Source organism: Leucopleurus acutus (genome assembly GCF_964270905.1).
Source record: "Leucopleurus acutus genome assembly, chromosome: 16".
NCBI lineage: Eukaryota > Metazoa > Chordata > Mammalia > Artiodactyla > Delphinidae > Leucopleurus > Leucopleurus acutus.
The window spans coordinates 16,180,780-16,318,988 of NC_139158.1; the positions used below are offsets into that span (position 1 = coordinate 16,180,780).

The 138,209-nt window shown below is 50.0% G+C and overlaps 10 protein-coding genes across 28 annotated transcripts; 5 read left to right on the forward strand and 5 right to left on the reverse strand.

Moving 5' to 3' along the window:
- Window positions 1–1,566: 1,566 nt before the first annotated feature.
- Window positions 1,567–19,190, reverse strand: SEZ6L2 (seizure related 6 homolog like 2; the record flags this gene model as incomplete). 10 transcript variants are annotated; one of them, XM_082857114.1, is made up of 18 exons in its annotated part: window positions 1,567–1,596; window positions 2,068–2,164; window positions 2,291–2,408; window positions 2,591–2,629; window positions 3,112–3,303; window positions 3,388–3,579; window positions 5,930–6,124; window positions 6,244–6,440; window positions 7,280–7,418; window positions 7,872–8,072; window positions 9,797–9,960; window positions 10,600–10,768; window positions 11,572–11,757; window positions 16,137–16,338; window positions 16,622–16,761; window positions 17,106–17,195; window positions 18,081–18,212; window positions 19,112–19,190. In XM_082857114.1, the coding sequence occupies 18 exons, from the start codon at window positions 19,188–19,190 to the stop codon at window positions 1,567–1,569; spliced, it is 2,562 nt and encodes an 853-aa protein (XP_082713240.1). The 10 variants fall into 10 exon arrangements, with proteins under 10 accessions (XP_082713240.1, XP_082713237.1, XP_082713233.1 ...); XM_082857111.1 differs by having other exon boundaries at window positions 17,106–17,234; XM_082857107.1 differs by having other exon boundaries at window positions 17,106–17,405.
- Window positions 19,191–21,197: 2,007 nt separating this feature from the next.
- On the forward strand, window positions 21,198–24,309 carry ASPHD1 (aspartate beta-hydroxylase domain containing 1; the record flags this gene model as incomplete). Its single annotated transcript, XM_082857599.1, is given in 4 exon segments — window positions 21,198–21,266; window positions 21,268–22,150; window positions 23,551–23,664; window positions 24,200–24,309. Coding segments are annotated over 4 exon segments (1,176 nt in total).
- Window positions 24,310–25,162: 853 nt separating this feature from the next.
- Window positions 25,163–37,524, reverse strand: KCTD13 (potassium channel tetramerization domain containing 13; the record flags this gene model as incomplete). The annotated part of the gene is made up of 6 exons (XM_082856461.1): window positions 37,213–37,524; window positions 35,617–35,786; window positions 28,249–28,338; window positions 28,107–28,159; window positions 27,236–27,431; window positions 25,163–25,399 (listed from the first exon to the last, which is right to left on the reverse strand). The coding sequence occupies exons 1-6, from the start codon at window positions 37,454–37,456 to the stop codon at window positions 25,163–25,165; spliced, it is 990 nt and encodes a 329-aa protein (XP_082712587.1). The 5' UTR covers window positions 37,457–37,524.
- Window positions 37,525–49,887: 12,363 nt separating this feature from the next.
- On the forward strand, window positions 49,888–75,486 carry TMEM219 (transmembrane protein 219). Of its 7 annotated transcripts, none has more exons than XM_082856934.1 (6): window positions 49,888–49,992; window positions 65,561–65,759; window positions 65,853–66,042; window positions 72,505–72,734; window positions 74,180–74,349; window positions 75,387–75,486. In XM_082856934.1, exons 2-5 carry the CDS (start codon window positions 65,595–65,597, stop codon window positions 74,315–74,317), a joined length of 723 nt encoding a protein of 240 aa, XP_082713060.1. In that variant the 5' UTR covers window positions 49,888–49,992; window positions 65,561–65,594; the 3' UTR covers window positions 74,318–74,349; window positions 75,387–75,486. The 7 variants fall into 7 exon arrangements, with proteins under 7 accessions (XP_082713060.1, XP_082713059.1, XP_082713057.1 ...); XM_082856933.1 differs by having other exon boundaries at window positions 49,899–49,992; window positions 65,558–65,759; XM_082856931.1 differs by lacking the exon at window positions 49,888–49,992 and adding an exon at window positions 55,380–55,533 and having other exon boundaries at window positions 65,558–65,759.
- Window positions 75,487–76,444: 958 nt separating this feature from the next.
- On the forward strand, window positions 76,445–94,526 carry TAOK2 (TAO kinase 2). 2 transcript variants are annotated; one of them, XM_082858162.1, is made up of 19 exons: window positions 76,445–76,975; window positions 80,042–80,208; window positions 80,387–80,458; window positions 80,549–80,650; window positions 81,149–81,194; window positions 81,327–81,423; window positions 81,575–81,688; window positions 81,795–81,886; window positions 83,964–84,057; window positions 84,152–84,233; window positions 85,036–85,203; window positions 85,378–85,638; window positions 85,838–85,999; window positions 87,460–87,825; window positions 87,911–88,114; window positions 88,426–88,665; window positions 91,773–91,985; window positions 92,943–93,125; window positions 93,208–94,526. In XM_082858162.1, the coding sequence occupies exons 2-19, from the start codon at window positions 80,077–80,079 to the stop codon at window positions 93,727–93,729; spliced, it is 3,150 nt and encodes a 1,049-aa protein (XP_082714288.1). In that variant the 5' UTR covers window positions 76,445–76,975; window positions 80,042–80,076; the 3' UTR covers window positions 93,730–94,526. The 2 variants fall into 2 exon arrangements, with proteins under 2 accessions (XP_082714288.1, XP_082714287.1); XM_082858161.1 differs by lacking the exons at window positions 91,773–91,985; window positions 92,943–93,125; window positions 93,208–94,526 and having other exon boundaries at window positions 88,426–90,215.
- Window positions 94,527–95,355: 829 nt separating this feature from the next.
- On the reverse strand, window positions 95,356–98,583 carry HIRIP3 (HIRA interacting protein 3). Its single transcript, XM_082856990.1, has 7 exons — window positions 97,969–98,583; window positions 97,771–97,891; window positions 97,538–97,652; window positions 96,271–97,298; window positions 96,001–96,169; window positions 95,819–95,917; window positions 95,356–95,732 (listed from the first exon to the last, which is right to left on the reverse strand). Exons 1-7 carry the CDS (start codon window positions 98,031–98,033, stop codon window positions 95,569–95,571), a joined length of 1,761 nt encoding a protein of 586 aa, XP_082713116.1. The 5' UTR covers window positions 98,034–98,583; the 3' UTR covers window positions 95,356–95,568.
- On the forward strand, window positions 98,533–107,510 carry INO80E (INO80 complex subunit E). Of its 2 annotated transcripts, none has more exons than XM_082856991.1 (7): window positions 98,533–98,833; window positions 98,991–99,061; window positions 99,275–99,327; window positions 102,377–102,455; window positions 102,560–102,671; window positions 103,050–103,166; window positions 106,952–107,510. In XM_082856991.1, the coding sequence occupies exons 1-7, from the start codon at window positions 98,753–98,755 to the stop codon at window positions 107,171–107,173; spliced, it is 735 nt and encodes a 244-aa protein (XP_082713117.1). In that variant the 5' UTR covers window positions 98,533–98,752; the 3' UTR covers window positions 107,174–107,510. The 2 variants fall into 2 exon arrangements, with proteins under 2 accessions (XP_082713117.1, XP_082713118.1); XM_082856992.1 differs by lacking the exon at window positions 106,952–107,510 and adding an exon at window positions 106,315–106,431 and having other exon boundaries at window positions 98,653–98,833.
- A 432-nt stretch (window positions 107,511–107,942) lies between these two features.
- Window positions 107,943–111,524, reverse strand: DOC2A (double C2 domain alpha; the record flags this gene model as incomplete). The annotated part of the gene is made up of 10 exons (XM_082856234.1): window positions 107,943–108,088; window positions 108,177–108,273; window positions 108,362–108,443; window positions 108,576–108,739; window positions 108,814–108,873; window positions 108,955–109,081; window positions 110,288–110,397; window positions 110,528–110,602; window positions 110,821–110,900; window positions 111,260–111,524. 10 exons carry the CDS (start codon window positions 111,522–111,524, stop codon window positions 107,943–107,945), a joined length of 1,206 nt encoding a protein of 401 aa, XP_082712360.1.
- Window positions 111,525–118,478: 6,954 nt separating this feature from the next.
- Window positions 118,479–120,680, forward strand: LOC309972962 (fertilization-influencing membrane protein; the record flags this gene model as incomplete). The annotated part of the gene is made up of 4 exons (XM_082856855.1): window positions 118,479–118,485; window positions 120,099–120,257; window positions 120,375–120,462; window positions 120,587–120,680. 4 exons carry the CDS (start codon window positions 118,479–118,481, stop codon window positions 120,678–120,680), a joined length of 348 nt encoding a protein of 115 aa, XP_082712981.1.
- Window positions 120,681–121,646: 966 nt separating this feature from the next.
- Window positions 121,647–130,065, reverse strand: TLCD3B (TLC domain containing 3B; the record flags this gene model as incomplete). 2 transcript variants are annotated; one of them, XM_082856559.1, is made up of 5 exons in its annotated part: window positions 121,647–121,934; window positions 122,248–122,343; window positions 122,772–123,006; window positions 125,625–125,708; window positions 129,941–130,065. In XM_082856559.1, 5 exons carry the CDS (start codon window positions 130,063–130,065, stop codon window positions 121,647–121,649), a joined length of 828 nt encoding a protein of 275 aa, XP_082712685.1. The 2 variants fall into 2 exon arrangements, with proteins under 2 accessions (XP_082712685.1, XP_082712684.1); XM_082856558.1 differs by lacking the exon at window positions 129,941–130,065 and adding an exon at window positions 126,561–126,685.
- Window positions 130,066–138,209: the final 8,144 nt, after the last annotated feature.

Sequence of the window (138,209 nt, forward strand, 5' to 3'; positions counted from 1 at the left end):
AGCCCATGCTCTGCAACAAGAGAAGCCACTGCAATGAGAGGCCCAAGCACCTCAACGAAGAGTAGCCCCCGCTCGCCACAACTAGAGAGAGCCTGCGCGCAGCAACGAGGACCCAATGCAGGAAAAAAAAAAAAAAAAAAAAAAGACAAACAGGCTGTAAATTCTCTATAACGTTCAAAAGTAAAGTAGAAAAGGACACCCATGGGAAACCAAACAAGCTCATTGTTTATGAAAAGCTGCAAATCTAATACTTGGTAGACACATAACAGCAGATATGCTTAAAATGCCAAAAAGGGGGCTTCCCTGGTGGCGCAGTGGTTGAGAGTCCGCCTGCTGATGCAGGGGGCATGGGTTCGTGCCCTGGTCCGGGAAGATCCCACATGCCGCGGAGCAGCTGGGCCCGTGAGCCATGGCCGCTGAGCCTGAGCTCTAGAGCCCGCAAGCCACAACTACGAAAGCCCGCGCGCCTAGAGCCCGTGCTCCACAACAAGAGAAGCCACCGCAATAAGCCTGCGCACCAAACAAAGAGCAGCCGCTGCTCGCCACAACTAGAGAAAAGCACACGCATAGCAACGAAGACCCAACGCAGCCAAAAATAAATAAATGCCAAAAAGATTGGGGGGAAAAATGGTACACTTGGATGGGTACAAGATTTCTCAAAAGGGGGTTGACTTTTAGGTCAACTGGTCATGAAACAAATTGAGCGCTGTTTGTCACCTGCCAAACAGTGAAGGAGGGGAGGCAGCTACTGTCATTTATCACCCAGCTAGAAGAGCCTGGAAACGCCAAGCCCTGTGGAGAGACTGCTGAGGGCAGGAGTGGGCCCAGCTGGTCCTCCAGAGGCTGAGCCCAAAGTCAGGCTTTTTGACCTCAGGCCAGCCCCTTCAACACTACCCTGTGTGCAATCTTAAATTTCCATCTTTTTCCCCCAGTGTTCCCCTATCCCCAGCCCTTTTTCCAGAGAGGCCACCATCACCATCTCCAGTGCTCTGTGGCCCACCTTCCCACACCCTACCAGCCCAGTTACAAATGGACATTTTCTGTTTATTGCTCAAAAACAAAAATCCAGAAGCAAAGGTGGGGAGACTGTGGGTAGGGGACATGGCAGGAAGGGGGTGGGGGCCTTGTCCCAGCTCTCCCCTTCATCCCTCTTCTTCTGACCCTCCAAGGGTCAGAGGTTAGGCCCGGGGACAGAGCATCTGGGAAGGACAGAGCCTCCATGACCAAGGGAACAGCAGAGCTCTTGGGTAGTCCTTGTGGGATGCCCTGGGCTGGAGGGGCCCCAGGAGTTGCATCAGGGGCTGAGTTCCCCTCCTAGGGTCCAAAAGGGGGTAGAGTGAGTGGGGGGCAGGCCCCTTGTTTGGCAACTGAGAAGAGGAGGCTTTGGGCACAGGATGCTGGTTTATTTACTGTAGGGTCCCCAGGGCCATCGAAGCCCCCTCGTGGGACCAGGAGATTATTTACACAGCAGGGAGGAAGGGAGCCAGAGGCCAGGTCCTGTACTCCTTCCTGCCCAGAATGAGGAGAGGAGGGGCGTCCTGGGTCCTGCAGCCTTAGTCTTGGTGTTCAGATAGAAACTTCATACTCTCGTGTATCCTGGAAACAGAGAGATGGCATCAGTCACTAGAATGGGATGGAGGTGGAGGAGGCATCCACAAGGAAGGGGAAAGACTCTGTGTTTTTAAAATAACAAAGATCACTGGGAGTTTGGGGACCATGGGGTGGGAATGGGGCTGAATCTGGCCAATGCGTGTATTTGGTTCATCCTACAGTATCTTAAAGTCACATAAAAATCTAAATTTCTGGATTGTCTTGAACAGTTGGAAGGTCTGACAGTTGGGCCTAGTTTTCCTCCATGGACTGGATGGGGTACAAGCTTTCCAGTTGGTCACAGTCCTTACCACTCCCGATTGGCCCACCTGACTTGGCTTTGTTCATTGACGTGGCCTTTGTAGGCAGCTGAGTTTGCAATTCCCAAGACAGATATTACAAAGACCTTGAGAGAAGGTTATGGAGTCCCAGGGGAGCTGAGGGATGTGGCACCCCAGGGGTAGGGGAAGGGCTCACCCCAGCTTCATACAGTGGATTGCTGAAGTCTGACTCCACCGTGATGGGGCTGTAGGAATGGGAGCCTGAGAAGCCGAAGAGGGATTTTCCCTGTAGCCTGGGAAAGGAAGGAGATAGAGGGGCTTATCGAGAAGTGAGCCCCCAACCCCCCCTCACCCGGGCTTCTGTGCCAGGCAGGCAGGACGTCTGCCCTGGCCAGCAGCTCCCTGAGCTATGTACTTACTTGGTGTAGTATATGTAAACGCCACTGCCGAGGACGATGACCAAGCCTAGGGGCAGCAGAATGGCCAAGGCGAGGTTCCCACCCTCTAGCTGCCGTGACGGGTCGGTGGTCTGGCTCACTGGAAGGAGGAGGAGAGGCCAGTGATCTGGGGCTGGGCCCAGCCCTGGGCTCTCCCAGCCTCCTGCCCTGGGCCCTGAACCCTGGGCTTCACCCCACCGGGGGCCTGGCCTCCTGCCCCCGGCCTCTGCCTTGCCCTCCCAACTTGGCCAGGCCTGGGTCTCCACCTGTGCCCTCACTGACCTTCCAGTTTTCGGTTGTCCAGGAGCTCCTCATAGGCCACTGCAGGGAGAGGAGGAGGAGGGGACGGGGTCTGAGCCAGGGAGGGAAGGAGGCTGGGTAGAGGGCCGGGAGCCCAGTGGGGCCGGGCTGGACAGCCTGGATTCTCTGCCCTCTGCTCAACCTAAACTCGATCCTTCCCTTGGGGACAGGGGAGGAACAGTCAGAGCAGGGCCTCGGTCCTCCTCCTCCAGACCCCTGGGCAGTCTAAACCAACCAGGTCTGTAGGATTTGTCAAAAATACGGAAACTGAGACCTATTCGGAGGGCAAGGGACTGCCAAACCAAAGCCCCCTCTACTACTTCCCTTAGGATAATTCCATGACGTTGAACTTCTCCAGGGCTTTTGGCTATACCTCTGATGATGAGAGCCCATAGAAAGTGGATGGGGAGCTCGGCAGGGTCTCGAATTTGCTACCTGACTTTCCCAGCCCTGTCACATCCTGGACACTGCTGTGCCCCCTCCTGCCCTGTCTGCCCAGGCACCTTTGCAGAGTGGGGGCTGGCTGGTCCACTGTGAGGGGTGGCCGGGCACACAGGTGATGGTGACCTCGCCAATGAGCTCAAAGCCCTCATAGCAGAAGAAGCGCAGAGACTCGCCCGCCTGGTAGTGATGCTTGTACAACGTCTGATAGCCGTTCTCTGGCACCCCGGGGTTCAGGCACGGCTCGTACTTCACTGCAGGGAAGAGGTCAGTCATGGGCCAGCGGCACCATTGAGCAGGCCACCCAGCCACCCATCCTAGGGTGTCCCCAGACTCACAGGCGCACTTGGGGACCCGGTCGCTCCACTTGGGCGTGCCCGTGTCCCGGCTGTAGCAGGTGAGCACGGCCGCCCCCTCCAGGCTGTACCCCGGCAGACAGCGGTACTGGACATGGGAGCCAACAGGAAAGCCAGCATCTGAGGTGGTGCGGTGCCCGTTGGTGATCTCACCAGGATCGGCACAAGTCATGACTGTTGGCAGGAGGGCAAAGTCAGGGGGAGCCAGGCCCTTAAAAGATCTGCCAGAAGCTTAGAGCTGGGAGACGCCTGAGTCGTGGGCCATCTCCTCTGGGCAACACTCCGCACACACCTCCCACTCCTTCCTCAGAATGAACAGAGCAGGAGTTGGAAAACTTAAAATTCAATGCATTTTACATAGCAGGTTTCTTCCAGAAAACAGAACGTTTGGGGCAACCTGGGCCCCCATCCTAGGGTGAAATTTGAAATATTGAACCACTCAACCAGAGCAAACCAGCTAAATCCCAACCGTGTCAGCCCTGCACGGCAAATCATCATCAGCAGAGCAGCTGCCCTCTTCAGAGGGGCCCAGACCTCCTGCTCCCCTCATTCCCGTCATCCCCAGCCCCTTCTGCTCACTTGTATTGCCTGCCTGGCCTCTGCGGGCATTTGTTCACAACCTTGCTGTGGAAGAATCCCAATCAAAGCCATTTCTTATATATAGACCTGAGCAAGGCACCTCGCTAAAATGTTTTACAAACATGATATCATATACCCTGATGATCTCAGAGAGGTCAGCGTCACTATCACCTCCCTTGGGGCTCAGGGCTCAGGGCAGTCAAATGACTGGTCTATGGTCACTCAGCCAGGGAGTGGCAAAGCTGGAACTGTTCAGGGTCACAGCCAGGGAGCACTGGGCTGAGATTCAGAGACTTAGGGCTCAGCTCAGCTGAAGGTTCCATGTGCTGCCTTGGGCAGGGTCCCTACTGAGTCTTGGGCAGCTGGGCCACGCCCTATCCCCTCTGGGCCCCACTTCCATCCCTTCTTGTCCCCGCCCCGTGCGGTCTGGGTTCCAGATTGGACATCCTGTGACTCCTTCCAGGGATGGGGAGCTGTGTCAACTAGAAAGTTTTCCTTGTGTCCAGTCCAAATCTGGCTTCCTGGAACTTATCCTCATTGGTCCCACCGTTGCTCCTAGGGGCCAGGTGAAAGACCTACAATCCTATGTCCTGATGACAGGCTTCCAGAAATTTGGAGGAAGTGACAAGATGCCACCCCTTTCTGCTCTTCTAAAAGATAAATTCTCCCAGCTCCTTTGAATGTCACCTCCTCTGTGAAATCTCCTGCCCTATCCCTGGGACAATTAACCCACCCCTCTTCCTACAGCCCTTCTTCATACTTATAGCAACTACTACTTACTCACTGTTTACCTGCACCAGGCACTAACGTGAAAAGCTTTTCATTTGCTTTTCACAATCCTCTATTCCTACTTCACTGAGGAAGAAGCCAAAGCCTCAGAGATGTTAAGTACCTTGCCTGAAGTCACCCAGCGGTTACCACTCTAATACCCTGAGTTAAGTATCTGTCCCTGTCCCAGACTGTGAGCTCTGTCAGGGTAGGGAGAGTCCCCAACACCTCCGCATAACTCCAGCCACAACACATCATGGGACTTCAATAACGGAATTAAAACAAACCGACAGGCTTCCCTGGTGGTGCAGTGGTTAAGAATCCGCCTGCCAATGCAGGGGACACGGGTTCGAGCCCTGGTCCGGGAAGATCCCACATGCCGCAGAACAACTAAGCCCGTGCGCCACAACTACTGAGCCTGTGCTCTAGAGCCCACGAGCCACAACTACAGAAGCCCACACGCCTAGAGCCCATGCTCCGCATCAAGAGAAGCCACCGCAATGAGAAGACTGCGCACCGCAGGATAACGAAGAGTATCCCTCGCTCGCCTCAACTAGAGAAAGCCCTCGTGCAGCAACAAAGACCCAACTCAGCAAAAAAATAAATAAATAAATGAATAAATAAATAAATTTATTAAAAAAATAAAAGTAAATAAAATAAAATAAACCGAGCTCTCTGACAAGCCTAGGCCCCTGCAAAGTGACTCCTCATAATGTCAAGGGTTGGGGACTGAGAGACTGCAGCAAGGCCTAGAACAAGAAAAGAGATGACGGGGCAGGCGGGGGGGGGGGGGGGGGGGGGCAGGGGGGCGGGACTCAGACTGGGCAGAGGCAGAGCCAGGAGACGATGGGGGAGGAACCCAGAAGAACCAGGTTCAGGACCCAGAACAGTGCAAGAGAGAGGGATGCAGCCCTGGGAAGATGAGAGTGGGGACCAGAGGGTACAGTTTCCGAACACCGAGGAACAGAGGAGTGGAACCCACTGGACATATGGTTGGGGCCTGAGGAAGATCTAGGCAGGACCTCGAGCGAAGGGATGGGTCCAGACAGAACAGGGGCGGGAACAAGAAGATACGGAGGCGGGGCGCATAGAGGGTGGGCGGAGCCCAAGCAGAGCCTTGAAACCCAGGTGGGCAGGGGCGGAGCCACGAGAGGATTAGGGCGGGGCCCGGGCTCACTCTTTCGGCAGGCGGGCGGCGCTGCGCTCCAGGACAGGTCCCACTGGCAGGTGAGAATGTCCGACCCAAGCAGCTCATAGCCAGGCTCGCACTGATAAGTAAGCACAGTGCCCCGGATCAGGTCCCCGTGGGAAGCCGTCCTCCAGCCCCATTCCGGGGGCGGCAGCTCGGGGCACGTGTCGTTCCTCGGGACCTCTGCAGGGGAGAGACGGCGAGTTTGGAGGCTGTCCTGCGACCCAGGGCGCCCTTCCAGCCTCGGGGGCCTCTCTGACCTGCGGGACCCCTTCCCATCTCGGGACCCTAGGCCTCGGTACCTTTGAAGTGCAACACGAAACCCTGGCCCAGGCCCGGGTTTGGAGGTCCGGGCGGTGCCTGGAACTGCAGCGTGAGGTCGGGCCCAGAGGAGAGGAGGCGGCGGCGCGGTTGAGGCCCTCGCAGCTGGGCCAGGACTCGGGCACTGGGACCGTCCCCATCGAACAGTGTCAGCATATCCCCTTCGCGCACATTCAAGCTGGAGGGAGTGGGACCAGACATGGGGGCTGGGTTACGATCGGCCCCTCCCATCTGGTTCTGCGCAATCACTAACTCAGCTCATTAGCAACCTTACCTACTCTCCAGTCCCGCCCTCCATTATCCTATCCCAGGCCTCAGTTTGGATCAGTCATGGGCTTCTCCTCCACGCTAGTCGCTCCAGGTTCCATTTGGTCTGTGGCTCCTCCCGGCTCCTGCTTCCCAATCCCCAGCCCTGATCATTGTTGACGCCTCCCACTTCCCGGTCCCTCCTCCATCACCAGGTGACGCACAGCCAGGCTCAACTCCAGCTCTGACCAATCACAGACCATGCTCATTACCACCCAGCCCAACTCTAGGCCCCAACCGAGTACATGCTTTTTGAGCCACGCCCACTTCTGGTTCTGTCCGGGCACATGACCACCTCACACCAAAGTAGCTCACTGGATCTCCCCCACAGCCACGCCCACCCTGTGTGCTGCTGCTGATGCAACAGCTCGGGCCTGGGTCCCTGGAAATCACTCCAGGGGGGCCTCAGAAACAGCCAAAGAGTGAGACTTCGGGCCAGAGCCCCTTTTGCACAATAGTCCCCGAGGAAGGCTGCATTACCCCATTTACTTGTCCAAGGTTGCCTGACCAATAAGTGATTTGTACCTGGGTCTACCTGATGTCCCACACCCCTATCCTGAATCCTTAGCCACTTCTTTCATCCGAATGTATATTCACTGAATCTCGTGCAGACACTCGAGCCAGCCAGGCTCATAATGCAGGCCAGTGCATTGTCATACCACACATGGCTGAGCCCACACCCATTGCACCCTCTGCAGTACCCAGACGTACATCTCAACTTGAAGCAAGATGCGCTTCTCTTCCTGGACATGCAGACCCCACACGCAATCTTGGCCGGGGCTATAGCTCTGGGGCCAATCCGGAGAGAGGACCACACCAGCTGGCTCTGACAGCTCCCCTCCACACATGGCTAGGATAGAAAGGGTGTCAGATTCAGGACCCAGGTGGGCATGCAGTCTCCGTTTCGCTACGATCCTCACCACTCCCAACTGTGTGCACCAGACTGCCTCCCCGGTTTCCTATTATCTATGACCCACCTGATTCTTGCCACGTCTAGTCCTGTTGGGTCCAATCCCCCGCCCCACTCTTAACTAACCCCGCCCAGTCTCCAGCCTATGCATTACCACCCAATCCATGATTTAGCCCAATCTAGCTCTTGAAGATATTTGGGTTATGACCCCTGAACTCTGTAACAAGCCCATCAACTACTCAGCTAAGAAAACTAAGCCTCTGAAAGGGACAGAGATTGATCCTGAGTTTACTAGGTTCTCCTTCCTGAACGGCCTTCCTAGGATCCCCAGCTCAGGGGGTAGTCTGTGAACTGAAGGATGTTCTGGGGAGGCGGGGAAGGCGGCTGGCTCACCCTTGCAGGCTGGCTCTGTGTCATTCCAGTGGGGTTCTGTGGGATCCACACATTCGATGGCATTGGGGGGGCCAGGGGGCTCCAGGGCATATCCTGGGAGGCACGAGAAGGTGGCCAGTGCCCCTGGGCGGTATTCAGGGTCCGTGGTGGTGACATTGCCGTGTGCCAGGAAGGGGGCAAAGCAGCGATCTTCCTCAAAGGCTAGAGAGGAGTCAGTCACAGGAATTAAGCATTAGGACAGGCCTCCAGGGATCTCAGACTGGGGAACCAGGCTGAATTCCAGTGTGGTTTGGCCCCCCAGTGGGCTATTTAAAATGGAAAGCCTTTGGGCTTAGCTTTCACTTTCCAGTTTCCCCCAAACCCTAACATTCCTCATTCACATATTTATGTTAGCTCCCCGGCCTCTGGACAGAAACCCCAAGGTCAGTCAAGTCCCAGCCACTATTCTACAGATGAGGACACTAGGTCCACAGACAAAAAGCCATGTGCTCCATGTCACACAGTAGGGCAGTGGCAGAACCAGACCTCAAGCCCAGATTCCTTGATTCCCAGCCAGAGGCACTTGGCTCTGGAAGCTGCAATGGAGTGGGGGAAAACGGTGCCTTTGGAGACCTGGCTCATGTAGGTGTGTTCGCTCCTCAAAAATAACCGTTGGTTTCTGATCAACCCTGATTATCCATACTGTGGCTAGAATCCAAAAGTGAGGCAAACGCAAAAGCTACTCAGTTTTAACTTTGGTCTAAGTCAGCAAAAAAATTAACATTTGTAGAGTGTTTTAGTTTTTGCCCATCTGATCATATCTTGGACTCAGGTAAGGCTCAGGTGCCTATGATACAGAAGGAGTCTGAAGCCCATGGAGCAGCAGTGGCCCACAACCATGGAGACAGGCCTCAAACCTAGAAATTCTCTTTGCACTCTCAGAATCTAAAATGCAATTTATTTTTCAGATCCACTGTTCTGTTTCACCATTACTTAACCTGATAAGGTGTCATGTCCAAATCCTATGCATCCATCAGGGCCAAGTGCCAATTCCCTTTCTCCCTTGATTCATACCAGAAACGAGCCCCTCCCATCTCTGAGCATTTTACTTTCTTTGTCTCTTTCCTGCTACTGTTTACACAAATCCTCTGCTCCAGCCACAGTGAAACTCTCTGTTTCCCAAACATACAGGCTTTTCTCTACCTCTTTACTGTTGCTCACACTGTTCCTTTCACCTGAGATGCTCATTCCCAATCTTCCTCTTTTAAAATTCCTCTATCCTGTAAGTCCCAGTTCAAATGCCTCCTCCCAATGATCACTGACTTCCTTCCTTCCTACCTATCCAGCATCCAGTCCCCTTTGTCTGTTAACGGCACTCCTATTTTCATTTTGGGTCACACGTCCTCCCCACTTCCAGTCCATGAGATTCAGTTGGAGCCAACCAGGGATGGCCATGTGATGTGGATCTGCCAATCATAACACCACCTGCCCCTAGCTACAGTGATTGGCTCAGGCATAGATAGATGACCTAAGCCAGGGCAATGAAAGCCTTTCCTGGCATTTTTGTTAAAGCTCTTAGGAAAGTGGTATGCTTTCTCTCTGATGGGGTTGCTAAAGTTGTTGGTATGTAAATCTGTAACTGCTAGGTACACAACAGACTGAGAGTCTGCCTGAGAATGAAGCCAACCGAGAGGAAAGAATGGAGAGATTTAAGTAACTGGTCTCTTGGCTGTGTACCTGGATCCAGCCACACTTGAAGCTTAAGTAGAAAAGACCACCTCAGGGAATTAGAATGTGTCCTTGTCGATTTGGGATGGGGAGACAAGTCAGTTTTCAGGAATCCAAACGTGGAGATAGGCAGAGATGGATTATGTGCTTGTGACCATGCCTGGGCGTAGGAAGAGGGGAAGGTGCGGCAGGTGGGGCCTCAGGGGAAGGGCAGTTACCTTCAAATCGGAGGCTTAGCAGCAGGGGATTGGCAGGTGTCTCTGAAAGCAGCTCCACATAGAGGGACTGGGCATCACTGATGAGACCCCGCTCTGGGACATCATCCATGTCCGAGTCATAGATCACCGGGGATAGGGGACTGCCCCCTGAGCGCACCATCAGCCTGGGATGGACAGAGGTGGCCAGGAGCTCAGCTTCCCCTCAGAAGCTGCCTCGCCTCTTGCCTGCTCTCCTAACTTAATTTCACAGCTATTGTTTTCAAACATTAACTATATGCCATGCACTCTTCTAAGCTTGTACACATTTCATCTCACTTAATTCTCACAAGAACCCTTGAGTTAGAGACTATTATTATCCCTCATTTTATAGATGAGAAAATTGAGGCACAGAAAGAGTAAGTAACCTGTCCAGCTACACATAGCGACTAACGTCAGAGCTGGGATACTAGTTTGCTAGATAAAGAGTGAGAATAATGAAGATGACGTTGGCAAACACATTTCTAGTGCTTACTGTGTGCTAGGCACCATTCCAAGCACTTTACATATCTTAATGCATTTGTCCTCACAGAAACCTTAAGAGGGAGGTACTATTATCTCCATTCTACAGATGAGAAAACTGAAGCACAGAGAGGTTAAGTGATTTGTCTCAGTTTGCACAGCTATACTGCCTAAGAAAGGGGAAGGACTAACCCGCATTTGACATAGATCCCAACTGGGATTCCCCCCGCGTCTGTCTGACTGTCTATTGCAGCCTCCCTCTTTCCTTGAAGTGAGGACCTCTGACGCAAGGCCCAGACCCTCACCGGTCGTTGTCCTCATCCAGGGAGACTCTCTCAAAGTGTAGGTGCAGCCGGCGTCCCTCAGCTGCTTCGATGACCCAACGGCACGTGAGGTTGGGCCCTGCAGCTCCCCCAGGCTCAGGGGACACGATGCGGCCAAGTGTAGCGTTGTGGATGGTGCCACCACAGGATGCTGTGGACGGTGCAGGGGGGCAGGTTAAGGTGACTTGTCCTTTTCCCATCTGCAGAGCTATTGCACCCACACCTTTGCCTGGGACCTGGCCTTGGGATGACCTCTGCCCTACAGGCTCACCCCAGGACTTTTTTCAGGCCACTACCAGGTGAGGAACCAGCCTTGGAATAGAAAAACCCTAGGATGGACACACACCCCCCCCAGGATGGAGATTCCATCAAAATGAAGACTCCCCAGATGTGGACACCCTGGGGTGGGGAGTTATGGGGAAGTCCCCCAAACTGAAGCTCTCAGATAGAAAATACTCAGGATAGGATCCCAGGATGAAGACTCTCCAGGATAGACACCCCCAGATATAGACCCCAAGAATGGTTTCCTCTAGGATGAGGAGTCTCCAAAAGCAGGGACCCCCAGAATGGTGACTCCCCAAATGGGAACCCTCCAGGAATTCCCTGTGGTCTATTGGTTAGAACTCTGCGCTTCCACTGCAGGGGGCACAGGTTTGATCCCTGGTCAGGGACCTAAATTCCCACAAGCCATGTGGCACGGCCAAAAAAAAGGAACCCCCACCCCCACCCCGAGGTGGTACTTCCCCAGATGGAGAGCCCCCCCCCCCAAGGATGGAGACTCCAAGGATTGAGACCCTCAGGGTGAAGAGCTCCAAATGGAGACCTCAGGATAGGGACTCTTCAGGGTAAAAACCCCTTCAAGATGGGTGTTCCCAAAGATAGAGACCCCCAAGGTAGGACACTCCAGTGGGGCTCCCAGGACAGAAAACCACACCTATTGTGGTAGAGACTCACCCATGCAGCTGGGGGGTTCACTGCTCCAGGCTGGCCGGGTACCATTGAGGCAGATGAGGGTCTCCTCACCCTGCAGCTGGTAGCCCGAATCACAGTGGAAGGTGGCAGTGCCTCCAGGGTGAAGGTCTGTCACACTCACATCCCCATGGGCTGGCCGGGGAGGGAAGCCGCAGCTCAAGAGGTAGGCTGGATCAGGCAGGGCAGGAGAAAGAGGATTCACTCTCCCAGGCCATCCTCTCTCACTGGTTCCCCAGCATTTCCTCCCCTCTTTCCAGGTCCCCCTCACTCTCCAGGGCACAAACTGGCTCCATACTGGAGTCCTTACGTGGACACACTGTCTCATGAAGAGGTAATGTCAACATCCTTTATCTCCCCTAATCTTTGTAATCTACCCACTTTGGCCCCCATTTTACAGATGAGAAACCTGAGCCTCAAAGAAGTTTTGGACCCTAGCACCCATTTACTGTGTGAACTCAGGCAAATCAATTGACCACTCTGAAGCCCATTCAGCTCTAATAATAGCAAATAGTATTTGCAGAGCTTGTTCAGCTTCCAAAATGAGTTCACGCAGTGCTTTTGAGGTAGTCAGAGAAAGGCTGTGACCCACTTTCCAGGGGTGGAAATTGAGGCTCCAAGTTATTAAGTGCCTCAGATCATTTTCTCCCCTCCACACACACAGACTTTCTTCCACTGAGGTGTCACTGTGGTATTATACCCTCAGCTTTCATCCAGAGGAGTTACAAGAAACTCCTTTAGAAACAGACTATTCTGTCATTAAAGACCTTAATACCCAGTGTCCCCTAAATGAATCCCCCAGTGAAAGTGAAGTGCTAGGGAAAGCTTTGCTTTCCTTAAGGAACTGGTTTGTCTTTTTTCCTGCAATGAGAACTGTGTAATCTCTCTTTTCATACTGGCTGCTAGGAAGCCCAGAACCAGGTTGAGGCTTGTCCCTAGTAACAATGGCTTGTCTATCCACATTCTGTGTTTTTCAAATTTAATAAGCATTATCTGGTGCCAATATTTCTCTTACTCTTTTTTTTTTTTTTTTTTTTTTTTTTTTGGCTGCGCCACACGGTTTGTGGGATTTTAATTCCCCAACCAGGGATTGAACCCCGGCCCTTGGCAGTGAGAGCGTGGAGTCCTAACCACTGGGCTGCCAGGGAACTCCCTCTTACTTATTCTATTTAATCTTATTGTTTGCATTCTTTTTTGAAAGCCTCCTGAAATTCTTGCGGAAACATATGAGATAAAACAAACAAATAGAAAGTGACTTGGTAATCAGTGATAGACTCTGAACTTGATCCTGACAGAGCTCTGTGTGTCTGTTTAAGACTAGGCAGAGTTCATTAAGAAGGGCTTCCTGGAGGAAGTACATCGAAGCTGGGTCTTGTACGAGGGGCAGGCTCTGGTTAGCAGAGGGTCCAGCTTGCCTGGGCCTTTGCTTTTTCTGACTCTCCAGTCCTGAGTGATTCTGTAAGAGACCTGGTCTCTCCCTGTTTCAAAATTCAACAAGCATTTCCTTGGCTGGGTCCTAGGGTCAGAGGTGAAAAAGACTGAGGCCTTGCCTTCAGGAGTTCATGGTCTACTAAGATAGACAAAAAAACAGCCTTTTAGAATACAGGGATTTAGGAATTCCCTGGCGGTCCAGTGGTTAGGACTTGGCGATTTCACTGCCGGGCAGGGGTTTAATCCTTGGTCAGGGAACTAAGATCCTGCAAGCCGAGCAGTGGACAAAACAAACAAATAAACAAAAAACAAACCAAAAAACTGCACAGTGATTTGAATAGACTTTAGCCTCTGTGATGGCTCTCCAAGACCAACAGAATCAAGTCTGAATGCGTTAGATTGACATTCAAGCCCCTTCCACAACCAGTTCCAGCCCAGCCCATCCAGCTTCAGTTCTCAGCACCCACGGCCCATATATCTCACACGATACAGTTCTGTGACTCCTTACAGTCCCACTTCCATATTTTTCCACACAATTTCCCCTACCTGAAAGGCTCTCTTCTCACTGTTTCTCATCTTTCAAGGAATAACTTAAGTACCACCTCCTCCAGGAAGCCTTCCTGACCCCTCCCCTTTCCCACAGAGTTAGTTTTTTTTTTCTTTTTGCCTAAACACAATCCACATGCATAATTTTATCATCACATTAACACCTGCCTATTGCCATTGTGAGACTGAATCAAATGTTTTTTATTTTGTCTCCTAAAAACCTAGCCTAGCTGATCAGTTGATGCCGCCAAGAGGCAACGTGGAACAGTGCAAAGAGCACTGGATTTGGAGATGGGCAGACCTAAGTTCCAGTTCTACTTTCACAACTTATTAGCTGTATGGCCTTGAGCAGGTGACTTCACCTTTCATCTGTAAATGGCAATAACAATTCCTGTCATTGAGGATTGGCCTTAAAGAAAAGAAACCTGGAATCAAGCCCCTGGAACATAGAAAGTACTCAGAAAATGTTAATCGCCCGCCCCTCAGCTTCAATTAATAAATGACCAGGGGTCAGGGACTTGGAGATCTGACTTCTGACTCTGCAACGAATTTGCTGGTGGCTGAGCAATCCATATAAGCTTTGAGGCTTTTTCTTCCTCTTAGAGATGGAGCTGACAATGGCCACCCCCAGGGCTGCTGTGAGAAGCAACCAAAACAAGAGTTGATGAAAGGGTTTTGTAAATGGGAAAGTTTGCTGGACTTGGGGTGAGGGGTGATGGAGCCTTTGACCTTCCAGAGAAGCTAATGAGGCCACTGTGGACTGGAGGGCCCAGCCAGTGCAAATTGGGAAGGGCTTAAACGGGGCCTCCGTCCCAAAGGTGCCTGCAGAAGCCGCAGAACAGGGAAGACCGAGGCAGGTAATGAAGGCCCATTTATGCAATAGCCCTGCTTCCTCAAATGTTCCAGTTCGTCTAAAAGTCCTATTTTCAATGCCCTAGGGAAGTGGCTGCTTAAAGGAGCCAGCAGGAAGCCATCCTATAATATCTGAAGCCCAGCCCTCAGCCCTGGGCCTTCAAGGCATGCTCTCGCTCCCCAACAACCGGGCCCTGACCACCAACTACATGTCCCCCGGCTCACTGGTCTCTCCAGGAGTAGGTCTGCTGCTGGGCATCACCACCGTGCATGCCTTACCTCGTGGGGCAAGTCTAGAGCAGAGGCCTCAGGAGAGGCTGGAGAGTGTGTGAGGAAGGGATACGGGTTGTCTGTGTCCTGGACAAAGTCACAAGGGATCTGGTGTCAGCAGAGCTCACAAGCGGGCAGCAAGGCCATGAGGTGAAGTGAAGGGGACACTGGCCCAACACACAGTTCCCTCTCTGTTTCTGAGCAAAGGAAGGGACTTTGGAGATGGCAGCAGTGTCTGGAATGGGACCTTGGGCTGGGCCCCTTGCCTCATGTACACGTGTATGCTAGAATGTACATTGCATCGTGGGAAGGTTTCCATACACACAGGCAAATATGGATGTACACGTGTGTGTAGGCTGTCTGTGGGTGGGTGCTTGCAAATGCAAGCATGCGCAGATACATCCCCTCCTTCCTACCCCCAGAAGTCAGCAGGATCTTTTTAGGTCACAAATCTGAGGCTGTCACTATCTTGCTTAAAACATTTCAAAGTGTCTCCTCCTCCCATGCAGGATAAAGTAGTCCAAGGACTCCTCACTGAAGCTGGTAAGGCCCTTTGTCATCCAAATACAACCTACCTCCCAGTCTAGCCTCTTGGCCTACTTCCCCAGCACTTTCTGTGCTTTACTGTAATAGCAGTGATTGACATTTTCGAGCCCTCACTGTGTACCAGACACTATTTTAAGCACTTGACGTGTATTGATTCATTTGATCTTCCTAATAATACCACAAAGTAAGTATTATGATCCCCATTTTTCAGATAAGACAATGCGGCACAGAAAGGTTAAGTAACTCACCCCAGGTCACACAGCTAAGACAATTCTATCTTCCATGCTGAATTACCTCAACTCCTCAAGGGGGTCACATTTTTTTCTCCTCTCTGGGTCTTGGAATATGTTTTTCCATCCATCTAGACATCTGCCTTCCTCTTTCTCTCCCTCCCACCCTTCCCCTAGCTAACTCATCTTAGGTGTCAGCTTAGTCATCACCTCCTCCAAGGAGGTGTCCCCATATTCCTTATAGGGGAAATTTAGGTCCCTTTGATCGTTGTTCTCTCTGACAGTGGTTCCTCCATCATAAGGATGGGGGTCCTTATCTCACTGAATTATAATTATCCTGATTATTGGTCCATCTCCCTACCTAGATTCTGAGTTCCCTTTACATCTGGCTTGTTTATTCTTCTCTCCAAGGATAACACAGGGCCTGTATGAAGTGGGCACTCAAACATTTGCTGAGTGAATGGATGAATTGTCACTTGGATGTGTGCACACCCAGGCACAGGTCTGTGAGTGTGTGAGATAAGTGTGTATAGGTCTCCTCCGAGGATTCTGCCCCCCATGGTCCTAGTCAGGAGGAAAAGGCCCCAACATTACCCTGTGCTTAGAAGGCTCCTGAAGATGTTCCCTGTGCCCAGTGTGGCCCCTGCCCTCCCACCAGCACTCCGAACTCCTCACCCTGATAGTGGATCCTGAAGCCACCACCCCTTGGGACCCGTGGGCTCTGGAAGTGCAGGAGCAGCCTGTTGGTTGGACTCCGAAGGACCTGTCCTTCTCCCAGCATGGAGGAATTAGCCAGGAGTCGGGGGGCCAGTCCTGGGGACCCCCCACCAGCCAGCACCAGGAGTTCCTCCTCCCGAGACAGGTTCAGCGTCTGCACCTAAAGAAGCCAGACCCAGACCCGCCAGGGAAGTCAGCCGGGGTGTGTGACCCCCTAAGCTCCCCCGCCCCTTGCCTTCCTTTTCCCTGTATGTAGCAGACCAAGAACCACGGTAACGTTAGCCAAGTTGTAGAACTTTAGGAGAGTCTGTGAGATCCTCAGGAAATAGGTCCATCTGAGTCAGAAAACAAGTTCTCTGGCTCCTAGGCCCAACCCGTGCACACCCCTGGGCCCAGAGGGAAGGGCTGGGAGGTTTCACAATCATATGCTTAAGTCCAGTTACCTGGATCTCAATGCCGTAGCCAGGGTAGACATGGATGCTGTACGTGCAGTCCAGGAGCCCCAAGGTTCGGCTGGCCGCGCTCCCTAAATCTGGAGACTCCACATGCCCTTCACCTTCGGAGATGTTGTTATTACACAGAACTAAAGAGATATAAGTGCTGGGGTTGAGAGAATCTCTGTGTTCTTGCCCTCCCAGCCAAGTAACCCTGGGGGTCCTCATCTGTCTTCTCCCCAGCACCCCTCACCATCTTTATCCAATGCTCACTCTCCCATCTGTGCCCAGAACTCCCTTCCTCAACTGTCATAAGACATAAAGCACATAGAACAGTGCTGGCACATAGTAAGGGTGTATCAACGCTAGCCTTTATTATAATTAAGCAGAAGGCCCTCTCCCATCTAGACCCCTTCTTCTTCCACACGTTCCCGGCAGCCTCTCCCCCATCCACACCTTCCTCTTCTCCCACATCCCCTTTCAATCGCCTCACCTGGGCTGGTCACCGTCGTGGTGACAGTTGTCGTGGTGATGATGGTGGTCGTGGTCTCCTCCTCTCCTCCCTCAGGCCCGAGGGGCGGGCCTGGGGAGGCGGGACCGGGAAGGGGCGGGGCCGTAGTTCCTGGGGGCGGGGTCAGCAGCTCCGGCGCGGTGGGGCCTGCCCCCCTGCCCTCCTTAGGGGTTACGGCTGTTGTCAGAGGCCCTGTGCCCGGCTCAGTGGCCCGTGGCAGGGAGGGTGCTGCAAGAGTCTGGCCGGCTGGAGGGGTGGCTAGTGTGGGGTCTGGATCAGATCCTGGGACAGTGCGAGGGAAGTCAGGAAACAGGAGGAGCACATTGATGGGCCTCGGTCGGGGATCAGGGCTAAGAGACACTGCGAGTTCCCCACTGAACCCAAAAGACCTCCCCCACGAGGCGCAGGACCCCCACCTCTCCCTTCCCCACCCAAACTTCCCCCCTCCTCCCAAGGCTTCCACAGCCTGCCCCCCAACCCCTTCTTTTCTTCTCTCTGTCCAGGCCCTTCCACTCTGACAGTCTCCTTGAGCTTCTCTCTCTGTCTCCCCATTCAGATCTGGCGCTCTCTCCCGGTTACCCCTTTCTCTTCCCTCTTTTTATTTTGCACTCTCTAGAACTCTTGGTCTATGTTTAGTATTCTTATCCCTCTCTGATTTTATGATTCTAGGTCTACTACTCTCTGCATTTCTCTCTCTTTCTGTGTTTCTTTTCCACTCTATCTCTGATTCTGGCTCTCTGAGTTTCCATCTGTCTTTCTCTCTGTCTGTTTTTCTGTGCTGTTTCTTGATCATTCTACCTCAATTTCTCTGGCTCTCTGACTGTCTATGTCCAGTTTTGACTCTCTCGAACCATCTCTCTCTGTCTCTCTGAATTTCACTGGCCTGGCTCCCCATCTCCCTGAATTAATGTCCCTCCCTCTGCCTCTATGTTGCTCCTGCCACTCTGGGGGCCTCACCCGGCAGGTAGCCCATTTCTGGGCCTCTCCTCAGCAGGGCTCCATGGAGCAGCTCTGCCAAGGCCTCAGAGGCTACGGTGGGGGTCTCATTTCCAGGCTCCGGCAGTGCCTCCTCCTCCTTCAGGGGCAGACCTGGGAGATGAAGTTGTGCGAGCTCTTCCACTGCCCCACACTCCTTCCTTCTCCAGAAAGATCTTTTCCAGAGCTCTTTTTCTCTCCTCAGTCAGCTGGGCCAGCAGGAGCTCAGAGGGTCCCAGACTGGGCTGAGAGCCAAGATTGGAGGAGGGGCTCCCAGATGCCCATCACACTCCTACCCCTTCCTCTCTCCCTTTTCCCCCAGGCTATGTGGGCCTTCGGTGAGCACCTCGGACAGAGCCAGCAAGGCAGAGAAGAGGCAGGGCGCTACCTTCATTTTCCCCTCAGTGATGCTCTCCCCCCAACCCCGGGCCTCTGCGGAGGGTCTGGCAGCACCTCCCAGCCCTTGCTTCTGCAGTGTCCAGCTTTTTCTCTGGGTTTCTGTCTCTGCAGTGTGGTCCTCCCTCTCTTTCTCTGCAGTCTCTGCCCCCTTCCCTGGAGTCTCGCTGGGGGGTCAGAGTTGGGGATTGAATATCTGGCCTCTGCGCACTGCCTCTGTTCATCTGTCTTTGTCCATACGTCCAAGAACATTTGTGTGTGCTGCGCCTGGCATCTCTGCCGGCACCTCCATCTCCCACCCTGGTACCCGGCCTGCTTCTGCCGCCTCCGCAGACATCCCCCCCACCCCGCCCCGCCACAACGTCCCCAGCCCTTCTTCCTGGATTTAACCCCTGAGACGCTGCTAAAAGCTCCCCTCATTAATTTCCCCAACTCAATAATATGGGGTTAGGGGCTCCAGGTGCAAGCTGGAAAGCCCTGGCTTGCCCCTTCTCCGTCAGCTGTGCCCCTCCCCTCCCCCAGGAGCTCAGAAGGCGCAGGATGTTCGGAGAAAGGAAGGTATAGGACCCAGCTGGGGGCCTTCCCGGAGGCCCACCCCCACGCACCCAAGTCCTTACCCTGAATCCAGGGACAGCTCAGCAGAATTAGGAACAGCAGCTGGGGAGGTGGCGGATGCTGGGCCCTGGGAGCCCCCATGGCGACTCACACCAATTTCTCTCCTCTGCGCCTCTCCTAAATAATCTAGCTGTCACCTTTCCTCCGTCTTCTTTTATCTTTCCTATTAATTTTTTTTTTTTTCCTACTGGCAGTTAGCAAGGGAGACAATGTCTCTGCCTTTGTGACGGAGGGGCAGAACTGGGCTGGGGGTCTCCTGAAGCCCACCCCTCTTTGGCCAGTCTCCTCTGTCCTCTGCTCTCCTGTCTGCGGGAGAGGGGGCGCGGCTCCGGCTGCAGCGGGTGGGGCCAAGAAGGGCGAAGGAGCTGGGTCGCCTGGGTTACCCTCTGGCTCAGGCACCTGGGTCCGCCAGGCTGGCTGGATTCTAAGCTGGGGAAGTGGGTCGAGGCAAAACAGCTTCCGGGGACCTAGGGTGGGGTCGAGGATAGGGAGGGTCCCTACTGTGCTCTAGTGGGGCTTGGCGGGGAGAGGAGGGGGTTGCAGAACCTGGAGAGCCGAGGCTCGGGCACTGGAGCTGCGGGAGGGAGAGCTGAGAAAGGTGTCGAGCCCACGTCAGATCCTGGGGACGGGCGAAGGGAGGGGCTTGGGATTTATTTGGGGGCTGTGGGGGGAGGGAGGAGGAGGAAGTGCAGATGGAAGAAGGAGGGACCACATGAGCCAGGGTCGTAATCCTCACTCCCACGGCCCCTAGGGGAAGCGAAGGCAACTCTGGTCCCAGCAGTAATTATGACCCCTCCCCCAACCATTCCAGCACATTTGGAAACGGAATGCTCTCTTCCCAGGGTGTTGAGGGGCAGCATAGCTGGGTTTGCGCTTGCTCAGCGCCCCCAATATGCCCCCGGCCCTCTTCCAGACCCTTTCAGAGAAGCTCATGTGGAATGCGCTACCTCCTCCTCCAGAAGAATGACAAGTTCCTACGTTTGTGAGAAGTCTAAGGGATGACAGGCCAGGATCTGGGGAGGGGAGATCCCTCCTCTTACGTACAACAAGACCCCAGCCAGCTGCCTGGCGGCTTCAACTTCAATTTTTTTCTCCTGGTCTCATCTCGCAAGACCGCTGGAGAGCCCTTTTCAGCACCACCAGAAAGGACAGCTCTTCTCGGCCCCGCCTGAGATGGCCCGGCCCGCGGCGCTGCAGGCGATTGGCTGAAGCCGCCTTCATTATCAATCGGGCTCCCGCCGGGGGCTGGCTCTTGTGAAGGCGATTGGGGGAGGTGGAGTCACAGGCCGACTGGTCGAAGGATCGGCTGACCCACGGACCGGCCGCAGCGTCCCTGTCCGCAGCCTGCGAGCGCCGGTCTTGTCCATCAGTTCGCGCGCTCGCCCCGCCCCTTACTTGCCACGCCCCTCTCAGGCCCCGCCCTTTCGTTTCGCATTGCGGGGCGCTGGAGGTTGGCGCTGTGCCCCCTGAGCCCCACGTGGCGCCCCGTCGGGGCCGGGGGAGGCAAATCCGGAGACGACACCCCCAACCCGGCTGAGTTGCGGTGGCCACTGGGCGAGGGCGGGGGTAGCTAAGCTGAGAGGACTGTGGGGAGGGTGACGTCAGGGTGAGTGGGGGACAAGGAAGGAGCGAGTGGGGGAGGGGGGAGAGAGAGCGAGAGAACCCGTGGGTCGGGTCGAGAGAGAAGCGAGGGCAGGAAGGAGAGAGGGGGAGGAAGGAGAGAGAAGTCGCTGCAGAGGACTGCTGGTTGCGGTTCCCAGGGCTGCGGGTCCAGGTGGGGTAGGAACTGCTGTCCGGGGAAGCTAGAAGGAAAGGCAGAGCGGGGAGGGAAAGAGAGAGCGAAAAGAGGGGCGGGGGGGGGGGAAGCGGTGGTGGAGGGAGGAGAGAAGAAAGGAGACGGGGAGACAGAGGGTGGGGAAAGGAGAGACTGACGGGAGAGGCAGGAAACTGGAGAGAGAGGAAACTGCCCTAAGGAGAAAGAAGAGGAGGAAAGAGGTGAAAGAGAAGGAGAGAGTTGGAAGGAGAAAGAAGTAGAGGAGAGAGGAGAGAGAGGCAGAAGGAGAGGAAGGAAAGGAGAGTTAGAGGTGCATGAAGGAAGCGAGAAAGCAGGAGGTACAAGGTGGAGAGAGGACCTCGGAAGGAGAGAGAACCAAGAGTAGGAATGTGGAAGGGAAACAGCCCAGGGTGTAACCAGGGAGCAGCCATGGAAGGAACCGGTGGAGAACTGGGGGGACAAGGGAACTGGGGTCTGGAAGATGCCCCAGGCCTCTTGGCCAGGGCCTCCCTGCCCATCATGCCTGCATGGCCATTGCCTCTGGCCTCATCTGCCCTTACCCTGCTCCTTGGAGCTCTCACTTCCCTCTTCCTCTGGTACTGCTACCGCCTGGGCTCCCAAGATATGCAGGCCCTAGGGGCTGGGAGTCGGGCTGGGGCTGTCAGTGGTAGGCCTGGAGGGTGCTCTGAGGCTGGCAGACCAAGCCCACGGAGCTCTGGGGAGTCTGTGGAAGGACCTAGGACAGAAGGCCTAGTGAGCCGTCGCCTTCGGGCCTACGCCAGGCGCTACTCTTGGGCAGGGATGGGTAGGGTGAGGCGGGCGGCTCAGGGTAGCCCAGGCCCTGGGGGAGGGCCAGGGGTCCTGGGCATTCAGCGCCCAGGCCTGCTTTTCCTGCCAGACCTGCCCTCAGCCCCCTTCGTGCCACGGGATGCCCAGCGGCATGATGTGGAGCTCCTGGAGAGCAGCTTCCCTGCCATTTTGAGGGACTTCGGGGCTGTGAGCTGGGACTTCTCAGGGACTACCCCTCTGCCTCGGGGCTGGTCCCCACCACTGGCCCCTGGGTGCTACCAGCTCCTGCTATACCAAGCAGGCCGGTGCCAACCCAGCAACTGCCGCCGGTGCCCGGGGGCCTATCGGGCCCTGAGGGGGCTGCGAAGCTTTATGAGTGCCAACACCTTCGGCAATGCTGGCTTTTCCGTCCTCCTGCCTGGGGCCCGGCTCGAGGGCCGCTGTGGGCCCACCAATGCCCGAGTCAGATGCCACCTGGGTAAGTGGATGCTACTTACAGACAGCCTCCTCGCCTCCACGATTCCCCCTCCAGACTCTCTTCTCTGCCATCATAGCTTTCTACACTGTGACTCTGATCATGCCTTTCTTCTCGGAAATCTTCCTTGACTCCCTGTCGCCCACAGCAGCATTTCCTGAGCTTCAATGATCTGCAAACCATCTTCATAAGCTTTTCCATAGTCATTTACCACCTGTACTGTTTCTTCATATTGACTCCCCACAATGTTTTGTTTTACTTATTTAAAAGGAATCTTTATAGAAAAATGATAATCAGTATTACTTGACCTAAATAGGAATTATTCATAAAAATAAGTTTAAACTTAAAAAAAGAAAGCTTTAAAAATTCTAGCGAAGTATCCTAGTCTGTGGCTGAAGCCTACACTCTCCTCCTTTAAAAAGGAGCAATGTTCGGAATTGCCTGGTGGTCCAGTGGTTAGGACTCTGTGCTTTCACTGCTGAGGGCCTGGGTTCGATCCCTGGTCCGGGAACTAAGATCCCACAAGACGCAGGACATGGCCCCAAAGGAAAAATAAACATAAAAAGGGCAATGTTAGGGGGGATGTTAAAGTTATGGTAGCACCAAACTGAGATTTTCTTTTCAATGTTTTAGAGAATGAAAGAAAATGGGGAGAAAAAAAGACTTGTCTTCTGATTGTTGTTTAATGCCATGACTTTGTTTTGCCTATAATCATCTCCTGTGCTACCAGTTGAATGTGTTCTACACTTCAGAGCACACTGGCTTTGAAGAGATCTGGAGCAAGGCCAGATCTTTTCTCCTTATCTCCTACCTGTTCCCTTCTTCCCCTTCTCTCCCACCATGCCCTAAATCATGAACGCCTTCTGGCTGATCCTGGCAGATGCCACACACATGCTCTTAGCCTAGAATGTCTTTCCCCCTTATCACCTCCTGGAAAACTCCTACGTAGCCTTCACGACTCACACTTTCAAATGCCCACCTCCCCTGGAATGTCTTCCTCTTCCCCATCGTTTAAGTTGGCTCCTCAGTTTTCTGCACCCCAGTGTGTGGTCCTTGGCAGGATGGAGCCATGTTTTATACCTTTGGGGGAGACCTGAGGGCCTAACACACAGTAGGTTCTTGAGTTAAACTGTCAGAAGCCCAAGAGGAGATGCTGCTTCTTTTAGGAAGCTTTCCCTCTTCTCTGAAACAGAATACATTGTGCTTTGCACTGCATTTTCTGTCTCCTAGCATTTCTTTCATCCAGTACTGTATTGTAATTTTACGTGGGTCACCTTCCAGAGAACGAGGAGGGACCACCATAGAACCTAGCATTTAAGACTCTCGGATCTGCTTTTTGACTGAATGGGGTGGGCCCCTTCGATGGAGGCAGGAATGTTGGAGGCCCGGCTCTCTTTCTACAGGCCTGAAGATCCCCCCTGGCTGTGAGCTGGTGGTCGGGGGTGAGCCCCAGTGCTGGGCTGAGGGACACTGTCTACTGGTGGACGACTCCTTCCTGCATACAGTGGCTCATAATGGTAATGGGGCTCCCATTCTGCTAGGAGGGATGAGTGACTAAAGAGTTAAGGGGAATAGACTAGAGGCTGCAGAATCGGGCCCAACTGGTTTCCTGTCCTACACCACCATTTTCTAATTGCATGCCCTTGAACAAGTCACATGATGTCTCCAATCACCCGTGAAATAGGGCAACCGCCTTCTTTTACCAAGTGACTGCAAGGATGAAATAAGTTAATGTAAGTGCACAGCAAAGTGGTTCATAGCACGAGACCCTGGGCCTGGACCCCCTGGGTTCCTGTCCTACCTCTGGCATTAGCAGTGTGACCTTGGGCAAGTTATTTAACCTCTTTGTGCCTCAGTTACTTTGCATAAAATGAGAACACTTATGGTACTACCTCACAGTTTGTTCTGATGATTAAGAGTTAATACACATAAAGGATTAGAACACTGGCACTTATTTACAAAGTGTTTGCGTTTATGAGTATTTGGTGAGTGCTCTGGCTTGTAAGAACTTAATGTCAGCTGCTCTGCTGTCTCCATCCCCACGTGCCCTAGGCTCTCCCGAAGATGGGCCTCGAGTGGTCTTCATCGTGGACCTTTGGCATCCCAATGTGGCTGGGGCCGAACGCCAGGCCCTCGACTTTGTCTTCGCACCAGACCCTTGAAGGAAGGTGCTCCCTTCAGACATCTGGGCTGGAGAGATGCTGCGCTCGGGGATGGCCTGAGTGGTAGCCAGGACCACCTCTCCATTGCAGGGGGTGGGGTGGGGCTGAGGGTGGGAACTGGCCAGTGAACACCGAAATATAGATTTTAAAATCCTCTCCTAACTCCTGACTACTTTCTTCCCAGCTACCAGCCCAGGGAAAGGCTCGGGGCAGGGGTCTGTGTCTTCTCCCATCCAACTAGCCAGGTACCTCCCTAACAAGCCATATACCTGGCCCTTTCTCTGGGAGCCAGCACCAGACCCTCAACTCAACTTTATTCCAATAATTTAATAGAAAATTATAATAATAAATAATATGAAAAAAATTGAGAAGATGCTGACCTGGTACAGGCCCAGGCCCACCTAGTACAAAGTTAAGGAGGTAGGGAGGATGTTGGGGAAGCAGGAGGGAGGCAAACTGCCCTGCACAATGGTGAGGAGGCGGCTCAGAATGTGGTGGGTGTTATTAAGGGCTGGCTTGACACTTTGGTGTGTACAATGTCCTAAAAAAAGACAAAGGGAATTCTAAATCCTTCTAAACCAGCTGGTGAGGGAAGAGGGCAGGACAAGGATGGGGAGGAGGCAACCAATGTAGGCCTTCTGAAGGCCTCTGAGGGGAGGGGCTGGAATGTACTCTGTGGTTAGCAATGAGGTGGGAATGGATGGAAAAGGGCCAAAGTGAACTGTACCATGCAATGAAGGGATGGAAGAAGGACCCACGACTTGGCCAGCAAAGCCGGGGCAAAGGTCTGGGAAGGGGAGGAAGAGAGAGACGGACTGGGTCCCAGCGGCCAGAGGAAGACTCGGGGCAAAGCTCAGTCCTTGAAGACAATCTGTTGGCCGTGAGGACGCTCGTCGTGGGTGATGTGGCGCCGGACGTGGATTCTGCGGACACGGTGCTCTCGGTTCTCCTCGTCCTCCCCTCGGCCTGCCCCGCCACCTCCAGCTGCACCTCCTGTGGCCTCCAAGAGGGCTGGGTCTGGGCCTCGAGGAGTCTCGTAGATCAGGATGTTCAGGGTCTCCTCAAAGATCCGGGCCTCTGGGAATTCCACCTGCAAAAGGCCAGCAACCCCCAGCTCCCTCCCTCTGGCTCCACTCTTACGCAGCCATCCCCTCCCCCAGCTCCCGCACTGTCTCGCCACTCCTATAGCCTCTGCAGTCACAGGTTCCTTTAGCCGGGACTGTCCTCTTTGCAACTTCTTTGCTCAGCTAAGTCACACTTATACTTCAAGGTCCAGCTCTGAAGTCAGGCAGAGAGTTATTTGTTTTCTGTCCTTTGTTGCCAAGTCTCTTGGTATATCTTTTTTTTTTTTTTCTTGGTATATCTTTTCATTTGACAAATATTTACTGAGTGACTGCACTGTACCAGGTGTTGTTCTGGGCATTGGGAATATAGCAGTGAACAAAACAGGCAAAGTTCCTGTCCGCAGGAAGTTTACATTCTAGGGCGAGGACCCAGACATATATGTAATAAGATATAAAGTGTCAGATGACGATAAATGTTACGGAAAAATTATAGCAGGAAAAGGGTGTGGAGATGGCCACCGCCAGGAATGTTACAACTTTAAAGAGGGAGCTCAGAGAAGACCTCACTGAGAAGGTGACATCTGACCAATAGCCAAAGGAAAGGAGGGAAGGAACCAGATGGAGAACTAGAGAAAGATCAGTCTGGGAAGGGAACAGCTCTGGGGTCAGGAACTCGCTTAGTGTATCTGAAGATCGGTGCAAGGCCAAAGCAACGAGGCAGAGTGAAGGAGAGTAGTACGGGATGAAGAGGTGGCTAGGGGTTCCCCTTGTGTGGCTTGGAGGGATAGAAACAAAAAAACTTTAACAAGCTGCATTCGCATTACTGGTTTATCTTCCTGTCTTCCCAATTACAGAGGAAGCTACTTGGAAACTGGATTATTCACTCATTCACGCATTCACTAAATGTTTCCTAGCTTCTGCGGCGTGATAAAGGCCTGGTTAGTGCTACAGAGATGGGGGGGAAAAAAAAAGATCCAGCTCTACTCTCAAGAAGCTAACTCCTTGCTGCTGAAGTAAACACTCCTACTCCCCCATCCCCAGCAGACTACAATCAACATTGTGTTTGGCTGACAGGGGGGTATGACCAACTTTGTCTGGGGTTGTTGGGCTGAAAGTTCATGAGTGGTGTCCCAGAGAAAGTGATGCTTGGCTTAGGTCTTAAAGATTAAGCACAAGTCCATTAGGCAGACAGGAATGAGGAAAAGTAATTCCAAGAAGAGGGAATAGTGTGTGCAAAGGTAGGGGTGTGTGAAATAGCACTGGGTGCTTAAGAGACTTTCAAGATCTCCAGTGTATCTGAGGCACATCCTTCATGTCAAGGTCAGAAGGGACCAGGCTGATAAGATCTTCAGGGGCCAGACGTCATGACAGAGGGCTTGTACTTTACTCAGCATCTTATTCGCCTTGATTTCAAGCCTCTTGCAGTGCTCAGGACGTATCTGCTGATGATTGCCATGTTAATGACTCAGGGCCTACAACCTCAGTGTTTTCTAAGCACCTGAAGTTTTAAGAACCTACTCTGGGTCATGGATCCTTCTGAAATTCTAATGACAACTATGGTCCTTCTATATAGAAAAATGCATACCCACTCCCAAAACTGCACACTCTTTCAAGATAGCCTTGAAACCCAACTGGCCTAGATTAAGAATCCCACCCTAATCCAACACCCTCCTTTCACAGGTAGAGAAGCAGAGACCCACAGAAGTCAGATGACTTGCCCAAGGTTACAGAACTAAGACCCCAGAACTTAGAACTCCGGTGATGGATTTCCCCTGCCTGATCTGCTGAGCTGCCTTTGTCCAGGGTGCTCGTCCTGCCCACCACCACAGCCCTCCCTGACCAGGCCCTGAACCCCTTCTGACCTTGGTCTGCTTCTTCTCTGTGGCATAGACAATGGAGGTGCAGCACACCTCGGCGATTTTGCGGCCCTGCCCGTAGAAAGACCAGCAGCAGATCTCATCCCCCAGAACATCCTTGAGGAAAAGCAGCCGCCCATGGAAGCGCAGGGCCAGTTTGTCAAACAGCTCGATGTTCTTAAGTAGGTTGTCATCTGAAGTGCTGAGGACCAGGGGGCCAAGAGGCTCAGCACAAATGGCTTCCTCCCTCTGTTCCCCCAAGCTTAGGGGCCCAGATATCTAGCACTCTAGTCCTACCTAGGAGTTTGGTGCCCAGAATGGAGCTTCCTCCACCCCTGGGGCCAGGCTAAGGAGGCCTCAGAATGGAAGCAGCATTTGCTCAGCAAATCCCAGCACAGCAGAGTGGCTACCCCATGCAGGTTCTGGAGCCAAGCGACCTCACCTGGCATCCTAGCTCTACCACTTTTTAACTGAGTGACACTCAGCAAGTTACTTCACCTCTCGGTGCCTCAGTTGCCTCATCTGTAAAATGGAGATCACAACAATACCTCCTTCAAACAATTGTGAGGATTATGTGAGGAAGTATATGCAAAGCACTCAGAGCCACGCCTCTTATAAGAAATGCTAGTAATTATCATCTGATCCTCACCTGGACCCCAGTTTACTGATGATAAAACTGAAGCTCAGAAGTGAAAATGACCTGTCCAAAGTACCCAGTGGGTAAGTGGCAGAGCTAGAATTTGCATCCAGGCAGGATTCTTTTCGCCCCCCACCCCCCGCCCCCATGCGGCCATAATCCTCCCCTTGGGCCAGGAGCAGAGCTGTGCTTGAGCCCAGGATTCCACCCAGTGCACCTCCCCGCCCCTGAGGGGGTCACCTGGTGTAGGAGTACTTGTTGTTACTGCGGTTGTGCAGGAGCTTCACCACGGGCTGTTGCGGGAGAAAGGATGGAGAAGGGTGGGGGTCAGGCTGCCGGGATAGGCCCCCAGCCTCCACCCTACAGGGCTCAGGGGCCTCACCTTGGAGGTGCTGGCCAGGAGCTGCTGCTCCTCCCGGGGAGATGTCACCGTGGGGATGAGGCACAGCGGGGACAGGTTCTCCCTTTTTTGCTGGAGAAGAAGCGGAAGGTGATTAACAGCACAACCAGAGGTCACTCACTCCCCAACCTAAAAGCCTTCAAAAACTGCTTGTTGCCTTTGGGAAAAAAATCCAGACTCCTTAGTAGTCCACACAAGACTCTGCAGGATGCGAACTCTGATCTCATCTCTACCACTCTCCCCTGCCTGCTGGACTTCAGCCCCACCTGTTCCTTCGCGCATCCAGCTTGTGCCCACCAGGCCCTTTGCAGCTGCCACTGCCGGCAACAGCCTGCACTCGGTTGCATGGCTGGCCCCTTCATGCCATTCAGATCTCAACTCAAACAGTACCCCTAGGAGGGTGCTGGTCCTCCACCCTAAGCTCCCTGGCTAAGCAGCCTCCTCTACTTCTTCTTTTTCACACTATCAGTTCACTTTCTTCATGGCACTCAGTTCCTCATATTTTCTCATTTTTTGGTATATTTGCTCATGGTCTCTTCCTAGACAATAAGTATCAATTTACAGTAGATGCTCAATAAATATCTGGTGAACGAATGAACTGGGCTAGGTGGAAGGCTGGAGGGAGAATCAGAACCGGACACATAGGTTTCTTTCCCCTTCTCTGCTTTCTAGAATCTTCATGCCAAAACCCCTCTCACCTCTCCCAACCTAAAAACTAGCTGTGCAATTCTAATACAAATTCCAGCAGATTTTTTTTTTGAGAAACTCCTAAGACTTTTTCTAAAATTAATTTGGAAGAATAAGTCTACTGTTACTTAGGTCAATTTTTAAAAAGAGTCAAGCAAGAGAAGAGATTGACCCTCCCAGATACTAAAATATCTTACAAAGCCATAATAATGAAAACAATGTAGTTCTGGTGCAGAAACAAACAAAAACAATGAAACACAATAGAGAACTTGGAAACAGACTGGTGTATATAGGAGAACTGATATTTATAGAGAACATCACAAATCAGTGGGGCAAGTGTGTATTAGTTATCGCTGTATAACAAACTGTCCCCAAACTGAACGGCTTAAACCAACAGCAAATAACTTATTACCCATTTCTGTGGGTCAGAATAGATATTCAGGAATTCAGGAGTGGCTTAGCTGAATGTTTTTGGCATGGGGTCTCTCACAAGGTTACAGTCAAGTCAGGTGGGGCTGCAATAATCTGAAGGCATGTCTGGGTTTGGAAGATTTGTTTCTGAGAAAGCTTATTCAAATGGCTGGCAAGTTCAGGCTGGCTATTGGCAGGAAATATCTGATCCCTGTCATTTAGACCTCTCCGTTGGGTTGCTTGAGTGTCCTCACAATATGGCAGCTGGCTTCTCCAGAGCAAATAATCCAAGAGAGAGCAAGGTGGAGGCCTCACTGTCTTTTATGACCTAGTTTTGTTAGCCCTATTCAGTGTGGGCGGGAACAACACAAGGCAATGAGTACTAGGGAACAAGAATCATTGGGGACTGCCTTGGAGGCTGGCTCCACAGTCCGCTTTCTGGCTCCCATTGATTCAAATCCCTCCCATACACAAAACACACTCACCCCCTCCCAAGATCCCCCAAAGTCCCATCCTATTACAGCACTGAAGTACAGAATCTGGTCATCTAAATCAGGTCCAGGTGGGGACGATGCTCCTTGGGAGGTGTTCCTTAACTATAGCTCCTTAGGTACATTTCCTCTGGATCTGATGACCTGTGAACTAAAGAGACTAGTTATCTCTTCCACACACTCCACATGCAACATGTGCAACAGGCATTAGGATAAACACTCTTGTTCAAAAGGTGAGGAGGGGTGCAGGAGGCACAGAGAAGTCACTGCTTCACAGAAATTCTGTAATCCAGTTGGACAAATATTGGGAGCTCTCTGATGTCTACTCCTGTCCAGGAATGATTCTCTATGGCTCTTGGCTCTGACCTGAGTCATCCTTCCATTTCCATGAAAGACAGTCCGTGTTTGCAGCTCCATAGTTTCCTTAGCCTGCTTTCTGCCTGTAGAACTTCGAGGGTCCAAAGGCTTCTTCTCCTCTTGTACTGTCTCTGTCCCTTCCAGTCTAAGCTGGCAGTGTTTCTGCCAATATAATTCTCTTAAAAACTTAATGGGTGTCTTGTGAGTCCTGGAGTTCAGTTCATTAGACAAAAGCCTCACCCACACATCTTTGTGAGATATGCTCTTCTCTACTTTGGGCTTATGCTGAGACTGCTGACTGACAATAGCCTTAAGCTTCTTAGAAGTGCTATTATTTGATTGAATGGTTCTCTGAGGCATCTTCTTGGATATTTCTGAGGTCTTAAGGGATTTTACAATCACATCCTCAGCTTCATCTTTAGACCATGTTTTACTGAGAATGCCCTGTGTTTGATCTTTGCCTGGAAGCTATTTGCTAATTTTAACATCAGTTGTTATCTGCAAGACTGGGAATTTTCAAGCCCCCAAAATTCCTGGCTCCTTTTTGTTCAATTCTTTTTCCTTTAGCTTACCCTCTCCTCTTCTGTTTCACTATAAGCAACAAGAAACCTGTGGCACTTCAACATTCTATCTGGAAATTTCTTTAGCTAGATCACCCAGATCATTAGTATGTTTTCTACTTTCTACATTACTGTAGGAGACAGTGTTGCTACTTCTGCCACTATATAACAAGGATCCCCTTTCTACCACTTTCCAGTAAACATGTTCCACAGTGCAGCCTCCCCAAAGGTCATCAGACTTCTACGAATACTCTTTAAAGCTCTTTAGGCTTTTATTAACACTGTTCTCAAGTCCTTCCAGCTTCTGCCCTCTTCCCAGTTCTAAAGCTGCTCCCACATTTTAGGTTTTTGTTATGGCAGAACCCCACTCCAGATACCAAAATCTGTTATCCGTTACTGGGTAACAAATTAGTACAAACTTAGCAGCTTAAAACAACAATAAACATTTATTATCTCACACAGTTTCTGTGGGTTGGGAGCTTGAGACTGGCTTAGTTAGGTGGTCCTGGCCGAGGGTCTCTCATGAAGTTGGAGTCCAAGTGTTGACCAGGGCTGTAGTTATCTGAAGACTTGATTGGGCCTAAAGGATCCAATTCTGGGATAGTTCACCAATTTGGCTGGAAGTCTGTGCTGGCTGTTGGCAGGAGGCTTCAGTTCCTCACCAAGTGGACCTTTCCCTTAGGGCTGCATGAATATGCTCACATGGCAGCTGGCTTCCCCAGAGTGAGTGATCCAAGAGAGGCAGAAACTGCTATGGGTCTTTTAAGACCTAGCTTTAGAAGTCACACACTATCATCTCTGCAATCTCCTACTGGTTACATAGGTCAGCCCTATTCAGTGTGGGAGGGGACTAAGCAAGAGCCTGAATAAGCAAGAGGCAAGAATTGCTGGTGGCCATCTTGGATGCTGGCTACTACAGACTGTGTAGTAGATGGCATTGAGAAAACTAGCTCAGTCCACAGAGGACAAAAAACAGTTGAATCCCTTCATAATTCGCATTTATGACAGTGAATTCCATATACAAAAGGTAAAACTATAAAGCTAATAAAAAATGTAGAATGAACTTCTTAAACAAGATCCTAAGAGGATACACCATTAGAAAAATAAAAAGAGGAATGTGACTATATCAAAATCAAGAATCTCTCCAGTTGACAATGAAAAGCATGACTTTATAAATAATTTCACGTAATAATGTTGAAGGAATTATAATTATTCTACAACCCTAATGAAATTATTGATTCAGGTGAGAATTATAAATGGATGTGTGGTTGATAGGTAACTGCCATTCATAAAATGCCTAAATTACTTTATAGTTAGCAACAAGGAAATGTAACTACGATGGAGGGATCAAACCATCATCATCTGAATCTAGGGGCCAATACTGAGCATCACTAATGATGGGTCATATTAACAATATTGTAGGTCTCGATATAACACAGTATGATATATGTAACATTACTTAACATGCTTTCCAACCAAAATGTTTAATATCAAGCTTTTAAATCTACCATCTAATTTAGAGAAAACTCAGGATAGGGTAGGGTAACAAACCACATCAGGCGAATTTGGAGAGCAGGTCACTGTGAAGGACAACTGATGGTCAGTATTATGAGAAAGTCAGTATTTTGAGAAAAAAGGGACTGCTTGGGTTGGAAAAAGAACATAATGACCAGATGTAATGCAAGGATCTAGATCGGGTCCTGGTTTAGATGAACCATCTATAAAAGACATTTCTGGAACAAACGGAGAAATGTGTATATGCCCCTCATGTTATATAAAATTTCACTGACATGGAAAGACGGCAATTATTAACAAACAAACAAAAAGCGTACTACAAAACAGCACATACAGCATAATCATATTTTGGCAAACACACACACAGGAAAAGACCTGGAAGGATATTTGGTGCTTTTATTATTTTGATGATTTGTGTTTTCTAAATTTCTACAATACTTATAGACTGCTTTAAAAATAATAAACATTTATTTATAATTAAAAAGAATAATTTCTATTCAACAACAGATGCCACAGACAGGTGACATTCTAAGAGAAATTATTGGTAACATCTAAAACTGACTAGAAATTATTATCTAAAACACACTTTCTCAACTGGGCTTCCTCACTGAATATCAAAACCCAGCAAATAATCTGAGTAACTATTTTCTCAACTCTTCTGAGAATGTCAGGTAAATAGTACCATTCTAGATGCACAGGAGAAGTTAATTTATTATGTAAAATACATGCCTTAGAGTAATAGGGCTTAATTCTCCCTAGGAACTAAGCTAAAATATGTAAGAATCTCCTGCAAAACAACAAGAAAAAGATAGGAAACTCAGAAGAAAATTTGGTAAAGAATATGAATTGGCAATTCACTGAAGGGGAAACCAAAAAAGCTAGTATGTGAAAAGATGCTCAATCTAATTAGTAATCAGAAGCATGCAAATTAAAATTAAATCACTCTATACCAATCAGATTAGCAAAATTAGAATGCTGGGTGATGCCATGAGTTGCTGAGGATATGCAGAAACAGGATTCCTTATGCACTGCTCATCAAGAGTACAAGGTGCTACAGCCATTTGGGAGAGTAATCTGATGATACTTGCTGAAATTTGTTTGCATGTGTCCTGCGGCCCAGCAATTCCATTCCCAGCTACAATCATGAGAAACACTGACCCAAGACCCACAAGGGCACACGTACAAAGATGCTCATGGTGGCATCGTTTGTGGGGGCAGGAAGCGGGAGGCAATCTAGGTTTCCAACCTCAGGGGAATGTATAAATAAAATATGGTTGAATGCACACCATAGATTCCTGTGCAGCGGTCAGAAGCAAAGAACTAAATGTACATACAGCAGCATGAATAGAACTTGGAAAAAGTGTTGAATTAAGAAACAGAACACACAATCCATAGCTCAATGACATTTATGGAAATTTAAAATACATATGTATACAAAACAATGTTTTAGTTTTTTAATGGTACAAACATAATCCAAGGAAATGTATTAAAACATTAGAACTGGAGGGGTACCTATGGGAAAAGGGAAGTGGGCAGGGGACTGGGAATGAAGGAAAAAATAAAAAGAGAAAAGATCTGCATAGACTAATGATGTTTAAGTGTCACACACTGAGAAGTATGCTGAACTCAATTCTCTGTACCAGAATCTTAAAAACAACGGGATTTCCCTGGTGGTCGACTGGTTAAGACTCCCAGCTTCCACTGCAGGGGGCACGGGTTCGATCCCTGGTCGGGGAACTAAGATCCCGCATGGTACACGGGGCGGCCAAAAAGGAAGAAAGAAACAAGCAAACAAAAAACTCCAAACCCCAAACCTCCAAACAAACAAGCATATTCTAGCTGAGTGGAGTGGGGAATGAGAATGGTCTTGGGGAAGCTTGCAAAGGAGGCAGCTGAGCACAGAAGAAAAAGCACTGCACTTGGGAGTCAGGCACCTGGGGTTGACTCTGAGCTTTGCTGCTTACCGGCTCTTTCACCTTGAATACATCCTCAGCTTCCCTCATGTTTCTTTTTATGTCAAACAGGGGTACAAGAAGGTAAGAGAACCAATCCTAACACACAGTGGATGTGAGATAACATTAGATAAATGTAAAGTTACAGAACAGGAATGCACTTCCAAAATCATCTAGTTTGATGTTTTTTAAACTGCAAGTGGTAACCCACTAATGGGTCATGAAATAAATTTAATGGGTTCCAAACGGCATCAGAAAGAAAGAAAACAGAATATGTCAGAGTGTATTTCACTAAAAGTATCATTTTATAGAACTTAATTCAGTCATATATATGCAACTATAAAATGCATTTTATGCATCTCTATGAGATGCAGTCAAAAAGCTTGAAAAACATAGATATTGCCCAAAGGAATTCTATACTTTTGGATTTCAAGGTCCAATAAGTATTCCCCAAGATAACAGAAAGTTGTTCATAGTTGCCACTTTTTAATATATTGAATATAAAGGGCATCAAAAAAAAATTCTTACAATCTCCTATTAATATTGTATCATAAAAGGACACTTTTCACATTGTAAAAATAGAACAGAATAAAAGGCTCTATGTGAAACTCACTACACTGCACATATTTTTCTCATTTCCCTATCTTTTGGAACATGAGAACAGAATGCCAGAGGTAGGAACTGACTCACTCAAGGTCACTCAGTCAGCTGTGGTGGAGTGACACTTAACCCATATCTCCTGGCTGTGCTTTCCAAACTCTTCTCAGAATCCTAAGAGATCCCCAGAAAAGAAGCCCAGCAGGTGGGGCCCTGGAACCCCCAACCCTGTTTTATTGGGTGTGACTGCTTCTATAGTATTTCACTGCTAGAAAAAAAAGAATTATTTAAAGCCCTGGGAGGGATGGAATGCTGCCTCCCAGGATAGGACCAGATCATGGAGGTCATTATATTCCAATTTAAATTCAGATTTTTTTTTTTTCCCTTAGTGGGACAAGGGCATTATTTGGGATTTCTGAGCAAGGGAGAGAATAAATTGGGATTGTGTTTAAGGATCATTATTCAGGTGCTAGTGTAACAGCTGGATTGGCTGGGTAGAAACAGCAAGAAACAGAGACAGTAGTCATTTAACCACTGCAGTAGTCTTGGCATGAGGTGGTGAGGGGGGCCCTGCCTGAGACAGCAGAAATGCAGAGGACAGTACCCCCAAATTCTCTGGTGTCATGGCCAGTCAGAGCCAGGCCAGAGGCAACTCCTCCAGGCAGTGCCCCATACTTCCTTTTGTTTTTCTTTAATATCTTAATAGCTAACTGCTTGGGCAGCTCTCCCAGGGACATGAGCATAGGGGTGGGACTCAGGAGGTGGGGAAGGGACCCTCACCTGCAGTGCCAGCTGGCAGTCCTCAATCAGTCCCTGTACCAGGTAGTAGCGTGCTTCGCCCAGAAGCTCCCCCAGTTCTCTGGTACTCTCAGGCAGTGGCACGGACCCGTCCCGCAGGTAGTTGAGGATTGTACCAAAGTGGCGGCCGCTCCGGTCAATCAGCACCCAACCTGGTGTGGTGGGGAGAGGCAGGAGGAAGGATGGCTTTGCTAAAGGCTGTGGAGCTACTAAATTTTTATGAAAGAAGGATTCGAAAGCCACAAGTCTTAATACTGATCTGTCTCAAGCCTGTGCCATAGCTAAGAAAATCCCTTTAAAACATCTCCAGTGAGTTCTCCCATAAGCCCCTTTTTAACACAGCCAGCCACAGAGAATTAATTCCCTCCCAAGTCTGTGCTACACTGAGAAGGTTCTCACCATCAGAGAGTTCGTACAGATTACCTTATCAATAAACCTCTAACCTCTTGTGCTAATTCTGACCATCCTATTTAATTAGAATGTCCACCCCACCGTCCAGTTTACTACCATTTTAACCTTTATATTCTTCATAGAATATAAAGATATATATTCTTCATTCTATTCTTCATAATATACTTATTGCTATCTGAAATTACATATTTCGCTTTTGTTTTAGTATGTTTACTTGCTTATTCTCCCCCTGCCCCCACAAAAAAAGAAAACTCCATAAGGCTTAGCTTATCAGATTTGTGTACCAAACTATCTCCTGCACTGGCATTTTACAAACACTTATTGAATAAATAAATTCTTCACCTTCAGGTATTTGAAGGCTGAGCTCTACCTCCCCAAATTTTACTTTCCTGCTCTCACAACCCTCGTTAACCCCTTCCGAATCCACTCCACCTCCACCACCCTCAACCCTGCCACCAAACTTTAAGGTTCCACTTGGGCATATGGGGCCCAGACCTGAATGCAACACTTCGGGAAGGTAAGGGGCTCGCCTGCCAAAGAGAACTGTCCACTCTCCGCTCTGGCGTCCCTGGCAAACCCAAAGCTGCCCTCTCCTTCTACAGTCTGTATTTACAGATGGAGTCCTAGAGTGTAGAGGAACCTCCGTTAGGGGAACGGAGACCGACAAGATCCTCCAACTCTCGGGGATGGCTGTTGGCAGCGCTGAGGTAGAGAGGGGAACAAAAGGCTGGGCAGGTGGAAGAAACTGATGAAGGGTGCCTGGAAGGATGCTGTTGGCAGCTGGGCTGGTTCCCAAGTCTTTTGAGCTGAGGCGTGAAGGGTGGGAGAGTCAGTGGGAAGCAGTCATGAAAATTGGGAGCTGACACGTTGAATCACTTACCACAGCGCCCGGCAGAGTAGCTGGAGGGGCGGAGTGGATGGTGCGGCGGGGCGGGGGATGTCCATGAATGTTGGTTACTACTGCTGGGGGTAAAGACCGGGGGAGGGAGGGCGCTCATGACCGCGCCAGGCGAGATGAGACGGGATGTGGGGGCTGGAGGGGGTGAGAATGAACTGACTGGACGGTGGCAGAGAACGGGCATGAGGAGACTGGGCCAGGAAAGACCACGGGAAAGGGAGACGTGGATCTGGAGGACGCAGGACAGTAAGCAAGGGCAGCTCGCGTACCTCCGGCGTCAGTGAGCACCTCCGCGCGGCCGCTGAACATGGCCTTCAGCATGGTGTCCTGTCCCGTGAGGGTGCGCAGCGTCGTGTAGTGCAGCGAGCCGCCCACGTTCAGCTTCACGTACTTGCTGTTCGTGGTCAGTGGCTTGAGACCGTAGGCAGCGGAGCCAGGTTCGAGACCTGAGGGCTTAGGGACTTCCAGGGACGGGGCCTCGGCCGCCTCCGGGCCCGAGGCCTCGGCCGACATGCCTGGTGGTGGCGGCGGGCAGCGATCCTAGGTTCTCTCTGCGCCCCCCGGCCGCTCCCAAAGACCCCGGTCCTGAGCCCTCGGGCCGGACCTCTGGGCCCGCACGCCTCTACACCGCCGCTACTCAAAGACACTGGCCCTCAGACCCATAGCGCCTGCACCGCCCGGAAGCCGGGCGAGCAGCTGCGCAGGCGCGTCAAGCTCCCGCCCCCGACCTCGCGGGGCCGGAAGTGCAGAGCATGCGTAGTGGCCTTGGGCCGTTGGAGGGGTTGAGCGCCGGCTGCCGCGGGGTAGGGCGCCGCGGGAAGTGCGGTCCAGTCGCCAGTGCTGGAGACCCGGTGTAGGAGGCGCTTGGCCACTAGCCTGTTGTGGAAACGGGTGTCCCTGCCGCGTGTCTCTGCTCTCAGAGCGCTTCGTGGGCGTAAAGGGAAAAGTGGCCCAGAGAAGCAGGGGATTGGGCACAGTTTCCCGCCTCCCATCCCCGCGCATTTGACAGACTGAGGGGAGCTGCGAACGAAGCACCAAGGGACGCTCTTAAAGGAGGCTAGAGGGATGTGGCCTCGCAGAGGAGATGGCGGTAGTGCTAGGGCATGCAGGGTGTGAGCAGGTAAGGTCGTCATGGAAGGCTTCCCTGAGGAGGTGATACTGAGCTGAAGCTCAGAAGAAGCGGCCCCGTGGAGGTGTGAGGGCGGAGAGTTACTGGCAGAGCCAAGGGCAAATACAAAGACCCTCAGGCCCAAACACACTTGGCATAAAGAAGCAGAAAGAAGGTCAGGAGTGGCTGGAGCAGCTGAGCAAAGGCCTTAGAATCCCAGCCGATGTCGTGAGACACCCAACCCCTAAAGAAAGGAGAAGTAAGCTGGAACACGTTGTTGATAAAGTGTGGTGAGAAGTGTTTTTATCCAGTCCCATCCACATTCAGTTGAGAGGCTGATACCTCAGAGATTTAACAATCGACCTGAATGTCTAGCAGACGGATCCTCTGGAGGGAAAACTAAACACAAAGTTGTAGTTTCCGCCTTGCCATCAGTTCACTGTGTGATCAGGCAAGTCACTTCTCTCTGGGCTTGCTTGTTTCCTTTTCTGCTAGTGAGGGGTGCAAATTTAAATGCCAGGAGACAAGGTAGGAGTGTAAATGAGTGGGGCAGACCAGTTACAAGGTACTGGGGAGTCATGAGTCCTGTGGTGATCTGAAGAGCCCATGTTTTACCAAAAGGATTGCCAATTCTGATTTTTCAAATGTAGCTGGTGAAAAAGAGAAAAGCAGCTCATGACAACTGGGAGCTAGTTTGCACTCTTCCTTCAGAAGCCTCAGTGTTGCTAGTAGGGGGCCTGGCACTATTAGCTAGGCTGTGGTGTTGCCTTGTTGAGCATAAGCAATTTTACAGAACACCAACATCAGACAAAAACCAGTCGCTGATGGATGGAGAGAAAGACCATTCCATAATCATGCCTGAACACGAAAACGAGAACATTGTCCAGACCACAAAAATGACCAAACACAACCCTCTCCACAGTTTGAGCGACTGCTGCTTCTTTACCAACTACAGCTTTAGCACTGATCCATTCCTCCTAACTTCTAGATAAGAATTATTAAGAAAACCAGAAAGGGGTTTCCCTGGTGGCGTCCCACGTGCCGTGGAGCGGCTGGGCCCCTGAGCCATGGCGGCTGAGCCTGCGCGTCTGGAGCCTGTGCTCCGCAACGGGAGAGGCCACAGCAGTGAGAGGCCCGCGTACCGCAAAAAAAAAAAAAAAAAGAAAGAAAGAAAGAAAGAAAGAAAGAAAACCAGAAAGAATTATCCCCACTTCCTGACAGCATCCAACCTAGAGCAAATCTCCCCTTTCTCTAACCCTCCCAGAAAATCATCTAACACAAGCCCCAATCCTGTAATAAGTCCTTTTTAATATGCACTTGCTGAGATGCCCAGAATGGGTTCCCCATGGTGTGCGGTCTCCCTCATTCTACTACAGGTGTGTTCCTAGTAGTCTTTGGCTGGAGGGCATTATCAGAAATGGAGGATCCACAGAGATTCAGCTGAAGCCCTCACTACCTTGGACTGGAACCCTTGACTCTAGTAACAATGTGCACATCTGAGACCCCTCGTGTCTCTAACTATTTGAGGTGCCATCCTGCCCATGGCTGGGAGGTAAGTTCTTGCTGAATTGAGCTCTGATGTTCTGTTGAGACCCTTGAGTGTTGGGATTATTTTGTTTATTTTCCTTGGAGTAAGGTCCTCTTCCATTTTTTTAGTTATCCAATTAGATTTTTATTTTTCCTTGGGGAATTTGTTTTCTGGCTTTCTACATCTATCTGCTCCCATGATTCCCCCCGTCTAGTGTTTTGAATGTTGTTTGTCTGTAGGAGGAAAAGTCTATAGGGAAAGGATGGGTATGTAGCCCTGGATGTCTGAGGGCAACATGAACCTGTTATTTATTGCTCAGTCTCTGGTGGCTGAACACCACTTATCCCTCTAAGAAGTTGGGGATGCCAGCCACTCAGGGGTCATGTAACTAGTTAGCATGCTGCAGTGTCATTTGTTATCAGAATTAACCAGACAAATAACTCCATCAACCAAGGCCCAATAAGTCTGTCCTACAGCCAGCCCTGGAGACTATGGAATTCAGAAGGTATCCTCAAACCAGTGTCCTTTGAATAAACTTTGCCTCAGGTTGCCATTCCAAACCTTTATAAGGACTTCTTCCTCAGTTTTGTCTGTGTCCCTGAGAACTCCTTTTTTTCATTTCTTCTGCCCAGAATCAGGTCATTTTCTCTGGCTTCTGATCAGTGATGACTGGTCTTTGGCCAAGTTCTAGAGATACAAGGTTGCACAGCACTGGCCTTATGAACTCTTATCTCAACTAAAACTGGGCCAAATACCTGATTCCTTCATGTTTTCTCACAATTACACTAGCTCGTACCCTTATCTTTCTAACTGACCCAATTTCACTAGGGACAATTTAGAATTGCAGTGGCCATTTTGAGGAACTTGGGACAAGAACAAGATTCTTTATTTGATAGTTACCTTAGAACAAAAAGATAAGAAACCCTCATGAGGAGATTGTCTTGGTTGTCAAAAAGAGAGATTATTTTGTTTAACATAGGTGATATTTCATTTCCGTACTTTGGAGGTTAATAAATACCGATTTTTAAATTATATAGCTCTTTGAAATTATCAAGTGCCTAAGATATTTTTAAAATTAGGTGGAATGTCACTCTTCGTGTGTGTGTATGTATATGTCAAAATCTGGAGGGTTTTTGCATTTAAACTGTTTTATCTTTACTTGCAGAGGGAACATGGATTAGCTTTTTAGAGTGATAGTTTCATATTTTTCTGAAGTAGCTCCCTCACACTTTTTTTGCTGTCCATTTTCCTCTCTTGGAAAAGTTTAAAGATTACTTATCAAAAAAATATTTCATTGAATGTGCGCAATCCAGTTAAATACAGTTGGCTCTCGAACAATATGGGTTTGAACTCCACAGTTCCACGTATACGTGAATTTTTTTCAGTAAATATATTGGAAAAAATTGTGGGGGGGGATTTGTAACAATTTGAGAAAACGTGTAGCCTAAAAATATCAAAAAAATTAAGAAAAAGGTATATCATGAATGCATAAATTATAAACAGATACTAGTGTATTTTATCATTTACTATCATAAAATATACCAAATCTATTATAAAAAGGGAAATTTTGGGACTTCCCTGGTGGCGCAGTGGTTAAGAATCCACCTGCCAATGCAGGGGACACGGGTTCGATCCTTGGTCTGGGAGGATCCCACATGCCGCAGGGCAACTAAGCACCTGTGCCACAACTACTGAGCCTGTGCTCTAGAGCCCGCGAGCCACGACTACTGAGCTCGTGAGCCACAACTACTGAATTCCACGTGCCCTAGAACCTGCACGCTGCAACTACTGAAGGCCGCGTGCCACAACTACTGAGCCTGCGTGCTGCAACTACTGAAGCCCACACACAACAAGAGAAGAGCCCGTGCTCCGCAACAAGAGAAGCCACTGCAATGAGAAGCCCGCACACCGCAACAAAGAGTAGCTCCCGCTGGCCACAACTAGAGAAAGCCTGTGCGCAGCAACAAAGACCCAACGTAGCCAAAAATATATATATATAAAGAAAAAGTAAAAATTTATCGAAACTCCCACACACAAACATTTACAGACTATACATGGCACTATCGATTACACTAGGTTACCAGAAGGCAGTCATATTGCTGCTTCATTATCAATGCATGAATCGTTTTATCTGTAAATAAATATAAATTTCTTTTTCACACTATCTTTTGTTTTGTTTTTTTTTTTGGCTGCGTCGTGCGGCATGCAGGACCTTAGTTTCCTGACCAGGGATCGAACCCATGCCCCTGGCGGTGGAAGCATGGAGCCCTAACCACTGGACCACCAGGGAATTCCCTGTCTTTTCATTTTTGATGTCTAGTGTTACTACATTTACTATCTACAATGTTTTGTGTAACATAAGACAGTATTGACGTAGGTACTGACAGATGATTCATCTTGTAAACAGACCATGTAAACATATGGTATCAGTATCGATAAATACAATCAGTACTTTAAGTTTATTTTCTCTTCCTTATGACTTTCTTAATAACATTTTCTCTAGCTTACTTTATTGTAAGAATACATTATATAATACATATAAAAAATGTGTTAAGTGTTTATATTATCAGTAAGGCTATTAGTAGCTAAGTTTGAGGAGGGGGTCAATTGTGCCTTGGGGGGTGGGGGACTGGGGGGTGTTGTTTCTTAAGTTCCTTAACCCCCACGTTGTTCAAGGGTCAACTGTAATCAAAAATGTCTGAAAGAATTGCTAAACTATATATGTTTCCTTTGTGGGCTCTGAAAAGTATATTTATGTAATAGGCTTTGTAATTATAGTTATAGATAAGATAAGGCCTTAGTTCCAAGATAAAAGAAGAGTTTTTGGCATGATCCAGTGTATTTGCATTTTAATTTGCCATGTAAAAATAATGCCAGCACAATATTTTGGTTTGTACAAGATCAGGGTTAGTTTTCTTATGATTTAAACCTTTTTACTTTTTATATTGATTTTATAAGTTAAGTAAATTATCTTAGTTTTCATATATGATTTACCGTTTGAAATTTTTAAAAATACTCACCATGCTTTACATTACATCCCCAGAACTTACTTATCTTTTTTTAAAATTTTATTTATTTTTTACTTTTTTATTTTTGGCTGCGTTGGGTCTTCGTTGTGGTGCACGGGCTTCTCATTGTAGTGGCTTCTCTTGTTGCAAAGCATGGGCTCTAGGCGTGTGGGCTTCAGTAGTTGTGGCACGCAGGCTCAGTAGTAGTGGCATGTGAGCTCTAGAGCACAGGTTCAGTAGTTGTGGTGCACGGGCTTAGTTGCTCTGCGGCATGTGGAATCTTCCTGGACCAGGACTTGAACCCATGTCCCGTGCATTGGCAGGCAGATTCTTAAGCACTGCGCCACCAGCGAAGTCCCTAATTATGTTTTAAGGCTTTCAATTTATTACCTATTTGTGTATTTATGTATCTGTGAATGCCTAAATACACATATATGTAAAGGTATATTAATAAATCATTTACTGAAAATTGTTACATGAATAATATATAAAAGGAGGAAAATGAGAATTGGGGCTTTTTTTTTTTAATGTCCAGACTAGTAGAAGTTCCTTCCTCCCTCCCTCCCTCCCTCCCTCCCTCCCTCCCTCCCTCCCTTCCTTCCTTCCTTCCTTCCTTCCTTCCTTCCTTTTCTTTCTTTCTTCTTTGGGTCTTCATTGCTGTGCACAGGCTTTCTCTAGTTGCGGAGAGCAGGGAAAGTCTACTCTTTCCTTTTTGTCACTAAAAATATCTTATTAACTCTTGGTGCTTTTTGATATACTCGTAAATCATTTTTTAAAAATTAATTTTGGCTGTGTTGGGTCTTCGTTGCTGTGCGCGGGCTTTCTCTAGTTGTGGCGAGTGGGGGCTACTCTTCATAGCGGTGTGCGGGCTTCTCATTGTGGTGGCTTCTCTTGTTGCGGAGCACGGGCTCTAGGCACATGGGCTTCAGTAGTTGTGGCACGTGGGCTCAGTAGTTGTGGCTCACGGGCTCTAGAGCGCAGGCTCAGTAGTTGTGGCTCATGGGCTTAGTTGCTCCGCAGCACGTGGGATCTTCCAGGACCAGGGCTTGAACCTGTATCCCCTGCATTAGTAGGCAGATTCTTAACCACTGCACCACCAGGGAAGACCTTAAATCATTTTTGAAAAGAGTTTTTTTTTTTTTTAAGTTAAGTTCCTAATAACCATTGTTGTTCATTGCTGTGTGTTTTTACAATATTGCCTATAAATATATCTTTTCTTTAGATATTTATTTATTACTTATATGTTGTTTCCTCTACAACTATTCTTGATTTTGCCTTTCCTAAATTCAGTCCCCAAATTTAGGCTAATAAAACTATTAGGATATTTTTTTTTGTGCCTAAACTATGTTTGGGTTTCCTAAAATAGCCATCGAATAGCACAAAGATCTGCTCCTTTTTTCTATAAAAAGAAAAATAGGAATCATTAGGTTTATCTGGAATTTACCAAATTTAATTAATTCAAAACTATTGTGAGAGCTCTTTTGTCTACTAAACTCACAATTAAAAAAAATAATAAATTGAAAAGAGAGGGTATCTTTCTAAGTTACTTACACATAAGTAAAGCATATTAATATGAATATATGTCAAGAATTGTATACTTTTCAAGTTAAAAAATAAAGCCTACATATTTAAGCACAGACTGGTATGATAACTGTCTACAAAAAGATCTGTTTCCAGAATTTTAGATTCACAAGCCCCTTCCCTTTTTGTTCATGAAAAGTGTGAACAAGCATTTGGGGTACTGGTCAATTACATGGGGATCATCGGAGGCCTACTGCTTATTTCAGTTTTTTATTAGACCCAGTAGCCAAGACATAGATGCCTCATCTAAGAACTACAGCAACAATAGCAGAGTATGGGAAATTTTCCCTTGATTTGGTTCTAAGGTCTCTACTAACTAAAATGGTTACCCATTCTAAAGACTCTTCTGTTGACAGATAATGTTCAGTACTTCTCAGCTGGTGGCCTATCTGCCTGTAAAATATTATTGTTTCCTTTTACATATCACTGTCCATCACTGCAACTCTGTAAACCCAGCCACCCTCCTAACGTGAAGAAGGAGAAGCCCATGGCTGTTTTTCTTTGTTAGGGAACTGTCAAAACCTGATGTGCTCAGTTTTGTGGCAAGGTGACCGCTGCAGGCTACCTATCTCAGGCAGCCGTGTCAGCTGGCTTCCAGTTGGTTCAGCAAATGCAAGTCCGTGGAAGGAGAATGAAAAGCAGGGGGAAGGGAGAAGCCAGGGCATTTCTCTACCAGCACCCTCCTCCACCCCAACTCCCATATCCACATTAAGTATCATCCCCCATGATGGCAATAGCTCTCACGTGGGTCCAGCTCCCACAAGAAAGGTTGGCCACAGTTCTGGCTTCTACAGGTGACCCTGGCTCTGGGATCTGGTAACACTGCCCTTTGTTCCTCTAGTTCCAGGAGTGGTAACAGCTTTCTTCTGTTGTTAATTTTGGGGTTGCTTCACAGTCTCCTGTTAGGCTTCTCAGCTTTTGGTTACTATACTACTCAGCAATAAAAAGGAACAAACTATCGATACATGCAACAAATTAATTGGACCTCAAGGGAGTTATACTGAGTGAAAAAAAGTCAATCTCAAAATGTTCCATACTGTGTGATTCTGTTTATACAACATTCTAGAAATTACACAGTTATTGACATGGAGAATGGATTGGTGGTTGCCAAAGGTTAAGACAAGGCTGGGGCGAGGTGGGGTGGGGAGACTATAAGGGGATAACACAAGGTATCTCTGTGGTGATGGAACAGTTCTGTATCTTGATTGTGGTAGTGGTTACACAAATCTACATGTGATAAAATTCCATGTGTGCATATAACTGTATATATACACACAAATGCAATGAATGTATATGAAACTGATGAAATCTGAATAAGGTCTGTGGATTGTACCAATGTCGATTTCCTGGTTTTGATACTGTACTACAGTTATGTAAGGTGTTACCACTGGGAGAAACTGGGTACATGGTACCCTTTTCATACTATTTTTGCAACTTCTTGTGAATCTAATATTATTTCAAAAAAAATTTTTTTAATCCAGAAAGAAAGAAAGAGAGATTCCCTGACATCTATAGTAGTCCATAGAAAATGGACAGCAAATTAAAAACTTGTAGATGTTTTTCTGTTATCTAAGGAAGTAGCCATAGTAAAAATGGAGCTTAGCAAGAATGCTTCTTGATATTGCCTGAATAGTAGAGATAAATTGACAACATTGAGCCAACATTGGTGGGGGGTAACTTTAAGGGTATTGCTGAGGATTTTCCAATGCACATCTTACCAGCCAGTGACATATTCCTGGTAAGACTGCAAAGGTAGGACATGGACAAGAACCAAAGCCTTGAGGCTCTGTGAACACCTCCAAATAAACTATAAGTATGTTCCAGTTATTGTTTATTCTCAGGGTGGATTGAGACTTTTTCTTGCTGGAGAGCTATGGACATATTAGCAGAGAAAAAATTGCTTGATTTTAAAATTCCCACCGTTGGGGAAAGGGGTCTCAATTTACCTCTCTAGTAACAAAGAGACATATTTCACTGGTACCATTATTTTTAAAAGATTCTTTATACCTTTTACTTGGAAAATACACTGTCCATATCATCCGCTATCTTCAGCAAATAGAAAGAGAACTAAAGGAATGAAAAAACTCATAATTATCAAAACTCTCAGAAACCCAAAGTTTTGCCATTGCCCTTGATAAAATAAGATCAATTGTGGGTCCCTCCAGGACCCACAGGTTATCTCCTTCTGAGTTAACTGCTCCATGCATTTGGGAATCACTTCCAATCCTAGACTGACCCCATTATACTTACATGACTAACTTCTTCAGGGATTCATATAATACCTCCAGATTTAGCACCAATAGATATAAGCTGCATTTCCAAAACACCCACCTAAGCAGCTCTGCATGATCTGAAACCTGGAGATTTGGTCTTCTGGAAAAAATCAGAGAAAAACTGCCCTTGAGCCTCTACAAAAAAGAACCTTTAACAGATAACTGACATACAACAAAACTCCAAGCTGTTGATCTTTCGGTTCATATTTCTGAAGTGAAAAGATGTACATCACTTACTCCAGAGTACTGGGCATCCAGTCCATTGGGGGACCTCAAACTGAGGATTGTTAGACATTTTCTGTAAGCTGCTGACTGTGGGCAGCTTCTGTCCAAGATGAAGGAAAAAGATGCTAACCGCCCATGTGAATAGCTTCTGCAGAACAAGATTTTTTGCTTCTTCAGTGCCCTCTTCCTTACCCTTTGTTCTCCTAGTAATATTGCCTATTATTGTCTTTAACATCCTCTTTAACTGATTAAAAGTTATCTTAATATGGTCTTCCCTATCTTCATCCTGTTACTTTTGAACCCCTGTGGTCTCCTTTCGCTGCTTAAGGAAAAAAAATACGTCAGTGTGTATTTCTCAGACCTTAGGTATTGCTCTGAATTTAACTCATTCCTGGAACCGTTGCCTCCCCATCTAATCCTGCTGACAAAAAAATGTAATAACTTCAAACACTTCAGAAGGTAGATGTCCTTCTACAAGTCCTTTCTTGTCTTAAGTTTTTCTCACATAATTAATTCCAAAGTTCAGTCTTACAAACTTGTTCTTGAATGAAATGCTTCTGCTGACGTCGTTATAACCCTACCCATAAAACCTAGGTCATTCAAGAATGGGATATAAGGTTGGGGCTATCTTTGCTCTAATAGTCAGTCTATTCTCTTCTGAGACACTCCAGCCTGTTTGCAAGCACTGTGTAACTCCACTCAAGGAATCTGTCCACCTCAAGAGTCCAAAAATTGGGTACTCCCAGTACAACCTGTGCCTCAGTAGGGTCCGACTTCCTATGCAGACATCAGGCTTTTACCTGTCTGCTGCACTCTAACTTATCCTGTGTATTCAGAGTAATTGTTAAGAGCCTTTCAGATATTTTAAATTACCACTTCTCCAGAAATCTCCAAAATGAGGCAGGCTGTTCAAGAACAGGCTATTCAGGAAAACTCCCAGGAGGGATAACCTACTTCATTATCATGTATGCTGTATGAGCTATACTTCCCAGAGAGGGGTAATAGTACTGGAAAAGGTGATCCAAATCTTGCCTCTAACCTCAGCAGACATCATAAATGCCAACTTCTACTCAGAAGCCCAACAACTAGTTTAAACTTAAATTCATTAACCGAGGGGAAATGTATGCTTTGGCAAACACTGCTTGCTGCACCTGTATAAATACAGGTCAAGTTGAGCAGCCTGTGACTATGCTAAAAAAAAAAAAAAAAAAAAAAAAAAAAAAAAAAAGTCACTTGAATCGCTAAAAAAGGCAAGCTGGACTTTGGGACATGTTTTCATTGCCTGGATTTGATACTCTAGGCCCCTGTCTTCAGGATCTGTTACAAGGATTAATAACTATTTAGTTTCTGGTAATTTCCTGTGGTGCAGTTGGCTGATGTATTCTGGTCAGAGTTTTAAATGCTACTGTGCAACCATCATCATGTCAGAGGATTTGAGAACTCATTCTGCAACAAAAGGAGAAGGAAAGACTAACCATAGGCTCACTATAGATGTTCTCTTGACAGTCTCCTGATGAACAAAATCTTGGCAATGGTGAAGAGCTGGCTAGTAGGCTAAAGTTCTGAGGCTTAACTCCATCTGCCTTTGGCTAAGAGGGAGACAGAGAAAGAGAAAGCATCCTCTGACAGCCTGGAGCTGGCCTGGCACTATCATCTAGGCCTTGGTGTTGATAGGAGCTAGTATGACATTCACAGCTAGACCATTGTTTTCTCTTGATAAACATAAACAATTTTACTGAACACCAATATCACAAAGACAAGGCCACTCTGTCACTGTGATGGATCAAGATAAAAACAAGACCACCCTGTCGTTATGTCTGAACACAGTCAAAAACAAGAACATTATCCAAACAACAGAAATGCCAAGTATCCCTATCCTGCCTAATATAAATTACTTCACTTTCTTTATCAGTGATAGCTTTAATCTTGCTCCTTTCTTCCCACCACTTAGATAAAAAGTTTTACGGTACCAGTCATAGAACTATTCCCCACTTCCTCACAGCATCCAAATCAGAACAAAGCCCCTTTCCTTGAATCCTTCCCAGAAACCTAACACAAGCTCAAATCCTGTAATAAGTCATTTACAACATTTCTTACTGAGATGCCTCCCAGTTTCTCGTATTGTGTGGTCTCCCTCATTGCAATGAGTCAGTACACCCAACTTTGTTCAATTATAGGTTTGTTCTTGATAGCCTTTGACAGGAGGGCATTGACACTGCAAATTGGACTTTTTTTTCACTGAAAAGATACTAATTTTTTAAAAATTTATTTATTTTCTTTCTTTCTTTCTTTTTTTTTTTTTGGCTGCATCCAGTCCTAGTTGCGGCACGCAGATCTTCGTTGAGGCATGTGATATATTTCTTTGTGGCACATGGGTTTCTCTCTAGTTGTAGCGCTGGGGCTTCTCTCTAGTTGTGGCATGTGGGTTTTCTCTCTCTAGTTGCACGTAGGCTCCAGAGCGTGTGGGTTCTGTAGTTTGCGGTACACAGGTTCTCTCATTGAGGCGCGAGCTCAGCAGTTGTGGCCCGCGGGCTTAGCTGCCCCGCGGCATGTGGGATCTTAGTTCCCTGACCAGGGGTCGAACCCCCATTCCCTGCATTGGAAGGAGGATTCTTTACCACTGGACCACCAGGGAAGTCCTGAAAAGATACTGAGTTTTTAAAAGTTGACTCAAAACAAGTTTTTTTCTTCTTTGAATTTTAATTTTTTTATACAGCAGGTTGTTATTAGTTATCTATTTTATACATATTAGTGTATATATGTCAATCCCAATCTCCCAAAACAAGTTTTAAGCACTAGGAAATCATACAAACTAGGTTTATGGTTTTATTTGGCCTGAGGGCTGCCAGTTTGTAACCTTTCAGTTGGATGATCTCGCCTCTGGATATGAAGGTTGATACTGCTGTGAATGGTTAACAGCTTCAGGATGTAAGCTGAACCAGGGATAGAACACATACTTTCACATGTACTATTTCATTTAATGTTCTTTTCTACTTAAATTATTCAGAACTCTCTTGATTCTATTCATGCTGTGCCGTTTGCAAGGTTGACTGCTGCCTGTTTGCCTATAAATGAGGTCAGATCCCTATTTTACAGGAAGATGCTGATGTATACCTGTTCCCTTCTCACTGTCAGCCGGTAGCCATAGGAACTGTGATCAAGCAAACAATAACACCTCCATGATCGAATCCTCAGGGAACAAAGTTCATTTTAATGAAGTTGGCCTGATCACAGAGAAATCTGGGGGACTTTCTGGGCTTCTCAGCGTTGTGCCGTCTCCTGACTTTAAGCTGGCTCTGGAGGAGAAGAAAGTGGAGCTGTCTCAGGTATGGGCTTCTTACTGGGAGCTGGGGCTTGAGCCTGGCAGAGAAAGGCTGTGGGGAAAATCCTTCCAGGCCTGCTTCTCCTGAGAAGAAAGCAGAAGAGCCTTGTATACCAGGTCCTGTGGTCTCTGAGGGCATTGCTAGTTCTGTGAGTGCATGAATTGAGCCTAGAAGGATTCTAGCATAACTCAGGGTGTTGGCTAAAATATCTTTAAGGACTCTGCCAGCCCTGGAATCATAGGAGCAAGGGACCCGATTCTATGATATCTGCTTTGGCCTGTGAAGATGGGAAGGAACAGAAAAGGCTTTAGGCTAAGTGATGGTTTATACCCCACTAACTCACTTCCCTTTCTGTATCCCTGCCATTCCACGCACCATACATCCTTCATTCACTCTGTTCTCCAAAAAGCCCAGGGACTTTAGCCTTCCTCTGACTACCTGAGGTGAGCCCTGGGAACCCTTAAGCCCACCAAACCCCTGCCTTTCCCTTTTCCTCTGCTTCATGGGCCAAGGTTTCTGCCTCAGTTTCCCTGCATGACAAAACAGTTTCCCTAGGACTGGAGCTAGCCCCAGCCCCTTTGCAGCCCAGAGCCCCCTGGCCAGTGCTGGCTCTTGGGCTCATTACAGCCTTCCTGTGCTCATAATGTCAGTCTGGGCCTTACTGTAGAAGAGACTGATTACTCAGAATATAGCCACTACAGGGAACCCCTGACTGCCTCTCACATAATATATGGATCTTAACACCTGAATCAAGATACTTGGGATACTGTCCAGTGAGCTATGGCCACCATCTTTCAAGGAGTGGCTCAGTGGCAAGGTCAAGTTCCCAGTCCAAGTCTCCAGTCCCATTCTTATCTCCTTTCTCACTGAGAGAGAGACAGAGAGACTGAAGACAGAAAGTCCTAAAAACGATGTGACATTTTTCTATCAGTCAATCACCTAAGGCAATGGAGGGTTGAATCCTTATCCGTCCTTGCCCAATATGCACCTTTGAGGCTTCTTTTATCATTAAAAAATTTTAAATTATTATTGGAAGGGTAATATACATGATAAAAAGTTCAAACAGTAACAGAGTATACAGTGTAAAATAAGTTTTCCCCTCACCTTGACCTCTAATACTCCAGTCCTCCTCTCTAGAGGCAGCCACTGTTCAGAGTTTGTTTATCTTTCCAAGATATTCTGTGTACATACAAGCACGTGTGTACCTAATGTCCCCCCTTTTGTGAAACACACATATTGGCATACTATACGTTTTCCTGCATTATACTCTTTCCACTTGATATATCTTGGAGCTTATTCCATGTTTGTACAAATAGATATGTCTCATCCCATATAGCAGCTTCAGAGTAGTATTCTATTATGGATATACTATAATTTGTATAAGGCCCTACTGGTGGGACAATTAAGTTTCTTTTTTAATATTTATAAACTATGCCTCAGTGAATATCTTTGTAATATTCAAGTATTCTTGGAATACTTGAATGAGTAAATGTGATAAATTCCTAAAAGTAGAATTTCTGGGTCAAAATTTATGTTCAGCTTGATAGATATTTTCACTTTGTCCTGCAGAGAGCGTAAGTCAGTCAGTTTACACTCCCATCAACATTATGGGCGGGCCTATTTTCCCACAACCTCACCAACAGAGTATTTCCAGACTTTTGATCTTGGTGTGGCTTTATTAGTTTATTCATCAAAATAATACACATATATTATTGCCAGGCCCTGAGATGGCAATAATAATAATTCTAGGGGCTTCCCTGGTGGCGCAGTGGTTGAGAGTCTGCCTGCCAATGCAGGGGACACGGGTTCGAGACCTGATCTGGGAGGATCCCACATGCCGCAGAGCAACTAGGCCCGTGAGCCACGACAACTGAGGCTGCGCGTCTGGAGCCTGTGCTCCACAACAAGAGAGGCCGTGACAGTGAGAGGCCCGTGCACCGCGATGAAGAGTGGCCCCCACTTGCCGCAACTAGAGAAAGCCCTCACACAGAAACGAAGACCCAACACAGTCAAAAATAAATTAATTAATTAATTAAAAAAAAAAAAGAAGAAGCAGGGCTGTCAGGTTAGCTGTCATCTCAGCTGCTTCTCCTAACCTTTAAAAAATAAAAAATAATAATTCTACAAGAATGTAGAAATAAATTAGATGGGTCCCGAACCTTGCACTGATATAGACATACTACAAACTATAATTTTTTTTTTCAAACTATAATATTATCTGGAAAATGCAACAGTGGTACAGGTACAAAGGTAGCCCAAAGAAGGGAGGAGTTAATTTCATGTTTGGGGAAAAGTGGGGATTGTTCACAGCCGGGGAAAACTTTGTGAAGAACCTGATATCTGAAATAAGCTTTGAAGAATTCATTTATTTAACAGATTTGTGTGTAGCGCCTTCTATGTGCCAAGCACTGTCTGAGTCCTTAGGATACATTAGTGGCCATAGATTCCTGCCCTCATGAAGTTAATGTTCTAGTGAGGGGGCAGCCAGTAAACAGTAGACTTAATGAATAAATAAATTATGTAGTATGTTACAAGGTGATGGGCACTATAGAAAAATAAAAAGCAAAGTAGGGTAAGGGGATCAGGAGTGTCTGTGATGGAGGGGGACGTGAATAGCAATTTTAAGTAAAGTAGTCGGGTAGCCCTTGTCGAGAAGGTGACCTTTGAGAAAAGGCTTGAAGAAAGTGAGCAAGTTAGCCAAGCAGATATCTAAGGAAAACTGCAGGCAGTGAGAACAGCCAGCAGCACAAAGGCTCTAGGATGAGAGTAGACCTGACATAATTGAAAAGCAGCAAGGAGGCCAGTGGACTGAGGGAGGGAGAGGACAGTAGGAAATGGGGTCAGAGAGATGATAGGGGGCTGGAGCTTGGAGGGCCTTATGGGCCATTGAGACAACCTTGGCTTGCTTTTTCTCTCTGGGTCCTCGCATTGCTGTTCCTTCTACCTGGAATCCTCATCCCCCAGACCTTCACACAGAGAACTCATTCACATCCTTCAGGCATCAGCTCAAATGTCAAGTCCACAAAAAAAAAAACTTTCTCTGATCTTATTTAAAGTGACCTGTCTCTTATTCCCTGTATCTTCATATTCATTTCCTTTATATCCATTTCAGATTTACTTGTCTATCTTTCTCACTACAGTAGAAGCTTTATGAGGTCTGGAGCATTATCTAACTCATTCGCCATTATAAGCCCAGTACCAGACACAAAGAGTTGCTCTGTAAATATTTGCTGAATGAATATGGGTGGAAAAGGAGAGAAGGATGATTTTTTCTTAATAGGAATGTAGTTTTTTTTTTTAACATTTAAAAATATTTATTTCTTTTATTTTTTTGGCTGTGTTGGGTCTTCGTTGCTGTGTGCAGGTTTTCTCTAGTTGCGGCGAGCAGGGGCTACTCTTCGTTGCAGTGCGCAGGCTTCTCATTGCGGTGGCTTCTCTTGTTGTGGAGCATGGGCTCTTCTCTTGTTGTGCATGGGCTTCAGTAGTTGCAGCATGCAGGCTCAGTAGTTGCGGCATGCGGGCTCTAGAGCGCAGACTCAGTAGTTGTGCACGGACTTAGTTGCTCCGCGACATGTGGGATCTCCCCAGACCAGGGCTCAAACCCGTGTCCCCTGCGTTGGCAGGCAGATTCTTGACCACCGCACCACCAGGAAAGCCCGAGAAGGATGACTGAGGAAGCAGTGAGAGATGAGAGGGGATCTGGAGCACAGTGGAGGGGTTGGCTTTGGGCTGGAGGAGGGACACATCTTCCTCTGTGAACAGAGACAAGGAGGAAAGTTTGGACAGGTATGCAGGGTATGTAGGGTGAGGGGGTGTGTGACAAGTGTAGATGATAAAGGATTTCATAAGTGATGGCCTCTTTCTGGTAAGATCATCTGCTGACAGTTCAGATGGACGTTTCAGAGGTTGGAAAAAGGATTTGAGGAGAGTGGGAGAGATTTAGAACAGTTGCTGGGGGGAATGGGAGAGAGAATTCACCAACATTTTTAGAATACCATGTGCCAGGTACTGTATTGAGTGTTGAGGTTATAGAGATGAGGAGGATGTGACACAGTCTTTGCCTTTCAGGAATTCACAACCCGAAGGAGATAGATTTTCTACAAGAAAGTTAAAATGCAAGGTGCCGTGTACTGTAATGAAAGGAGTGTTGTGGAAGCATGATGGGGGTGGAGGCTCAATTCTGAGGGTGGAGGAAAAACATCACAGTGGCTGTGACCTTTGAGGTTGGTTTGAAGAAAGAGAAACTGTGTACAAGGTAGAAGTAAGTGTGTTCCATGAAGAGTACAGTGCTAGCCTAAACTATGGCGGTGTGGAATAGCTAGAAGCGCAAGATGTTTATGTGGCTGGAGTGAAAATGGAAAGATGATGCTGGGTGGTTGAGGCTAGGTTGTGAAGGATGTCCCAGGAGGTGGAACTTTCTCCTGGAGTCAGCAGAGGTCTTTAGGAGGGCCGCGGAATCTTGAGATTGCTCTTTTAGAAAGCTAATTGAGTAGGCAATGAGCGTGATGTATTGAAGGGAGGAGAAACTGGAGGCAGTGAAAAGGGTTAGGAGATAGCTGCAGTAGTCCTGATGAGAGATGAGAGCCTGAAACAATCAAAGGCAGTAGGCATGGAGAGGAGGGGAAGGGTACCAGAGACAATTCTGATGGTGGATGGAATGGGTGGGGTAAAGGGAGAGGGTGGAGTCAAGGCTGACTCATAGGTTTCTTACCTGGGAGACTGGGTCGATGGTTCTCCTGTTACCTGAGATGAAGATGCAGTAAAAGGAGTATATACTAAGGAAAAGTAATAAGCTCACTTTTTTTAATAGTGGCAAAATACACATAATATCCAATTTACCATTTTAAAGAGTACAATTCAGTGGCATTAAGTACATTCACAGTGTTGTGCAATTATCACAGCCATCTAGTTCCAACGTATTTTCATCACCCCAAAGGAAACCCTGAACCCATTAAGCAGTTATTTCCTAGTCTCCTTTCTGCCCATCCCCTGGCAACTACCAATCTGCTTTCTGTCTCTATGGATTTGCCATTTCTGGATATTTCATATAAATGAAATAATACAATATGTGCACTTTTGTGTCTGGCCTCTTTCACTTAGCATAATGTTTTCAGGGTTCATCCATGTTGTAGCATGTGTCGGTGTTTCATTTTTTTCCTCCAGTTTTTTACTGTGGTAAAATACACAGAATATAAAATTTACCATTTTAACCATCTTTAAGTATACAGTTCAGTGGCATTACATACATTCACATTGTGCAGCTATCACCACAATCCATCTCTAGAACTTAATCAGGGACTTGAACAAGAAACAGACACAGAAGGACTTGGAGTGTACGTTGCTGCTATGGCGGGAGCTCCGGGCCATACAGCTGCCCTAATGTATTTTGTTTTTGTTTTTTTTGGCTGTGCTCTGTGGCATATGGGATCTTAATTCCCCGACCAGAGATCAAACCCGTGCCCCCTGCAGTGGAAGCATGAAGTCTTACCAGTGGACTGCCAGGGAAGTCCCATGCCCTCATATATTTTGGGGTTCTGTTGATAGGTGTGTATAAAGTTTATAATTGTTATATCTTCTTGATTAATTGACACTTTCATCAATATATAATGTTCTTCTTTGTGTCTTGAAACAATTTTTGACTTAAAGTTTATTTTGTCTGATGTTAGCATAGCCATCCCTGGCTCTCTTTTGGTTACTATTTGTATGGAATATCTTTTTCTATCCTTTTACTTTCAACTTGTTTGTGTCTTTGAATCTAAAATGAGTCTCCTTTAAATAGCATATAGATTTTTTCTTTTTTTAAATCCATTCTGCCAATCTCTGCCTTTTGACTGGAGAGTTTAATCCTTTTACATTTAAAGTAATTACTGATAAGGAAGAACTTACTTCTGCCATTTTGTTATTTGTTTTCTGTATATCTTTTTTGTTCTTCAGTTCCTCCATTACTACCTTCTTTTATGTTTATTTGATTTTTTTTAGTAATGTACCATTTTCATTCCCTTTTCTGTATATTTTATAATCATTTTCTTAGTGGTTACCCTCAGAATTACAATGAGCATCTTAGACTTATAACAACCTAGTTTGAATTAATACAGCTTAGCTTCATACCATACAAAAATTCTGCTCCTATACAGCTCTGACCCTCTCCCTTTATATTGTTATTTTCACAGATTATATCTTTATACATTGTGTGTCAGTTAACAGATTTATAATTATCATTTTATGCATTTGTCTTATAAGTCATATAGGAAAAAATGAGGAGTTACAAAGCCAATTATACTGACTTTTATATTTACCTGTGTAGTAGGTAAATATAAATATAAAGATCCTCATTTCCCCCTTTTTTTTTTTCCTCTCTGGAGTTTTGTATGTCTCTTATTTGTCTCACCTGTTCTCTTTTGTCTTGGATGGCATTGGCTTGTTCATTTGGCTTTTAATGTTTTCTAGGAATATTCTCCATGAAGGTATGTCTCTGCCCTGAGAGTGTTCTGAGTTAGGCAAAACAGGTGCATCAGTCCTTCAGGGAACCCATGGGTAGGTCAGAACAAACAAACATAATTCCTGGGAACAAGATTCACTCGGTTGTCTCTGGGGCCAGATATCCACACCAGGAACACAGGCTTCTGTCTTTAAGACTGCCACTGTGCCAGGAGGGAAGTGGAGCAAAGCTAACATTAAAACACCACAAAGCTATCCTACCCTGTTTCTGTGATCTTTCTCTTGATTAAGCATTCACTTAGTTGTTAAAAACCTTTTTTTTTTTTTTTTTGTGGTACATGGGCCTCTCACTGTTGTGGCCTCTCCCGTTGCAGAGCACAGGCTCCGGACGTGCAGGCTCAGTGGCCATGGCTCAGGGGCCTAGGCGCTCCACAGCATGTGGGAATCTTCCCAGACCAGGGCACGAATCCATATCCCCTGCATCGGCAGGCGGACTGTCAACCACTGCGCCACCAGGGAAGCCCTGTTATAAACCTTTGACTATCTCCCAGAGTTCTGATATGTTCATTCTGACAGTTTTTCCCAGGGTTTTTTGGTAATTCTGGGGAGGTATAGGCTACTAGAGGTACCTACTCTGTCCTTTTCACTGATGTCACTCCCTGAGTTCAGTTTTGAACATGCTAAGTGAGGTGCCTAGATGACACCAAGTGTAAACAAAGATATAAATTCCTCAGGCTAGAGATGTTTGTTACATTCACTACTGGATCCCCAGCACTTAGAACAGTCCATGGCACACAGTGGGTACCCAACAAACGTATGTTGAGTGAATGGAGCTTTATAGTAAAAATATGAAAATATGGACATTAAACTTCAATGTATGGCTTAGAGATAGGGATTTTTGAATCATTAGTGTATAGCATCATCATACACTAATCATACACTAACTGAAGCCATTGATGAAAAAGAAGTTTTTATTAAGTTCAAATTACATTAGTAACAAATAAATTCCTTTTTAGGACAAAGCAAAATTACTACTGCCACCTACCTCTCTAAAGTTAATGACTGGCCCTGTTTGTCCTTCTAGACAATTTAATATCTTTTTTTTTTTTTTACCAACTAAGATATACAAATGACAAATAAGCACGTGAAAAGTGTTCAATACCATTAGCCATTAGGGAAATGCAAATAAAAACCACAATGAGATACCACCTCCAAAGCGCTAGGGTGGCTATTATCAAAAAGATAATAACATGTTGGTAAGAATGTGGAGAAATTGGAACCCTTGTGTATTGCTGGCGGGAATGTAAAATGGTGCAGCTGCTGTGGGAAACAGTTTGGCAGTTCCTCAAAGAGTTAAACATAGGATTACCATATAACCAAGCAATTCCACTCCCAGTCATATAAAGATTTGAAAACAAGGGCTCAAACAGACGCCTGTACACCAGTGTTTGTAACAGAATTATTCACAATAGCCAAAATGTGGAAAAAATCTAAGTGTCCACCAACACATGAATGAATAAAGAAAATGTAGTGTGTATCTGCAATGAAATATTATTCAGCCTTAAAAAGGAAAGAAATTCTTACACATGCTATAAATGGATGAACCTTGAAGACATGATGCTAAGTGAAATAAGCCAGACACAAAAAGACAAATATTATGATTCCACTTATATGAAATATCTAGAATAGGCAATTCATAAAGATAGAAAGTAAATAAGAGGTTATTAGGGTCTGGGTCAGGGGGGATATTATTGCTTAATGGTTACCTAATTTCTGTTTGGGGTGATAAAAAAGTTTTGGAAATAAATTGTAGTGATGGTTTCACAACATTATGAATGTAACCGATTCCACTGAATTGTACACTTCAAAATGGTTAAAATGGCAAATTTTATGTTATATATATTTTAACACACACACACACAACCTAAAGGAGAAAAAGAAACAGGTCCTCCTTTAAGGAAACTTACAACCTAGTAAGAGAATTTGAAAATTTTAAGGAAAAAAATTAAAGATTTGGTGATAGAATCAGAATAGTGATGGCCTTTGGACAGAGAAGGTAAGGAGTGAAGGAGAATGAGGGAAGTTCTTGGAGTGATGCAAGTGTTTTATATATTGATTGAGGTGTTTTAATGGGCATTACATTTGTTAAAATTTATGAAATTTTACACTTAAGATCTGTGCATTTCATACTATATAAATTTTACCTCAGGGGGACAACATATCAGTTACTACTAATCTCTTGACTATTAATATATATTGCAGTTATTTTCTCCCACTTCTCAGTTACATGTTGTTGTTTTTTTTATCATATAGAAGTTTTAAATTTTAAACAGTTAAGTTTATCAATTTTTTCATGTATGGTTTCCGTATATATGTGTCCTGCTTGAGAAAGTATCTCTTATCCCAGGCTTATAGACATGTTTTCCTTTTTTCCCCAATATTTTTAGTGTGTGTGTGTGTGTGTGTGTGTGTGTGTGTGTGTGTGTGTGTGTGTGTATGTATTACATGTAGCTATTGACTAGCTGGAGACCATTGGCAAGTTTCCTAACATTGCTAAGCCTTGGTTTTTTCATCTGTAAAGTAGGGATAATATTTTGTTATTGGCATGGTTGAACGAGGTAACATTTAAAGGCCATTAAATGCTTGACCCCTTTAGAAGTTGTTCAGTAGTGGGTAGCTATTGTTATTATATGTTATGTGATTATATATCTATTACAATATTAGACATTTTATCATAATTTTTTTGTGTGTCTGCCTCTTTCACTAAGGCATTGGTAGGAAATATGGCTTCCCTTAGTACCTAACCAAGTGCCTGGCAGTTAGCAAGTGTTCAGATATTTATTGAATGAATGAACTGGTTGATTGAATGGATGAAACCAAGTCATAAACGGAGAAAGCAGTAATGTTATCAAGCAGTTCTGATATGAAACTAAACACAAAACTGAGGTTTAACTAGGGTAGAAGGAAAGTTATTAAGTATCTAGGGGCTCTTGTCCAAGGATGAGCTCCAAGAGGACTGAGGTTCCACTGATTTAAACTGCATGCAAATGTTTAGATGAAAGTGCATTTTTCCAGGGAGAGGGTCCAGAAGCAGATTATAGTTCCAGGAGGCCAGGGATCCTGAATATTTTGTTCACCATTGTATTCCTAGCTCACAGAATAGAGCCTGGCAGCTCACAGATGTTTATTGAATGAATATCTGGCTGACTAAATGAAAAGCTTTCATTGGAGTCTCAAAAGGGTCTTTAGTCCCCCCAAATTTTAAGACAATAATTTGGAAGGAAGAAAATCAAACAGATCCCTTAGAGAAGCTTTATCTGGGCCAGAGCTCTGAGAGGAATTTATCACTGTGGAGTGATTGAGGAATCCCTCCTGTGATTCCTTTCAAGGAACTGGTTGATTCCCTTATCCATCAGCTTTCTGATTCTCACATGATAGGCTGTAGTCAAGCTTGAATCATAAGCCAACTTCTGCCACCTACTATCTGTGTGACCTTGGTTATATTAAACATGTCTAGGACCAGGTTTCCACAATAACATCCTTTGAGGGCCTGCTGAGTGGATTAACTCAGAATGTTGGTGTAATGCTGGAGCATTATAGTGCACAACCAATTTTTGTGTCTTCACCTGCTCTCCTCCAACTTTCTTTTTTTTTTAAATACATAAGACATTTGTTCACATCCATTTACCCTGATTCTCAGACCTCGAGGCAGTTTCTTGCTCTAACCAGTCTGCCTCTACCAGTCCATAGGATTTGTTTGGTTTGGCAAGTAAATATCAATTACTGTCATTTATGGAAACTGCTGTCCAAATACGCCTAATTACTCTGTAGCACAAGGATAATGGGGGAAAATCATTTCTTGACTTCCTATTGTATACTAGCACTACTGGGCACTTTCATGTCTTATCTTACCCTACAAATTAGACTTGTCATTAAGTAGAAGCATTAACAAAATATTTGCTATATGGATAGTAATTTTGTACCTGGACCATAGAAGGCACTAAAAAAATAACTGTTGACCAAATAAACTTTCTTTTACATTTTAACCTAAACTTCACAAACATTTAAGCATGGGCAGACACGCTCCCAACCATAAAATGAGACTGCAGATGGGTGAGTTCTCAGGGAAACTGGCTTGTATGAAGCTGTTTTTAGTAGATTAATCAACAAATATTTACTGAGTGAATACTCTGTGCTCAAACTATGAAAAAACCTGGGGCTTGTGAGAACATAGCACTCCAGGAGCTGAGTTGCAGGTGGGAGACTAGATCAAGACTGGGGAAAGTTTACCTAGTTGGCCCAGACTGGGATGGACATGACTGAGAGTGAATGGGCAGAGACTTTTGTAGGTTTTCAGGAGAGATCTCTTGGCAGGGCTGACAAAGGAGGATTTAGTGGGAAAGGACTGGATTCAGTGTTGGGACACTTGGGCTCTAGTTCTGGATGAGGCTTAACTGGCTGGGAGACTTGGGGCAAGTCCCTTAACTTCTCCAGACATCAGTTTAGCATCTGGAAAATAAAGGAGGGTGGTTGGATTGTTGAACTTGTTCAGTTATTAAGTGCCTTCCAATTCCTAGATTCTAAAATTCTGAAAGCCACACTTATTTTTCCTTTGAGAAGAAAATACTTCCTACACTTGGAATTGCAACAATCAATGGCATTTATAAAACACCCACTATATCCTAGAAGACTGTGCCATAAATCCCGCCCAGGTTTTTTTTTTAACTAATTATTTTTGGCTGTGTTGGGTCTTTGTTGCTGCACACGGGCCCTCTCTGGTTGCAGCGAGCGAGGGCCACTCTTTGTTGCAGTGCGCGAGCTTCTCATTGCAGTGGCTTCTCTCATTGTGGAGCATGGGCTCTAGGCGTGTGGGCTTCAGTAGTTGCAGCACGTGGGCTCAGTAGTTGTGGCTCGCAGGCTTAGTTGCTCCACAGCATGTGGGATCTTCCCAGACCAGGGATCGAACCTGTGTCCCCTGCATTGGCAGGCGGATTCTTAACCAACTGCGCCACCAGGGAAGTCCCCCCCGCCCAAGGTTTTTTAATCATTATTTTTAATTGTGGCAAAATACACATAAAGTTTACCATCTTAATCATTTTTAAGTGTATAGTTCAGTAGTGTTAAGTACATTCACCTTGTTGTGCAGTGGTCCCCACCATCCATCTCCAGAATGCTTTTCATCTTGCAAAACTCAAACTCTGGACCCATCAAACAATAACTCCCTATTCCCCTTTCCCCCCACCACTCTATTTTCTGTCTCTATGAATCTGACTACTTTTTGTACCTCATATAAGTGGAATCATGCAATATTTGTCTTTTTGTGAGTGGCTTATTTCACTTAGCATAATGTCCTCAAGATTCATCCATGTTGTACCATGTGTCAGAATGCCCTTCCTTTTTTAAGGCTGAATAATATTCCATTTTATGTATATATTATATATTTTTATCTGTTCATCTGTCGATGGACACGTGGGTTGCTTCCACCTTTTATGTCTTTTGAATAATGCTGCTATGAACATGGTATACAAATATCTTTTGGAGACCTTACTTTCAATTTTGGGGGGTATATGCCCCAAAGTGGAATTGCTTGATAATATGGTAATTCTATTTAAAAATTTTCAAAGATACACTGGTCTGTTTTCCATAGTAGATGTACCATTTTGCGTTCCCACCCACAATGCACAAGGGTTCCACTTTCTCCACATCCTTGTCAACATTTGTTATTTTCCTTTTCTTTTCTTTTTTTTTTTTGATAGTAGCCATCCTAATAGCTATGAAGTGGTATCTAATTGTGGTTTTTGATTTGCATTTCCCTAATGATTAGTAACGTTGGGAATCTTCTTCTGTGTTGTCATTTGTATATCTTCTTTGGAGAGATGTCTGTTCAAGTCCTTTGCCGGTTTTTTTTTAATTAATTAATTTATTTATTTATTTATTTTGGCTGAGTTGAGTCTTTGTTGTTGTGCATGGGCTTTCTCTAGTTGCGGCGAGCAGGGGCTACTCTTTGTTGTGCTGTGCGGGCTTCTCATTGTGGTAGCTTCTCCTGTTGCAGAGCATGGGCTCTAGGCATGCGGGCTTCAGTAGTTGAGGCTCACGGGCTCTAGAGCGCAGGCTCAACTATTGTGGTGCACAGGCTTAGTTGCTCCGCGGCATGTGGGATCTTCCCCGACCAGGGCTCGAACCTGTGTCCCCTGCATTGGCAGGAGGATTCTTAACAGCTGCACCACCAAGAAGCCCCTTTGCCCGTTTTTTTTGTTTGTTTGTTTTATTTATTTATTTATTTTTTTGGTACACGGGCCTCCCACTGTCATGGCCTCTCCCGTTGCGGAGCACAGGCTCCGGATGCGCAGGCTCAGCGGCCATGGCTCACGGGCCCAGCTGCTCCGCGGCACGTGGGATCCTCCCGGACCGGGGCACGAACCCGTGTGCCCTGCATCGGCAGGCGGACTCTCAACCACTGCGCCACCAGGGAAGCCCCTGCCCGTTTTTTAATCAAGTTGGTTTTGCTGTTGTTGTTGAGTCGTAGGAGTTCTTTATATATTCTAGATATTAACTCCTTAGCAGATTCACAGTTTGCAAATAGTTCCTCCCATTCCATGGATAGCCTTTTCACTCTGTTGCGTCTTTTCATGCACAGAAGTTTTAAACTTTGATGTAGTCCAGTTTATCTATTTTTTTCTTTTGCTGTCTGTGCTTTTGGTGTCATATTCAAGAAATCATTGCCAAATCCAACATCATGAAGCTTTCCCATGTTTCTTTCTAACAGTTGTATAGTTTCAGCTCTTACATTTAGTTCTTCCATGAATTTGGGGTTTTTTTTTGTTTGGTTGTTTTTTTGGCCATGCGGCATTTAGGATCTTAGTTCCCTGACCAGGGATGGAACTGGTGCCCCCAGCAGTGGAAGCCAGGAATCTTACCCACTGGACCGCCAGGGAAGTCCCCTTCCGTGCATTTGGAATTAACTTTTGCATAGGGTGTAAAGTAAGAGTTTAATAACTTCATTCTTTTGCACGTGGATATCCAGTTTTCCTAACACCATTTGTTGCAAAGACAAGCTTTTCTCCACTGAATTGTCTTGGCACCCTTGTTGAGTATCATTTGACCATATACGAGAGGATTTTGGGTGGTTGTACAGAAGGATATGGTCTCTGCTTTAAGAAAGCCTCAGTAGAATTGAATACTCAGATTATGTTTCAAACAGCATTTTTCCAGTGCTGGTTGTGTGCTCACCGGGTTCATGTTTTCCCACACTTTACCTCTTAATCTTCCTATCCAACAAGTGAGATAGATAAGATGATCCCCTTTAACAAAGGAGTAAACTCAGTCCCCAGAAAAGCACGGTTATGTCTTATGTAGGGGCAGGGACAGAGTCAGGATTTGAACCCAAAGTTCTTGGCTCCACGTGTCCTGCTATTTCAGATTAAGATGGACCTCGTGTTCTCATCTCTAAAATGCGGGCAGAAGTGAAATGAGAGGTCTCTATTGAGCAGCCTTGCAGCTGTAGGATCTATGCAGATCTATGTAGGATCCTGGCAGCTATGCATTAAGGAGTCGCCAAAAGCCAGGGACCAAGCGTGAGGTGTACACGTTAAACACTATTAGACTGCAGAGAAGAACGGAACTCAAACCCCAAGGCCAGCCCGGAAGGCCAGAGTCCTAGGACCGGAGCCCCGCCCCCGGGCGGACCCCAAGTCCTTACCCGGAACCAGGGCGCGGCTGGGCTGTGCTACTGGTGCGGGTGAGAGACGAGCAAAAGAAAATTGCCTGCGACGAGAGTCTCGTTGAAATGCCCCAATGGTCTCTCCGGATGGAGAGTTAACAGTTTCACAACGTCTCTAGGGTTAGTTCCCTTGCCTCTCTCCCTTTTACTCACCTCCCGCGGTGTTGTTTTTCCCCTTCGGCCCTGCGTTGGATGTCCTCTTGGTACGCCCCCACCCTGACCAGGAGGGGCGAGGCGGCCGCTCGCGTGGGCACTGCGCATGCGAATCTCGCAGACTGAGGGTGGGGTGGGTGGAAGCACGGACCCCGCCCCTTCGCGACTCCTCGCGTGACGTCGCGGGGGGCGCCGGCCTCCGCCCGGCTGCGAGCGGTGAGAGCGAGCGGCGGGCTGACTCGACGCTGCTACAGCGGGAAGGGATATGGGTGTTGAGTTTCTGCTGGAGGGGCTTTGCGGGGGAGGGGAGGCCTAGGTGCACCAACAGCCGCCGACCTTCAGGCTCTACCCTCCTCCTTCCTACCTTTTACCCCTTTACAGATGTTGCGGGACGGGAGGCAGGGCCAGGGCTGTGCGTTTGTGACACCTGCATTTCCCTAGAGCCCTCCTTCTCTCCCATCCCATATGTTTATCTTGCCTTCCAGATGTTCCTTTTCATCAGGCTCTTGCTTCTCGCCAGGGAAAGCGCACTCCACTTGGAAGCTGGAGACGGGTTTCAGACTTTGGCCCTACCACTCCTTTGTTAAAGTGCCCGAGCCTCAGTTTTCCCCACAGTCTTTTTGCCTTGCTTCATCTGGTTTTGAAGATCAATATGACCCAGAGGAATAGAAAGGAAATGGACATTTGTTCAGTTCCTGCAAGGCCAAGTACTATGCAAACTGTTTTATCTGCTCCATTTAGTCCTCACTACTTGATGTTCTTAGAACTCCCATTTCACAGATTCTTAAGCTCACAGAGGTTCGCTGATTTTTCTCACATAGCCAGTGAGTGGCAGAGGAGGACTCAAATTGAGTTTAGCTCCAAAGTGGAGTTCTTTTTCATCAAACGCTTCCCTTGTCTGGGCTATCAGCTGGAACTGTTCTTCAGCCAAACCCTAGCCCCAGAACAGTTGCTTCCTGAATCTCTCCCGTTGAGAATTCTCCTTTTCGAGTTCCTTTTTCCAGTACAGCGTGCTCTGCTCTGCTTCCACCTTGATTACTTCAGAAATGAAATGCAGCAAACATTTATTGAGTGGTGCCTGGAGATGAACACTTGGAGTCAAGAGCCTTGGGTTCTTGTCCTGGCTCTGCCGCTAACTGGCTGTGTGGCCTTGGCCAAGTCCCTTGTCTTCTTGGTGCTTTCACTTCCTTTGAGTAAAATGGGTAAGTGCCTTCTTACTGGCAGGCTCTTGTCCAGGTCTCCCTTCCTGTCCTCCAGCAGGCTCTCCCTGGAGGCCCAGACCCCTCTGCTCCCCATGGGCAGCTGCCAGGCAGGGCACAACCTGCATCTCTGCCTGGCCCACCACCCGCCTCTGGTCTGTGCCACTTTGATCTTGCTGCTTCTTGGCCTTTCTGGCCTGGGCCTTGGTGGCTTCCTCCTCACCCACAAGACTGGCCTGCGCAGCCCTGACATCCCTCAGGTGAGTACTCACCCTCCCGCTCATCCTTCCCCTGCAGGCCAGCTCTTGCTGCTGATCTCCTCTCACCTCTCCCCACCTTCCTTTTGCACACAGGACTGGGTCTCCTTCTTGAGATCTTTTGGCCAGCTGACCCTGTGCCCCATGAATGGGACAGTCAAAGGGAAGTGGCGTGGGTCTCACGTCGTGGGCTTACTGACCACCTTGAACTTCGGAGATGATCGAGACAGGAACAAGACCCAGACATTCCAAGCCCAGGTCCAGGGTAGTCGTATGGGATTGAAAGGTGAGACCAAGGAGGACTGTGGGGTTGGATATCAGAACATTCAGAGGTGGGCCCTGCCCCTGACCTCACCATCCTGGTGACCTTGGGCACATCTCTGAGCGTTAGTCACTTCTGCTGTAATAGGACTAGATACTTTCAGTGAACACAGTGCCCACTGTGTAGGGTCTCTATAAATGTTTCCTCTCTCCCCTTCCAACTTTGAGGTTCTTTGATTCTATCCTTGGAGGTGTGATGAGATGGGCAAGATTTGACCTGAAGTTTTTTCTCAACCCTCTTCATCCCTTGGGGCTTCTGTTAGAGGCACCTTCTTTTTCCTCAGGGATATCAGAGAAACATGTTCTGCTTATTTAAACTAGTGTCTTTAGTGCCTGTTATGTGCTTAGCACAGCTCTGTGTGCTATGAAGGATACAGAAGAATCAGACATCCTCCATTCCCAAATTGCTTAGAGTCTTCTGGGAAGATGATGAGTGAGAGTGAGTCAGAGGGTGCCATTAATTCCTGTGTGAGATTTGGCCTCAAGTTCCTTATCTAAAAACTGTGGAGATGAAGAAGGAGGAGAGAAAGGTGGAATTCTTAGACTTCTGAGGTCCTTTCCAACACGATTGTTCTAAGATTCTCCTATGAGTCAATAGGTGTATGTGTGTGTAGGCACACATACGCATATTGCCAGGTGAGGGTAGGTCTCTGTATTGCCAAGTGTACGTGTGTGTGATCGGAGAGCAAGAGAAAAGGAATGTGTCTGATTATATAGACTCAGGACAATTTCTCCTGTTCTTTTTATGTAAAAAACGTAATAGCTTTATTGAGGTAAGACTCACATGCCATGAAGTACACCTGTTTAAAATGTACAAGTGAATGGCTTTTTTATATTCACAAAAGTGTGCAACCGGCACCACTGTCAATTCTAGACCATTTTCATTACCTGACAAAGAAATCCTGTTCCCATTAGCATGCACTTCCCTTTTTCTCCTAACCTTCCAGCCCTAGGCAATAAGTAACTACTTTCTGTCTCTGCAGATTTGCCTATTCCAGACATTTCATATAATATGTGGTCTTTTGTGACCGGCTTCTTTCACTTAGCATAATGTTTTCAAGGTTCATCCATGTTGTATAATATGTTAGTACTTCATTTATTTTTATTGCTGAAGAGCATTCACTATACACGTATTCCACATTTTATTTATCCGTTCATCAGTTGATTGACATTTGGATTGTTTCCACTTCTTGTCCATTATGAATGATGCTGCTCTGAACACTCATGTACAAGTTATTGCATTATCATATGTTTTCATTTCTTTTGGGTATGTACCTAGGAGTGGAATTTCTGGGTCATATGGTAACTCTGTGTTTAATCTTTTTTTTTTTAATTAATTTATTTATTTTTGGCTGCATTGGGTCTTCGTTGCTGCACGTGGGCTTTCTCTAGTTGCAGCGAGCAGGGACTACTCTTCATTGTGGTGCGCGGGCTTCTCATTGCGGTGGCTTCTCTTGTTGAGGAGCACGGGCTCTAGGCACGCAGGCTCAGTAGTTGTGGCGCATGGGCTTAGTTACTCTGAGGCATGGGGGATCTTCCCGGACCAGGGATCGAACCTGTGTTGCATTGGCAGGCAGATTCTTAACCACTGTGCCACCAGGGAAGTCCCTATGTTTAATCTTTTGAGGAACTGCCAGACTGTTTTCCAAAGTGGCTGTACCGTTTTATATTCCTACCAGCAGTGTATGAGAGTTCTAATTTCTTCACATCCTCACCAACACTGGTTATTTCCTGTTTTCTTGACTATAGCTGTCCTAGTCAGTGTGAAGTGATACCTAATTAAGGTTCTAATTTGCATTTTCTTTTTTTCTTTAATTTTATTGAAATATAGTTGATTTACAATGTTGCGTTAATTTCTGCTGTACAGCAAAGGGATTCAGTTATACATATATGTATTCTTTTTCATGTTCTTTTTCATTATGGTTTATCACAGAATATTGAATATAGTGCCCTGTGCTATACAGTAGGACCTTATTGTTTATCCATCCTATATATAATATTGTAGTTTGCATCTGCTAATCCCAAACTCCCAATCCTTCCCTCCCCAACACCCCCTTCCCCTTGGAAACCACAAGTCTGTGCTTTATATCTGTGAGTCTGTTTCTGTTTCGTAGATATGTTCATTTGTGTTGTATTTTAGATTCCACATATAAGTAATATCATATGGTGTTTGTCTTTCTCTTTCTGACTTACTTCACTTGGTGTGATAATCTCTAGGTCCATCCATGTCGCTGAAAAATGGCATTATTTCATTCTTTTTTATGGCTGAGTAGTACTTAGTTTGTTTCCATGTCTTGGCTATTGTGAATAGTGCTGCTATGAACATAGGGGTGCATGCATCTTTTTGAATTATGGTTTGGCTGGATATATGCTGCCCAGGAGTGGGATTGCTGGGTCATATGGCAACTCTATTTTTAGTTTTTTAAGGACCCTCCATACTGTTTTCCATAGTGGCTGCACCAATTTACATTCCCACCAACAGTGTAGGAGTGTTCCCTTTTCTCCACACCTCCTCCAGCATTTGTTATTTGTAGACTTTTTAATCATGGCTACTCTGAATGGTGTGAGGTGGTAACCACCTCATTGTAGTTTCGATTTACATTTCCCTAATAATTAGCAATGATAAGCATCTTTTGATGTGCATATTGGCCATCTTTATGTCTTCTTTGGAGAAATGTCTATTTAGATCTTCTGCCCATTTTTCGATTGTGTTGTTTGTTTTTTGGTTTGAGTTGTATGAGCTGTTTGTATATTTTGGAAAAAGCCCTTATCGGTTGCATCATTTGATTTGCATTTTCTTGATGACTAATGATATTGAACATTTTTTCATGTGCTTATTGGCCATTTGTATATCTTCTTCGGAGAAATGTATATTCAGAATCTTTGCCCATTTTAAACATCGAATAATTTTTCTTTTAATTATTGAGTTTTAGGAGTTTTTTTTAATGCTTTCTAGATCCAGGCCTCTTACCTGATGTATGATTTGCAGATTTTCTCTCCCATTCTCTGCGTTGTCTTTTCACTTTGTTGATGGTGTGCTTTGAAGCACAAACATTTTTGATTTAGATGAAGTCCAGTTTATCTATTTTTTTTTGTTGTCATTGCTTGTGATTTTAGTACTATATCTATGAAGACTTTGCCTAACCCAAAGTCACTAAATATAGGTTTTCCTGTATTTTCTTCTAAGAATTCTATAGTTTTAGCTCTTCCAGTTAGGTCTGTGATCCATTTTGAGTTAATTTTTTTGTGTATGGTATGAGGATGGAGTCCAGGTTTATTCATTTGCAGGTACTATACATTTGTCCCAGCACGTTTTGTTGAGAAGACTATTCTTTCCTCATTGAATAGCCTTTGCACTCTTACTGAAAAGCAATCGGCCATCGACATATGGGTTTATTTCTGGACTCTCAGTTCTATTCCACTGATCCATGTCTATGCTTATGCTAGTACAACACCGTTTTGATCACTGTAGCTTTGTAGTAAGTTTTGAAATTAGAAAATGTGAATTCTCCAGCTTTGTTCTTTTTTTTTTTTTTAAGATTGTTTTGGTTATTCCAGATTCCTTGAACTTATATATTAATTTTAGGATCAGCTTGTCAGTTTCTGCTTCTTCATGGTTAGAAACAAAGTAATAACATCAAAGGTTTTTGGACCAAGTAAAAAGTAATCATATATGATTGCATCATCTAATCAGTAATTGTTGAGCACCTACTATGTACCAAGCATGGGGAATACAGAGATCTGGTAAGATGTGGATCCTCACCACAAGTCACTCACAATCTAGCAAGGATACAGATGTGAACAGAAGTAAATACCTTTGAGTGTGTGCAGTAGAACACAAGGTACAGTGAGAGTACTCATAAGTCCATCAAGCAGGGATGGTGAAGACAGGCTTTTCCAAGGATATGGGGCTTGAGCTGAGGCTTGAGGGAGGCTTAGGAATGTACCCTTCCAGCCAGAGGGAAGAGCATATGCAAAGGCATGCAGATGGGATTATGATGGCACATTTAGGAACTTCCAGGGGTTCAGTTTGACTGGTGCAGGGGAAGGAGTGTAGAACGAGTGGCAGGAGATGGGTCTGAAGAAGCAGGCAGAATCCCATGGAGAGTCCCTTGTGCCAAGCCAAGGTAATTGGGCTTTATCCAGGACATTTGGCTAACTCAAAGAGTTTGATCAGGAAAATAGAATTTTGTTATTATTCTTTTTAAAAGATCATACTCTGTTGGCTGACTGCCGGGAAGGAATGTGTCCAGATGCACAAAGACCAGTTAGGAGGTGGTTGCGATAAAAAGGTGACTTATCTGAGCTAAGACAGTGGTGTGAAAGAAGGGGACTGATTTGAGAGAGTCGACAGAAGTGTGGGATGGACAGGATTTGGTGACAGATTCGATCAGGGGAACATAGAAGAAAGGGGAATTCTCTTACAGAATTTTACATGTATGTTTCTCAGTTGCAATTATAGTGTATATACTGGTTTGTATTTCTTTTTTCACTTTATGACATTGTGGTTTTTGTATTACTGAATGGCCAGAACATTATTATTTTAACGGATGTAAATTGATCTGTTAATTGGTTAGGCCATCATTTGTTAATGCTTTCTTTATTGATAAACATTTTTATTATTTTCTGGTATTTTTTATGAAAACACAATAAACAGTTGGTATACTTTGCACTTTTCTTTTGAATCTTTTTCTTAGGATTAGTTTCTGCAAGTGGTATTACTGAGTCAGAGAGTATGGACCTTTTTTTTTAAATACACAAATTCATTTTATTGTGGATTCAGACTACACAGAAGTGTACAAAGCAAATGTAAAAGTCCTCCTTACCTTCTCTGCAGAGTCCACAGTTTGGTGGGCATCCTCTTAGTCCTTCTCTGTCTTCATTTAAAATTGCAACAGGGGGCTTCCCTGGTGGCACAGGGTTTGAGAGTCCGCCTGCCGATGCAGGGGACACGGGTTCGTGCCCTGGTCCAGGAAGATCCCACATGCTGTGGAGCGGCTAGGCCCGTGAGCCATGGCCGCTGAGCCTGCACGTCCGGAGCCTGTGCTCCGCAATGGGAGAGGCCACAACAGTGAGAGGCCCGCATACCGCAAAAAAAAAAAAATTGCAACAGGGGGCTTCCCTGGTGGCGCAGTGGTTGAGAGTCTGCCTACCGATGCAGGGGACACAGGTTCGTGCCCCGGTCCGGGAGGATCCCACGTGCCGTGGAGCGGCTGGGCCCGTGAGCCATGGCCGCTGAGCCTGCGCGTCCAGAGCCTGTGCTCCGCAACAGGAGAGGCCACAACAGTGAGAGGCCCGCGTACCGCAAAAAAATAATAATAAAATAAATAAATAAATAGTAAAATTGCAACAGAAACAGCCAAATTGTCTTCTAAAAGTGTCACCAGTGGAGAGCGCCCATTTCTCCACGTTTCAACAACTCTTGTTATTGTCAGTCTTTTTAATTTTTACCAATTTAATGGTCTAAGGAATTACCTGATTGTTTTAAATTTACTTTCTCCTGATTGCTAGTGAGGTTGAGCTTCTTCTTATAGGTTTATTGGCCATTTTCATGTCTTCTCTGAATTTCCTATTCATATCCTTTACTTATTTTTCTTTTAAGTTATTTGTCTTTATCTTCTGAATTTTTTTAGAAGATCTTTATACATTCTGGATAGTAAACCCTTTTGCCAATTAAGTGTGTTATAGGTATTTTCAGCCATTCTGTGACTTTTTTTTTAACTTATCTTTCATTGTATAGTTTAAGATAAGATAGAACTTATCTTTCATTGCTCTTAGTTTTTAATGAAATTTATTGCTCTTGTCCTCTACTGGGTCTTTTAGGTTTTGTGTCTTTTTTTGGAAGGCCTTTCTTTCCCACTTTAAAGTTAGAAAATATTTGTATTTTGTTTTAATACTTGCTTAGGTTTTTGTTTTGTTTTGTTTTAGTTTATTTGCATAGGTCTTTAACACATCTGGACTTTATAGTGTGAGGCAAGAGTCTGACTTTTTTTTCCCAAATGGAAATTGTCCCAAGGCCATTGACTGAGTAGGCCATCCTTTTCCCACTAATTTGAAATGGTATGTGAACCTTTTAATGGATTTGGGTAGTAGTGGAAAACTGCTTTCTTAAAAAGAACAAACTAGTTTATACAAATTGACATCAGCAATGTGTATTTACCCCAGTTTTGTTGCAGCTTTCCAAGTATTGGTATGATTGTTTTATTGATTGTGAGCTAATTTAAATTAATTTTTATTTATATCGGTACACAGCTATTTTCATTTCTCAGTGATGCAAATGATGGTATTAGAGGACTTTACTGAATAGAATCAATGCCAAAATACCTGGTACAGTAGGAAGCCTACATAAGTGACTAGCTGTCTAAAGATTGATGACTCCCATCCCACCCTACATTTTCTTCCATCTCCTCCCCTGTGCCTCTCATAGGATCTTCTGCAGGAGAACTGGTCCTCATTACAGCCAGGGTGACCACAGAAAGGACCCCAGGAACCTGCCTGTATTTTAGTGCTGCTCCAGGAATCCTGCCCTCCAGCCAGCCACCCATGTCCTGCTCGGAAGAGGGAGCAGGAAATGCCACCCTGAGCCCTAGGATGGCTGAGGAGTGTGTCAGTGTCTGGAGCCACGAAGGTCTTGTGCTCACCAAGTTGCTCACCTCCGTAAGAGCCTCAGATTGTTGGGGTTTCATAAACTGCCATGCTGAATGCTGTGTCTTGATGGCTTCTGGATGCAATTTTACCTAGTAGAAAAGCACAGGCTTTATAATCCTGCCTCAGGTTCTGTGACCTTGAGCAAGCATGTGGGCCTCTCTGAAACTCAGCTTCCTCAGCTGTAAAATAAAACATGATGCTCTCTCCTAATACCAACAAATAAGGATAAATGAGAATGAATGTAAAGCGCCTGGTACATAATAGAGATTGGATAAATGACAGCTATTACTATTAACAATTGTCTATAGATACAATAAAACATGATCTTCACCTCAAAGGAATTCAGAAGCTGTAATAAGAGGCAGAATTGGGCTAATTGCTATCATTGGGATGTGAGCAAAGTGTTATTCAAACAGAGTAAGGACCAATTAACTCTGACTTGAACGTTTATGGAGAGTGCTTCACCAAGAAGGTGGCATTTAAGAAAGGGAATTGTTTACAATAGTTTATACCTTACTAAGTGCTTTCAGTTTCATTACCTCATTTGATCTTAAAATAGCCTTTTTAAGGCTGTTATGAGGTAGCTGTTATTATCTCATTTTACAGATGAGGAAACAGACTTAGAGGGAGTGAATTGCCCCAGGCCACACAACTGGTTAAGTGGCAGAGCCAGGATTGCAACTTACAGCCTTCTGACTTCCAAGTCCCAGGCTCAGTCTGCTGTGTCAGGATGATGATCCTTGAAGAATGAGGAAGACATGGGCAGGAATGCAGTAGAGGCGGTTCAGGAGAGTGGAGATACATTCCAGGCAAAGGGACCAGCATGAGCACAGGACTAGGGATTGAAAAGTGTTCAGGCTTCAGGAGCACTCCACGACGAGGGCCTAGGCATGACATAGAAGAAGAGACAAAAGAGATGCAGGGGCCAGGTCATGAGGCACCGTGAGGCCTGGCTAAGATGCTGTGACTTGATACTGCAGGCCATGGGAGTCACTGGTGCTGGGTGGACAAGACTGGCTAAGTGTAGGAGAGAGACCAGTTAGGAGGCTGCTTCATACTGTTCCCTCACATTTGCAAAGACCCTGGTGAGGAGCATGACCTGGGAGCTTGGAATCAGAGACCTTGGTTTCCAGACCTGGCCCTGCTTGCACATTTCAAAATGTAGACAATAGTGAACTTTCCTATCTCCTGGAGTCATTATAGGGGTTCAGTTCAAATGTTTGGGCAAGAAAGCGGTTTGTAGACCATTGAGACAAATGTTAGCTTGCATGAAAATAAGAATAGAATTTTCCCAATTTTAGTTGCTCCCTGGATGTGGAGAGCCCTCTCCCCCATGGAGGCTTCTCTCTATAGCCCTTGGGCTGGGGGTATCTAAGATATCTTCCCAAGGGAAGATTCTCCACAGTCCCTTCTCTCTCCATCATTCCTCCTCCCCTTCCTGTCCCCACCCCTAGGAGGAGCTGGCTCTGTGTGGCTCTAGGCTGCTGGTTTTGGGCTCCTTCCTGCTTCTCTTCTGTGGCCTTCTCTGCTGTCTCACTGCTGTGTGCTTCCACCCACGCCGGGAGTCCCACTGGTCTAGAACCCGGTTCTGAGGGCACTGGCCTAGTTCCCGTCTCGTTCTCAGGTAAGGTTCTCTGATTCAGTCCTGTGGGAATAGGGGATGGGGTGTGAGTGGCAGTTGTAACTGAGTCAGAGCTTTTCCTAAACAATATGATTTGGTTTTACTTATTTTTGTACTTTATATATGTGGAATCATACATATTCTTTTGCGGCTACTTCTTTCAGTTAACATTCTGATTTTAAGATTCATCCATAGCTGTAGTTCACATCCAAGCTTTTTGGCAACAGCAGTGAATTAAGGGGGTTCAAATTTGATGATGTGTCCTGGATATGAAGCATCTTCGTCTTGCTTTTGTCCTGAAATTCTGATACCCAGTTTTATGATGCAAATTTTGTAAAATTCATCTTGAACTGCTCAAAGGGATTGATGATGCCCTTTTACTGGACACACACTATGCACCCAAGCACTTCATATGCACCTGATCTTTTACATTAGCCATCATTGCATTAGAAAAAGTTGATTCTGCTAGCAGGATCTTTGCAGGGACACAGCCTCCAAAGTGGGGGTAGGACATATTGGCTAACTGGTTAGTCCATCAGCTCATTAAGGTTAAAAAAAAAAAAAGTTCTTTAAAAAATCTCACCCTTTCAGTTGAGTCTCATATAATTCGAGAGTCATATATTGTGCACCCAGCTCTTAAACTGTTCTCAGCTTCAGCTGGATGCTGTGCCCTAGGAAATAACTGTGGGAGAAGAGGAAACAGCTCAGACCCAGGGAAGGTGCTGACCAGAGGAGCTGGACCCTCAAGATCAACTTTGCTTATATTGCTTAGGGCTAGGCCTGACTGCTCCAACCACCTACTTGGGTTGGGAAAAAGTGGAACCCTCTTAGCCTTTCTTAGATCTGAGCAGACTGGGAAAGGAAGGCTTTCTGGCTCCTGGCAGATCCTGGGATCCTGAGGCCATCTCAGTTGGAATAAGTGCCTGTACCTATCTCTAGTTGTCACTTCCTCTGCTCCTTCCCCAATTTCTGCAGCCATACCAGAGCTTCCTCCAAAGGCCCTCTGACCTGCCCTGTTTTTTTACTTTGTTTCTCTCCAGGTGTGAATCAACTTCTTGGGCCTTGATTCTGAGTTGGAAGAGATATTACAAAAGTGGAGAGCTGGAATGTGGGGGAAATAAAAGGTTTTTTTGCCCAGTGTTTCCCAGGGTGTTTATTGGGGATTGGATTGAGGTGGGAATTTTAAGGTAGAGAGTCTCGGGAGGTTTAGGGGATTTTTCCTTGTTGACTCTTTAGTTTGGGTTGGTATAGGGCATAAGGTTACTGCAGCTCTTGGGTATGGTCATGGAAATGCTTTGACATAAATGCATTGTGACCTTGTGCAGGTCATGCTGCTGTGAAGGGCTTCAGTCTCCTGAAGGGATATGACAGATTGAGTTTTCTCAGCAAAGATTCCTCGAACTTGGGAGCCCACGACCAGGCTGGATAGTTACTAACCAGGACAGTCCGTTTTCCCGCCTTTTCCGCGCCCAGCAGCAGTCTTCCCTTACCCCTCCCAACCTCTACCCTGCACGCAGGCGCAGATCACGGCTTCTTATTTCCTTCCACCCGCGCCCCCTCAAAGCTTCCCCTAGCAACAAGCTCGGGCTCCGCGCTAAGGCGGGGCGAGCGCATGCGCTGCAGCCCTTTCCACCACCAGTTGTCGGACAGCGCGCTGGGCTCCTCCTTCTCCAAGACTAGCCCTGCTCCCCACCTCCTCCCACCCAGGGTCCGCGTGGCGGGGCGCGCGCGCACTCTGGCTGGGTTGCTGCCCAGCTCTCTGGCCGCATCCTTAAGGAGAGAGGGGCGGGGCTGTTTCCTTTAGGGCCCCGCCCCCTTGGCCCGGCGTCCATACCGCGCCTGCGCGCTCCCGCCCGGTCTCCATCTTGGAATTGGGAGGAAGAGGGAGAGGGAGACTGGGACGAGACCGGGGCTGTGGTGCGGAGAGGCTGAGACTGAGAAGAGGAGAGGGGGCGAGGGCACGGGGACCGCCCTTAGCTACAGTCTTTCAGCTGTCCTCGGGAAAGAGAAGGGGAAAGGGAGGGGGCCGGGGCGGGAGTGGGGGCTGTCACCCTCGGACCCCGGCGTGAGAGGGGCCGTGCGGTCGGACGTCCTCGGGGTAGGCCCCCTGTCGGTGGCCGAAGACCTGGGGCTCAGTCCCCTCGGTCCCGAATTTACGGGCCTGACCCCACGCTTCTCAAATATCCGGGTCTCAGCCCCTGAGATTCCAGATATCCGGGACTCGGGTCCCAACCTCTCTAAACCTGGGGCTCTGTTTCACAGGGTTTCAAATATCTGGGGTTCAGGACCCTGCGTGCACCAGTATCCGGGGTTCATTCCCCACGAGTTCAAATATCAGATTCGGCCTCCCCCTGTTCAAATATCTGGAGTTAAGACCCCACAATCAGAAATCCGGGACTCAGCAACTGTCGCCCTCGAGGAAAAGGAGGACTGGACCGCGAGGTCAGATCAGGTTGTCACCCCCTCCCCTCCAGGGGAGGCTTCCCGGGCCCGCCCCTTAGGAAGGGCGAAAGCCGAGGAAGAGGTGGCAAGGGGAAAGGTCTCCTTGCCCCTCTCCCTGCTTGGCAGAGCCGCTGGAGGACCCCAGGAGGAGGCGGAGGCGCTGGGGCACCATAGTGACCCCTACCAGGTGAGACACGGGCTGCAGGGGCGCGGGTCCCTGTGTCTAGCTTGAGAAGAGAGGGTGCTGCTTTCTGGGAAGCTGGGCCTGGGTAGGCTCTCTCCTCAGGATGGGGAAGCCTAGCTGGGCCAGTGGTCAGCCTCTGGCTAGCCTTGCCTTCTGCTGCCACCCTCTTCCCCTTCCTTTTCCCTTCATTATGTCTGGTTGATGAGGGACCTCAGGTGACAGGGTCTCTGATGTCACGGGGGTCACACCCTAAGGTGCTTGAGCTAATCAGATGGATTTGCACCCTTCTGGTTTTCTGCCTGTTCACTTTGCCCCTCACAGCTACCCCTTCATGATTGTAACTCTCTTTCCTCTGGGGTGTTAATTCCCATGCCTCTGGTCCCCATGGTGGGTCTGCTTATCTGTTTTTTAGGCATGGTCTGCTTGGGTTTCTTGTCCTTTCAAGGAAGTGTATATGTGCATTTGTGTTTAGGGGTGCTTGGCAGTATTTCCCCCAACTATTGTTACCTTCCAGCCTCTTGCTGTGATGGTATAAGTAATCTAATTTGTCAAGCGATTTATCATTTACAAAGTGCTCTACATCCATTCTCTCATTCATCTCCCCCCTCATTATCTGGTGAGGGGGCTCTTTTACTGCCTTCTTCCCATTTTACAGTTGAGGCTATTGAGGCCCAGAGAGGTTGCCCAAGGTCACACAGCAGCAGAATAGGATTGGAACCCAGGTCCTTGAACAAGTCTTACCTGTGTTCCATACCTGTCTCTTGTCATCTCTTTTCTTCTGTGCCTAGGTTTAGCCATGGGTCCAGAAGAGAATGGATTGGGGTGAGATTTAAGAATGGGAGAGAGAAGAGCTTCCTTTTTAGGAGGCCTATACTCAGAAGCTTTTCCTGATGGGAGGCTCTGGCCCCTGCCTTCTGCCTCATGGATTTTTCTCTCCACTGTGACCTTCATCTTTACCCTCATCCCAGTCTTTGGCCTGGGTTCCTGAGAGGGCCATCTCTTGTGACAAATGATAGTGGTGTCTCTTAACAGTTAAAGCCAAGCTGCCGGGGGGTAGGATGATCCCCAAAGTATTAAAACCTTGTCGTGGCGACTCTGGAGGCAGGGAAGGAAAAATCCATATGCTGAGTGTCTGCATAGTGTTCCTAAGTACGAGATCTCATTAAAAATTTCACAACAGCTCCACGCTGTAATCCGTTTTACTGAAGAGAAGACCAAGTGTAAGGAACTTACTCAAAGCCTTGTTGCTGTATATTGCAGATGAAATGCACTGGTAGTGAAGCTTAGGGCGGACAGGCTTGGGTTTCCTCGTCTGTAGAATGGAGGTATTGTCCATTTTAGAAGGTGGTTATGATTTAGCACAGACCTTGGTAATCACTCAGATGTTTGGTGTTTGAGGAAGAGGCCCCTTGTGATGTTTTGCTGGCATCTCTTATATGTGACCTGGGGTCCTCAGTTGGCATTCTTGGTTGGGTGCAGGTAAAGAGGTCAAGAAGATTCCTTTGGCAAGCTGTGAGCACCTGCCTTTGTGTGTGGGTGTGTGGTGGGGGTGAGGGGTGCTTGGCAGGGTTGCTGGCAGAAGAATGGAGAAAGGGGCCTGCTTTGAGCGGCCTGGGAGCTGCTTGGGCTGGGCTGAGGGCAATCAATCAATCTCCTAGGCTATTCTGAGCCCTCTGCACCCTGGGGGCCCACCAGAGAGTCAGGCTTACTCCTTGCCCTCCAGCTTCCAGTGGGGCTGAGGAGACAAAATCAACAACACAACAGGAAACAATGTGTGGCAGAATATAATTACATGCTAAATTGTTAGGTGCTTTTAAGGAGCTAGAACTCTGCCCTGGGAGTTTAGCTCTGCTGAAAAACTCCTTTGTGCCTAAATTCCAACAAGTGCTTATCCAGGAGTTTGGCCTGGAATCCCCTCAGGAGGTCTTGGCTCTGATGTACTGCTGGAGTTTTCAGTACATTTCTGGCAGGGTGTTCTAGGAGTTCTTCCCCCCAAGGGCTTGGGGTAGTCAGGGGAGGCTTCCTAGAGGAGGGGGCTGAGCTTGGGGTGAGTTGTTGAGAGAGTGATGAGTACACAGGCCTGACTGGAGAGGAGAAGATCCTGTTCTCTGACCTTGGAGAAGTCCTTCCTTTCTATGCCTCAGCGATCTCATCCATGAAATGGTGATCCTGATCCTGCCCTGCTTGTTTCATAGGGCTATTTTGAAAGCATAGTGGTAGAGGACCAGCTTTGGGCAAGTCACTTAACCCCTCTGAGTGCCTTTCCTCATCTGTAAAATAGGGGTAATAGTAACACCTCATAAGGTTGTGGTGAGGATTGAATGAGAGATAATGCATGTAAGGTGCTTACTGTATATGCTTAATAAATGTTCTTTGTACTGCAAATGTCCTGTACCTGTGTGTGTTGCGTGTGCCATTGGACTGGACAAGTAAGGCAGCCCAGATCGCAGGCCCCCAGAGCCAGACACCATTTCTATCCCTGTCCTTCCCATTCTCGATCTCCCGCTTGCCACAGTGTCCCTAGCCCTTTTTGAGAGCGAGTCTCCTGGCCCCTGTGGGCCAGTACCCACTTGTAACAATGGCCGGATTTCCACTGCCTCCGGCCTTGGCTGTTTCCTGCTCTCTTCCAGAGTGTGAGAGGTTGAGGGAGGAGGGGGCCTCAACGCCAAGGGGAACAGGAAGGTACCTGGAAATATTTGGGGCATGGGACTTGTGGGACAGGACGCTTGGGGATCTGGGGTTCTGGCTGGGAGGCAGAATCTTTTATTCTTGAGGTGAGATTTAGGGGCTGTAAGGAAGTGGAACTTGTTGAGGGCTGAGGGGTTGGTGAGGATGCTGAGCTCCCAGTCTTCCTTTAGTTTTAGGGACTCCAGGGACCCGGCCCTAGTGCAGTCGTTGCCAGGGCAACTTCATTTTTCTTTTTTCTTTTTTTTTGAGCTTTGATATTGTTCCTAATCTCCCCCTGCCCTTCCTTGGTAGTGCCTCCCCCTCATCGGAACTAGGGGAGGAGGGGCCCTTTCTCTCTCTGAGGGCCCCATCTTTGTTCTAAGAGTCCCATCTTTTCACCAGGTTAAGCCCCACTCTCAGGGCCCCCAGGGGCCACCATGCCAGCTGGGGGCCGGGCCGGGAGCCTGAAGGACCCTGATGTGGCTGAGCTCTTCTTCAAGGATGACCCGGAAAAGCTCTTCTCTGACCTCCGGGAAATTGGCCATGGCAGCTTTGGAGCTGTGTACTTTGTGAGTTGAGGCTTGGGAGGGTGGGGCAGGGACTGTCTTCCCACTGTGGACCTCCAAACAGCCCTGTACACTATTCCACCACACCAGGCTTTCCTGCCCTCTCCTGCTGGGCCAGCAAGTCTTCCTGCTACCCAGTGCTCACTGGGGGCCTTCACTACCTTCTGGTCTGGTCCTCTAGGCCCGGGATGTCCGGAATAGTGAGGTGGTGGCCATCAAGAAGATGTCCTACAGTGGGAAGCAGTCAAATGAGGTAGGTCAGGCTTGACAGACTGGTAGGAGGCAGGGGACCCCCGGCTCAAGATGCAGGCTAAGTAAGCCTCTCCTCCCCTGACCTTCTCAGAAATGGCAGGACATCATCAAGGAGGTGCGGTTCCTACAGAAGCTCCGGCATCCCAATACCATTCAGTACCGGGGCTGTTACCTGAGGGAGCACACGGCTTGGGTGAGCTGGCCCCCTGACTCTGCCCTGATCTTTGTACTCAGTACTCAGGCCCATCCTTATCCTGGTCTAGTCTCTTAGGTGGGCCCTGTTCAGGGTGTTGTTGGGCAGATCATGGGAAGGAGGAAATCTTTCCCAACCTCTGCAGTCCTCAGACAAACTCATAAGCAGCACTGTGTGTCCAGAGGGAGAGGCTGAAGAATGACATAGACTATTAGCAGTTGAAAGGGGGCACATGGGCTGGGAGAGCTGGAGATTGAACGATGGGATTCAGATGGAGATGGTAGTGATGTCTTGGGCTCTTTCTAAGGGAGGCCCTGACTCCAGGGACTTCCCCCCACCCTCTCGTTTCCCCAGTTGTCGTTTCTCCCTGTTATTACCTTGGGACCATTGCTTGAGTAGAGGTTAGGCAAGGAGGCCCTCTGTTTTGGATCTCTCTCCAAGGGAGATAGGCCAGGAGTGGCCAGATCTGCTGATCTCTGACCCTTGACCCTTCCATAGCTGGTGATGGAGTATTGCCTGGGCTCAGCTTCTGACCTTCTAGAAGGTAAGTGATTCTTTGGCCAACAAGTGGGAGAAGGGAGAAGAACAGAGAAGCCGTAGGGGAAGGGTTAAGGGAAGATAGTTCCAGTCCCACCCTTGGGCTCCCTCAGTTTGATGTTTTTCCCTTACTCCCCAGTGCACAAGAAGCCCCTTCAGGAGGTGGAGATTGCAGCTGTGACCCACGGGGCCCTTCAGGGCCTGGCTTATCTGCACTCCCACAACATGATCCATAGGTACAAGCAGTACTGACAGTGGCTGGGAGGGGGTGCTCTTTACACCACTCCTCATTCTGCTGGGCTCCAGTCTTCTTGGAAACTTGGTGCAAAAGCCCCTGCCCAGCCTTTCTGAGATGCATGTCTTATCCTTGTGCTTTGCCTTTGGCAGGGATGTGAAGGCTGGAAACATCCTGCTGTCAGAGCCAGGCTTGGTGAAACTGGGGGACTTCGGCTCCGCATCCATCATGGCACCTGCCAACTCCTTCGTGGGCACCCCATACTGGTGAGTGGGAGTGGTGGTGAATGGAGAGAGCTCCCGGGATGTTGGGAGCAGGAGTTGGCAGGGTCTGGGCGGGTGATTAGCCTCTCTCTCCTGACCATTCTCCCAGGATGGCTCCAGAAGTGATCCTGGCAATGGATGAGGGGCAGTATGATGGCAAGGTGGATGTCTGGTCCTTGGGCATAACCTGCATCGAGCTGGGTAAGGACATTCTCCTCTTGGCTCCTTATCCTCTTTTCTCTCCACTCTTTTCTCTTTTTCTTACTATCCCCACACCATCCCATCCTCTGAGGCCTCCAAGCATCTGTCCATTTTGAGTCTACCCTTGATCCCCAGTACAGGCAGCTGTCAAATCCTGCCATTTCTTAGACCTAAAGATTTCATAACATTCATCTTTTCTTGTCCACTACTCTAGTTCTAAATCTTTTTTGAGTGCCCACTGTGTGCCATGCACTGTGCTAGTAGGTTCTGGGGGTAGACCAGGGAATGAGGTTCTTGCCCTCTTGGAGCTTACATTCAAGTTGAGGAAATAGGCATGTTTTCTTTCAATGTAAGAAAAGCTGAATGGAGAAGATATGGGAGCAGTACAACCAAAAAACAAGGTATTTGACCTAGTTAGGGGCTGAGGAAGGTCTCCTTGTAGCAGAGATGTCTAAACAACCACAAGACAAATAAATAGGGAGCTTTGAAAGACTGTAGGGAAAAGTATTCCAGACAGAGGAGCATGCCTGGGGAGCTGAGACTAGCCTCAGTTGTTTGGAATATTGCGTGTGTTAACGAAGAACAGTGAGTGATAAGGCCAGAGAGTTAGGCTCAGTGAGTTCACGAGGTCTTGAAGCCATGTTGAGGTTCTCATCTCTGCCAGCCAATGCTATTGAAACAACTGTTTTAGTGAGATAATGTTTGTAAAGCCCCCAACATGGTGCCAGGCACAAAATAGTTGCCCAAGAAAGAGATGTTATCAGTTACTCTTACCAACAATTTCCTGCAGTGATCTCTCCCACTGCCAGTCTCTTCTTCCTTCCAGTCTCTTTTACATCAGAGAGATGTGCTGTTGTTTTCTCTTCTCCTCAGAGCCGTCAGTGGCTCCCCATTGCCTTCAAGACTGAAGCCATCCCCATCCTTGTTTCCACCAAGCTAAAGGCTCTGCTTCCTAAAGGCTGGCTTTCCTCTTAACAAGTTCTGAATTTTTCCTCTTAATTACCTTTGTTTGTATTGTTTCCTGTGCCCAAGGTTGGAGATTTGGACTTGCCTTTCCCTCCATCTACACATGTCTACATTTACCATTTAAGGCCATGACCAGATAGGCGATGGAAATATGTGAAGCAGGCCAGGTATAAGAAAAATCTAGAGCTGTCCATTTTATTCCTAGTTTTTGGTGGAGACATGGGTGCAGGGAACTATTTCTCTACTATTGAAAAAACCCATCAATCTCTATTATAAATGACAACGGATAGTATCAGGGAAGCAATATGGAGGAGACTACAGCAAACTGGAGGTTGCTGTTCCCACCTGAAGAGGGCAGCTGTTGCTTAGCTCCAGCCCATTGTTATGCAGGAATGTAGGCTCCATTTCACCAGATCTAAGTTTTTAAGAGAAACTGGAAATTTAGGTTATTATTTCACTATTATTATCAGAATTTAAAAATCACTGTTTAGGCGAAAACCAAAACCAACACAAAGCATTTGTCTGGGCCACAAGGGGCTTCTAGTTTGTGACTTCTGATCTGAGGCCTGCCTCCAATATCCCTTTTTCCAAAATAGCTTCCCTGAATCCCCTGCGAATGTACCAGTTTGAAGTCCCACCACACCCAGCTTCCCAGCCATTTACCTGTTTTCCTCTTGTGCCAATTAGCACTTTGAACTTGATGCTATTTGTTCAATCCTATTTAATCTTCCCTATTAGAGTGGAAGTTCCTTGAGGACAGGGCCTGTCTATTGTTTTTCATCTTTCCCGTAATACTTTAGCGAGTTTTTTGCTCTGATTTGGCACCTAATAAATACTAGTTGGGTCAGCAACTGAATGTGCTTTCTTCTGCCTTCATTCGTGCTTTTGCATGTGTTATTTTCTTTGATACCTATTCCACCCATGTGCAGTGGAGAGGATGCGTGCTGCGTCTTACAGAGGAAGGATTAATTGAGATTATGGGAATTGCTCAGGGTCATGGAGTGAGGAAGTCAGGGAGCTGGGGTGTGAGCCCAAGTCTTCTGATTTCCATTCCAGTCTCCTCTGCCCACCTGCCACCTCTCACCTTCTCCCCTTTGACCTTTCTCTGTAGCGGAACGGAAACCACCGCTGTTTAACATGAATGCGATGAGTGCCTTATACCACATTGCACAGAACGAGTCCCCCGTGCTCCAGTCAGGACACTGGTGAGGACTGGGATTCCTGGGCCCGGGGTTAGGCCATAGGGGTAAGGCTGCCTGGCTCACGCCCTCCCCACCCTTCCCCTGCTGTGACTTCTAGGTCTGAGTACTTCCGGAATTTTGTCGACTCCTGCCTTCAGAAAATCCCTCAAGACAGACCAACCTCAGAGGTTCTTCTGAAGGTGAGGGCTCACTGGCCTAGCATTCTCCTAGAACTGTAGCTTGTTGGAGCCACAGAAACCCCTCAGTGAAATTAGTGAGTCCTGATTCTTCCTCCACTGAGAACTTCATTTATGAATTCCCACCCCCATCCCCAGTGCCCAGTGGACTCTGTGTTTTGCAAGGTTTTGTCTACCAGATTGCCTTTATTTATTAAGTAATCATTTGTCTTCCCGTCTTTTATTAATCAAAGATATATATAATTGCCAGCCAGAATTTCTGGCCAGTGTGCAATAACCAGGGTTACCACACCAATCTGATGTAATTCAAGCCAAAAGCCTGTGTAGCCTTGTCGTGGGGAAATGTATGATTTCCCTTAGGGGTTTTTTGAGTTATCAAAAGTAGAGGGGCCCCCATTCCCTTCAGAGATCCATAGGGGCCTAAGGACCCCTAGTTGGGAACTGACTTAGATTGTCTACCCTGACCTACTTGTTTTATAATTGTGGGATGCTTTATGAGGCCCAGAGAGGCCTCATGACATGTCCAGGGGCACAGAGCACTTTGATAGAAGACCTGGACTAGAATCCAGATCTCCTGGCTGTTCTTGCCTGTCAGCCATGCCTGGAGGAACAAGAGACTGTGTGGGGAGTAGAGACGGGGTGGTAAAAATTAATGTGGGAGGAGGGGTTGGGACAAGGCCAGCATCAACCTGTGGTGGGCATGGGCCCCAGGGGAGTGCCTCAGGCCAGAGGGAATGCCAAGATTCACGGGATATTGGGATGCGGGAGATGCTTGGCGGCAGGCCTCAGTGCTCTCTTCCCCCAGCACCGCTTTGTGCTCCGGGAGCGGCCACCCACAGTCATCATGGACTTAATCCAGAGGACCAAGGATGCTGTTCGGGAGCTGGACAATCTGCAGTACCGCAAAATGAAGAAGATACTGTTCCAAGAGGCGCCCAATGGCCCTGGCGCTGAGGCCCCAGAGGAGGAGGAGGTGACCCGGCTTGCCCTGCCACCCTTCTTCACCACCATGTTGTGCTTGCCTCCTAGTGGTTGCTTGGCGCCCCTCCCCACCCTTCTCCATACCCCCTGTCTCTTTGTGCTACCTCCGTATGCACATCCCTTGTCCTTCCCCTTCCCTGCCCAACAGCCTGTGTCCTATCCACAGGAGGCAGAGCCCTACATGCACCGGGCCGGGACGCTGACCAGTCTAGAGAGTAGCCATTCAGTGCCCAGCATGTCCATCAGCGCCTCCAGCCAGAGCAGTTCAGTCAACAGCCTAGCAGATGCCTCTGACAATGAGGAGGAGGAAGAGGAGGAGGAGGAGGAGGAGGAGGAGGAAGAAGGCCCTGAAGCCCGGGAGATGGCCATGATGCAGGAGGGCGAGCACACAGTCACCTCCCACAGCTCCATCATCCACCGGCTGCCGGTATGCAGCTCACCCTGAGTAGGCCTGACAGCGGCAGGGCCGAGCCCCAGCTCCCCTTCTCAGGAATCACCTTGGTTCCCTGCTCTCCCTCCCATGTGTGACTGCTCCTTCTCTAAGTCTGCCTGGGTCTCCAGGGAACTCCCTGTGGGCCCATTGACCTGTGAGCCTTGGGCATTCCTTCCACCTTCCCTTCCTCTAGGGCTCTGACAACCTTTATGATGACCCCTACCAGCCAGAGATGACCCCAGGCCCTCTCCAGCCACCTGCAGCCCCGGCTCCCACATCCACCACCTCTTCTGCCCGCCGACGGGCCTACTGCCGCAACCGGGACCATTTTGCCACCATCCGTACTGCCTCCCTGGTAAGTGCAGCCATCCTGGATGCCCCAGACTATCTAAGTCCAGAAATGACTTTCTCCCTGTGGCATATGATTAAGTCCAGATTCCACCCTCACTTTGTGTTGCTGTCTCTTGCCTTCTCACCTCGACCATCTCACCTAAACCCTCCCCTCTCCCCTCCCTTCTCCCAATAGACTATTTTGGTCACATTGCCCAGCTCGTACTCCATTTTTGTGGCTGGACTTAAATAGCATCTCCTGGCATGCCTTCCCAGGCTCCTGGCCAGCCAGGTGCTTCATATCCTGTGCTGTGGTACTCCTGAACAGCATGATGACAGGTTTGCTGGATTCTGTGCCCCTGGAGGGCAGAGATGGTGTACAGGTACCTGCCTGTGCCAGTAATTGGCTTTCAGGCCCACACACATCCCTGTATTTAATCCTTCCAGCTCTTCTGGGAGGGTGAGGGTATGATCCCATTTGTGAGATGAAACAGCTGTGACTCAGGGGGGGCTACCTTTGGTGCTTCCCAAATTCTGTAACCAGGACCTTGGTCCTCTCTTAAAGTCACAGCGATGTTTTTCTCAGTTCATAGGAAAAGGGGTATACTTTTCCTAAAACATAGTTTTTCGTCCATACTTTTAATAAACTTTTAGATTACATTCCTGTTCAGTTGTAAGCTTCGATGGTCCCCTTGGAGGCCACTGGTTGGTCTAGTATGTTCTTGTAGCCTCTGCTTATGGCTGGTGGTTCTTTTAGGACAACTCTTCAGACCCTGTGATGCTTGGTGCTTTGTGGTACTGTGTAGAGAGGTCTGTGATCACCAGGGGTTTGGCCACCTGGACTAGTTTGGGGTACATTGACATAGCCCCTTGACAGTGGGATCTGAGCTCAAACTTCAGATGAGGACATCCAGGCCCAGTGTTCTTGTTATTCCAGTGTCCCATGGTCCATATTCTGGCTCCGTATCTGAGCTGTAAAGGGTCTTCAGTGTTTGCTGAAGGGGAAGGAACCATCACTTACTGGTTCAGAGTGTTCTAGACACTATTACATAGGTATCAAAGTTAATCTCCCCAGCCCCCTGTGAGGAGGTGTTATTGTCCCATTTAATAGAGCTAAGGCTTAGCAGCAGTAACTTGCTTGAGGTCACATGGTTAGTAAGTGGCAGAGCTGGGATCTGGTCCCAGGTCTGTCTGATTCTTTCATTCTTTTGAATTAATCTGAATTGTTCCTACTTTTATGCAAAACCCTGTGCTCAGCACCTTTTCTTGTTTCATTCAGTCTCACCAACCTCTGAAGGAGATATGTCCATGATCCAGTTGAGGTGGCAGGCTCAGAGAGGTTAAGCATGAGGAAGATATCAAATGAGAATTAAACCCATAAGGCTAACACTCACGTTCTTCCCCCATAGAGCACGAAGACTGTGTGTGTTAATAAAATGGGGGCCAGGGCTGCGCCCCACTTCTCATCCTTTCTCCCGCCCCCAGGTCAGCCGTCAGATCCAGGAGCATGAGCAGGACTCAGCCCTGCGGGAGCAGCTGAGTGGCTATAAGCGGATGCGACGACAGCACCAGAAACAGCTGCTGGCGTTGGAGTCGAGGTTGAGGGGCGAGCGCGAGGAGCACAGTGCACGGCTGCAGCGGGAGCTCGAGGCGCAGCGGGCTGGCTTTGGGGCTGAGGCCGAAAAGCTGTCAAGGCGGCACCAGGCTATCGGTGAGAAGGAGGCGCGAGCTGCCCAGGCTGAGGAGCGTAAGTTCCAGCAGCACATCCTCGGGCAGCAGAAGAAGGAGCTGGCTGCCCTGCTGGAGGCGCAGAAGCGAACCTACAAACTTCGGAAGGAGCAGCTGAAGGAGGTGGGATAGGGCTGCAGCAGTGGGTGGGGTTGATGGAGGGTGAGGCGGGCCCTGACCTCCTTGCTCTCCTGCTGCCCTTTCCTAGGAGCTCCAGGAGAACCCCAGCACACCCAAGCGGGAGAAGGCTGAGTGGCTTTTGCGGCAGAAGGAGCAGCTACAGCAGTGCCAGGCGGAGGAGGAGGCTGGACTGCTGCGGCGGCAGCGCCAGTACTTTGAGCTGCAGTGTCGCCAGTACAAGCGCAAGATGCTGCTGGCTCGTCACAGCCTGGACCAGGACCTGCTTCGAGAGGTAGGCCACCCCCTCCCTGTTCCCCTCCCAGATCCCAGGCACCTACCCTTTTCCATTTGCCTCACTTGTGGTTGTCTTTCCCATCTGCCCTCATTCGTGTCACAGCTCGGCTTCTCTTCGCTTCTCGTGCCCACTAGACCCTGCTAGAGTTCCCAGGCCAGCTAGGAGCTTGGCTCCCTTACACCTCTCATCTACACCCCTCATCTCCCCACCCTCGGCTCCCTCTGCCAAGGAGTCCTGGGCCTCTCACTTCCTTGACACCAACAAGGCTTTCTGACCAGTTTCTGGGCCCTGCCTCCCTTTTGCCTCAGGACTTGAACAAGAAACAGACACAGAAGGACTTGGAGTGTGCATTGCTGCTACGGCAGCATGAGGCCACACGGGAGCTGGAGCTACGGCAGCTCCAGGCCGTACAGCGCACGCGGGCTGAGCTCACCCGCCTGCAGCACCAGACGGAGCTGGGCAACCAGCTGGAGTACAATAAGCGGCGTGAGCAAGAGTTGCGGCAGAAGCATGCGGCCCAGGTTCGCCAGCAGCCCAAGAGCCTCAAAGTACGTGCCGGCCGGCGCCCCCTGGGCCTCCCGCTCCCCATTCCTGGGGCTCTGGGGCCACCTACCTCAGGCACCCCTAGAGAAGAGCAGTCCTGCTCATCTGGCCAGGAGGCAGACCAAAGAATTCTGGGAGAGGAGGAGGAAGCAGTTCCAGAGAGAAGGATTCTGGGGAAGGAAGGGGCTGCCTTGGAGCCAGAGGAGCAGAGGATATTGGGGGAAGAGCCAGGAACCCCTAGTCCCAGTCCACAGAAACATAGGAGTTTGGTTGATGAGGAGGTTTGGGGGCTACCTGAGCAGGAGATAGAGGAGCTTAGAGTTCCATCCCCGGCACCCCAGGAGAGGAGCATTGTGGGCCAGGAGGCATCCGGGGAATGGAGGTTGTGGGGGAAGGAGGATGGTAGCCTCTTGGATGAGGAGTTTGAGCTTGGCTGGGTCCAGGGTCCAACATTGACCCCAGTCCCTGAGGAGGAGGAGGAAGAGGAGGAGGGTGCTCCATTTAGGACCCCGAGGGATTCTGGAGATGGCTGTCCCTCACCAGACATCCCCCCTGAACCCCCTCCAACACATCTGAGGCCCAGCCCTACTAGCCAGCTCCCTGGACTCCTGTCCCATGGCCTCTTGGCTGGACTCTCCTTTGCAGTGGGGTCCTCCTCTGGCCTCTTGCCCCTACTACTTCTGCTGCTGCTCCCACTGCTGGCGGCCCAGGGTGGGGGTGGCCTGCAGGCAGCCCTGCTGGCCCTTGAGGTGGGGCTGGTGGGCCTGGGGGCCTCCTACCTACTGCTTTGTACAGCTCTGCACCTGCCCCCCAGTCTATTCCTACTCCTGGCTCAGGGCACCGCACTGGGGGCCGTCCTCAGTCTGAGCTGGCGCCGAGGTCTTATGGGTGTCCCTCTGGGCCTTGGGGCTGCCTGGCTCCTAGCCTGGCCAGGCTTGGCTCTACCTCTGGCAGCTATGGCAGCTGGGGGCAAATGGGTGCGGCAGCAGGGCCCTTGGATGCGCCGGGGCATCTCTCGACTCTGGTTGCGCGCTCTGCTGCGTCTGTCGCCCATGGCCTTCAGGGCCCTACAGGGCTGTGGGGCTGTGGGGGATCGGGGCCTATTTGCACTCTACCCCAAGACCAACAAGGATGGCTTCCGCAGCCGTCTGCCTGTCCCTGGGCCCCGCCGGGGTAATCCTCGCACTGCCCGACACCCACTAGCCCTGTTGGCAAGGTTTTGGGCCCTGTGCAAGGGCTGGAACTGGCGCCTGGCACGGGCCAGCCAAGGTTTAGCCACCCGCTTGCCCCCCTGGGCCATCCACACACTGGCCAGTTGGGGCCTGCTTCGGGGTGAGCGGCCCAGCCGTATCCCCCGGCTGCTACCACGCAGCCAGCGCCGGCTAGGCCCCCCTGCCTCCCACCAACCACCACCAGAGACTCTAGCTGGGCGGAGATCCCGAACCCGCCAGTCCCGGGCCCTGCCTCCCTGGAGGTAACCAACTCTAGCTTCTCCCCAGCCCAAATCTAGAGCATTGAGCACTTTATCTCCCACTACTCAGTGAAGTTTCTCCAGTCCCAGTCCTCTCCTCCCTTTCACCACTCCTTCCTCGGTATGCTTCCCCACCTCACCCCTAGCCCTTTGGGCCTCTAGACAGGCAGCCTCCTCCACCGTGGAGTCCGGAGATTATATTTTGTGTTCTCCTGATGCTCCCCCCCACACCCTAAGTTATTGCTGTTCTCCCACTGTGTGTGCTCATCCTCACCCTCATCGACTCAGGCCTGGGGCCAGGGGTGGCAGTGGGTGGGAAGAGTCATGTTTTTTTTTTCTCTCTTTGATTTTGTTTTTCTGTCTCCCTTCCAACCTGTCCCCTTTCCCCCACCAAAAAAAGAAAAAGACAAACACAAATAAAATATCTGAGCGGAACTGTACCTTTGGCCCAGGCTGCCTCTGTCTGCTTTGTCCTGCCGCCTAGCCTCCCCGGTATGCCCCCAATCTGGACCCTTGGCCCCCAGTTCCATGACCTCTTCACCCCATCTACGTTATCTCAACCCCTTTCACTCCTCAGCCTCATCCTCTCTACCTTCATAGCTTCGTTGCACCATGACCACCACCAGTTCAGGGGTCTGGGCCCCTGTTGAGCTTCTCCAGAACTTCTTGGTCCCACAGTTCCCCTGTTTGTGGATTCCTCCCCGAGAGTCCTCAGGTTCTGGGTCCTTTTGTCCTCATTCACTGCCTTTCCTCCCAACCCACTCCCTACGTGGTTGCCTTCTGTCTGGGAGCTGAGTTTCTCTCCTGGCATCAGGCATTACCCTAGAGGGCTGGGGGGATGGCACTGCAAACCGTCCACAGTAGGGGGTGGTGAGTTTGGGGGCCCAGACAGTGTGGGGGCTGCGGAAATGGGGTTGGTTGTGGGCTTGGAGTGGGAGCTGAGTATACAAGGGGCCGGGCTGGAATGTGGATATCTGGTCAGGGTGGCAGCTGCTGGCCTGTTGAACTTGTCGGGCCCTTTCTGGCCACCTCCTTTGCCCCTTTCCCTTATGTGACCCGAGATGGGGCCACCCATCTTATCCATTTCTTAGCTTGGTGCTTATCCTTCCCTCCCTCCCACCCTGAGGTGATGAACCTGGGACTTCCTCTGTCTTTCCTCAGCTGTGTTGCTGTCTTCCATGTGTGTGTTGAGTGACTTGGTTTTCTCACTTGTTCATATTCTGTATCTGCTCACAGGCGTCTATCTCTAGGTTGTATTTTCTCCCTCTTTGCATGGTCAAAGCTTCTTGTGTGCACTCAATACTCTCAAGATTCTCAGTTCCCTGTCCATGAACTCTCCTGCTGTTTCTTGTGAGTTTTCCACCCAACTCTATGAACGTGCTCTTGGAAGATGTCTTGTTTTCTTTGCATCTCTTGCCCATTGAGAATCTTCCTGATCTCTCTCAACACAATCCCATCTCTCCATGTCTGTCTGTATACAGCTCCCCCCGCCCCCTCTGTCTAACATGTTTTCTGTTTCTCTCCCTCTTCTCGTCTCTGCTTCTGTCTCCTCTCCTCCTCTCTTTCTTCTCCCTTTCCCCTGGTTGTTCCTCCTCCTCCTCCCCCCTGCCCCCATCTCCCCTTGGTCCGTCCACTGCATAGTCTAAGGAGCTGCAGATCAAGAAGCAGTTCCAGGAGACGTGTAAGATCCAGACTCGGCAGTACAAGGCTCTGCGGGCACACTTGCTGGAGACCACGCCCAAAGCTCAGCACAAGAGCCTCCTTAAGCGGCTCAAGGAAGAACAGACCCGCAAGCTGGCAATCCTAGCTGAGCAGTACGACCAGTCCATCTCAGAGATGCTCAGCTCACAGGCGGTGAGGCCTGGGGTCCAGGGAGGGAGCGTGGTGGAGGTTGGCCTTTGTATTTCCAGCTTAGCTGTGGGCACTGCAGGTGGGGGGTGTAGACAGAGATAGGGCTTTTTGCTCTTGGGAAACTCAGATATTCTTCCACTGTTGGTATTCTCTGCAATGGTTTTACTATTTCTCTTTAAGTATTTTCTTAAGGTCTTGACAAAGCCAGCCTGCCTACTCCACCCAAGAACCACCAAGGAAAGAGTGGCTGTAATTTTTTCCTGGGCCTGAGTTAGTTTAATCTGTGAACAGGGAACAAATAAAAATGATTGTGGCCCTCAGGCCAATTTGCTCAGACTTCTGGAGGATTTTGAAGTTTGCTGTTCTAAAAGTGATCACACATCACACTGGAATAGGCCACTTAAAATAACACTGTAAAAAGTAGAAGTGTTCTTATTCATTGCCGTTCCCTCACCTAACCCACCTCTCAGAGGTAACTGTTGTTAACAATTAATTGTATTTTAGATTTTTTCCTATGCATATTTAGAAAATTATATAATAATTTTAAACAAAAGTGGCATCATTATATACTGGTCTCTAACTTCTTTTTCCACCTTGTATTTCTTGGACATCTTTCCATGTCAGTACACATATCTCATTTTTTAAGAGCATAGAGTTTTCCATGGTATGGATGTATCATAATTTATTTAACCCATCCCTTATCGGTGGACATTTAGGTTGTTTCCAGTATTTTGCTATTACAACGCTTCAGTGAACACCTTCGAGCACATGTGCAAGTATACCTGGGGGATAAATTCCTGGAAGTGTAATTGCTGTGTCACAGGGTATGACGACCTTTCATTTTGATAGATGTTGAGACTGGCTGCTTCTTGAAACCTGAGGGCCCAGGCCTGCTGGGGCAGGGGAGGATTGTGGGGGTAGGGGAGGAGGCCCCAAAAACTTGCTCTACCTAATCTCTAGCTGCGGCTTGATGAGACCCAGGAGGCAGAGTTCCAGGCCCTTCGGCAGCAGCTTCAACAGGAGCTGGAGCTGCTCAATGCTTACCAGAGCAAGATCAAGATCCGCACGGAGAGTCAACACGAGAGGGAGCTGCGGGAGCTGGAGCAGAGAGTAGCTCTGAGGCGGGCACTGCTGGAGCAGCGGGTAAGAGGGCTGGGCTTCCAGGATGGGGTGGGGAGGGCAGCCCCCACCCCGGACCCTCTGACCTCTATTCTGGGTGCCTCAGGTGGAAGAGGAGCTGCTGGCCCTGCAGACGGGGCGCTCTGAGCGAATCCGGAGTTTGCTCGAGCGGCAGGCCCGTGAGATCGAGGCTTTCGATGCTGAGAGCATGAGGCTGGGCTTCTCCAGTATGGCTCTGGGGGGCATCCCAGCTGAGGCTGCTGCCCAGGGCTATCCTGCTCCACCCCCTGCCCCCGCCTGGCCCTCTCGTCCTGTTCCCCGTTCAGGGGCGCACTGGAGCCATGGCCCTCCTCCACCAGGCATGCCCCCCCCAGCCTGGCGTCAGCCCTCTCTCCTGGCTCCCCCGGGTCCCCCAAGCTGGCTGGGGCCCCCAGCACAGAGTGGGACACCCCGTGGTGGAGCCCTGCTGCTGCTAAGAAACAGCCCCCAGCCCCTGCGACGAGCAGCCTCTGGGGGCAGTGGCAGTGACAATGTGGGCCCACCTGCTGCTGCAGTGCCTGGGCCTCTGAGCCGCAGCACCAGTGTCGCTTCCCACATCCTCAATGGTTCCTCCCACTTCTATTCCTGAAGTACAAGGTGGATAAGCCGATGAATGAGGCAGGGGTGGGTGGAGCCTGATCCTGGAGGCTGTAAGCCTGAGGTCCATCCAAGGGTGGGGGACAGGAAGTTGGCTCCAGCTCCCCTCAGACCTTATCTCATGAGCTTCTTGGGCTGGCCAGTGGCCCAAGGCCAGCTTGGGCATAGGTGCCTCAAGGCTGACCAGGAGCTTCTGCCTCCCCACCATGGTGCCAGGGTTTCTCTCCATCACAGCCTCGGGAAAGGAGGGAGATATGCGTGTCAAATATTCATCTAGTCCCCTGGGGGAGGGGAAGGGTGGGTCTAGATATATTATATAAAACGAACTATACTACCCCCTGGAATGGGGCCATGGACTTGGGGACGCCAGGCCCCCCAGACCTGGGATGTGACAGAGCAGGTCTGGGGCCTGGGGTGGGGAGAACGGGAGGAAAAGGTCTTCCTGAAAGAAAGATCAGGATGGGGTCTTGGGGTCAGGATGCCTGGGTCTCTCCATTCCCCTGTTGCTGTCTGACGTCCTGTGCCGTCTTGTCCTTTATCCTTTTTTTTTTTTTTTTTTAAATGAGATTTGAGCTGGGGCAGGGGAACAAAAATTAGAAGGGGCTGCGCCCAGGCCTGGGGGCAGTCATGAGAGCCCCTCCCAGCTACGGGGCTGGCACAGAGCCCCATGGCAAGCTTTTAATAAACTGTTGGTTATTCTAACAGATCCCAGGACTCACCTTTTCTGTCTAAGGTGTATGTTAAGGAATGTTCAGTGGCAGGTGATAGTGTTACTTGTATTTAAAGAGAACTCACTGGGCTGTGTAACTAAAAATTTCAGTGACTTTACTGACTTTGGACATGACTGAATCCAGAGCTTCAAAGGAAGTCATCAGTCGCTGGACCTCTGCTTCCCTTTGCTTTGGCTTCAGATTTTCAGGAAGGTTCACCTTACCCACAGGCCCCTGGCAGCTCCAACCTTACAACCTGCCAACAACCTCAACAGCAAGAATTCCAGCAGTCCTGAAGTGACTTCATTGGTTTGATCTGTAGCCAGAGGCCTGGGGTGCTCTGATTGGTCAGGTATAGACCCTGTACCCACCGCTTTAAGGCTGAAAGAGTCGGCCCGTGGACTAAGTGGCTGTTTCCAGAAAGGGGAAGAAAGACATAAACAATAGCTGTTCCCAAGACCTTTCATTTTGTGCTTCACATTCTTCTTAAGGCCAGTTATTCAGATCTTCCTCCCAACTAAGCTTTAGGTTATCAGACAACTAAAAGCAGGGTGGTCAGGGACTTCCCTGGCGGTCCTGTGATCAAGACTCCCTGCTTCCACTGCAGGGGGCATGGGTTTGATCCCTGTTTGGGGAACTAAGATCCCACATGCCACATAGCGTGGCCTAAGTAAATAAATAAAAGCAGGGTGGTCAGAGGGGCCCACTGGTCAGGCTGGAGAAAGCAGCCACACTCTTTGAATCAAGCCTGGTGGCAGACTGGATGGCAGGGTCAGGAGGCTGGGACTTTCTTTGGAGAATCTGGGGGAAATTAAAGGGAACCAGATCAGGGGGACAGTGGCTACTCCTCAGCTTCCTGGACCAAAGTACAGGGGGTGAGAGTGGGGGACCAGTTTTGATGAGGTGATTCAAACACTCCTTTATTGAGTCTTCAAAAATAAATCCCTGTAAACACTTTAAACTGGGAATGTGAAGCTGAGAAGTAGAATCCCAATAACGTGTCCCTGGGAGCTGCGAGTCTTCTCCGAAGAAAGCTGCTTCTGCTCTGCAGGCAGAGTTGGGGTGGGTATGCTGTATATGCTTTCTACAAGTGCAAAGTCCCTCCTGGGGACAGGGGGAGCTCAGTTGCTCTCGCCATCACTGCTGATGATGCCACGCATATGTGACCAGTCTGGGGGTGGGGGGCGGGGCCGCTCTTCCTCTGAGTCCAGGGTCCTGCAGTATAGCTCCCCTGGTGGGGCTGCTGCTCCTGCAGGGTTCCAGGCTGTGCGTCTGCGTGGCCGGCCTAGAGGGGATGAGAAAGCAGGAGATGAGTTGCCTGAGAAAGTCCATGCCCCATCTGCTCCTGGACAGTGGAAGGAAGCCCCTCACCTGAACCACTGATGATGTTGGTAATGTCCAAGGAGGCTACCTCAGCTGCCTCTTCCCGCTGCTCCTTCAGGGCCCGACACTTCTCTAAGGAAGGGTTACCTGGGGCAGAAGAAGCTCGTGATCCTCTCCTCCCCAGCAGCCAAGGCCTTCTCCTGCAGCTCCCAGGGCACGCCCAGCCTCACCCTTCATGCCCAGGGCTTCCAGTTCTGCCCGGAGAACACTCAGGCGTTCCTTGTGTGAACGGCAGGAGCCCAGCAGCTTCTTGTAGTTTCGATGAGCCCCACAGGCCCGAATGTAGCGCTTTAGCCTCATCACAGATGGGTGGTCCTCACCAGGGCGACCAGAGCCAGCCTGGCAAGGGAAGATAGCAGCTGAAGGCCAAGGCTCTTGGGCTTGAGTCAGGGTCTCCCTCTTCCTGAATGGTAGCCTCCCACCCCATCTTCAGCCCTCACCTTCCTGCCTTTATGTTCTGGACTGCCATCTGTGGAAGAGGAGGAGGAGCTTCGTGTCCTGCCTTTCTTGGAGCTCTTCTTGGAAGAGCGGTTCTTCCTCTCCTTCTTGGGGGTCCCCTCTGCCTCGCTGTCACTCACCTCCTTCTCCGAGTCACTTGCCTCACCATTGATACTGCCCACGTTGGCTGTCTTTCCAGTAGTTGGCGTCATCTTCCTCCAGCTGTCTTCCCCATCCTCCTCACTGCTCCCACTCTGCCTTTTCCCACCCTTCCACTGGGTCTTGTCTTTGCTCTTCCTCTGCACTAGGGGCTCTTCATCTTCCCCACTACTATTCCCACTGCCTGCTGCTGATCTTTCCTTCTGTTCCTCTCTGTCCCCCGGGGATCCCAGCAGTCTTGCTGCCTTGCTTTTCTGCTTACAGCTCCTCTCCTCCAAAGAGGAGGACCTTTGACCTCCACTGCTCTGGGCTGTGAGTTTCCAATCCTCTTCTTCCTCTCTGTTCTCTTTCTTCTTGGCTAGGGTCTCCTCCTCCTCACTCTCCTTTTCACTCTCCTGGTGGCTTTTAGCTCCTTTCTTTCCCTTTGCCTTCTTTCCTGGCCCCTGGGCACATTCCTCACTGTCTTCACTCTCCTCCCTGGCCTGTTTCCTACTGGCTGAGGCCTTGCCTGGTGCCTGCTTGTTCTTTGTCCCAGGCTTCTTCCTAGTCCTGCCCTTGGACTCCTTTTCCTCCGCCTCCTTCTCTTCCTTTTTCTCATTTTCCTCTTCCTCACTGCTTTCTTCTTTCCAGACCTTACTCTTTCTGGCAGAGCCCTCTTCCTCCTTCTCACTGCTCCCCTTCACCTCCTCCTTCTCTAATCCCATCTTTGCAGTCAGGTCCCTCTGCTGTTCTTCCTCGTCACTGCTCTCCTCAATTGCTTTCTTTGAGGCTCGCTTTGGATTCTCATCCTCGGCTGGACTGACTTCTGCTGCCATCCCATTCTTTGCTGGGAGGCCGAAGCAGTCTGGACTGGAGGCTGCAGAGCTGGGCTCTGGAATGTGGAGAGAAGAGGAGGTTGGGATAGGTTCCTCCTGTCCCTTCTCCCTCCACTTGGGATTGGTTGCCTTGAATCCTGCTCTGATGGAGGGAAGGGCAGTAGGAAACAGCTCTCAGTCCACCCTGTTCCTGGCTCCTGACTCACGGGCCACGCCCCCTTACCTAAGGCCTTGGAACATAACACACGCACAATAAATACCTTTAACATGAACCAACTATGCACAAGGCACTAACCTGACTCCGAATTGAAACGGAACCTTTTTCTCGCTGGGTCACGGCAGGGGATGGGAGACCTCTTGGCCTTCTTGGGAACGTCGAGCCTCTTTTCCCTGCCACCCGCTTCATCCACCTGTGTGTGCATCAAGAGAGCATCACGTGTATCAAGGTTGTGTTCTGCCCCACCGCTCTCAGGCCCCTCCTCCACGGCCACAACCCCCGCCTGCGGTGGCCCAGGCTCGGGCCCACACCTGCATCTTCAGCAGCTCCTCCTCCACTAGCCGCTTCAGCGTCTGCTTCTCTTCGGGCTCCAGGTGGTCGCGGCCCGCGTGAGCCAAAAACCTCCGCCGCACGATGGAGTGCGTAAGCGTGCTGCGGAAACACGTGTCACGACGGAGTCCCTGTCCCGCCCCTACCCTTTACAACCCCGCCTCCAACCTCCGGTGCACCTGAGGTCCGGGCGGCCTTGGAAGAACCTACGGGTGAACTCCTGCATTTCATTCTCCCGAGCCATTTTGCTCCACCTGATATCGGCGGCTCCCGCCGTTTTTCTTCTCGGAAGAAAAACGTTTGACAGGAGCTTGCGCACGCGCAGTATCGTGGCGCCGTGAGGTGGAGGACCGTTGAGTATCCGTCACGGGCCGCTTGGACCCAGAACTTTGCGAGACAAAACTTGCCTTCCGCGGGCAGTTGGAGAGTCTCGCGGTTCCTTCCTTTTCTTAGAACGAATCTCTTCTGAAGGAGAATTCTCGTTAGAAACCGATTGGGAGCCGGCTACACTTTTGGATGTAACAATCAACCCGCGACGCTGCCTCTGTTCGTGGTCACGGGCAGCAACTAGGCATCTGTGATTTTGCAAGACAGAAGGAAAAGGGCGTCCTCGCCAGGAGACTAGGAATCCGAGGAGGAATGCGTTCTCGTGGCTTCAAATCGCTAAGCACATTTCGAATCAGTAAGGGTGCCCTCCAGTGTCCGCCATCTTTGTGACATCATCGCGTCAACGCGGCGCCATTTTTAGCGTATCCCCTGGAAGCAACGTTCCTTTCCCGGTATTCCCCGGGAGGGCAGCCGGTGTGGTTACGATTCCTGGGCGCGGGGCACGGCGGGAGTTGTAGTCCCAGCGGATACAGCCCAGCCGACTCTCCGGAAGTGGAGGTGGGAGAGGCCGGGCAGAGCCGGCTCGGGGTAGCCCGGCTCCCGGCCAGTGCTGGGGCGCTTCTCCCGGGGCGGGTCATGAACGGGCCGGCGGACGGCGAAGTGGACTACAAGAAGAAATACCGGAACCTGAAGCGGAAGCTCAAATTCCTCATCTACGTGAGTGCTGGGGTGGTGAGGCGGTGGGGGGTGAGGGCTGGTGCTCGTAAGACTTCAGTTTACCTGTGTGTGAAGAGAGTAGGGTGAGCTGTGGCCGGCGTCCGGGCTCCGTTTACGGACGGCCGTTGGCTCAGCTCCCACCTTGCCGGTAATACAGGAACACGAGTGCTTCCAGGAGGAGCTGAGGAAGGCGCAGAGGAAATTGCTGAAGGTGTCCCGGGACAAGAGGTGAGACACGTTGAGGGGAGGAGGGAGGCCAGCGGGTGATGTGGCTCCTGTGGATCTGCATTCGGACCCCATCCTGGAATGGGCCACAAATGCATGATAACTGCCTCAGGGCTGTTGTGAGGCTCCAACAGGCCAGCTGGAAGGGACGAGGGCCCAGGAGAACATTGCAGAGATGGGAGTAAACACTCTTGTTCTCTCCGCCCCTTCCCTCAGTTTCCTCCTAGACCGACTTTTGCAGTACGAGAACGTGGATGAAGACTCCTCTGGTGAGCAAGGTCATGAAAAATTGGTGGAGGACATGCTCCTGGCACTCCAGCAAGCTTCCTGGGCCCTCCCTTTAGGCCGCGGAGGCCAATACAGCCTCCAATGGTTCTTAAGCCTAGTCGCTTGTCGTCCTCCTCACTATTCTTTCACTCAAGTATGACTGAGTAGCTGCTGTATTTCAGGCAGTGGGCTTTGCACAGAGGATACAGTGGTAACCAAGATGGATAAAGCCTCTTGGAATTTGTATTCTCGTTGGGGGTAGTAAGTAAGCAAAGAAATAAACTAGAATTTTAGATTTGAAGAAGAAAATCAGGGTTACGTGGTAGGGATTGGAGTAGAATGGGGGTTGATAAACTTTCTCTGTAAAGGGCCAAGTAATAAGTATTTTAGGCTTTGCAGAACGTACAATTTCTGTTGCGCCTATACAGCTCTGCCTTTGTAGTGCAGAAACAGCAGTAGGTGAGTTGTAAATAAGTGAGTATGGCTGTGTTTCAATAAAACTTTATTTATGAATACTGAAATTTGAATATCATAAAACTTTCACGTCATGAAATATTTTTCTTTGGAGTTTCTTTTCCCCCAACGATTTAAAAATGTAAAAGCCGTTCTTAGTTACAGACCATACAAAACTAGATGGCAGGCAACATCTTAATAAAGAATTCAAGAAAGGCTTTTTTCAGGAAGTAATGTTGGAGCTGGGACCTAGATAAGAAGAAGATGTGAAGATGAGTGAGAGATTTCCCACAGAGGGAGTCACAGATGCAGATTCCCTGAGGTAAAAACGTACCAGGTTTTTTGAGGAGAAGGAATGAAGCACATAAAGCACTGTTCTCAAACTTTTTTTGAGCACCGTTTACAACCAATAATAGATTTTACATCGTGACCAACCCCCACGTACTTACTTGCTTATAAAACAAAATTTAGTGAAATAATGTTAAGAGCCCTATATGCAGTTTGTTCTGATACATTTTAGACTGCTTTTTTTTTTTTCCATTTAGTGCTCGTTGTAAATCAATAAGTTGAATTTGTGACCCACTATTGGGTTGATACCCACAATTTGAAAAAGTCCTAAGGTGGGCCTTTGTGGCCCAGTTTTTCTCATAAGCCATGTCACATGCAATCACCTCTCTCCATGGTGTCTAGAGCAAGGGTCAGCAAACAGCTAGCCAGATTGCTTGTTTTTGTTTTATTTACTTATTTATTTTTGGCTGCGTTGGGTGTTCGTTGCTGCGTGCGGGTTTTCTCTAGTTGCGGCGAGTGGGGGCTACTCTTCGTTGCGGTGCGTGGGCTTATTGCGGTGGCTTCTCTTGTTGCGGAGCACGGGCTCTAGGCGCGCGGGCTTCAGTAGTTGCGGCTCACGGGCTCTAGAGCGCGGGCTCAGTAGTTGTGGCACACGGGCTTAAATGCTCCACGGCATGTGGGTTCTTCCTGGACCTGGGATCGAACCCATGCCCGCTGCATTGGCCAGCGGATTCTTAACCACTGCCCCACCAGAAAAGTCCCCAGATTGCTTGTTTTTGTAAATAATGTTTTATTAGAACATTGAACACCTATTCATTTACATATTATAGGAAGACAGTGGATGAGGTCAAAGAAGTAGGTAGGAGCCAACTCATGTAGATCATGGCAAAATATTTGGCTTTCATTCTAGCTTCTCATTGCCTTCCTGTTCCTTCCTGGAGGTCTTTCAGTTAACTTGCTTTTGGAGGGGGACTTCAGGATAGGAGGCGTGAGGGAACCCAGCCTGTTTATGATCAGAGTGGGATATAGCTGAGAAACAAGAGCCAGAGATGTAAGCCACCACTTATCTCCTGGAGAAGCCCACAGTGTGGTCAGGGAGACACCCATATATGACAATGTCCTAGCAGAGTGAGGAGAGCCGTGACCAGTGAGAGTAAAGGGTTCTGGAAGAGTCAGCCATCAACTGGGCCTGAGGGATTCTGGGAGACTTTTCAGAGAGGTGGCATTTAATCTACTTTTCTTTTTTTTTTTTTTTTTCGGTACGCGGGCCTCTCACCGCTGTGGCCTCTCCTGTTGCAGAGCAGAGGCTCTGGACGCGCGGGCTCAGCGTCCCTGGTTCACGGGCCCAGCCGCTCCGCGGCATGTGGGATCTTCCCGGACCGGGGCACGAACCCGCATCCCCTGCAGCGGCAGGCGGACTCCCAACCACTGTGCCACCAGGGAAGCCCTAATCTGCTTCTTAAAGGATCTATCTGAGCAGAGAAATCGGGAATAACGTATTTTACGTGTAAATGGTTATCTGTTAAGTGAATGATGGGCCTTCTAGGTAGAGGCACAAATCTGGGAAATGAATTTTGGTTTTGAGAAAATAGGTTGGTGTGATGTGAAGAATACAGTTTGGTTGGGAGACCAGAAGGGTGGGTTGGGGCTATATTAAGAAGCACTTCAAATGCTTCCAGGCATTGGGAAGGATGTGATCAGTTTTGCGTTTTATGTTGTTCTGTCCTTGGGGAGGACAGTGGGTGGCAGGAGAGGTGAGATTGCTTAGCAGGTGATTTTGACATGGTGCTGACCTGACCTCGTGACAGTTGGAATGGGGAGCAGTGAGTGAAGGTAGGAGAGATTTGAGGGGCAAATTACCAGGACCCTGCATATGTGGAGTGGGGCAGAGGTAAGCTCTGGACAGCTTAGGCAGATAAGGAGAGAATAGCATAAAATGGTCAGGAGTCAGAGGCCTGGGCTCAAGTCCCAGTCCAACACCTTCCTTTCTGAGCCTCCGTGACTGCATCTGAAAAGCGGAGGTGACGTCTTCCCTTTCCTCCTTGGATAGTTCTGAAGACAAGGAGAGGCAGTGAATGTCAAGCTCCTGTTCAGAGTCTGGCACGTAGAAAATGCTTGACAGTATGTTACCAGGGAGGAGTCCAGGCAGGAATTAGGTCGTAAAGGACATTTTAAGGAAGCTGTGGGCCTCCCCAGAATACACCTGTGTGCCCTTCAGATTCCCCAGAACCCTTCCGTAGAGTTGAGATTACGCCCCTCTGGGGTAGACAGGGACTCCCACCCACTACTTACCAGCCCTCCCCCTCACAGACTCAGATGCCACTGCATCTTCAGATAACAGCGAGACAGAGGGGACATCCAAGTTGTCGGACACGCCAGCCCCTAAGAGGTGAGAAGAAGCCATCATTCTTCCCTGGAGGGTGGGGGGTGGGGGTTGGAGAGGGTACCTGGGCTGCCTCTTGCCTCTGACCCCCTCCCCTGTCCTTTCTCCAGGAAGAGAAGCCCTCCGCTGGGGGGTGCCCCCTCCCCCACCAGCCTCTCCCTGCCTCCTTCAACAGGGTTTCCCCTTCAGGCCTCTGGGGCCCCCTCCCCATACCTGAGCTCGGTGAGTTGGGGTCAAGGGTGGGAAATGGTCAGATGCCTGGGAATAAGGTGGGCATCATTTGGGCAGAGGGTCCAGGCCTCAGGGTGAAGCCAGCCCAGCACCAAGAACATCTGTCTGGGTGTGGCCAGCAAGCGTGCCTCGGAGGGGTGTGAGTTGGGGCTGCCTGCTTCTCTCTGGTGTAGGAATGGGGGACAGACGTGACTGAGGAGAGGAGACCCCAGGACACAGTCCTGCTGCTGTCCCCTCCCGTCTGTTCTCAGGAGCCACACTCATCACCATCTCTTGTTTTTCCATTCTTCCTCCTGTTTGCATTTCTTCCTTCTACCCCCACCCCATCCACTCCATTTCCCATCTCCATCCCCTCACTCCCGCCTGCAGCTGGCTTCCCCCACCTACCCCCCATTCCCTTCTGACTACCTGGCCCTGCAGCTGCCCGAGCCCAGCCCCCTGAGGCCCAAGCGGGAGAAACGGCCCCGCCTGCCCCGGAAACTCAAGGTACCCTGTTTGGGGGACGTTAGGGAGGGGCCAGAACGGCAGGACAGCCACCTGAGGGAGGCTCAGGACGGCTGGGGGCCTGTCCGAGAACATTGAAGGGCTGATTTGGGGCTGCTGCTGGGGACCCAGCCCAGGGTTAGGCGTTGAGGGGCGGGTCCCAGAAGTCCTGGCTCCCAGGCTCCCTGTGAGACCAGTCAGGGCAAGCCCAGACTCGGGGAGCTCAGAGTGAAGGTGGCTGGGGGCCAGGCTCATTTTCACAAGTGTTCTGTATTGCCAGGCAGCCCCCAAGGAGGGGCAGAGTTGTGGGATCTAGAATCAAGTCAAGGTTGCACCACTTAGAAACCATGTGACCGTGACCCTCTAGGTCTCAGATTGTGTGTCTGTAAAGTGAGTGATCAAACCACGTGTAATCAGCAAGTGTTGCGGAGCGTCTACTGTGTACCAGGCACTGTGCTAGGTGCTGCAGATACAATAGCGAACAAAGCAGAAATCCCTGCTTTCATGGAGCCCATGTTCTCGAAGGGTAGGCAGGAAACAAGCAAGATAAATAGGTAACAATGTAGAAAGATAGATTCAGGTAAAGAGCGTGGGAAACACCAGAGTACATGGGGCTGCTGTTTACAGTGGGGTGGTCAGAGACTTAAATGAGCAAAGCCCTCTGGCTCTCTGCAAAGTGTTTCATTCAGGAAGAACCAGCACAGGGGCCCTGGGGGTGGGTACGTGTTCGGCTTCTTCAAGGACTAGGAAGGAGGCCAGTGTGGTCGGAGGAGAGTGAGAGGGAGAGTGACCAGAGAGCAGGTCAGAACAGCACCTGAGGGGCAAGGCTGTGGAGGGTCTCGGAGGTGTTGGGAAGTTTTTGGCTGGTACTGTGAGTGAAACGGGAGCCACTGGAGAAGGTGGGGCAGAGGGGCGTCTGATCTGATTGACGTGTTAAGAAAATTGCTTGACACTGCAGTGAATAGGCTGGTGGGTGGGGGGTCAGGATGGAAGTGGGGATACCAGTGAAGAGGCTCCTGCGGTCAACCAGGCAGCAGGGGAAGGGTGAAAAGTGGGTGATGGGTCTCTTTCAAAGAAGGAGCCCCAGGAAGAGCCGTGTGGGCTGTGAGAGAGAGGGGCGTTGAGGGTGACTCCAGGGGTTTTGGCCTGAGCAGCCCAAAGAAGTGGCCCTTTTCTGAGTCGGGGAGGACTGTGGGAGGAGCAGGTTTGGGAAGGAAGGTGAGTTTGGCTTTGGATGTCTTGAGATGCTGTCTGGAAATGTCAACGAGACAACTGGGTGACGTGAGCCTGGGCCGCACGGGGGCCGTATTTGGAAGTCACGGGCAGGGAGGTGGATGGTGAGGAGAAGAGGTCTCTGCACCCTGAGCCCTGGGAGAGATGAGGACACGGAAGGCACAGTGCCCTTCCAGCTCTGAGTCAAAGTGAAATAAGGACCGGGCTGGCAGCTCTCAAGTTGGGTGGACTGTAGACTCGAGACTCTGGAGCCAGAGGTGGAACGGGAGCCCTGCTTGTGGTGGTTAGGAGTGTGGGTTCTGGAGTTCTAACCCCAGCTCTGCCACTTCCTCCCGCGTGACCTTGGCCCTTGAGCCTGGAAGATGAGTAGCTAATGGGTGACGATACTGCTCAGCTCCTGCTTCACGCTACTTGGCAGGGGTTCTGCTTCCTGGGCTGGGCGGACTGGTGGAGAAGGCACGGGCCAGAGAAACCCGGAGCAGAGCGTGGAGGCGTGGCGTGGGGTGCGCTTGGGCAGTTAAGGGCTCTGAAGTGCTGGCTCCTGACCCAGAGGCGTGTCAGTGAGCTATGTTCGGGGCAGGCAGGGGAAAAGGGCCCAAACCAATGGCGGTGCACGGGGGAGGGGATAAATCAGGGACGGCCTCAAAGAATAGGTGACACTTCAGCCCAGGGTGAGATTTGGATATTCAGGCTGAGGCGGTTGTGGAAGGAAGGGGTGGACGCGGCAAAAGTGGTGTTTGGGCTGGAGCCGGAGGGGTGAGAGCGAACAGCGTAGGAAGGATAGGGTGGGTCAGGTCATAGAAGGCTGGGTGTCCTATGAGGAGAGTGGGGGTCCCTGAAGTTTCTGGGTGTGGTGGTGTGAGGAGAGGGGAGGGGACGCTGTGAAGACTGAAGCAGGTCAGTCAGGAGCCTGGGCCTCACCCGTTTTAGCTGGGTTTCCTCCACGCACTCGCCGTGCGACTTGGGCGCGTCATTTAACTCTCAGAGCCTCCGCTTGCTCCTCTGTTCGGTGGCGTCGTTGTGAGGATAAAATGAGTTAAGAGAGAGAAAACACTTAGCCCGGTGCCTTGTCCCTAGTATGCCACAGATAAGCATTCACTACCGTGGGTCACGCTGAGGAGGCCATGAAGTCAGTCCAAGCAGGGGTAGTACATGGGGCCTCGGGTAGGTAATCAAGAGGTGGTGGCCAGAGGAGGGGGACAGTCATGCCACCGGCCTTTTCAGTCGTGCGTGTGCATCTGCTCCCGTGTGTGCACATGAGTGCCTGGTACTGGCTGCAAGGGTGCTGTTCAGAGCTGGGCTTCCTGTCTGTCATCCATCCTGGCAGACCCCAGTCGCCCAAGGTACAAACCCACTCTGGCCCTCCATGCCACCCTAGGAACAGCGGCGGTGAGGGGGCCGCCTTGAGAAGCAGAGAGTAGGCCACAGGGGCCCGAATGTGTTAAGGCAATCAGAAGGGCCACTGTGAAGACTACTGCCATCCCCACACCCCGGCTAGACTGGACACTGCCTGGTGGGGACCTGGCAGGCCTGTGCCTTCAAACCTCCATTTCCAAGCCTCCGTTTCCTCCTCTGGCTGATGACCTCTCCTCCCTTCCAGGGTGGTCGGAATGGTGAGAGGTCATTAATGGAAGTCACCTGGCACATAGTAGGTGCTCAGTTTGTGCCTACAGGCAAAGCAGGAGGCCCACAGATCTCTGGGAAGGATTCAGAAGGACCTGGCAGGGGTGGGACTGGAGGGTTGGGCAGGACAGAGGCCACTTCCCAGCCTCGGAGCACAAAGCAGGACCTTTGACAAATAGAAAAGGACAGTCCAGGTGGAAGGACTGGCCTGTTCTCAGGCACTGCCTGTCCTGAGGGCAGCGAGGAGCCGGAGGCCCCCGAGTACAGGAGTGACGCGCTCAGGTCTGTGTTCTAGAGAGCTTACTCTGGCTGCAGTGCGGAGGAGGAGCTGGATCTGGGAGAGGCTGAAGGCAGGGAGTCCAGGTGAGCTGAGAGGAGGGCCTGGCCTAGGCCGGTGGCTCTGGGGATCCCAAAGAGGGGCCCCTCCCAGACACAAGAGGTAGAAGCCTCACACGGCCGGGGGTGAAGACCTTTGACACCCTCCACCAAACCAGTGAGCCCCTCAGGAGGAGGAGGGAGAGGAGGCCAGCGTGGCAGGTGGTACTGGAGGTGCCCAGAGGCGGGCAGGCAGGCACTCCAGGCTGGCTCTGGCTCTGGCTGCTATCCCAGGGGCAGCCACAGTGCCTGACTGGCAAGGGCAGGGCCCGGCCTTTCCCTCCTGGTTTCCCATGAGACTCTCTCCACCGCCACCCTCATCAGCACTTCCATCACCAACCCTCACCCCCACGCACTTGCTGGTGTGAGACTCTGCAGGGCTGAGGTGGGCAGGCTCCCTGATTCCAGCCTGGCTGGCCTGGCTGTGTCCACCACCCCTTGAATGAGCCTTTGCCCTTCCCCATCCCCTGGAACTGTCTTAAGGGGCAGTGCCAGCCTCCTGGAGGTCCCAGTGCCTCCCTGATAGGCCCTCCCTGTGTTTCTCCCCGCTGCTGCAGATGGCGGTAGGACCCCCCGACTGCCCCGTGGGAGGGCCGCTGACCTTCCCAGGCCGGGGTTCTGGGGCCGGCGTGGGGGCAGCCCTGGCCCCACTGCCCCCACCCAAGATGCCTCCCCCTACGATCCTGAGCGCCGTCCCTCGGCAGATGTTCAGCGATGCAGGCAGCGGGGACGACGCCCTGGACGGGGATGATGACCTGGTGATCGACATCCCAGAGTGAGCCCCTCTGCCTGACCCCCTGCCCAGCGCCCTCTGTGTCAGCACACATGAGCCCCCAGCTTCCGCAGAGACGTTTATTGACGCCCGGTTGCCATGCTGTGGCCACTGACACAATCAGAAAAGGCGTAAACATGCATGAATGTCCCCCAGAAGGTGGGCCCTCTCCAGGGAGGGCAGGGGCCCTGCCTTCACATCCCAGCCCAATCCAGGGGACAGTTATTTAAATGAGTGGGCCAGGAGCATCTGCCACCTCTCAGAGAGGCAGAGACCCTGCGGTGGCCCCCCACTTAAAAGGGCAGCTGTACAGGGCTCGGTGGTGGTGGTTTTTTTAATGAAGATTCTGCATTAAAGGAGTGCCTCTTTTTGTGTGTGTCATTTTCATTTTTGGAAACCTCCTCCTCCAAACCCCCCCTAATCCGACCTCCTCCCTGGAGGGGAGGGGGCCGGGCAGCCTGGAGAGGCAGGAGAGAGGAGCAGCAGCCGGGTCCTTGGGGCAGGGGCACTGTGGGATCCCCCCTGCAGGTGTGCTCTGGATGGGTGGTTTGCATATTTGTCTGTTGTAGCGAGTCAGGCAGGAGGAAGTTTGCATATGTGAATATAGATCTCCACAGTCCCTCACAAGAAGACAGACCCACGGTCACGGAGACACGAAACAAGACAAGTAGTGCGGGGTGGGGCCTCCACCCCGTGTAAACGTGCAACACACTCGTGCGAAGGCTGCCTACTGGGCCCAGCCCTGAGGGCCCTGTGCTGGGCGGCCGCTGTCCTGCTCAGGCTGAGGGCAGGGCTCCGGCTGCCGGGGGCAACTGGCTGGTCAAGGTGTGCCAGCGCTCCAGAGCTGCGTCCGGCTGCTGCAGACAGTCGCTCCAGTGCTTCCGGGCCTCTCTCCGGGCGCCTGGCCCCAGGGCCACGCCACCTGGGAGCAGTAGAGGCAGGCAAGATCAGGGCCGGGCTCACTGCCGGGCTGCCCTCCATCAGCACCACCCAGCAGGCTCCTCCCTCACCGATGAAGTCGTTGGATTTGCCAATGTCATAGTCCCAGACTGTGACTTCCAGAGTCTTGCTGGCCAGAGTGGAGAGCTCCATCTCGTAGAAGAACTCCTGGGACAGGGCAAGCGACACCTTCCATGAGGCGCTGCCTCACTCCCGGCCCCAGCCCCGCTCGATTTCTGGCCTCTGCCCCGTTTACCTCATTAAATTCCGGGTTTAGAGTCTTCTTCTTCACACGTGTTTTGTGCTTGGATTTCTTATCCACGTCTGGCCTCAGGTACCTGCCGAGGGGGAGGAGGGACAGGGGTGGGGCAGCAGGTCAGTCAGGGACAGGCCAGGCCCAGAAGAGGACGGGGCTGGTGGCAAGTCCCTGGGGAGGGGAGGGTGGGCCTCGGGGCAGGGCGAGGGCTCACGTCTTGACGTAGGGGTCAGAGTAGCCGTTGACGTCCATGGCAGCCAGGTGGGCGCAGCGCACGATGCCCACCAGCAGCCCGCGGCGCCGAGAACTATAGCTGAGGCTCAGCAGGATGCGCCCGCGCTCTTCCAGCAGCCCAGGCCCCTGCTCCACCTGCTCCAGCTGCCAGCAGACGCGGGCGTCAGCCGGCACCCTCACCACCTCCCGCCCAGATGCGGTCCCTGTGGGTGGCTCACCTCCTTCAGGTAACAGGAGATGCCCCTCAGCGCCACAGACATGGAAGAGGGTGAAGCCAGCTGAGGGGGCAAAGAGAAAGTTCTGGAAACCTGATCTCCCCAGGGCCCCCTTCCCGTGGTACCCCGCAGCCTGGCACAGACCGGGACCTGGCGCTCAAGGCAGATGTTAAAATGCTTCTTCTGTGAAGGCTTGAGGCGTCGGAGGGGTACACGGATCTCCCCGATGAACTCGTTGTGGCTCAGCTTGTCTTCATCACAGACGGAGATCCTGGTAGGGAACTGCAGGGTCAAGGCCCCCTGGGGTACTTGAGCCCCACTCCAGTTTGGGAGAAAGGTCCTCCGACTGAACTCTGAACACTCGAGGCTGGTCCCAGCTCTGCCCTAAATACTCTACACCTCACTTGTAAAATGGGCTGTCTCAGGGCTCTGTGGGGAGCACCAGGCCTGGAGCTGGGGGAGGATGTTTTGATTTGCCCTGTTCCTCTGCGCCTCCCTTTCCAGCTGCCCAGGCTGTCCCCGGCCCATCAGGACCTGCTCGGCTCCTTGAGGAAGCCCTCACAAATCTTGGGAACACGACCACACACACACACACACACACACACACACACACACACACAGCCTCCATTCAGGGCCTGGGGACAGGATCCAACTGAACATGCACAGGGTGTGCACTGGTGAATGTGGGTCACGGGTCCAGGATGTAAGAGCTAGAAGGGCCTGAAGGAGCCTTGAGCAGTTGGACCAGGAGCGCATACCTCCCCCTAGAGCCCCTGTCCTTTCCTGTGTGGAGCAGGGAGCCAGCCTGGGAGAGACTCATGAACCCAGCAAGTAAGAGATTATTGCTTTTACTTCCATCCGTCTCGGTCTGCAGCCCCTTTCCCTGCCTTCTGCTGTGACACTCTCGAGCAGCTGTGTCATGCAGAGGTGTTCAATTCCCAGCTCCGCCACCTAGCAACCACATGACCTTGAGCAAGTCACTTAACCTCCCTAAGCCTCATTCCCATTTCTGTCGCTTGAGACTTCACTCCTTAGAGATGTTAGGGAGACAAGGGCAGCAGAATGGGCAGACCTCTGCTGCATAGGTCTGACTTAAGTCAGGGGCTCTGAGAAGAGGTCTCAGTGAGCAGGGAAAGATTGCAGGAGGAAGCAGAGCCTCAAATGATCAGTGGGATTTAGGCCGGCAGAGAGAGGAAGCAGGAAGAGACACGACAGGCAAAGGTCAGGAGATAGGAACCCGACCAGTCGCAAGAGGGCGGTCCTCTGTTGGAGGAGCAGTAGGAGCTATTTGGAGGGCAGGAACCCAGGGGAACATTCTGGCCTGCTCCCGAAGGGGACAGGGAGCCACTGATGGTTCTAGAGCATCTGAGGGCTTAATGGGAGGTGGGTCGACCAACCAAAGAAGGTTCCAATGACAGTTGTCCCCAAGGAGGTGCTGAGCTGGACTCGTTGGTAACCGGGAGGACAGACCCCTCACCTGAGCACCTTGTGGGTGATGTCATCATCTGTGATTCCGCTGTACGTCAGGTCCTCATTCCACACGGGATTCAGCGTGTTCCTCTGAGTCTTAGTTTTTAGCTTATTGGCCTTAGGTATGGGGACGAAGCGTTCACAGTACATGTCCCCCAGACCCACAGAGGCTGGAGGCAGACGAAGGTTGGGGGCACACCCACAAGCTGGGTCAGGCTGGGGGGCGAGGGTAGGGGGAGGCCGTTACCTTGCAGGCTCCAGGCAGCAGGTGCAGCTTGACGTAGGGGTCGGCCAGGCCATTGAAATCCATGGGCTTGAGGCCCTGGGGAGGAGGGGAGGGAAGAGGGCTGTGAGCTCCCAGCCTGCCCACCCTCCCTCCCTCTCTCTGTAGTGTGGACCCTTGGGGGCGGGAGAGCCAAGATGGGTGCTGGGAGAGGAGCAGGAGTCAGGCCTGGGGAAGGGAAAGGAGGATGGAAACGCACCCCTCTCAGGGTAGGAGGCAAACAGGGCCAGGGCTCTCGGGGGGCAGGGAGTACCCACCTTGGCCCTGAGGATACTACAGTGCAGAGTGCAGGAAGCCTGGTCGTAGAGAAGGTCAAACTCCAGCGTGCCCAGGGCGGCTGGAGAAGAGGGAAGAGGTAACCTGAGTCCGTGCGTAAAGACAGGTGTGTGTGAGAGACAGGTGGGCAGGCCTGCTACGTGTGCCAGCTGTGAAGGTTTGTGCGTGTCTGTGCCTGTCAGCCTGCTTGTGTGTGCACGTCTGGGTCCCTGGCTGGGCTGCAACTGGTGCTCTGTGGGTGGTTGAGTGTCTCAGCAGAAATATTGAATATTGAGCCTAGCTGAACCTGTAATCTCCACTCTGACTGCAGCTGTGGTGGCGGTGCCCGCCGCCTCCCCACCCCCAGCAGGGCCCCATCCCCTTCCCACAAGCCTGGAGGCCCCCATTAGCACCCTGGGCCCTTCAAGCCCGCAGACTCACTGGTATCATCCGAGTCATAGCTGTCCACCTCAGCTCCATCCTCGGGCGTGGTGGCCCCAAGGAGGGCTGCAGGGGGTGCCAGGGCCAGGGGGCCCAGATGAGCAGGGGCCTCTCTGAAGCCCCCGCCACCCCCTTCAGGTCCTGGTCCCCGGCGGGGGAAGTAGTCAGAGATCTGGCGGATGGGCCGGATGGGCCCCGGGCACACGTTGATGGCCATGTGCTCCTGGATGTTGATGGTCATGCGGTCGCCTCTGCGGCCCCTCATGCAGCACCCCTGGCTGGGGGAGGGAGGTTCGAGAGAGCTTGAGCCCGGGGCTGACTTCTCAAACCTACCCGTCTGCTGGCTGAGGGCCAGGCGGCACCCGCCAGGGTCTGTGGGCCCTCACTGGCCTCCCTTCCTAGGTGCTGAGGGAGAGGGCAGCCTGTGCCCGCTGACGGGCAGGCAGAAGGCCTGGGCCCTCCAGACCCCAAGCTGTGCTCCATGGGGCTGGGCTGCCAGCCCACTCCCCCCAGATAGGTCCTGGCTCCACCTCAGCCTTGCCCACTTTCCTCTAGATTGTCCCTCTGTCCTCTTCCCAGCGCCAGCCCCTCATTCTGGGCTTCTGTCTGCCCTGGGCCCTCTACCCCTGAAGCTGCCCCCTAGGCCCCCTCCTCTGTCTTTCTGAGGCTCTGACTATCCTTCTGCACCAGGCGCCTGTCTGGTCTGGGGGTCACCCACCTCTTAGGTTTTCACTTCCCACTGTCCCTTCGTTCAGCCCCAGGATCTGCCCGCCTGCCTGGGCCCCCATCCGCTGCCATCCAAGGTGAGGACCCCTGCCTCAGATGCCTCCTCCTGAAACTGGCTCTCCAGAGGAGCCAGAAATTACAGCCTCCGGAGAGCTAAACACCCCCAGGGGCACACACAGGCTAACACACACTCACCCTCACCCTCTCGCCCCCGGCAGCCCAGCCCCCTGCACCTGTCTCTGCGCCTCCAACAGGTGCCCAAGCACTGGGGGGCCAGCGGGTGCGAGCTGGGCGGTGGCAGCCGGCGATTCCCAAGGCGGCCGGCGAGAAGAGCGCCGAGTCCGGCAGTCTGAGCCGAGAGGGAGGGAGAGCAGGAGAAAGTGCGGGGAGGAGGGGGTGAGCGAGGTGGAGGCGAGGATGCAGCCGGCGCAGGCGGCGCGGGGCGGGGAGGGGCGGACAGAGGCTGGGGAGGGGGCGGGACTCTCCCGCCGGCGCCCGCCCGGGCACACTTAGGAGCGCACACGGGTGCACACACATTCACGGGCAGGCTGACACACGCATCTTGCACGGACACTCCCGCGCACACGCCTGTGCCCACGTGCGCACACCACAGTCATGCACAAACCCAGACACGCGCTGGCACACTCACCCAGGAGAACTTCGCACACACACGCTCGCAGACACACGGGCTCCCTGCGCCGCCAGGAACCCACAGTGAGAACTGCCCGGTGTTCCCCAACTCCTCCCCGCGCCGCCCCCGCGCCGAGCCGGCGGAGCCTCCCTCCGCCCCTCTCTCCTAGCTTCCCTCCCGGGTCTCCAGGGCAGACCACCGGCCTAGTTGCCATGGCGACGCCGGCTCCTCCTCCCTCCCCGCCCCCTACCTCGCGCGTCCTTATGCCCCTCCTCCGCAGAGAGCGTTTGGAGGAGGGGGGGAGGGTGTTTGGCCCTCCCCTACCAAATATCCGTAGGGGCGGGGCCTGTGGGGGCGGGGCTTAGAGATCCGCAGTGACCCAGGAACGGGCTGGGGAAGGGGATCTGATTCGCCTACGGTCCCAGGTTTGAAATCTCGGGGTCTCGGACCCTGGCTGGGAAACCTGAGAGTCTGAGGCCTGAGGCTGTGGCTTCCCCCCACGCCTCCTTCCGTTAGTTGTTCAGGATTCTCTCCTGGGACCCAACCCAGCCCCCGAGGGTCCAAGTCCCCTTCTCAGGGATGGCATCTCCTTTGGGAATCCGCCTTCCCTCACCCTCCCATCTCCAGTTGTCCCTCAGGTGGAGCGGAGCGTGGGGTTTCGCTCTGAATGCCTCAGAGCCCTGCAGGCCTTCCTCCGCTCTCTGCTGTCTCTCACCTGAGCCCTGCCATCTGCCTGTCAGTCTAACTCCAGCCTTTGATCTTGACTCTCCTTTGTCCAAAACTTGCCAGCCCCCAATGACAAAGTCCTCACAGTGACCTGATTCAAGGCCCTTCAGCCCAAGACCCTGACTTCTCTAATCTCATCCCCCGTGCTCATCTTGCTGGCTCTCAGGACCATTACTTGCGGTTCCCAGAACACACCTGGATCTCTCAGACCTGTGGACCTTTGCTCATACAAGTTCCTCAGCCTGGAAGATCTTTCCTTTCTTCAGGGGTCATCCTGGACCCCCTCTTCCTAAGAGACTTACTGGAACATCTCCCCACCCCCAGCCCAGCCCCCAGCTTCCAGTGCTGTCTCTGGTTTGTCATGTCTGTTTCCATTTCTGTCTCCCCCACTACTGGGGAGCAGAGGCTGCCGCATGCTAGGCCTGGCAGTAGTTTGGCATCACTAAATATTGTGATTTTAGGTTGCATAGCAATGTGAATATACTTAACATTGCTGAACTTTGTGCCTGAAAACAGCTAAGATACAACTATTCATTCATATGTGTATTTTTGCCCCAATTATTTTAAAGTAATAGAAATGTAAAACCAAACTATGCTGAGATACCACTTGTCACCCATCAAATGGTGAAATTCAAAGCAAATGTTAACACACAGTGTTGGTGAGGCTGTGAGTAAATGGGCACCACCTCTGTAGCTGAAACGGAGCAGGACCCTAGGTCTTTGCCCCTCCGTGTCCTCAGCCTGTCTTTTGTCTGTGGGAAAACTTTAGCCAAACAATAAGTTTAGGGCTTCCCTGGTGGCGCAGTGGTTAAGAATCCACCTGCCAATGCAGGGGACACGGGTTCGAGCCCTGGTCCGGGAAGGTCCCACATGCCGTGGAGCAATTAAGCCCGTGTGCCACAACTACTGAGCCTGCGCTCTAGAGCCCGCGAGCCACAATTACTGAGCCCGCGTGCCGCAACTACTAAAGCCCTCGTGCCTAGAGCCCGTGCTCCTCAATGAGAAGCCCGTGCTCCGCAACGAAGAGTAGCCCCCACTAGCCACAACTAGAGAAAAGCCCGCGGTGCAGCAACAAAGACCCAATACAGCCAAAAATACATTAAAAATTAAATAAATAAATAATTTTTTAAAAAAGAATACGTTTGATCAGAGAAGTGAGAAAATGCAGAAACAAAGGAAAACAGTCCAGCAAGACTAAATAATAATAGTTTAGTCATTAAGCATAGTTAAGGACCCTTAGTTCCTTCTCAAGGGCTATAGATAATATTCTGAGCCATCTCCCGTGAGCTGTCTTGTAGATACTGAAACCCGCACCAGGTGGAAGAAGTTAACTACATGATGACCGGACTGTAGCCATGACATAAGCTCCCACAATTCCAAGAACTGGCCTCCAAGAAATGGGAACAAATCAACCCTGGAACTAAAGACTAAATGTACTTAAAACACTCAAGATGACACTGATCAGACCACCGCAGGACCAATTTCAACATGACTGTCAGAGCTGACTGTGCTGTTCCTGCATGTAGCCCCCTCCCTCCATCTATAAAAGCTCTTGCCCACTGATTGTCAGTGGGGGGGAGTTGCCCTTTGGACAGGAGTCCACCCTCCCCACTGGTTGCCAGCACCCAAAATAAAGCAAACGTTCCTCTGCACCAACCTTGCTCCTTTATTGGCTTTTGCGCAGCAAGCAGCCGGACCCCACTTTCAGTTACATAGCCACTGTCAGACTCTTTGATCCAAAAAATCCACTTCTAGGATTTGGCCCATGAGCAAAATAATAGAAGTTCAAGGCTATTAACGGCAGCATATCTTCAATGGCAAAAGACTGGAAACAACCTAAATGTCCACGACTGGTTCAATCAGTTATGAGAATTTCACACAGTGAAATAACATGCAGCCATGACAAGAAAGAGGCCCTTTATGTGCTTGTACAGAATCATCTTCACAATCTCATGGTAACTGAAAAAGCTAAGGTAAGGAGGCGCATGAATGGAATGCTGCCATTTGAGGAAAAAAAAAAAAGCTTTTATATATGTTTGTTTATTTGCGCATAAATTATTCCTGGAAGGCTGCACAAGAAAGTGGTAACTATGGTGACCTCTGAGGAGGCTGCTGTGAGGCAGGGGAGGGCAGGAAGAGGATTTATTTTGTACCATGTGCATATGTTACCTACTCAAAAGAATACACTAAAATAATATCTTTTTTTAGATAAAGGCAACCATTAGGTTTCCTCTGAGGTTCTCCAGGATAAGAAAGGAGGAGGCAGGACTAAGGGAGACACCGTCCAGGAGCGGGTGGGTTTGGGGAGAGGCAGACCTGGGCCTGCAGTAAAAGGAGGGGTGAGCTGGGCAAGAAGCCCAGCCCTGCTTCCTGCACTGCTTTCTTCTCCTGGGGTTTAGCTCAGGCCCAGCAGCTCACCTCTAGAAAGCCTTGTTGCACGAAGGCAAGGATGAGGCTGGAGTTCCAGCCAGTCGCAGGGGAAAATAGAGACAGTTCTGAGCCCTGGTTTGTCCAGAGGTGGAAAGGCTTTTCATCCATCCATTAAGCCAATAAGTATTTATTGAATACTTATTCTATACTGTGGTGCTAGGGCTATGACCAAGGTCAATGATCTCTGGCTTCACAGGCTTGTAGGGGAGACAGACAAATACACAGACAACTCCAGGGCAGTCAGACTGATGTGGTGACAGGGGATGGTCAGAAAACTCAGGTTCACTTCCCAGGGGAAGTGTCGTCTCAGCTGTGACCTGGAAGATGAGGAGGAATTACTGGGTCAAGTTGGGGCAAGAGTGTCCTAGGCAGAGGTGTGTGCAAAGGCTGGGGTGTGCCGAGGAAGGGAAGCTCGGGAAAACCCGAGGTGGGTAGGTAGACAAGAGTGTCGCAGATCAGGGTAAGAAGTTTCAAAATAACACAGGAGGCAAGGGAAGCCACTGGAGGGTTTTAAGTAGTGGATCCACTTGTTCTCGCTGGGGGAAGAGGGAATAGAGATCAAGCAGTCCATAGGTCGTTGCAATAAGCCAGATGAGACATAGGGCTGGCTTGAATGAAAGGGGGCAGGGCGGCACTGGAGGGGAAGGGAAGTGGATGGATTTGAGATTTAGGTTGGAGATGAGCCAACAGGTCTTTTTTTTTTTTTTTTTGACCGCACGTGCCATGTGGGATCTTAGTTCCCTGGCCAGGGATCGAACCTGCGCCCCCTGCAATGGAGGCATGGAGTGTTAACCACTGGACCTCCAGGGAGGTCCTAGCCAACAGGTCTTGATTATGGGTTTGTCAGGAGAGAAATAGGGAGGGGTTTGAGACGATTCCTAGGTTTTTGTGTTGAGCAGAGCATCTAGAGGAATAGTGAGCCCATTTGCTGCGATGGAAAAAAGGCGCAAGTTTGAGATGTTTTTGGACATACAGAGCCATGAAGCAGGAAGTTGGGTAGGGGAGTCTGGAGGAGAGGAGAGGGCTGGGCTGGAAATATACATTTGTGAGTCATCAGCGTATAGATGGTATTTAAAGCCATGCGACTGGATGAGATCACCTAGGGAGAGAGGGTATAGATAGAAAAGAGAAGGTCCAAGCCTGAGCAGCTCAGAGGAGGAGGAGTTGAGAAAACTGATGAGTGTGGCCCCCATGCCTGGAGGCAGGATGCTGACAGACAGAACCAACCATTAGATGACAGAAGTAAAAGGACAGAAGTGATCGTTAGATGTGGCAAGTTATGGGGTCATTGGCAGACCTGGCCAAAGTGGCTTCAGTGCAGTGGGAGGGACAAAGCCAGGTCTGAAGGGTTTGAAGAATACACTAAAGGTGAGGGAGCGATGACAGCAAGTGTAGACAGCCCCTTAGGGATTGTCTGTCTATACTCTGAACGATGTGCATCCCTGAGTTCTCTCCCCTGTGGTCCCCGCAGGCAGAGACCATGCCCTGGTGATTTCTATCTAAGCCATAAATGGAGCCCAGCACATAACAGGAGCTCAATACATTTATTTAATGGTTCGATGAATAAATGAATGGATAATTCACTGCTTGTGTCCAAAGGGCCTTTTCTTTTTTTTGGAAAAGGGGAATTTATTTATTAAAGAAAAGTCATCTGCGAGTTCTACTTAAGTTAGTACCCTTTACGTTAACACTTTGGATTGAAACATGCCATCTTTCAAATAACAAGTGGACTCTACAAGCAGCGCTTACAGGTCAATCCAAGTAGCGTTTCAAGAGCCCAGAGGGACACTGGAGGGAGGTGACCCCTTCCCAGGGTGACGACCTTGTCTGTAAACACTGTCAGAGGCTAGAGGCACGGCTGAGCGCGCTGCCGCCACAGAGGTTTTTCAGCAGGAAGATCCAAGCACGAGTGTGGGCTGGGCGCCCAACACCCAGGGTGGGGCCCCCTCCGGCCCGCCCTCCTCCGCTCCCCAGCCCAGGGCACCCCGGGGTCTGCCCGCTCTTCCCAGCCCTCGGCTGGGAAGTAAGAGGCCGCCCTCCTGGACCCCGCGGCTGGAGCGCGCGGCCTACGTGCAGTTCAGGGTCTGGAAAATGCGGGAGATCTGCAGCATGACTGGGCCCGTCGCGGCATCGTTCATCCACTGGGTGCTGTTCAGCGGGTTCTCGAGCATGTCTTCAAATGTTAGTAAGATTTTAGGGTTGGTCAGGCCCAGCTGCACCACGGGGTTATCCAGGATGGCCTGAAACAGAGGGCTGTCGCAAAGGGCCTTTTCTGGTAGAGAGGACAGCAGTGTTCTTTTGAGGCAACGGAGGAAACTACCATATCTACTCCAAAGGCTAAAGGCTCTGGACCCCTTCTCCTAGGACCCCGTCTCCCAGCTAAGCCCCCAAGGGCAGCTGCATGCAGACTTGGGGAGGGGGCCCTGGGCCAGAGCCAGGAACCAGGTTGAGTCCCTGCTGCCCTTCACATGCCTGCGTCATTGGGTAAATCACTTCCTCTTTCTTAGAAGAGATAAGTGTAGGGAAAAGAGGCCCACAGGAGCCAGTCCTGCAGGAGGCCCCATAGATGTTAGTCTGTCTCCTCTTTTCCCCCCTTTTTTTCTTTTTGCGCCTTTTCCTTGTTTAGGAAGCAGAAGCTGACCCTGACAAGTACCTCCCAGGGTTGCTGTGAGGAGAATGGTTGGGTAGTCCCTGAGGATCGGAAAGATGAAGGGTACGAATCCAGTGGAGGAAAGAGCCTCCTTCCATAGGACAGAGGACCTCATACACGCCACAGACACATGCCTGGTGTGGGGCATGTCATGGAACTGGGACTGTCAGAGGCTGCTGAATAGGCAACTGTGTAATAAAACCAAGGAGACCCTGAAGTGTCCTTGGGCTTGGGTGGGGCGGGACACATGTGTGACAGACAGGCCCACCTTCCAATCAGAAGGGAGCTAATTCTTAGCCCCTGGTTGGGGGGGGCAAGAGGAGTGAAAGTGGTTGTTGGGAAGTGACAAATAAGGGAAAAGCAGAAACTAGAAAGGGTAAATGGGATGGCCCTTGGGGGAGCCCACCCAGAGAGGGGTAGCCTGTGAAGGCTCTGTGCATGACCAAGAGACCTGCCCCGAGATGGGCCGGGGGACTTCCTCTGACAACCCCCATGCCTGCAATACCTTTCCCTGCAGCACCTGATACAACCTGATGGGATGAGGCGGGAGGGCCTGGAGCCTGGGAGCTGTGCCTTCCTTGGGCAAGAACAGGGAAACAAGCAGGCAGGCATAGACACTGCTGCCACCTAGTGGAAATGCCTGTTATTTGTCTAGGTTGCTAACCCCAGGGTTGTCCTCAGCTGAGCACTACGAGACAGAGTTTGGGCATGGGGGAGACCCCTGTGCCCCTGCATTTGAGGACACGAGGCAGGGGGTAGGCTCAGGGAGGAGGATACATGCCATTGGGAAGTGTGTGTTGCCCACATCACTTTGCCCATCTATGCCTTGTCTCCCTCTTCTATAAGATGAGGGCAGCAGTACCTACCTCATAGGATTTTATGATGGTTAAATGAGTCAGTCCATTTAAAGTACTTGGCATAGTAGCAAGTGCTCAATAAATGCTATCTGTGGTCAATCCAAGGGGTAAGTGGAGATGTTTAGGCCTGTCCCCCCTCCCCCCGCAAATCCACTATGCCTGCTATACGAATGCAGCTTTCCTTAGTCCCGGCTTTCAGCAAGATTGCCCAACCAAGTCCCCCTATCTGTAAATCCTGGGGCTTCCACTGTTATTGTTCTATCATCAGCATCAGCCCAAAGGCTCTGTGGGTCCCAATCCCTTCCCTTTGGATTCGGAGGCTTGGGGGGAAGGATTCCAGATCCTAGCACTTTCTCTCTCCCCTCACCCTAGAGTGTGTGATCAGAATGGCTCTGGGCGGTGACATCACAGAGCCCTCACCGCATCACTGGAGTGGAAGGGTGATGAGGCCGTGGCAGTGGGCGCAGGTGTGGATGTGGCTGGCTGGGCTGGGGACCGTAGAATCAGGTGGGAAGCTGTCCTGGGAACAGTGGGAAGGAGGAAGGCTGGGGTGTGGGGTTCCTGCCCCTGAGAGGCTGGGAGGCCAAGCCTGGGCTTTTCTCTTTGCTCTCCATGCTTCTCTCCCATCCTCCCTGCTTGGCGTGGGTCCTCTCATGGAGAGCTCAGCTGACCCTCAAGAAGTTCCTGGAACAAAATCAAGGCCCTCCACAGCTGTACTAGGGCTCTGTGGCCTGGCCAGGCCCTGGGTCTGCCTCAGCCTCTTGGGTGGGGGGCACGGGTCTGTTTGGCTCTTTCATAGACTTTGCTCTGGGTCCCCAGCACCCATCCTGGAGAATGCCAAGGCCTTGGCCCGGGGAGCAGAGTCTCCACTCTTCCTAGACAGACCTGACTTCTTTGATTACCCAGACTCGGACCAAGCCAGGCTCCTGGCCCTGGCCCAGTTCATTGGAGAGAGACCTGTCATCTTTGTTAACTCAGGTATGACCCAGCTTGAGAAGGGGCTGCCCTCCTTGACGGGGCCTGGAGGACAGCTGCCCTTGGCCCTTCGGTTGGAGGTGAGTCCAGGGCCCCTGTCTCAACCTCACTGTCTAGCAGGTTCCAACTCCATGCTCTTCCATCACATCCTGGTGGGCGCTCTGGTGGTGGCCTTCATCTTCCTGCTTTTCCAGTTCTGCACACACATGTAAGGCCTGTCCCCCTCCCCAAGCCCCGCCCACCTCAACCTTCCTTGGGAGAGGCTGAAGGGCCCAAAGCCCAGGGAGGCGGCGGTGGCGTGACCTCCCACCTCTGATCTCCACACCCAATAGGAGCTGTGAGAAAGGGGCCCAGAAAGCCGGTCGCACGAGGGCCCTGGACGCTGCCGAGTGCCCATACCCGCCCTCCTCTCCTGCTGATGAATAGAAGTCCTTGCCTCTTTCTCCCAGACTGCTCAGCGACCCAGGCCGGGGGTCCTGCCCTGTCCCGCGGTCAACCAGTCATCGTGCTTTCTATCCCCAGGCGCCTGCTCCCTTCCCAGCCCCAAAGAACTGGGTGACGAGGGCCTTGGTGGCATTCACGCAGATCGTCTTTATTAGCGGTCTGTAAAGCACCTCCCAGGGTCCCCCGACCCCAGACTGGAGGAAGCCTTGGGAGGTCTGTAGCACCAGGGACATGCCAGGGCCCGAGGGCAAGATGTGCAGCCTAATGGGGAAGGGACCAGGCGGCCCCCCACCTGCCCCCGGGGTTGCTCAGCACTGGGAAGGCTGGGGGGTAGCAACCACCTCCCTCCCCCGACACCCACAAACGAGTTTGCATTTGGACGAATTAATAAAATAAATAAGATTCCTCAGGCTGGCCTCCCCTGGAGAGGAGCAGTGGGGACAGCCAGCCCTGAGCGAGCCCACGGGCATTAGATAGGGTGTCCCCTCCCTCCCAGGTGACAGGGAGTTGAGAGGAGTTTGCAGCAGGGGGGCTGGCATGGCCTTGGCAGCAGGGCCTCCCCGACAATTCTGTGAGTCCTGGTCCCCTCAGGCTCCCCACAGCCTTGAGCCCTAAGCGGTTGGGAAGGGGTGCGTCTTCTTCCTCTTCCTTCGCTTCTCCAGGGCCCGGGGGAGGTGATGGAGACAGGGGCTAGGCAGGAGGGGGTCGACCCTCGCTCGGTTCAGGCACTGTAGGGAGAGGTCCCCTCTCCCTGCCTTCCAACTCACCTGGTCCCAGCCCTCAGCCCCCGAGAGGACATGTCCCCACCCCTTCGGAGTCCATCTGTCAGTTCCCGGGGGCTGTCAGGGCAAGAGGCCACTGGCTCCTCCCCCCACCCAGCAGCCCCAGAGCCCTGTCCCCACGGCGTAGGGGTGGGGTGGGGAGGGCCCCCGGCCCCCGGCCCCACCCTCAGTCCTGGGTCTGACAGGGGGAGGGCGGCCGGGAGCCCCGGGGCCGGAAGAGGCGGCAGGCCCCGCGGCAGATGAGGAAGAACCAGTAGAGCTGCGGGGCTAGGAGCAGCGCGGCGCCCAGGTTGACGTGGGCCGGGATGGCGAGCGGCACGGCGAGCAGGGGCAGGCCCGCGTGCCGCCCGTAGGCCCAGTACAGGTAGGGGAAGAGCAGCACCCGGCAGCAGAGGAAGCTGAGCAGCATCAGGGCCCCGTTCACCTTGTGCAGCAGCGTGTGCTGCTGCTTGTACTGCGGGCGGGGCGGGCAGACAGGGGCGGGGTGAGGGGCGGGGCGCCTCCGGCCACGCCCCCGGCTCAGCCCCCGGGCCACCTCCCCCCTCGGCCCACCTCCCTGCCTCGCCTTCCTCGGACAGGGGCCAGGTTAGGGGCCCCAGGCCCCGCTCCCCTCCACCCGCCCCCCTCCGCCCTGACGCCTCCCCTATACCCCGCCTTATAGCCCCGACTCTTCACCTGTCCTTTAAAGCATCTCCAATCGGTCCCTAAAACTGCCCGCCCTTCCCCGGTCCTCCTGTCACGCTCAGAACCCTCAGCGCCCCTCTCACCTGGATGAGGATCTTGCCAAGGCAGACGAAGGGGGTGCTGACCTCTGCCATCAGCAAGCAGCCTAGAAAGAAATCTCCCTTGCCTTGACGCCACACCTGAGAGGAGAGGAAGGAAACCGCCTGCCCTGAGCCTGGGTTCCTGGGCAGCACCTGCCCCCCCACCCCCGTCACTTTTGGGGATGCTTCACTCTGAAAGTCTGAGCACAGGTGAACAGTAGCTAAGCTGGGAGCACTAACTCACCGTATCCCTCCAACCATCCTGCAGGTGAGATGGTATTCCTGATACTACAGATGAGGAAACAGTCTCAGAGGCAGTGGTGTGTAACCACAGCTCCAAAGCACCACAGCTGGGTGCGATCCACCCTCTTGCTGTTTGGGGCTGGGCTGGAGCTCATTAACCCCTCCATGGGGCCCTCCATCCTGGGCCTGCCCTGCTGCTGGGACCTGGACCCAGGGCTTCCTAGGCTCCTGCAGTGCTGGCATGAGCAGGACACGGGGCCCTGGCTCTCAGCGGCCCCACTCACCACGGACAGTGGGAAGCACACGAGCACCATGACAGCATGGTGGAGGACCATGAGGAACTCCTTGTGCAGGTAGCCGCGTGCCGCGGCCCAGGTGCTGCCCGGGGCTCTGGTCCCCGCTTCGTCCCCTCCGTGCCCCTTGACCTGGTGCTTGTGCCAGTGACAGAGGAACATGGCGTAGATGTCATAGATGAAGTAGGGCACCGCAAATTGCGTGTAGGCAGAGGAAAGCCAGTGTCTGTCGGGCAGAGAGAAAGGGGGGTCAAGGAGGAAAGGGGATGGGCAGGGCAGTTGCCAGGTGCCGGGGTCCATGCTGGACGCATCACGGGAGTCAGATCTCAGGTGATATTCGTAACAACGCTGAGACGGAAGTGGACTCTCAAGTTGCAAGGGTAGAGGGTGAAAAACTTGCCCAAGGTCACACTATCACACAGCTGGTAAGTAGTAGGGCTGGGATTCAAACACCGACTGACCTGAGGACCCACCCAGGATTCATATTCATTCATTCACATTCTCCCTCTCTCTCTCTCTCTCTCTGCAATATGGTGGGAGAAAAAGGAAGAGACCAGAAGACAGCCACAGACCTGAGGGCCGAGATAGAGCGAGAAAACAAGCCAGACCAGATCTGAGAAACAGCTGAGATCAGGACGAATTACAGCAGAAGAGTAATTCTGGGAGTGGTGGGGAGAGAGCATATTGGCTGACATCAATTGACTGCTTATTACATGCGGGCACTATTCTAATATTCTAAATCTTTTACATGCACAAACGTATTTACTCCCCACAGAAAGCCTATAAAAAGTAGGTATGGTTGTCACCCCATTTTACAGGTGAGAGAGGCTAGGTAACCTGACCAAGGAATCAACATGAGAAGTCTGGCTCCACAGCTCTCCCTCTCAGCCCTGCTGTCCCCTAGAAGATTCGAGACAGGGGTCCCAGACAGGCCGCACTGGGGAGTTGGTGGTGCTGTCAGCGGTGTTCGCTCTGCTTGAATGTGGCCCCATCTCTTGTTTTTTCAGGTACAGCCAAGCATTATGGAGAAAACGCTGAGCAAAAGGAGTCAAGAGCAGAGAAAGTTCCATGCACTTAGTGAGTAAACAAAAACGAAAAGTGCATGAATACGCAACATTGCATTTTTCTTCTCGAGTCAGCACTTGAAGCACCTTCTCTTAAATCTGTAGTCCTGTGACAGGTCCGAGGTGGGGTGGGAGGTCGAAGAGGCAGGCCCAGGGGAACTCGCCCAGCTCGGTGGAGGGATGAAAGCAAAGTCAGCCAGAAGGGACGCAAATATGAGGACAAAATAAGAGCAGCTGCTGAAGGGAGAAGTGGAGCGAGACCTGAGGGCAGGGCAGCTGAGGACCAGGGGTGAGATGGAAACAGAAGGTGAACCCTGGGGAAGGCTGGCCTGGAAGGGGACAGGCAGCCCACTCTAGCAGGGATGATTTCAGGAAAAGAGAAGCAGAGGCCCATGCTGGAGTGTGTGACCAAGAGGGAGAGAGAGAGGAGAGGAGGCAGTGGCCCAGGTTAGAGACGAAGGGCAGGAAGGTGGAAAGGGGTCCCACTGGCCCAAGAGAAGTTAGAGCAGAGAGTGGCCTGGAGAGTCAGCCACAGCAGACACGGTGACACCACTAGCTTGTGGGGCTCCAGGACCTCCAGACCCTGGGCTCCAGTGTGCAGGGTTAAACCCATTCCCACCCTCTTCAGCAATTAGGTGCTCAGAGGTAGGAACAGCTGTTGCCCCTGGATTAACCCTGATCCTTCCCACCCACCTGAGGATTAAGCGGGGAGGGACAAGAACAGACTGGGTGGGGCGGGGGAGAAAATGTAAGAACTGAAAAGTGACCTCTGTAAGAAGGCGAGAGAAGGGAATGTGTGGGGATCCAGGCTCATCTTGGACCCAGGGGTGGGAATGGGGGGAGAGGACAAGAGGAAGCCAAGTCCCCGGGGTGGGGGTCTGAAGAAAGAGTTTAGCATCCACTCTGTGTGGCCAGAACTGCTCTAGGCGTTAGACACACACAAGTCAATTCCTCCTCGCAGCAGCCCTTCCAGGGAGGGATGGACCTCAGTCCACAGATGAAGGAACTCGAGGGAGACAGGGAATGTCTCTAGGTTGGGGCATCTAGACAATGTCCCTGGGGCTCAGCGCCACCAGAGGAGGGAACAGGACCAGAAGTTAAGCGTGGGGCGTCATCAGCACCCTCACCGGCAACTCTGCGGCGGCGGCCCGTGGGTCACCCTAGAGCTGCCCGTCAGCACCACGGACAGGGCCCCTCTCCTCCCTCCTCCTGCTCTACCTCTCAGGCCTGGGGTTTTGGCAAGCGCCAGGCACTGCAGCAGCTCCCAGTGCCAAATTTTGGCCTCTTCACCCTCCACTCTCCACCCCACTGCCTAACCATTGGTGGCCTTGTTTGTGTCATCTGTCCCTCTCATGCATAGAGCTGGGGCTGGACACCTGGATTCTGGGGGGAGGGGAGGGGTGAGCCCGACTTGAGTAGAGAAGCACCCCAGTTGGGTGCTGATTGGAAATGGGGTCCGAGGGGTGAAAGGGTGGGAGGAGGTACGGGAGGAAACAACCTTCAGAACCTGCTATGATCCGAGAGGCCGGGAAGCCTAGGAGCTGCTTTGAGAATCCTTTTTGCTCCCCGCTCCCTCTCCTCCTGGTTCTGACCTTTAAGGACAGGATGTGGATAAATTTATCCCTGGGTGTTGAGTTGCAGCTACTGCAGTTGACTTGCTCAGGCTCAAGTTAAGGGCTTGGGGACCACTGAAGGAGCCCCCTAGATGACCTGGGGCACTCAGGGGTCACACACACACAGGCTGCTGGAATGGGGGCTAAGGTGGTCTCATGGCACTTACTGGTCATCTATGATGTGCTTGCAGGAGGTGGAGACGATGTAGCCAGCTGTGGAGGCCATGACGGCTTGGACAGAGGACACTAGCCTAGGGAGGAAGAGGGAGCAGCAGTAGAGGCAGGAGACGCGCCCCTCGGTTCCTCCTCCTTACTGACCGGTTTCTGCACTTCTTGGGTGCTCCCTGCCCATCTTTCCCCAAGGCTGCCTTGCCCGGGACTCAGCCACACCACCTCAGGCTCCTGGACTGGCCCGGCTGCTACTCCTCGGTTCACCCATTCCTCACTGGACACTGAGTTGCCTTCCTCCAGGAGGACACCAGGGAGGTCATCGTGAGGTGAGAAGCTGCTGAGCACGAGTGGCTGATGACAAGGTGTCCCTTCCAGGGAAGTGGGGGGGCACAGCACAGGATGGCAGGGGGAAGCCCACGGGCCTGTTCTGGCACCGTCAGCTGCCCAGTCATGGTGCCGGTTATCCCATGGCCCCTCGGTTGCCTCTGATTCCCCCTGGTCACTTTCCCGCTCTCTCATTGCATGCCACCACGCTCCCCTCCCCAACTCTGGCCCGGATTCCAGGGTGTGCAGAGTTCCACTGTTCACTCCTCTGTCCCTCATTCCCCCAAACACATGCCCCGAATAATACACAGCTCTGTGCCCCTTGCCTTGCTCTCTAATATCCTATAGGGATGTTTTAGTCACAGGCCGGACCTGTTTTGGAGGGTGGGAGGGTGAATGGGAAAGGGAGGGAGAGCAGTCTGAATACTAGTAGACCAGATGGCTGGGCTTGGATGCGGTCTCCCGGGACAGCGAGTAAGGCAGTGAGGAGAGAGGGAAGCTTGGAGGTAGAGCCCACCGACCACTTCAGGAGCCCCCAGTCCCCACCGGGCCAAGGGTCCATTCCATCCCCATAGAGCCTGGGGTGGCGGGGAAGGGATGCAGTTTACCTGGCTGAGACAATGACCGCGTCGGCCTCCCCCCAGCGCAGCTGGGGCAGCCGCTGGAGCGTGTTCTTGGAGAGCAGGAAGAGTCCGGGGAACACCACCCCTCCAGCCACCATTGGGGTCAGCATGGTGCTCAGGCCTCGGGCAGAGAGCCGAGCGAGCGGCCGAGAAGGGACAGGGAGGCCGAGCTGAAGGGAGTTAGAGGTGGAGAAGGGACGCCAAGCCGGGGAAGGAGAGAGAGAAAGAGAAAGGGGCACAAAGGGGACAGGGCAGGGACGGGATGGGGCTGTCGAGTCAGACCAGAGGACCCGAGAAAGGGAGTTAGATGAGACTGGGGAAATGGGGAGAGACCGGGGACAGGGAGGACCCGAGAAAGGGAGCAGGAGAAAGCCAGCCAGAGGGTTGGGAGAGAGCCGAGGAGGGGAGGACCGGGTGAGAGGACAGAGGGAGGGGGTACAGGACGAGGAGGATGCGGATGGGGGAGGGGAGGGAGAGAGGCAGGTGGGGGGGGGGCTTACGTGGAGAGGCTGGGAGGGCCCGAGGAGGCGGGGTGGGAGGTGGGGGGTGGGACTGTGGTGCCAGCTCTGAAAGGGAGGGAGGGGAGACAGAGGAGCAGCCGGGCAAGTGGTCAGCGGTCAGCACGGCTCTCCCGCCTCTCGCTGCCGCCACAGTCCCCGCGGCCCGGCCGGGAGGCTGTACGGGGCATTATGGAGAGTTCGTGCCCAGCCCCCTGCCCCCTCGGTGGGGAGGGGGAGGGGGACGGGAAGTCGCCGGCTCGGGGAGGGCGGGGGAGGGGGAGGGAAATGATGGCACCGACCAGACACCAAGAAACCGGACCTGCAGCAGCATCTCCCCATGCAGCTCTGAACCACAGCGGCGGCTGCGACAGAGGTGGGGGGAAGCGGAGAAAGAGGGAGGGGGAGGCCCTTAAAGAGACAGCCGCTGCGGCAGGCACAGGGGCCTGCCTGGGAGGGTCGGCCTGGGAGGGCCAGGGGAGGGTCGTCTCTCCTCTTGGGGAGGGAGGTGGCCTGGGGCTCCTTGGCCAGCTGGGAGGAGGCCCTGGGCCCCCAGATGGGCCTGACCCCGTTTCCCACCAGTACTTTGCAAATGCCTGCCATTTCCTCCTCTGCCGAGGCCTCTCAACATGTGTCCCTCAGCGGCCTTGGGGTCCCAGCTCAGGGGCACCCACCCCGGCAGAGAGAAAGAGGATTCCCTGGAGGGGGGAGCGGGAGAAGTTGGTGCGTCTTGCTGTCTCTGAAGGATGAGTTTAAGGAACAGATGGGAATAAAAACACCTCAACACAGTATCCTTTGGGCTCAGAGACCCCCACGTCCTTCACCCCAATGGGAGGGAGGGAAACTCTGAGGTATATATACATGAGGTGCCTCTGGTCCCAACGCCGCCGCAAGACTGTCCTATGATCTCCTCTAACTATTGTAACAGCACTGAGGTAACGACATGTGTCCCCTTTTTACAGGTCAAGAAATGGTCCTGAGGCCTCCAGTGACCCTCCCCAAGGTCACATAATTCAGAAAACGCAAGAGACCACTCATACTCGGCGGCAGGGTTTGAAGAGGGTGGGGAAGTGCTGCTTCTCTGAAAGCCCACTTCAAGCCCGATGACGCCCCTGCCCGTGTCCTTCAGGCCTCCCCTAAGCCCTGGTCACTCTCTTTTTCTTCAGGTTTATTATGCTCCTGGCTCCCCTTCCTCTGCAACTTCACAGCCCAGTTTCCATGTGGGAAAGGACCCTGGGGATTGGCTGATTCAAGCCCCTCATTCCACTGCAAGGAAACCAAGGCCCATTGACTTGACCAGAGTCCCACTGCAGGTCAGAAGCCCCACCAGAACCACACTGGCCTCTGAGCTGCTTCTCACCCTTTCATGCTGCCTCCCTGGAATTTGGCCTTCTCGTCCTGAAACCAACTGCCCTGTAGACTTCTGCATGACGTGGGGCCCTGCTACCTAAACCATACTTTGGTTTTCAAGCCTGTCTTAAGATACGCCTCAATAGTAACGCTACGATTTGCCTTTGCCTGTCCAAAGCCCATGCCATCACCTCCCCAAAGGGATTTGCAATTTTGTGCTGCCCTCTAGTGTCGTACTGCGGGAACAGACCCTGGCCTTAGGCAGCAAGAGTGAGGGACAATTTTAGAGACAATAGTGGACCTAGCTTCCTGACCTCAGCGCTTCACTTAAGGGGAAGACGGACCCAACTTCCTGAGTGTTTACTATGTGCTGGGGACGGGGTGCGGTGGTTTATCTCATTCTTATTTAATCTTCCCAGATGGTAGTATCTTTGTTTTATAGACAGGAACCTGAGGCTTAGAGATTCAAAAAAAAAAAAAAAAAGACAAGAAACCTGCCCAAGATAACCTAGCTATGAGAATTGGCAAAGCTGGCTTTCAAACCCATGTTTGCATAGCTCCAGAGCCAAAGGTGAGCAAGGCCGCAGGGTGGTGCTGAGTTGTGGGGAGGGCCACAGACCTGGTGAAGGAGCTGTGGCTTCATTTTGGATAGTGGGCATTAAAGCAGATAGAGATGGGTTTTTTGTCTTCCAGACACCCAAGTAAGTTCTGCCTTCTGCCGGCTCCCTCTCCTCCCGAAGGTTCACAGTTATATTACTAATCGTTGTCAAATAGGCCATAGATGTGCAGCACAAGGGCCCAGGCCAGTCTATAAACATGTTTCGTTTGGCCAGTATGGTGTTGCCAGTATAGTATTTTCTTAAATTCTAAGTTATTTGTCAGTGTTTAAAAATTAGATTTCACATAAAAGCTCAACTTCTTTTAAGAAAAAAATCAGAAGGTCAGACAACATTGGGCCCACACTCAACTCCATGATGTCTGGCTGGAGCCGAGCTGCTGCTGCCCCCCACTGGATGGGATGAAAGTAGTCTGCAGCTCACACAGTCCCCACAGAGCCTACATCTCTTGTGTCACTTGCGGGAGTTTGCAACCCCTATTTTATTTTATTTTATTTTGGCCACATGGCTTGTGGGATCTTAGTTCTCCGACCAGGGATTGAACCCGGGCCCCTGGCAGTGAGAGCACAGAGTCCTAACCACTGGACTGCCAAGGAATTCCCTACCCCTATTCTACAGACGTGAGTTCACCTGACCCTCACACAACATCTCCACGAAGAATGGAAGGTGAGTATTCTTATTAAACCCATGGGGTTTACATGGGGGCTCTGAAGTTCCGAGAGGTTAAATGACTTGCAAGAGATCCCATAGCCAGTGTCTTTTGATTCTATATCTCCCACCCACCCACGCTCACATACACACATAGTCTGCTTCTGCTCTTATCACTAGCTCTTCCTGAAAGTAGGAGATCAGCTCCACCAGCCCTGGCCCCAGGAAGGATGCCCTCACCCTGTCCTCTTACTTGGATGCCACCAGAACGGCCTCTGGTCTCTCCATCCGCAGGTTGGAGTGATTCTGCAGACCCCAGCAGAGGAGAGCAAAGCTCAGCGGGAAGAAGATGCAGCCCAGTACAAAGAGCAGGGTCATGCCTGTCTGGGGTAGAGAAGGGGAGAAGAGATGGCTGTGAGAACACCTCAACACAGTGTCCCTCAAACCCTCCCCTCACCCCAAAAACTCAAGGCCTATGGGATCCATCTTTCATAACTGTCAAAAGCCATCAGGCGTAGCTCTTCCCCAATCTCTTCGAGATCCTTAATGCACTTTAAATATGCCTCATCCAGAGCAATTGGACATCCTAATTTTTGGTTATCAATCCATTTCCTCCACTTTTATTCATTTTCCCTGTAATTCCTGAAGCTGGCCTACACCTCCCAGTCCATCTCACACCTTAAAATTCCCTCTTTCTCTTTCAGCTCTTAAGTATGTGCCTGCTCTTTCTTAACTCACCCCATCCCATCCTCTGTCCCCCCACCCCAAGCTCTTTGTGTCACCTCTCCCCTCTCCTAGGTCCTCACCTCGGAGGGGCAAGGTGGAGGCTAGAGAGGGAGGCTGGTGGTTCTCATCAGCGCCCAGAACTCAGAAAAAAAGGAAGGAGGGGTGTTCAAATTGTAAAGATAACTGAAATTTTAAAAATAATATTTCTTTAAAAAGAAAAACTCAAAGCATTATCCCATTAAAGAAACAAACAAAACATGGGAAAACCTCTGAAAACATATATATTTACATATGTTATTTTTGTCTGGAAAAGCCTCCCCTCCCATCCACTCCAGGGAGGGGAGGTGTGAGGAAAGCCCAGGAGAGATGTAGGGAGTCAGGGCCTGCCATCCTGCACCCCTTAAGCAGCTTTGAGGGGACCTTCTCAGGATACAAGGAAAGCGTCAAACTGCAAGGGCATGAGGCGGAGGCAGCTCTACAGAGGCAGTTGGAGGGGGCAGGAACATCACCTTCCTATTGGTGGAATGGTGGACGGTTTGGAATATGCCGTCTTCCCATTGGCCCACTTCTTGACAACATGTGCTCTATCATACGCTTCCTGGAGAGTGCCTGCTGGGGGGGGGCGGCGGGGGGGCGTTGGGGGGGTAACCTTCTAACACAGAATTGACTAATTAGCTTTCGTTGATGGCTTGAAGCACAGCTAGGATTCTGGGGTGGAGCTGAAAGAGGGGACCGGATGAGGAGGTGGGGGAAATGAGAGCAGCCTAAGCAGTCATCGCTTTAAAAGGCAGTACAGGGTAATAGTTAAGATGGCAGTTCCTAGGGTGGGACCATCTGGACTTCAAATTCAGACTCCACGGATAATAAAAGAAACATACTGTATGGCTCCATTTGGACGACGTTCAAAACAGGCAAAATATCTCCTGTGAAAAATCGGAACAGCATTTAACTTGGGGGAGGTATTGACGGAGAGGACACCCCAGGGAGCCTTCTGAGGGGTTGGGAATGCCCTTATATGGATCGTGGGCATTTACACAGGTACGCGTCCTCAAGGCATACTCTGCTAATGTGTGGAAGTGCGGAGTTTTAACCACTGGACCGCTAGGGGATGCCCTGGAATTTTTAAAATGCTAAACCATCTTAGGCTCTTCCATTCCCTGAGCGATAGTTGGCCAGTCTCTGTGGGCCTGAATTCTTTCATCTGTGAAGTTGGGATAATAATAATGCCAGCTCATTAAATGCTAACTATATAGCATTTACTATGGGCCAGACACTGATACGAGTGCTTAAAAATATCAAGTCATTTCCTCACAACAACTTTGTTAATGGGGATTATTATTGTACCCATTTTACAGATGAGAAAACAGAGGCACGGAGACGTTTGGTACCTTGTCCAAGGTTACACAGTCAGGGAGTTAATGAGGTGGGATTTTTTTCAACCCTATTTTCTGACTGTATTGGTCTCTCTAATATTAAGCAGATATAGAAAACTCGTAAACTCATTTCCTAAAGAAACTGAATGGTTAAGAAAAAAAAAGAAAGGAAACATTGACTACAATTTAGACACGTCAGCGACATTTTCAGAGCTTATCTCTGTTAACTGTTTTACTTGTTTCCTCCATTTTCTCCCCTCTGGATAGGCCTTTGAAAATTAAATTCAAGGTTAAATCAAGAGCGAGATAAGACTGTTGAAGATGAGGACTCTGGTTGCCTAACCGGTATCATCCTTATCACCTTCTTTATTTTGTTGGAGACTGAAATACGCCTACTTAAAAAACTATATTTCCCAGCCTCCCTGGTAGTTAGAGGTCTGGCCAATGTGATGTAAGCCGAAGACATTATGTGGGGTTATGAGGAAAGCACCTTTTTAAAAGGCAGACAATGCAGTCAGAAAGAAAGAACTATAGGCAGCCCTTAAACATGTGAAAAGATACTGAACTGAGGTTTGAAACTAGGCAGCCTGACTGGAGTCTGCCCTGTTACCTTCTCTACTCCTGTGTAAGCTCATTTAGAGGATGAAATAGAGGTAACATGGATAAACTTCTTCACACAGCGTTCAGGGCCTGTTAGCTGCTCTTATCATGAGCACCTGCAGTATACAAGGCACTAAAATACTAATATACTTTCTCTACCTTCTCTCATTTAAGCACCACAACAACCTTACAAATAAGTTCCTCATTTATAGCTGAGAAGACTGAGGATCAGAGAAATTAAATGACTTGTCCTGGGATTGCAGAGTAAATGGCAGAGCTAGGACTCCGACTCCGTCAACATGACTGCTGCCTTTCACATCGGGAGCAGAGGAGGGGAGGAAAGGGGAGGAAGAGGGAGGAATCTAAGAGGGGAGGTCCCTCTGGTGCTGAGGGCCAGTCATTTTCCTCCGTGGCTGTGGCTTACCCTGGAACAGAGAATGAGGAAGGGAAGAGTCCTTGGCCATGAGCTGGTAAAGGTCAGGCCCTAGTTTTACTGTAATCTGGACACTCTCTTCTACATTTCTTTCTTTCCTTATCAGGTTCTTCCTGTTCAGAGTAAAATAGTTCGAGGCTGCATGGGCTTGTCTGAGAGATAAATAATGAGGGGAGAAAAGGAAAATTGTGGTTTAGAGAAATGGCTTGCACCATTTATTTACAGTGAGCCTCAAGAGAGACTTTTATTTCATGACTCAGCACCGGCATGCACATGCCAGACTGAACTGAAACTTTCTCAGGGTACTTTCTGATCCTGATTATGTGTAGCGCACACCGTACTATATCATTGTTCCCCTTTATCATGTTTCCTCCCCAAATGCTTATCATGACCCATTAAGCCGATTTCATAATCCACTTATGAGTAACAACCCAAGTTGGAAAAATCTTGGTTAAGAGCAGTATTTCTCAACTCTCAGCTTCTTTTCACTATTGCTCCCCAAGCCTTTTTGAGACATCTTGTTTCCTAATCACCATTTCTCATGAACTTATATACTATATGTCTGTGCTTTGTATATCTGAAAGATATTTTTCACCCGCCAAGAACCAATTTCTGCCCTCTTGGGGGGTGCTATTACCCCTGTTGAGAACGCACCGGAGACATCATACCAACTCATTTCCTGAGCCACCTTTACACACAGCATCCCAACATCCAATGAAATAGTATTAGTCCCATTCTGCAATGAATAAGCGGAGGCTGAGAGGTTATATTAATTCTGAAGATTGAAATGGCTGGTAAATGGATTGGGAATCCAGAGACCCACCAGATCCTAGCTCAGCTGCTTAATTATCTTCTCCAAAGTTTCGTTCCCTCACATGGAAAATGGCGGAATTGGTCCAAAGAAGTGTTCTCTAAACCTCAGGGGTTTTTTCCCCCCTATTTGAGCTAATAATAGGAGACATTTTTACAGCATATACTAGGTGTCAGGCACCAATCTACCCTTTTCACATACATTAATTAATGTAAGCCTCACAATAACCCAAGAGGGAGGTGCTATTATTACTTTCTCTTTCCGGTTGAGGGAATTGAGGCACAGAGAGGTTGTGTGACTTGCCCAAGGTCATACGGGTAGTAAGTAGCAGAGCTGGGATTTGAACCTAATAATATGAGTTCCAGAGCACCTGCTTTTAACCATGTACGTTAAAAGGAAACTTTTTATCAGTAAACGGAAAATAGAAAACCAGTATTATTTGTTGTAAATAGAAGGTAACAAAAAATAAAATGAAAAAAAAAAACTTGTTCTTACATTCTCACTAGATATTAGCACGTGCTCAGAATTCTGAGCTGGAGGCCGCCCTCTCTCTCTTTGTTAAAGACAAGAGAAGCATGGATAGAGAGGTGTCAAAGGGCTTCTGGCAGCGCAATGAGACTTTGTCCTGGAATAATCAGAAGCGTTGAAAGGGAATTGGAAAGAGAATGGCTTTCAGAGGTGTGTGTGTGTGTGTGTGTGTGTGTGTGTGTGTGTGTGTGTGCCCAGGGGCGCGCGGGCGCAGCGCTTTCTTGCTTAATGGCTGTAGCACCTGAAATAAACCCAAAATGGGATGCATTCCACACACCGTGGTCCCTTGTCTGGGCGTTCCAGGAGGGTCTGAACATCCCGCGGAGGAAGGGAGATGCCAGCCAGTTCTGGCGTGTGGGTGCAGCCCCTGGCTACACGCGCCTCTGGAAGGCAGCCGGCAGCGCCCGCGTGGAGACGGGCAGCGTGGGGTGGCGCTGCCCCAGTGCCCGTCCAAGCTCCCACGACTTCGGCCGCCGCTTTCCCGCTCCAGCCTGGCTTCCCAGGTGGGTCTCTCACCCCCAAGTGGACCTCACAGACCTGTCACACAATTCACCCCGGGCCTGGAGTTTACCGTTTCCTGCTCCTTCAGCCTCCGTTAGGTCCAAATGCTATCTTGCGCATCCTCTTTACCTGTGTGCCGTGCCGCCGCGGCCCTGCGGAGGTGTGCAGGTGTGATATCATCGAAGCCTGTGAATAAGTAAACGATAAACAGCCAGAAGTGGCCTGTTTCCCACATGATACCCAGGGAAGGGTCCAATTCCCCCTCCCCGTGCTCTGGGGTGTGTCCTGGACAGTGCGCCAGATCATTTATTATTTAGTGTTAGGTTCCAGGCAAGTTCAGTCGCACCCTTCATCTCTACAAGAGAAAAGGCCGCCGAGGGGGCACAGCAGGTGAGTTGGAGTGAGAAAACTAAGCGTCCAGACCCTTTTTCTCCCATACGTTGTCTGTGTGACCTTGATCAAGTGTCAGAACCTCTCTGAGCTTCAGCTGAATACACACAAAGTCCCATTGCCTGGACTTAAATCTTAGTTCCGTTACTCATTAGCCAGAAGAATTTGTGCTAGTGATTTAACTCCTCTGAGCCTCAGGCTACTTACCTATAAAATAGGGACAAGAGCAGTACCTCTACATAGGACTGTGGGATGACTGAATGAGATGTATGTGAACACAGTTCCTATGTGGCACATTGTAAGTATTCATTGTGACAGTCATTAATAGTCCTTGTTGTTCTATTTTTTATTTTTTTTAAATATTTATTTATTTATTTGTCTGCACTGGGTCTTAGTTGCAGCTCATGGGATCTTCATTGTGGCATGTGGGTTCTTTAGCTGCAGCATGCAGGATCTTTAGCTGCAGTATGCAAACTCTTAGTTGTGGCATATGGCATCTAGTTTCCTGACCAGGGATCAAACCCGGACCCCCTGCATTGGGAGAGTGGAGTCAGCCACTGGACCACCAGGGACGTCCCATGTTGTTCTATGTTTTAATGACCCCCGTTCTGTGCCAGCAGCTCTGCATACATTTCCTCTAATCATCACAATGAGCCCTGCCAGTCTCTTATGTAATCCCTACTTTCCAGGTGAAGACTGAGGGTCAGGGAGGTCAACTGACTTGCCCAAGGTCACACAGACACATGGTGGCAGAACTAGAATTCAAACCTAGATCTTGCCTGGTTCTAAAATTCCTTCTCAACTAGGTCCTAATTCATTTCTATCTGTAAAGTGAAAATGGTGGCTTCTGCCACTGAGGTTTACTGTTAGGATGAAATAAGATAAAGTCTGTGCACTGATGAAAGAAATTAAAGATGATACAAACAAATGGAGAGATATACCATGTTCTTGGATTGGAAGAGTCAACATTGTGAAAATGACTATACTACCCAAAGCAATCTACAGATTCAATGCAATCCTTATCAAACTACCAATGGCATTTTTCACAGAGCTAGAACAAAAAAATTCACAATTTGTATGGAAACACAAAGGACCCCAAATAGCCAAAGCAATCTTGAGAAAGAAAAACGGAGCCGGAGGAATCAGGCTCCCTGACTTCAGACTATACTACAAAGCTACAGTAATCAAGACAGTATGGCACTGGCACAAAAACAGAAATATAGATCAATGGAACAAGATAGAAAGCCCAGAGATAAAGCCATGCACATATGGTCACCTTATCTTTGATAAGGAGGCAAGAATATACAATAGAGAAAAGACAGCCTTTTCAATAAGTGGTGCTGGGAAAACTGGACAGGTACATGTAAAAGAAGGAAACTAGAACACTCCCTAACACCATAAACAAAAATAAACTCAAAATGGATTAAAGACCTAAATGTAAGGCCAGACACTATAAAACCCTTAGAGGAAAACACAGGCAGACCACTCTATGACAAATCACAGCAAGGCCCTTTTTTGACCCACCTCCTAGAGAAATGGAAATAAAAGCAAAAATAAATGGGACCTAATGAAACTTAAAAGCTTTTGCACAGCAAAGGAAACCATAAGACGAAAAGACAACCCTCAGAATGGGAGAAAATGTTTACAAATGAAGCAACTGACAAAGGATTAATCTCCAAAATTTACAAGCAGCTCATGCAGCTCAATATCAAAAAAACAAACTACCCAATCCAAAAATGGGCAGAAGACCTAAATAGACATTGCTCCAAAGAAGATATACAGATTGCCAACAAACACATGAAAGGATGCTCAACATCACTAATCATTAGAGAAATGCAAATCAAAACTACAATGAGCTATCACCTCACACTGGTCAGAATGGCTATCATCAAAAAATCTACAAGCCATAAATGCTGGAGAGGGTGTGGAGAAAAGGGAACCCTCTTGCCCTGTTGGTGAGAATGTAAATTGATACAGCCACTATGGAGAACAGTATGGAGGTTCCTTAAAAAACTAAAAATAGAACTACCATACAACCCAGCAATCCCACTACTGGGCATGTACCCTGAGAAAACCATAATTCAAAAAGAGTCATGTACCACAATGCTCATTGTAACACTATTTACAATAGCCAGGACAAGGAAGCAACCTAAGTGTCCATCGACAGATGAATGGATAAAGAAGATGTGGCACATATATACAACGGACTATTACTCAGTCATAAAAGGAAACGAAACTGAGTTATTTGTAGTGAAGTAGATGGACCTAGAGTCTGTCATACAGAGTGAAGTAAGTCAGAAAGAGAAAAACAAATACCGTATGCTAACACATTTATATGGAATCCAAAAAAAAAAAAAAAGTTCTGAAGAACCTAGGGGCAGGACAGGAATAAAGATGCAGATGTAGAGAATGGACTTGAGGACACGGGGAGGGGGAAGGGGAAGCTGGGACGAAGTGAGAGAGTGGCATGGACATATATACACTACCAAATGTAAAATAGATAGCTAGTGGGAAGCAGCTGCGTGGCACAGGGAGATCAGCTCGGTGCTTTGTGACCAACTAGAGGGGTGGGACAGGGAGGGTAAGAGGGAGACGCAAGTGGGAGGAGATATGGGGATATATGTATATGTATAGCTGATTCACTTCGTTATAAAGCAAAAGCTAACACAACATTGTAGAGCAATTATACTCCAATAAGGATGTTTTAAAAAAAAAAAGATAAAGTCTGTGAAGAGGCTTCTACTGTTGCTCAACTCAGCTCAGCTTCTTATTCCCCCGGGGATAAGAAGGAATTATCTAAGCCTAGGCCTTTCATTTTCATAATAAGGAGGCTGGTGAACCCTCATTGTCTCTGGGAGGCAATATTATCTGATGTCCATGGGAGGGGGTTGAAAGTATCAGATCAAAATCAGAACTGCCAGGTTGCCTTCCCGTATGCAAGCCCAGGTCTGCAGAGGTGTCTTTCATCTTCTTGGTTTTCTCTGCGTCTCAGGCCTCCCACCCACCCCATGACGATTAGGACATCATCTTTTACTCTCTGTCCCAGGGGCAGTGTAAAACTACAGGTGAGAATATCTAACATCGCCGGCTTTGAACTTTAGAAAAAGGGAGATCTTATGGCTATTCAGCTAGTGTGAAGTCAGTTTCTCCCTGCCTCCAA

Bases quoted from the DNA above. Each gene is read 5' to 3' on its own strand.
- TMEM219 (XM_082856931.1), top strand. From the start codon at position 55,466: ATGAAGTCTTACCAGTGGACTGCCAGGGAAGTCCCATGCCCTCATATA. The intron at 55,534-65,557 runs GTGTGTATAAAG...CCTGTCCTCCAG, and splicing joins TTTTGGGGTTCTGTTGATAG to CAGGCTCTCCCTGGAGGCCC. The intron at 66,043-72,504 runs GTGAGACCAAGG...TGCCTCTCATAG, and splicing joins TAGTCGTATGGGATTGAAAG to GATCTTCTGCAGGAGAACTG.
- TAOK2 (XM_082858161.1), top strand. From the start codon at position 80,077: ATGCCAGCTGGGGGCCGGGCCGGGAGCCTGAAGGACCCTGATGTGGCT. The intron at 81,689-81,794 runs GTGAGTGGGAGT...CCATTCTCCCAG, and splicing joins TTCGTGGGCACCCCATACTG to GATGGCTCCAGAAGTGATCC. The intron at 88,115-88,425 runs GTAGGCCACCCC...CTTTTGCCTCAG, and splicing joins ACCAGGACCTGCTTCGAGAG to GACTTGAACAAGAAACAGAC.
- HIRIP3 (XM_082856990.1), bottom strand. From the start codon at position 98,033: ATGGCTCGGGAGAATGAAATGCAGGAGTTCACCCGTAGGTTCTTCCAA. The intron at 97,892-97,968 runs GTGCACCGGAGG...GTGTTTCCGCAG, and splicing joins CAAGGCCGCCCGGACCTCAG to CACGCTTACGCACTCCATCG. The intron at 95,733-95,818 runs GTGAGGGGCTTC...CATCCCCTCTAG, and splicing joins CAACATCATCAGTGGTTCAG to GCCGGCCACGCAGACGCACA.
- INO80E (XM_082856991.1), top strand. From the start codon at position 98,753: ATGAACGGGCCGGCGGACGGCGAAGTGGACTACAAGAAGAAATACCGG. The intron at 98,834-98,990 runs GTGAGTGCTGGG...CCGGTAATACAG, and splicing joins AGCTCAAATTCCTCATCTAC to GAACACGAGTGCTTCCAGGA. The intron at 102,672-103,049 runs GTGAGTTGGGGT...TCCCGCCTGCAG, and splicing joins CCTCCCCATACCTGAGCTCG to CTGGCTTCCCCCACCTACCC.